Source organism: Nelumbo lutea, chromosome 1, assembly GCF_056320005.1.
Source record: "Nelumbo lutea isolate HS-2025 chromosome 1, American lotus-T2T, whole genome shotgun sequence".
In the NCBI taxonomy this organism is placed as follows: domain Eukaryota; kingdom Viridiplantae; phylum Streptophyta; class Magnoliopsida; order Proteales; family Nelumbonaceae; genus Nelumbo; species Nelumbo lutea.
This window is the reverse complement of record NC_142684.1, coordinates 100,149,855-100,294,033: the sequence shown is the minus strand read 5'-3', so window position 1 is coordinate 100,294,033 and position 144,179 is coordinate 100,149,855. Positions and strand designations below refer to the sequence as shown.

The 144,179-nt window shown below is 38.2% G+C and overlaps 7 protein-coding genes and 1 long non-coding RNA gene across 8 annotated transcripts; 2 read left to right on the top strand and 6 right to left on the bottom strand.

Moving 5' to 3' along the window:
* Positions 1-20,026: 20,026 nt before the first annotated feature.
* Positions 20,027-20,632, bottom strand: LOC148876411 (uncharacterized). Its single transcript, XM_088967419.1, has one exon. It carries the CDS (start codon positions 20,630-20,632, stop codon positions 20,027-20,029), a length of 606 nt encoding a protein of 201 aa, XP_088823545.1.
* A 13,920-nt stretch (positions 20,633-34,552) lies between these two features.
* Positions 34,553-51,109, top strand: LOC148876410 (AP-2 complex subunit sigma). The gene is made up of 7 exons (XM_088966777.1): positions 34,553-34,784; positions 34,873-34,988; positions 35,073-35,171; positions 35,311-35,361; positions 36,514-36,687; positions 49,538-49,597; positions 50,737-51,109. Exons 2-7 carry the CDS (start codon positions 34,986-34,988, stop codon positions 50,776-50,778), a joined length of 429 nt encoding a protein of 142 aa, XP_088822903.1. The 5' UTR covers positions 34,553-34,784; positions 34,873-34,985; the 3' UTR covers positions 50,779-51,109.
* A 1,377-nt stretch (positions 51,110-52,486) lies between these two features.
* Positions 52,487-53,617, top strand: LAP5 (Chalcone and stilbene synthase family protein). Its single transcript, XM_088966776.1, has one exon. It carries the CDS (start codon positions 52,522-52,524, stop codon positions 53,491-53,493), a length of 972 nt encoding a protein of 323 aa, XP_088822902.1. The 5' UTR covers positions 52,487-52,521; the 3' UTR covers positions 53,494-53,617.
* A 156-nt stretch (positions 53,618-53,773) lies between these two features.
* LOC148876408 (uncharacterized) lies at positions 53,774-55,217 on the bottom strand. Its single transcript, XM_088966774.1, has 3 exons — positions 54,991-55,217; positions 54,422-54,873; positions 53,774-54,335 (listed from the first exon to the last, which is right to left on the bottom strand). Exons 1-3 carry the CDS (start codon positions 55,070-55,072, stop codon positions 53,895-53,897), a joined length of 975 nt encoding a protein of 324 aa, XP_088822900.1. The 5' UTR covers positions 55,073-55,217; the 3' UTR covers positions 53,774-53,894.
* A 642-nt stretch (positions 55,218-55,859) lies between these two features.
* On the bottom strand, positions 55,860-57,394 carry LOC148876407 (uncharacterized). Its single transcript, XM_088966773.1, has 3 exons — positions 57,249-57,394; positions 56,729-57,147; positions 55,860-56,614 (listed from the first exon to the last, which is right to left on the bottom strand). The coding sequence occupies exons 1-3, from the start codon at positions 57,301-57,303 to the stop codon at positions 56,078-56,080; spliced, it is 1,011 nt and encodes a 336-aa protein (XP_088822899.1). The 5' UTR covers positions 57,304-57,394; the 3' UTR covers positions 55,860-56,077.
* A 16,674-nt stretch (positions 57,395-74,068) lies between these two features.
* Positions 74,069-84,245, bottom strand: LOC148876406 (uncharacterized). The gene is made up of 3 exons (XR_016105912.1): positions 84,190-84,245; positions 83,025-83,078; positions 74,069-74,384 (listed from the first exon to the last, which is right to left on the bottom strand). It is a non-coding gene; the product is annotated as an uncharacterized LOC148876406 (long non-coding RNA).
* Positions 84,246-91,317: 7,072 nt separating this feature from the next.
* On the bottom strand, positions 91,318-92,325 carry LOC148876405 (gibberellin-regulated protein 1-like). The gene is made up of 3 exons (XM_088966771.1): positions 92,009-92,325; positions 91,865-91,907; positions 91,318-91,757 (listed from the first exon to the last, which is right to left on the bottom strand). The coding sequence occupies exons 1-3, from the start codon at positions 92,102-92,104 to the stop codon at positions 91,576-91,578; spliced, it is 321 nt and encodes a 106-aa protein (XP_088822897.1). The 5' UTR covers positions 92,105-92,325; the 3' UTR covers positions 91,318-91,575.
* A 31,746-nt stretch (positions 92,326-124,071) lies between these two features.
* Positions 124,072-140,741, bottom strand: LOC148876404 (uncharacterized). Its single transcript, XM_088966772.1, has 6 exons — positions 140,198-140,741; positions 138,102-138,301; positions 125,685-125,825; positions 125,500-125,580; positions 124,629-124,753; positions 124,072-124,521 (listed from the first exon to the last, which is right to left on the bottom strand). Exons 1-6 carry the CDS (start codon positions 140,418-140,420, stop codon positions 124,473-124,475), a joined length of 819 nt encoding a protein of 272 aa, XP_088822898.1. The 5' UTR covers positions 140,421-140,741; the 3' UTR covers positions 124,072-124,472.
* Between the last annotated feature and the right edge of the window lie 3,438 nt (positions 140,742-144,179).

The window sequence follows — 144,179 nt, the reverse complement described above, 5'->3', positions numbered from 1 at the left end:
TTCTCTCTTTCTCACCACCACTCCCTCTCCTCTCTCCTATTTCCTCCATTTCAGTCTTGCTTACCATTCTTGCTTCCCTCTCCTCAACGTCTCTTGACAACCCTCTTAAAATCCCTAAAAAGAAAAAAGACATCTTCTTCTTCAACGTCTTCACCATCATTCAGCATCCAAGTTTTGTTTAAGTTTCATCAATCATTCCGCTTCTCTCCCAGTTCATTGGGGAATCCAATATCTTAATCATTCACTCGGCTTCACAACAAGCTGCTTCATAGTAAGGTTTAAATTTTTGATATGATACGCCCTGTATTGGGAGTATCGTATCATTTCTTTAAAAAACCAATACAGGATATGCATGAAAATCGGATGTTTCATCTTTTCTCATCCGTATCGGACCTGTATCGGAGGTGTATCAAGGGTGAATTGGGGCATATTGGTAGCCTATCAACGAAAAAGATACGACCGAAAAATAAAAAAAAATTAAAGGGGAAAAGCAAGCTTCTTTTTCCCGAAATAAGCTTTCTTTCAGCCCCCCAAATGATTCTAAAACTCCAACCTTCATTCATAATATCTTGTGATTTTTTTTTTCTTGAATTTTAAATTTATGTTGATCTACATTTCTTATATTTAAAATCACATTTTTTTTGTGTTATCAGTAGATTTATGGAAATTTCAGGAAGATATTAGGGAAAAATATAAATTAACAAAAAATTGAAATTGTATTTTTTCTCTACCTATAAAGACTAAATATGTTTTATATCTATGGATTTATCTATCATATCCATAGAGCAATTGAAAATTTTCTTTAATATTTTTTATTTTTTATATTTTTAGAATAAAAAAATAAATAATAATTAATTATATTTTATCATTTGATCACAACAATTGAATATATTATAGTTCTATGGATGATCTATCATATCCATAGACCAATTGAAATTTCTTCTTTAATATATATATATATATATATATATTTTATATATTTTTTGAATTAAAAGATAAATAATTAATTAATTATATTTTATCATTTCATCACAATGATTGAATATATTATAATTCCATTGATGATCTATCATATGCACAAAACAATTGAAATTTCTTCTTTAATAACTATTTTTGAATATATTATATAATACTTATTTATTTTTTTATAATTTTTGGAAATCAACAATAAATAATAATTATTTAATTAATAAATAATTATTAATTATATTTTCACATAGAAGTTGTGTCAATCTATGTTTTATGGTTGGATAGGAGAGTTGGGTTTTTCTCATCCCATAAAACATTAAAACTTAAGAATTATAATTTATAAATTATAGTTAAGCATATGATTTTTAATAAAATTATAATTATGTATAATATATTTCTTTATAAAACCATTAAAATATATTAATTTAATGTATACACACCTCATTGAAGTCTTATATTTAGTGATGTTGATGTGTTTTTATGATTTATTAAAGTATTTATAGTATTTCGAGCGTATCTATACGTATCTTAGTTTTTCTCTGATACACATACATATCCAAGATGTATTCTAATACATATCTTAAAATTACCTTTTCGATACACTTTGACGTTTTTAATACTTTAAACCTTGCTTCATACTCCACCAATTTCCGCAAACTGCTGGAGACATCCAGACACGAAACAGACGGAACCACCACGTTGACGTGTCTTAGCTACGTTGAGACATACTGATGCTAAAACAGCCCGTTGGTTGCAGTAGGAACAAACCAACGACCTCCACCAAACAAGATTAATTCTGATGCATTACACAAATCATGATTGTCATGATTTGTTCTTTTGGGTTTTCTTGATCGTTTAGTGCTTGTAGTCGAATCTATTATTTATGTTCTGATTCGTATCCGAGGTTTTGTTGTAGTTTAACCCTACTGGTAGTTCACATCCATATAATTATCTCTTGCTTGATAGTCAAATCTACATAGCTATCTCTTGTTTGATAGTTCAGATTTATATAGTTGTCTCTTGCTTGATAGTCATCTTTCTTCTTAATATAATTCTCATAAGCTTCAAGAACCTTGCTAAGTTTGTTTATTAGTTATAGATGATTATTGTGATTTCTTATTAGTAGGTTTTCATCATCACTTAAATCAAAACAGAAAATAGAAATTCATAACACACCGAATTGTTCCATCTTGTATCTATGCCCCACTTCCATTACTGATTTGTATCAATTGAATACATTATCATTGTTTCTTATTTTCTGATTTTCTTTTTTATTTTATTTTCTTGACTTCTTGCTTTCAAACATTAAAATATTTACATCAATTCCCTTCATTATTCTTGAATTCAGATTTGCATTGCTTTCGGACTAGACTTGATTACATACGTATTCTCCCCTTTTCTGTAAAATCCAAATTCTGAATTTAACATACACTAACAGAGGTTAAACTGCTTTGGTTGTCTCAATCGTTTAGCTTACTTATGCATTAACTTCATATAGCTGTTATTTACAATTTGGATTAGTCTCTCTTATTATATTGACCCCTCATTTTATTTATCTATTTACTTATTTTTCCTAAGTGTTTTCATTTTGGCACGCCTACGCTCCCCACACACCTGATCCTATTTAACCTCCTTGCATGCCAGTCCAAACACGACTACAAAAACTTAGAAGTGTCAACGAAACCATGGATTCAAATCAATTCCAACTCCCTGAATTCAACTTAGAAAACCACACCCACCCCACATTCCCTGTCGTTTCCCCCATACAACAAACAATCATAGCTGAAAAAGAACCCAACTCACTTATACATCCTACTCTTACATCTTACGAAGATACAATCGCTGCACTAAATCAACGCCTAACTGCACTAGCCGATGAAAATAGAGAACTCCGCCAATAAATCCAAAATCTATACCGAACACAAACTACATACTCTTCCTCTACACTCCCAATACACACACCGCTTACACAACACACATCGCACATTACACAATCATTATCTCCCCTACCCATTTCAGCACCTCTAACCACTATAACACCCGCTCAACAAATCCAAAATGAAAGGAGATGGGTTCTGAAACAAATTCAACTACAGTGATTCAACAGAGGTTTTTCATAAAAAAGGTAAAGATTCTTCAAAGAAATAGATGTCTAATCAAACTTACTCATTTGGTGAAACATTTTCTTTGATTTTGGGGTGGTTTTCATGGGTTTTGTACGTCTAATGGGAGCTTGGGGCATTACAGACATTATAGTCTCGTATTTGGGGCTGTTAGTGGCAGAAAATATAAATTTGATAAACTTTTAAATGCTATTTTGCCTTTTCTTTGTCTTAAGTGGGGTTTATTTGGTACTTTGAGCTTTTTAAGCCTATTAGGCTCTATTTCATTGGTCCAAGTGTTCTAATGAGTCAAGAATGAGTCTGACATCAGCCATCACCCTTTTAAGGTCTTAGGTTCGGATAGATGATGTGGCAATTTAATTTGGTGCATCAAAATGGTATCTTTCTAGTTGAACGATCAAACAGATGAGTTTGGCCATAGAATTTGGCGTATTGAGGTTTTTTAGGTCTCTGAATACGGCGGTGAGGTCTGATTGGACAAATATGTTCGGGATGATTGAGATATATGGCTGACAAGTTCAAATCAATAAGATTTGCTGAAATAGAATTTTTGTTTGATGAAGAGTCAAACGAGGGAATTTTGGGATGAAATTTGGTGGGTAGGCATTTTTGAACATCTCGAATCTGATGGGAGTGATGAATCTTTGATCATAGGTGTAGATTGACTGATTTAGTTCAGATCATGGTCTCAGTTTCTGATTTCCCAATCAATGAAAGGGACAAAAGTGGAATCTTACTTTTTTAATGGTCAAACGGAGGTGTTTGGTCGTAAAATTTGACATGCTAGGGTTTTTTGGGGGTCTTCGAACACAATGGTAAGGTCTGATTGGTCAAATAGGGTCAGGATGATGGATGGTAAGCTCTAGTTAATGAGATTTGTTGAAATAGGATCTAGGCTTGATGGGAGGTCAAACAGGGGAATTTTGAGTTACAATTTGGTAAATAGGCATGGATTAGGTTGATGAGTCAAGTGAATGGTTCCAATTTGAGAAAGATATGGTCAATCTTGTTAATTATTTAGGGCCATCAAAATGGGATATTGACATTTTGTGGTTGATCATCGTAGATTTATTGTGGGATTCGCTAATTGATTGTTTCTTAGCGATATTGAGGTAATGGGTGCGTTGGATTTGATTTTGAAGGAGTTGGAATTTGAATATTCCATAGCTTGGGGTTGTTATAAAGGAAGTTGGCATGATGAACAGCGGATCTTTGGAGTTTAGTCATGAAAAGTGATGTATAACTAAGTTGTAATTTTTTAAGTCTAGGGATGGTGTCTACTTGGACGTTGATATTGATCTCAAGGTTCTTATTTGTCCTATGGATTGTGTCAGAGGAGGGTATTTCGGGTTTTGAAAAGTCTCAAGTTGATTTGGTTTCGTTTCTAAGCATTTGGGGTCTAAGATGAGGGTACAAAGAGGTATGGTGAAAGGACCGAGCAAAAATTGGGTGCTAACAACGTTGATTCTCCAAACAAGAACTTGCTTGGAGATTGTGTTTGCGGGAAGCTACTAAAATTAGTTGAGACTGAGCTGTAGATTTGTCGATGGAAGCAATAGCCTATTCTCATAATCTGTAACACTACACTATGCCAAATTTGAATGACACAATGCTATTTTGGTTAGTTTTCGTCACAATGTTACATTCTGAAAATTTGAAGAAAAATCAAGGGTAAAGTAGTCTTTTCTATCTTTTCATTACCGGTTCTTAATGGTTATCCATTGTTAGAAATTATAGGGTACTTTAAGTGATTATGCAAATTAAATAGTAGGGTAGGTTTTTGTCTATTTGCTAAACCATAGGGATAGTTTAAGTATTTAACCCTTCACTTTATTGTTTTGTCTTGACTCTGAAACATATAACTTTATTTTATTGCTCTCAGAGGAAGTAGGTCCTTATGCGAAAATTGAATCACATGGATCATTTTTTTCTCAATCATACTTCATTATGCTCATACTATTAACAAGAATATTAGTCATGTAACATTTAGAGCCTCTAGTCCAACATTGCTAAATCAAAGTTTACCCACTTACAATGTAACAATGGCCTACACCTCCAAAAGAGATCACCATATAGTTCGTATTTTCTTGTATCATCTAAATAACCAACTTCATCTTGTGGCTTTGAAACCTTATATAGTTTATTTATTTTATCGCGAGTAACTTACATTGAAAGCTCCAAACTGCTAAACTAGTTCAATGGACAAGAACAAGAAGCCATTTTGTGACTTGCAAAAAATTGACCTTATATTGCTTTAAAAATTAGATCAGAAGTAAGAGAGAATTTTATGTAGTTTTAACATTTGAGAAAATGGAAAAATAAGGAATTAGTCACCAACTTAGACTTGAGAAAAGAACTTGTTGCAAGGTCTGAACTATCGGCCTTTGTTGCCAAATAGTCTTCATTAACTTACCTATTAATTACATGAAGAAGAAGTTGGCATGGCGTTTATGTTATACATCAATTTTGAATTAAATCTACCAGTTAAATATTTACACTCATAAATGATTATTATACACTAATTATAACAACATCTAATCTTCCCAGTTGTAGTGTTTAGACTAGAATAGGGGATCATCAATCCTCTAATAGGATTTAAGTTTTAAACTAATAATAGGTTGATTTTCAGTGGAGTTTGATTTGTACCATAATCAATGGTAACCGGCAACATTGACATCGTTTTTTATCCAAAATCACCATATTTCATCCACTTGTCTGATCATTTAGGTGTTGTGCTGATTTCATTTCTTCTCAACAATGAAAACTATTCAACTTTGAAGAGGGTGATAAGCAATGCCCTGCTTGCAAAGAATAAACTTGGTTTCGTTGATGGATCCATCAAGAAACCAAATAAAACGTCACCACAGTTATTAATGCAACTCAATGGTCATTGCCTGGCTGTTTAATTTACTTGCTCAAGATTTATATGTGAGCATAGAATATGTGAAGTCTGCAGGTAATATTTGATGAGATCTTGAAGATAGATTCTCGCAAAGAAACACATCATGGATCTTTTACCTCCGGCGTGAACTGGCCCTGATCAAACAAGAAAACCTATTTGTATTGGCCTATTTCACCAGATTAAAATCTTTACCGGACGAGTTATTTGTGTATATTCCTATTCCAAACTGTACCTACGGCAATTGCACATGCATAGTTGTTAGGGATGCAAGTCGGGCGGGTTGGGGTGGGTTTATGGTCAACCCAGGCCCAACCCTAAAATTTGGGCTTAAGGCATGAGCCCGAGGTCAAGCCAGATTTCCTAACCTGAGTCCAACCCGCCCTGTAATTTGATGCACTCGAGTTGGGCTCGGGCACGGGTCCGGCTCGGGTTGGTCAATGAACCCACTCTAAAATTATACATATATAAATGTATTTATGCAAATATATATACATATATTTATGTATGTATGTAAATATGTATGCAAAATATCTATACAAATGTTATATATACAAATATGTATGTATATATGTAAATATGTATGCAACATTTACATACATATGTTGTAGTGGTGCAAGAAGAGTGACACCAAATCTTCGTTAATCAACAACCTCCTCAGATCGAAGCAACATATTCTGTTAGACAGATAAGATTTTCTCCACGGGCAACTATCCACATGGCCAAAAAGACTTTTAGGTTTATGATTATGACACCAAACAAATATTTGTGTCCCGTGATGAAAAATTTTATGAAAATTGGTTTCCATTTCTTGGGGATGACAATTTAGCTAATTTGAATCTACCCAACATGGTTGTTCCCCAAGATCCTAATCCAATTTTTTTTTGGATGACAACCAACTTCCTCATTCATTGACTGAACCTATAGCTCGGTCCTGTAATGAGAACACCACTCAGCCCATTCTAGACCCACCTAAATCACCTCAACATATTTTAAGATCACCTGAACTCACTTGGTCAAATCCTAGACCCACTAGGACCACCCGAGTTTCCAAACATTTTCAAGACTATATTTTCCCTACTTTACCAATCACCAATCTTTCTACAGCCCATATGTTGGCAGGCCTTGTTGAACAACCAAGGTTCAAAGTATCAGAAACACCAAGTGTATCAAAAAGGCAATTTTAAGAGACATATCAGGATATGCCTTGCATACCCATGCGTATTGGCGAAAAACTAAGATACGTATTATTTTAATGGTTCTATGAATAAATATATTATAGCTAATTATAATTTCATTAAAAATGCTATGCTTAACTATAATTTATAAATTATAATTCTTAAGTTTTAATGTTTTATGGGATGAGAAAAACCCAACTTTCCTATCCAACCATAAAACATGCATTGACACAACTTCTATGTGAAAATATAATTAACAATTATTTATTATTTGAATAATTATTATATATTATTCATTTCCAACAATTATAAAAAATAAATAAACATTATATAATATATTCAGAAAATAGCTATTAAAGAAGAAATTTCAATTACTTTGTGGATATGATAGATTATCCATAGAATTATAATATATTCAATCATTGTGATCAAGTGATAAAATATAATTAATTGATTATTTAATTTTTAATTCTAAAAATAAAAAAATAAAAAAATAATTATTAAAGAAGAAATTTCAATTGGTCTATGGATATGATAGATCATCCTAGAATTATAATATATTCAATGTTGTGATCAAATGATAAAATATAATTAATTACTATTTATTTATTTTTAATTCTAAAATATAAAAAAAATATTAAAGAAGAAATTTCAATTGCTCTATGTATATGATAGATAGATCCATAGATCTAAAACATATTTAATCTTTATAGGTAGAGAAAAAATTACATTTTTAATTTTTTTTGTTAATTTATATTTTCCCCAAATATCTTCGTGAAATTTCCATAAATCTACTGATAACACAAAAAAGAAAATTGTGATTTTGAATGTAAGAAATTTAGATCAACATAAATTTAAACATTCAAGAAAAAAAAATTACAAGATATTATAAAAGATCGAAAAAAATACCTATTTTTGCCATATCTTTTCAAATTTTGAAAAATCTTAAAAAAAAAACGATTAACACTTGTTTCTTGCAAATTTTTGCAATATATCACTATAGGAGTGAATTTTGGAGTTTTAGAGTCATTTGGGGGGTGAAAGAATGCTTATTTTAGGGTAAAGAAGCTTGCTTTCCTCATTTAATTTTTTTTTTAGTTTTTGGCCGTATCTTTTTTGTTGATACACCCCGATACGCATCCGATATGGGTCCAATACGCATTAAAAAAGATGAAATGTCCAATTTCCATGCGCATCCTGTATCCGTTTTTCAAAGATACGATAGGATATGCCCTTATTGGGCGTATCGTTTCAAAATTGTAAACCTTGTGAACAACACCCATCTGCCTTTACTACTTCCCTACTACACACCACTAAACCTTGTTCATACACTCAAGCTGTTAGAGATCCAAAGTGGTGTCAAGCAATGAATGATGAGCTTGAAGCTCTTAATCGCAATCCTACTTGGGACTTGACTCAATTAGCTCTAGGTAAATAACCCTAGACTATAAAGTCAAGCTCAAGCCCGATGAATTTATAGAATGGTAAACACTAGGCTTGTGTTCTTTGACTTTGAACTAAAAAGACTTCTTTTCATTTCAATTTTAACTAGCCTCTCACATTTTCTTACTTAACCTATATTTGTTAGAACTATTACTATAATACTTTTCTCTGAGAGAAATTGGATAAGAATTTGCTAATAAAGTAATAACTGCGACAAAACTTTTCTAGAGTTATAGATTTGTTAGTATGCACAAAGGCTAATAAAGCTTCTCTTCAATTTGTGAGTGCCCAATATTGCCATTAGAAAAATATTTTGTGTATATCAATTAATAAAAAAAAAAAAGTGTTTAACGATCATGGAAGATTTTAAGAAAGCAATCGTGCAATTCCATATGAGAAGCAAAATAAATTATGATATATAACTAATATTTATAGAAGTATAAACATATAACTTAAGAAAAGGGAAAAACCATGAGCTTTACAATTAATTGTATATCCAATTTTACCATAAAATCAAAATAAAAAGACAATGTGCGAAACATGAATGAGATGATTTTGACCAACCCGCCCATGCCCATCTATACCCACTCACGCAGTTGTGTTGGGTTGGGCTTATGTAAAATTTGGGTTGGCAAGCTTGGACTATGGTTCGGTTAACTGAACCGTGGGGTTTTTTTTGGAACTAAATCGGTACTATCGGTTTTTGGAAAATTGGTAACCCAATCGATTAACCATCGGTTTTTTAATTTTTACAATATATATTATAAAAATATATAAATATATATAATAAAAATTATATTTTTAAATAATAAATAATATATCATATATCATAAGTATATATTTATATGTAATGCACATTTATTAGTTTATAATATATAAAAATATAATATATATAATATACATAAATTTATATTAACTATATAGACATATATATACCAGACGGTTCAATTAACCACCGGTTTTCTATATTGGTAACCAAAACCGAACGATACCTTCGATTTTTTAAAAACACTGAACTAACTGATTCAGTTAACCGATTTTTCGGTTCGATTTTGGTCAATTTTTCGGTTTTTTTTTTCTCACTCCTATCTTTTGGTATTGGTGATGCGTATACCTAGTCAATGAGTTAGTGACAGGGTGCAATATAGGGTCCAGTGACATACAACGTGGAGATCCACTTGTGGTTGAAGAGATCAACTCGACATCAAGTGGATTGGTTGTGTTTGAAGAGATCTAAGAGAAAATATTCAATACTCATTGGATAATAGGCATGACAGTAATCTTGGATTATGGGAGAACATTAGGATGACAATTGATTAGAATATTAGATAACTTTTTTTAGGCAAGTGGGTTATACAATTGAGTCTGGGGTAGCCCTCCCTTAAACCTCCTTAACCTGACTTCATATCTAATCCCAACAAAGGATTCCAACACACAGCCCAACAGCTATTGCAGTCATACATTGGGAACATTTCCCTTGTCCTTCATGGTAAGATATTCTTGGTATACAGCTGCAATAGCTGTTGGGACCAACCATATATTGGGAACATTCCCTTTTCCGCTACAGCCAGAGAGACTTTACCAACAATCAGCTGGCACCTTCACCTGGGCTGGGCTTTTCCTTTTTTTTAAACAGAAAATTACTAGATCCGATTGAGCCCGGCCTTTCCATGGGTCCTAAATCTTGAGCCCCAAGCCCAGCAATCTGGATAAATATTTTATAATATTATATATATACACTAATTTTATTATTATATAATATATATTAGGATAAATTTCTGAAACCTCCCCTGAAATTTTTTACCATTGCTGAAAATTCTCCTAAAGTTTGGTAATTGCAATCACCTCCCCTAAATTTTTTGATATAGTTGCATGGAGACCCCCTTTAAAAATCCTCTAATATTTGGCATGAAAATATCCAAAACACTCATGCATTTACTACTGAGACCGATTTCTGATACAAGTGAACAACAAAAAAGAGAGTTTACTGTTATATTTTTACCTTGAGTGATTGATATGAAGGACAAATTTAGAAAATAAATCAATTTTGGAAATGATATTGGAGAGGCTTGGGGTAGTCATTGATATGAAGAAAAAAAAAATTGGAAATAAACATTTTGGTAAAAAATAACTACATGGGTATTTTGGACATTTTTGTGCCTCTTGTTAGAGGATTCTAAAGAGGGGTTCTATTTGCAACTGTGTCAAAAAGTTCAAGGGAGGTGATTGCAATTATCAGCCAACCCATATATATAGTATGATAATTGACTAGATAACCACCTATATATATATATATATATATATATATTGTATTTTTATTATATATAATATTGTTGGGTTGTACCCAGCCCATGAATAGGTCTGTGTATGATAATTGACTAGACAACCACCTACTCATTGAATGATGAACATATCTTATGTTGTGTTTGGTTGCAGACTTGCAGTGCAATTTTATTTGCACTAGTACAAATGTATGAGAGTGCAAATGAAAAAAAAAATGCAAATTTTGGTTGAACTTTGTTTTGGATTTTACTTAATCTTCTTTAAGTCTCATTTTACTTCACTTTTAATGCAACCAAACTAGGGGTGTTCACATTAAATGTCAAACCGACCAAACCAGCCTGACCCAACCCGAGTTGACCGGTTTTTCAAAACCACCAGTTGGTTCCAGTTTGTGTGAAAAAATAAACCGACAACTCGGTTTAGTTTTCGGTTTTTATACATGAAAACCAAAACTGAACCGACCCTATATATTTTAAATAATTACTAAGTATTCCCTATTTAGCCCTACTCCTTATCATAGTTAACTTTAAATTTAAGTGATGTTATTTATTACCTCTCTGGATTTATCAAGCATTGATGTGAAAGAGTCTTGGAAATTGGAATGGACATATATGTTGGATTGTTGGAGTCTTCATTCTTCAAATTTGGAAAGAGAAAAAAAGAGCGGTTAAATAAAGTTATTTATTATCTTTTTGGGTTTAGCAAGCATTGCTATCAAGGACTCTTGGAAATTGGAATGGAGAGACAACTGTTGGAGTCTTCACTCTTTAATTTTGAAAAAAAAAAAAGAGGTTAAATTGGTTTTGCTTCAAGGTCGGTCGATTTTGATTTAGTCAATAAATAAACCAACTACGTCGGGTTGGTTGAAAAAATGATTCAAACCGATTCAACCTGACCCATGAACACCCCTCAACCAAACAAAGTAAGATAAAATTTGAAACAAAAATAAATCAAAGTTTGCAGTCAAATCATTTGTACTACCATAGTTTTGCATCATTTGCACTGCAACCAAACACAGCCTTACCAAAATAATTATAAAAGAAAAAATATAGATGAAAGTGGACTTGAGTTACCAAATTAAATGAGTTCCGAGAATACCAGTATACCAGAGTTGATAAACTGGACTCATTAGTGATGAGAGGATTACCAGAAAAACGGAAGAACTTGTTAGTGAGGGGAAGTTCTGAGAATATATATATCGGTATTCATTTGAATGAAGTGTAACTTACCAAAACAAAGAAAACTTGTAGAGGAAACTGGACTTGAGTTACCAAAAGAGTTCAGGGGAGAAATAAAATGTGATGTGGTGGAAACATATATGCCATAACTGACTTGACTTGTAGACTACTCTGTTCTGAGATTATTCAATATTTGATAGAATAGAAGAACAAAATATATGTTAAAAACCACCTCATTTTTTGGTTTTGTTTGGCCTAGAGAAATCTCCCGTGTTTCTTCTCAAACTTCATGCATTATAAAGCTTAGAATATTTACCTCAAAAAGTGAGAGAAGATTGATCAAATAATTTGTTAGATTCTAATGTAATGCTAAAAGCAGATCCCTTACAATATTTGTTATTATTTTATTAGGGGACATATCCAAAGCATATTTCTCTCATGTCTTGCCGAATTATCATTAACCCCTCTCGCATCTAATCCTCCTCGTTTTCTAGGCCTCATGTTAACCATTCTCCTTAACTAATTGCTTAACTTATTCTAAGATAAAAGAATATTGTTAAACCTACTGTGCTATAATACTAACTTTGTGGGCATATATATAGACCCATCAGGCGAATTCATGCCACTTGGGTCGGCTAGGCTTTCCATATACACTTTTACCAATATATTTATCCTATCATATATCCTTCAGCAGAAAAGCATCCTTGCTGTCAAGGCTTATCCCAACAACTCCTTAACAAAACCTAAGTATCAAGCTTCATTAGGTAGGTTAAGAACCCCTTAATGGCTGAATGGGTTAATTACCACATACCCCCCTAAATATTTTATTAATAAAGAAATAAATGATTCAGTTTATCAGCCACTTCAGCCGTTATCATGCATGCAGAGCCACTTAATTAAGATTCCCAACTAGTTATATATTATGGGACAAAGCAGGTCAGATGGGATTACTTTTACTTTTAGTTGGAAATGATCAACATTCCTAGTAAACTAACCATTGGGAAAGGACAAGTGAAGCCCACATTATAATTTGGCCACATGGGTTAGACAAGCATCCTTACTTCTTATATCTTTTCCTTCTAATTATGCTATTCCCATATAATTAACAACTATTAGGCCTGCATGACATCTTCCTTTTTATATCCTCACAAGCAAACGGTGCACATGATAGCATTACACTTCCCGGAGAGAATTTGTTTCAGTGGTGAGATGCACAGGCCTCAAAGAGAGAGCTTTGTCATACAAATAAGGGGAGAAGCTCAACTACCTCACGCCGGGGTTGCACCAAAGCTGAACCTCTCCGCCATGAAGCTTTTCGACCGCTTTCGGAAGATTGTAACGCGCTTCATCTTCGCTCTCCCATCTCGGTCACCGTCGGCGTCCAGAGTTCCTCGTCAGAGAACCGGAGACCGATTTGATGACCCTCCAAAGACTTCATTCAGCTCGTATAACTATTCGCCAAATTCGCATTACCATGAAGCTATTTCTGATTGCATAGAGTTCTTCAATAGATCATCACAGGAGGGGATTACTGGTGGCAGAAAATCTGATGCACTGGTTTGAATGAAACTCATACATAGTCAACAATACTTCAGACTTCTTCTTTATAACTTCTCTTGCTTTGCTTAGTTTGTTGCTCCCACCTATATCCTATATTATACACCCGTTGGGTTGGAAAAGGTGGGTTCAGTTGGACTTGGTTGCTCAAGTGTTATATCTTTCCGTCTGTTAACTGGACGAGAATACCAAGTGTTCAGCCTATTTGTACTTTAGAAGAAAACCCTAGCATGTATGAATGTAAAAAAGCAAAAATGTGATCGGTTTGGTTTCATGCCTGCTCGAATATTATTCTCCTGTATCTGTTAGAAGAAAAGCATAATATGTCAATCACAGATTATAAATTTTTAACCTAATTAAGATTTGCTTTAGTAGAATATAAAACCCCTAAAACAATTTCATTGTGGTGCTTTCCCCTTATACTTGTTTTCTCTACTCCCTTAGTTAATTGTGTTACATGAGACTAATGGAGTTTCTGACTTAATCCAACTCTCAACAAAACTTCTTAGGCCTGCTTTTTTTTTTTTTTTCTTGTACAACTTTCTGCTTCTATGCAGAACTCTATTAGTCTAAGGATGCCCAAGGCCCAAGGGTTTACTTTCTGCTATACTGTGGCCGTGGGTGCAACTCTGTCTGGGCCAACCCGAATCCAATGTATCACAACTCGGGTTGGGGCTAAGGGTTATATTCAATTCAAGCCAATCCCAGTTCAAACCAAGTTGTACCCCTATGTGTTACATGACAAACATATCTTCTGCTTAAACTTGGTTGTTAAAGTATTGAAGTTCCATAAAACATTTGGATTCACCATTTCAGTTGCCATAGGCAAAAAATGTGCCTCATCCTTTTGGATACCCCAATTTTTATTTGGTTGCTCTCTAATTGGAAAGACAAAAATGGAATTTGAACAATCACTTTATTTTCATTCAAATCTCTCTCTTTAAGTCTTACATTTAAGGAATTAAGTCTCATCGACATTCATTGAATCCTATGCTTTATTAACTAGAATACCCCTATTTATGAATTTAGTCCCTCTTGAGGACATAGACAAAAATTTAATTTGAACAACTGCTTTTCTCTTCATTCAAATCCCTCTCTTTAAATCTTGCATTTAAGTAATTAACTCCTATGGCATTGATTAAATTCTATTCTTGACTAGAGTACCCCTGTTTGTGAATTTGATCCCTTTCTAATTGTGAGGCCATAAAATGTAATTTGAACTACTACATTCTCCATATTTAATTCCATCTCATTAAGTCTTGTATTTAGAGTATCAACTCTCATTCTTTCATTGAATCCTATGTTAATTAAATATATTAAAGAAAAATAAGTGTGACAAAGAATAAGTGTTTTTATTGATTATAGAATAAAGTACAAATTTAAAACCAACACAAAAAAATTGAGTTGTTTTCCTCTTTGGTGGTGAATCAATAATTCAACCTTTTAGGCCAAATGTGTAAACCCTTGATGTCATAATTAAATAATAATAATAATAATAATATTATATATTATTATTATTATTAATTAAAAAATGAAAATAGACAGAAGGATAAAAATACAAAAAAAATTGTAGATAACATTTGAACACCTTTTTAATATCATATATTCATTATATTAAACAAAAATAAGTGTGACAAATGAGAATTATAGACATAGAAATATAATGAAATTATAGAAAATTTTGGAAACATGCAGAGCACATGCACACTTACTAGTGGAAATGAACCAGTCTTGAATTTATTTCCATTGGTATGTTGGCTTTTCATTAGAAAGACCCAAGAGAGTGTTATGACCACATTTGCAACAATGGGAACTTTAGAGCAAGAATTTTTCAATCTAGTAGTTTTGGACCCCTTTTCAAGGGAACTTTCTTTTTCACCATGGTTTTCGATTGTCATTGAGTTAAACAGCCAAATAGTTTGGCCAAAAACCATACAACGATTTTTTTGTCGCTTTTTATTTGTTTAAATTGCAATGGGCCATTCAAACTGAATGGTTGAATCACTAACCCGAAAACTGGTGGTTAAAGCGGTTCCGATTCTAAATTGTTTCTTAAAATATTGTTTTTGGGTAGATGAATGGACTACACAATGGGGGTAGCCCCTCCCAAGAACCCCAATGGTCAACGGGGGTAGCTCCAATCCAACTGATGAGTGCAAGATTCGATCCCAAGTCCTAGTCCCCACTATCACAAGCCAACAGGGTCTCTTCAACATTATTCGAAGAGACCTAAGTCTAGTTCTATTACTCCTAAGAATGTATTAATTACAAAGTACAATGATCCACCAAATTATATATACAAGTGGAGGTGGAATGAATTTAAATTCTTTAGGGTTTGTTTGGTTCCCAATTAGGATTAGAATTGGAATTGGAATCCAAATCAGAATTGTCTATTCCCAATGCTTATTTGTTTTTTGGTTCATTTGGAGTTAGGATCAGAATCAACTAACAATTTATTATTATTATTATTATTATTATTATTATTATTATTATTATTATTATTATTATTATTATTATTATTATTATTATATCAGTACTTTATTATTTTTAGTGCAATTTTATTACCTACCTCTAAGTAATTGTTACAATTTGGAGACATTCAGCCTTGAGAATTTAGTGCAATCCAATAAAGCCTAAGGAGGACATATATTTAGGGTTTCAACGTGGTCTCTTAAAGGAACCTACCATTGCAATAGAGAATCCTAATAGTGAAAACTACGAAGAACAACCTGTAATGATGAAAACTCCAGCGACTAGCCTGTAACAATGGTGAAAACTCCGACAACCAGCCTGTAATCTCTTGTCTCTGATGTTATACTATCCCAGCGACCTACCTATAGTTAAAGCTAGAAAGACAAAGATTAAAGAATGGATCAAATTTCACTATATTGAAAGGCTATATATGGCTAAATATTTATACACAATAATAAAGAATAAATTAGAAATAATTACAAGAATAGAAAAAAAAATAGGAAAAGGTCTTTAGTAGGAAACTTGCTAAGTGGAGAGTTTCCTTTTTGCTCTGATTGATCTCTCTTTGGTAAGTGTCCTCTGTATAGTAGCTAGTCCTTCTTTGGAAGGAAGACTAGAGCCTTCTTTGGTAGGAGATATAGGGCTCTCTTTTGTAGGAAGAATGGAGCTTTCTTTGGTAAGAGTGGAAGAGTTAGGGCTGGCTGGCCTAGGGTTGGCCAGCTCCTCAATACACCCCCTCAAGTGAAAGTGGGATGGAAGCACTTGAAGCTTGGACTGCTACAAGAATAGAAAAAAAAAATAGGAAAAGGTCTTTAGTAGGAAACTTGCTAAGTGGAGAGTTTCCTTTTTGCTCTGATTGATCTCTCTTTGGTAAGTGTCCTCTGTATAGTAGCTAGTCCTTCTTTGGAAGGAAGACTAGAGCCTTCTTTGGTAGGAGATATAGGGCTCTCTTTTGTAGGAAGAATGGAGCTTTCTTTGGTAAGAGTGGAAGAGTTAGGGCTGGCCGGCCTAGGGTTGGCCAGCTCCTCAATACACCCCCTCAAGTGAAAGTGAGATGGAAGCACTTGAAGCTTGGACTGCAGCCATTCAAATCGGGAAGACGAAAGTGGTTTAGTGAAAATATCAGCAAGTTGATCCTGTGTGGGAAAGAACCGCATGATCAGACACTTCTTAATGATGAGATTCCGAAGGAAGTGAAAGTCAACCTCAATATGTTTAGTACGGGCCCAAAAAATGGGATGAGCTGCAAGATACTTGGCCCCAATATTATCACAGTAGAGAACTGGTGGAGACTTGAGTTTGACCCCCAAATCAGAGAGAAGAGAATTAAGCCACAAGAGTTCGGTGGTGGCATTAGCTAGAGCTCGAAATTCAGCCTTTGTGCTAGGCCGAGCTATTGTAGGTTGCTTCTTAGCGCTCCACGAAATCAAATGAGAAGCAAGAAAAATACCATAGCCGCCAATAGAACATCTGTCATCAAGACAACCAGCCCAATCAGCATCGGAGTATGTTGTCAATGTGTTTGACGAGTGGACCGAGAAAAACAAACCGGAGTCAATGGTTCCTTTGAGATACCTCAGAATCCTCTTTACTATACCCAGTGTTCATCAATAGGAGCTTATAAAAACTGACAAACCTTATTTACTGCGAAGGCAAAATCAAGTCGTGTTAGAGTGACGTACTAAAGAGCACCTGTAATGCTTCGGCACTAAGTGGGATCAGGGAGCGGTTTACCAGTAAACCGAGAAAGCTGAGATGAGGTGGCTATTGGACTAGAAACAGGTTTGGCTACAGCAAGGTTAGTCTTCAACAGTAGATCCAAAATATACCTACATTGAAAAAGAAATAATCTGGTTGCATCACGTTGAGATTCAACCCCAAGGAAGTAGTGCAACGACCCCAAGTCTTTTAGAGCAAAGGTCTGAGATAAATTGTTGATAAGTTGAGAGACATGAGCAGATGAGGATCCAGTAATAAGAATATCATTAACATAAACAAGAATGTAAATGGTAATTTGTTCACGGCTATATATGAACAGAGAGGGGTCACACTGAGAACCTCTAAAACCAAGGTCATATAGACGATTACTCAATTAGGAAAACCAAGCTAGAGGAGCATGTTTGATCCCATAGAGGGCCTTGTGAAGTTTGTAGACATGATGGGCATAATTGCTGCCCTCAAAGCCTTTTGATTGTCACATAAAAATAGTCTCTATAATGAAGCCGTTAAGAAAGGCATGTCTCGCAATTATTTTTCTGCCAGTAGCAGGATTGTAACAACAGTACCCTTTGTGACTGTTGACATAACCAATAAAGATACATGGAGTAGAACAAAAATCCATCTTGTGCGCATTATAAGGCCGAAGAAGAGGTTAATACTTGCAACCAAAAACCTTTAGCATTGAATAATCAGGAGGCTTTCCAAATAATTTCTCGTAAGGGGAGAAATTACCAAGGCCTGGAGTTGGCAGTCGATTGATGAGGAAGACGACAGTTGTAGCAGCATCTGCCCAGAAGGACTAGGGGAGAGAGGACACTAGTAGAGACAATGTGGACTCAATAATGTGCCAATGTTTTCACTCAACACTACCATACTTCTCATGCGTATGAGGACAACCAAGGTGGTGAAGAATACTGGCATTATCAAGATAACGGGAGAGATTGCAAAATTCGCCACCCCAATCACTTTGAAACATCTTAATTTTCGTAGAGAAAAGATTTCCCACATGATTCTTAAAGTTAATAAAAGTATTAAACACATCTGACTTTCTTTCAAGAGGAAAAATCCATGAAAGTCGAGAATATGCATCCATAAATAGAACATAGTATTTGAATCCCTTATTGGACACAATTGGGGCAAGTCCCCATACATAAAAAAAAAAAAAAAAAAAAAAAAAAAAAAAAAAAAAAAAAAAACTAGTTCAAGTGGTGCAGAAAAAGTGGTAGTGGAAGATGGTAGAATTAAACGATGAGCTTTACCCATTTGGCAAGCTTCACACATAAAAGGGCAACTCAAAGATCTAGAATAAGGTAAACCAAATTTAGAAATAATATTTTTCACAACTTAGAGAGATACATGACCAAGTCGTTGATGCCATTCTGCCACAAAAGTTTTCTCACCTACAAAAGCTATTGAGTTTTCTATCCTATGCTGAACTGCTCCAAGAAACTAATAGAGTCTGTCTCTATTGGGTCCTCTGAGTAAAATTCTCCCCATATGGTCCTTCAAGACAAAGAAATCCAAATGGAACTCAAAATCAGATTATTATCCTTGGTAAATCTTCTTACAGATAGCAGACTTTTAGTAAGAGAAGGAACATGAAAGATATTTTTCAGTGCAAATTGATTATGGTTGTAAACTAGAGATGTCGACCCTATATTGTTTATAGTCAAACTTGTTCCATTACCGATATTGACTTGATTAGAACCTTGGTATTTAGTTCGGACTTGTAAGTTCTCAACATCCGGTGTCATGTGATGAATGGTGCCACTATCCAAATACTAGATTGGATCAAATCTAGTTCCAGACATAGAGTCGTTCTGTGAGATGCCATTGTGAAAGGCTATAGAGTCTGCCGGATGTGTAGTGTTCTCTCCCTGGTACAAGAGATCAAATCTTTTGTAACATTTCAGTGCTCCATGGCCTGGTTTGTTACAAAGCTGACAAGTAATACTATTTCCTCTTCCACGACCTTGTCCACGGCCTGAGGGCTGACCACCACGCCCCCTACCTCTGCCACGACTGTTCCCACCCCAGCCTTGATTGTAAGTGAGAGGGTTGAAAAATGTTAGTCGAATTTTTATTATTATTCATTGCAAGATTTGCATTAGGATTTTCATTGGAAAAATTGTGCTATAAAAGCCAGGCTTCATGACTTAGAAGTAATCCAAGAACATCACTAATATTGAGTTGATCTGCATAAATTCAATTTGTAATAGCTGTAATAAGGGATTCATACTCACTACCCAAGCTGGATAGGATGTATAAAACAACTGAGACTGTAGAGAGACTATCTGCAATTGTTTTGGCTTTCTGAACATAATCACTGATGGACAGGTTCCTTTTCTTGAGATTTTGAAGTTGACATTTGAGTTGAAGTACCCTGGATCGAGAATGAGAAGAGAAAGATTTCTCCAGAGCATTCCTGACTTTAGCGGTTGTAGAGAGTCGAACGACTTGTGCTAAGACTCCTTCAGTTAAAGAAGCTATAAGCCAACTTAGGACCAACTGATCTAACTGTACCCAGGTGGAGAATTCTGGATTCAAAATTTTCTTACTATTATCAATAGGATCTAGAATCACTTCTGAGGGACGCTTGGCCAATCCATCAATGAGCCCCATCAACTTGTGTGCCCAAAGTATTGGAAGAAATTGAGCTTTCCAGAGAAGAAAATTTTCGCCATTGAGTTTGATTGTCAGGTAATGTGAAATATTAGGAATAGAATTGATGTTAATTGGTAGGGAAGAATTCTGGGAAGAGGTTGAGCTCGAGCTCATTATCTCAAAAACAATTGGGGTGTTGTAAGCCATGGCTCTAATACCAAGTTAAAGCTAGAAAGACAAAGATTAAAGAATGGGTCGAATTTCACTATATTGAATGGTTGTACATGGCTGAATTTTTATACACAATAATAAAGAATAAATTAGAAATAATTACAAGAACTGATGGTGCGCAATCTGGTCACTCCTAGCTGGCACTCGCATGGCTCCCAAGAGGTACCTGAGATGAGGAAGAAGAAGAATCCCCGGGGTGTTCGCCCGGCGGGAACGCTCCGACGATTAAGTCAGTATTCTGAGTAAGAAGCAAAGAGAAGATAAAAGCTAAGAGTGAGGTAGCACAAGAGATTTCAAAATACCCTTGTTCTCTAATAATAGGCCCCTTATAACAAAATTCCATTGCATCAGGCCCATTGGCCTCTGACAGGGTAGGTACAACCGCCACTGTCAACCTGCCGCAGCCGTTACAGACAGGGCTGAGGTGGCATGCGCGGGATCGTCACTGCAGGGTACGTGCCTGTCAGGTACAAGACACCTTCTAGAGGTGGCAGGCACGACACTATCTGGCAAGGGACATTGCGGCTGTCCCAGATTTGTCGAGTACGGTGGTCGATGGGTACCTCGGCTCAGGGTGGCTCTTCTGCTGCCCAGTCGTCCAATGTACGGGTGGCTTCGGGTCATTTGGCATCCACCTCCCACCGAGGTCGGGTGCCAGATCAGTTCAGCCCTTCCACCATGACTTTGGAGAGACTCTAGGACCTCATGCAGAGGTTCCACCTTCCTGGGGAGTACTCTTACAGTCTTCCTACCGGCAGCTTTCCATGGGAGGACGGTCTTGATGAGATCGTGGTCTTCAGGGAGCAGTTAGTAGCTGAACTCTGACTCCCTCTCCACCACTTGATTACCGAGGTGCTGGTGCACTTCAACATTACTTTGGACCAACTTTACCTGAATTCCATACGAAATATAGTTGGGACCATTTCTCTTTGCTTTGACCGATCTCTCCCTATCGACCTAGACATTCTTAGCACATTTTGGCCATAAAGAAGAGTGCTCCGGGTGCTCTCCCCGGGCACAGGCGGTCTTACTACCTGTCTCCCCACCCGGGTTTCAAGCTTATACACAGACTCTCAAGTAAAGTCCTAGCCTGGAAGCGGGACTACTTCGTGGTTTGGAGTAGCATGGGGTGGCCCTTCCCTACTGACTGGAGGGTGGCTGTTCAAGACCCCGGTGTCATCTTAGATGGGAAGACCAAGAAGGCACTCCAGATGCTGGCTCAACTCGGGTTAAATTATAAAGACTTCACATCTGAAGAGAAGCTCATCCAGGCCGGCTTGAGCTCGGGTAGGTTTTGCTTTACTTTGGCTTTTTGTATGTATGTTTACTTCGGGATTGCTAATGTTGAACTTCACTCCAGGTCCCATAGAGACTGAGAAGATTAACAACCAAAGACTCTTCCGCCAGATGAAGAGGAGGAAGCGAGTAGCCAGGAAGGCACGCGTTGAGTCTTCACAAGCCTCAACCGAGACTCAACCTCCGCAGGCTTCAGCTCCGGAGCCCGAGCTCCCAGGTACTTCACCTGTCATCGACCTAGAAGGAGATGCGGTGCCTCAGGGGCCTGAGGTGGTAGCGGAACCCTCTGCTAAGCCCACCAAACTTGCTGCTGAGAGCGCTGTCGAGGCTTGTGCCACAGAGGTTGCTACCAGGGCTCATCCTGCTGAAGCTGCCGCTGAGGCTTCTGAGGAGTCCACTCGTGATGTAGAGATGAGAGCATCCAGCTCGGAGGGTCAGGGGAGCCAAACCGTCTTGAATCCCCAGTGCAGCCTGAAGAAGAGCAAGCTGGCTGCATACCCGGGTGAGGTCAACGAGTGGGCTGATCTCACTCCTGGTCAGCTCGGGGCCCGAGCTGCCTCCCATACTATGGTGGTGAGTTTTTTTTTTAACTAGTTTCCCTTTTGACTGGTTTCCCTTTTGCAGGTGAACTTCGCCATTCACGCCTTGACCCTTCAATTAGATCGGCATTTGAGGCAGGCTCTGGAGGCTGAGAAGTCATCCCGCGCAGCCCATACTGAACTGAGGGTAGTTTGCGGTCAGGTCCACCATCTAGAGAGTGACGCCTTGGCTCAGAAGAGCTTCATCGAGGTGTTGATGGCGGAGAAGGGCGAGCTGGCCCGAGATAAGGACAAGTTGAGGGCCGAGGTGAATGGGCTCAAGGTCGGCCAAGAGGCCTTGGGGATCGAGGTGGACAGCCTCAAGGCTGAGCGGGATGCCCTGAAGCTCGAGATGCAGTGCCTCAAGGAGGCAAAGGGGAAGCTAGAGCGCGATTTGGAGTACCTCCAAGAAGATATTAAAGAGAAGACCGTGATCTTCGAGGATGCTCTCAAGGAGGCCAAAGCTCAGGCCGTCACCGACTATGTCAGATCTTCAAGGTTTGACGATGTGATGACTGAGGTCTACTGCAGGGGATTCAAGCTCAGTCAGTGGCTAATTAAGCATCTCTACCCCGACCTGGATACGAGTGGCATCACCATTTCACGGATCACTGACGACATCGTAAATCAGTCAAAAGACGGTCCAGATTCTTAGGCGAAGGCGCTGAAGATGAAGCAGAGGATGCTAGCCCAGTTACTGCCCTCGAGGAGGCCCCTAGCAAAGACAACGAGCTTCCAAAATAGCTTGGTCCCTGTATTTACAAACTTAGCCTTCTCCCTTTCTCTTTCTTGTAATCAAGATTTTTTTAATGAAATTTATGTAATGAAGAAATATTTCTTGCTAAGTGTTTGTGCAATTTATTTTTGCCGAAATGGTTGTCTCACCCCGAGCTGTTAACCTACCGAGTTGAACTCCTGGAGTGGGTGTTCCTTAACTGCCATCGTGGTCCTGAACTATTTAGTAGGGGTAGCCTCGTGTACACCGAGGTGAGTGACATAGTAGGGTATATGCCCGACCTGTCTGTACCCAGGGTAGGTTGCCATCAATTGTCCTAGACAGGTTCAATTTGTTGCATGCCAGGGCGGGCTATTCGTTACAAGGTTCGTGCCTGAGCCACCTGCGCCTTGGGCGCTGCAAGTACTTAGTTCATGCTGATGGAGCGACTAAGTCTTGTATGTTGCCAAGGTTTCTTTATTAGATCGGCGTTTCAGCCCTTAGGCTAGAGGAGTGGCTCGTGGCCCACTTTCGGAGTCTGCCCGTGCCATAGAGGCGACTAGGTCCTGTTATGTCGAGGTCATGTTAGCTTGGTATTCTGGCCCTTAGGCTTTGGGAGTGGCTCGTGGCCTACCAAATTCTTACAGATAGTATTGTCTTAAGTTGACAATATTCCATGCCCGAGCTACTTGTTTCCCTTTGAGGGTCTCAAGCTCGTATGTTCCTTCCCCGAGCACTCGTTTCACTTGGTAAGGACCTTCCTAGTTGGACCCGAGCTTGCTAGCGCCGGGCTCCGGTACCATAACTTTACGAAGGATCAGGTCGCCCACGCGGAGGTTCCGCTTCTTAACCCTAACATTATAGTACCGAGTCACTCTCTGCTGGTAGGCTGCGGTCCTGATGTACGCAAGGTTCCTTACTTCGTCGAGTAGATTGAGGTTGGTACATAGCTCATATTTGTTTGTCTGATCAATGTATGCTTCTAGTCGCAATGTAGGTACTTCAATCTCTACAGGGATCATTGCTTCAGTGTCGTAGGTGAGATTGAAGGGTGTTTCTCTCGTGGCAGTCTTCTCCGTGGTCCGATAGGCCCATAGAACATTGGGTAGTTCATTTGCCCATAATCCTTTAGCTTGGTCTAGTCGTGCCTTTAGTCCGCGAAGGATGGCTCTGTTCGTGACTTCTGCCTGGCCATTTGCTTGAGGGTGTGCGACTGAAGTAAAATTCTGTCAGATTCCCATGTCTTGGCGCCAATCTTGAAATTTGATATCCTCGAACTGCTTGCCGTTGTCAGAAATCAATACTCGAGGTAATCCGAAGTGGCACACAATGTTCTTCCAAAAGAAGTTTTGAACATTTCGGGTTGTGATCGTTATAAGGGGTTCGACTTCTACCCACTTGGTAAAGTAGTCCACTGCTACTACTAAGAACTTCCTCCCACCCGTTGCTGGTGGGAATGGCCCGAGTAGATCGATGCCCCACTGTGCAAAGGGCCACGGGTTGGTGAGATACTTGAGGTCGGCAGCGGGTTGGTAGTGAATATTGGCATGTCTCTGGCATTTGTCACATTTTCTAACGAGTTCAATAGAGTCTGTCTTCATTGTTGGCCAATAATATCCCTATCGAAGTGCCTTCTGGGCGAGGGCCCTGCCCCCCAAGTGCCCGCCGCACAACCTCTCATGAGTGTCATGGAGTACGAGATCGGCTTCAGTAGGTCGCAATCAACGCAGGTAGAGGAGCATGTAGGATCTTCAGCATAGTTGTTCGTCTATCATGACGTATTTGGCTGTCTGGCGCTGCACCCTTCTGGCTGCATTGCGATCTATAGGGGGGTTCCGTGTAGCAAGAAGCTCGTGAGCGGGTCAATCTAGCTCGGCTCTGCTTGAACGACGGGAGCAACCTCCTCTGCCCGCCCCCGCCCCCCCCCCCCCCCCGAGAATGCTAGGTCGAGGCAAGTCCTCTATGTACACGATTCTCATGGTGATGTCACTGGCGCTGGCTAATTTGGACAGGGCGTCGGCCTCAGCGTTCTTCAACCTCGGGATTTACCTGATAAAGTGTGATTGGAAGTTGAGCAGGGCCTCTCTGACTTTGGCTAAGTAGGCGATCATGGTTGGCTCGTGAGTTCCGTACTCGCCGGTGACCTGGTTGACCACGAGCTGGGAGTCGCTACAGATAACGATGTGCTTGGATTTTACTTCTCTGGCTAAAGCTAGTCCAACTATCAACGCTTCATACTTCGTTTCATTGTTAGATTCCGTGAACTCGAAGTGTAGCGCGTACTCCAGTTTTGTGTTGTTTGGGCCATGTAGGACTATTCCGGCTCCGCTGCCCTGTTGGTTTGAGGAGCCATCTACGTGAAGGATCCAGGGCTCGTCATCCCAGCTCACGCTTGGCCGAACTGGGAGAGATGCCACACTGGATTGCTACCTCACGGGGCTCGGACTCAACCGGCCTGGGAGCCTTGGGCTCACCTGAATTGGAGACCTCGTGCTCAACCGGCCTAGGAATTTTGGAATTGAATGTGCACTCGGTGATGAAATCTACTAAGGCTTGGGCCTTAATGGCAGTTCGCGGCTTGTACTAGAGGTCATACTTGCTGAGCTCAACGGCTCACTTCGTCAACCGACCAGAGACCTTGAGCTTAAGTAAGACTTGCCTCAAAGGTTTGTTGGTGAGGATGATAACAGTGTGAGCCTGAAAGTACGGACGGAGCTTCCGAGCTGCAATTACCAGGGCATATGCTAGCTTTTCTATCTCCGGATATCTCATCTCTGCTCCCTGCAATATTTTACTAACATAATAGATGGGTTGTTGGACCCGATCTACTTCCTTTATTAGTACTGAACTGACCACTTCGTCGCTCGTCAAGAGGTATAGTTCCAAAACATCTCCTTCCTCGGGCCGGGTTAAGATCGGCACACTAGCAAGGTATTTCTTGAGCTCATCAAATGCGAGCTGACAATCTTGGGTCCATTCGAACCCTTTGCTCTTGATTGCCTTAAAGAATGGTAGACAACGGTCCTTCGATTTGGACATGAAGCAGCTCAGGGTGGCTATGTGGCCATTCAACCTCTGAACCTCCTTCAGCTTCCGGGGTGGTCTCATATCTGAGATGGCCTTAATCTTATCCGGGTTGGCTTCAATGTTGTGCCGGTTAATGATGTATCCTAGGAATTTTCCCGAGGTCACACCGAATACACACTTGTTTGGGTTTAGTCTCGTACTAAACTTACGCAAAATTTTGAAAATAGAATGCAAATCTTGTATTAATTCATGTGAAAATTGAGTATTGACGACCATGTCGTCTACATAGAAATCTACTTTTCTGCCAATTAATGGCACAAACAACTTATTCACCCCTGCGTTTTTCAACCCGAAGGACATAACCTTGTAAGAGTATAGACCGAACTTTGTGATGAAGGCAGTCTTTTCTTCATCCACTAGGTCCATCTTGATTTGGTTATAGCCCAAATAGGCGTCTAAGAAACTTAGCAACTCGTGCCCCGAGGTCGCGTCCACCAAGCGGTCAATTCTGGGGAGTGGGAAGCAGTCTTTTAGGCAAGCCCGGTTCAGGTCGGTGTAGTCGACGCACATGCGCCACTTGTCATTGGCCTTCTTTACCAGGACGGGGTTGGCAACCCAGCTAGGGTAGTGGACTTCTCTTATGAAGTCAGTTGCGAGGAGCTTCTCGACCTCCTCGTCAACCACTTTCCACCGCTCTGGGGCTAGGTTGCATTTCTTCTGTCTAACGGGCCTAACTACAGGATCAGTATTCAGCTTGTGAGTTATAAGGTCGGGGTCTATACCGGGCATCTCTATCGCGGACCATGCAAAAATATCTAAATTTTGAAGTAAGAAGCTTACTGGTTCGGATCATAGAGGCCTGGACGGAAGCGCTGATCTAAAGCGCTCGAGTTGGGTCTGCTGCTGAGGTCGGGATTGCGATCGTTTTTTCCGTGGGCGTAGCTCGTTCTTCGCCTTGCTCCATAGGCCTTTCCAATTCGAGGTTGTCAGCCACCTTTGTCTTTCCCTTCAAGGCGGCGACATAGCACTTGAGGGACTCGAGCTGGTCGCCCCATGCTACCCCCACACTGAAGTCTGTTGGGAACTTCATAGCCAAATGATAGGTGGAAACCATCGCCCGTAGGACATGGGTGATCGGTCGGCCCACTATGGCATTGTATGGGGAGGGGGTTGCGACCACTAGGAAGTTGTGTTTGAATCTAACTACGCAAGGCCATGTGTCGACTTCCACAGGTACTGTTATTTTCCCAAGGGGTCGGACTTCTTCTCCGCTGAATCCCACCAAAGGAGTGTCCGTAGGCTTCAGGTCACTTCTCTGCAACTGAAGTTGGTCAAACGTAGCTTTGAAGAGGATGTTGGCCGAGCTGCCCGAGTCAACGAGTACGCGCCTGACCTCGAAGTCATTGATTATCAGCTTTATTACGAGTGCGTCATCGTGGGGGTAGTGGACCCCTCGCACATCATCTTCTGTGAAGAAAATTGGCTCTTCTGTCCTCGGCCGCTATGGAGGATTTTGTTCTTCTCGAGTGGTCTCACGAATTGACGTCCGAGCTGCTGGTGAAGTACAACCCGCGACGATCGAGCCTCCCACTATCATGTGGATGGTCCCCCGAACCGACCTCTCTTCCGGAGGCTGCCTCTGTGGCTGTTCGATTGGCCTGCTTTTGGACTCGGGAGCATCCTTACCGTGCTCTCCTTGCTGACTTGTTTTACTATTATTATTATTATGTACAAAATTTCTTAAATATCCGTGACGGATGAGCTCCTCAATCTCATCGCGGAGGTTTTTACAATTTTCGGTGCTATGACCATGATCTCTGTGAAAACTGCAGTACAAATTCTTATTTCTTTCATTGGGATTCCCTCTCAAGCGAGGTGACCACTTCACATACGAGGCATCCTTAATCGCCATCAGGATTTCGGCCCGCTTCGCGTTAAGTGGGGTGTAGTTAGTTCGGTCCGCTACTGGAGCTCGGAACAACTAACCTGGCTTTGCTCCCCAAGCTGCACCTTTTTTCTTTCGGCTGTCCCCTTGGCTGGGAGGCTCTCTTTCCCTTTTCCTCTTCTCGGGTGCATCCTCACCCTTTTGGTTGATCTCTTCCTCCGTATCTATAAACCTTTCCGCGAGCTTAAGAAATTCAGTTATGGTCGCCAATTGGTTGACGACCATGTGCCATTTGAACTCTTTATGTGTCATGCCTTTCTTGGCTGCTGCGAGGTGCACGGTGGGGTCCAGGCGTGGTATCTGCTTGCACGTATCATTGAACCGCTTGATATAACTTCGGATGGAATCTTCCTTTCTCTGCACTATGCTGAGGAGACTTTCTTCAGTTCGTGGACACCTCTTGCTGGTGACGAAGTGGAATGTGAAGGCTTGCGCGAACTGCGCCCAACTTCTTATCGATCTAGGTGCCAGGTTCTGGTACCATGTACGGGCTGCTCCTCTAAAAGTGGTGGAGAAGGTCACGCACATGCACGACTCGCTGGCTCTTTCCAGGTGCATCTGCAATTGGAAGGCATCTACGTGATCATTTGGGTCGAATGACCCGCCATACTTGTCAAGAGGGGGGAGCTTGAAGTCTTTAGGCATTGGGACTGCCTGGAGTTCAGGAGATAGGGGGATTGAACTGAAAGGATGGGAGCCTTGACTTCGCCCGAGCTTACTTCTTCTTTGCCTCCGAGCTCGGATAGGTCGTGGGTGGCAGCCCGGTGAGCTCGGCGGTGACGTCTCTACTTCTTGGCGGACTCGGCATTTGTACTGCTCACCTCTGTGCTGTTCGGGATGGTGTGCGCAGGAAGTAGCTCGGGCCGCTGGTGATGACTATGGACAGAAGGATCCTGCTTAGAGCCTGCAGCCAGAATCTCGGACCGGCTCTCTAAGAATGGAGTATCGGGCTTGGAGGGCTGAGGTGATGTGGACTTGGCGAGCTGAGGTCCTTCCGACCTGACTGCCCATGGCGAGGCCGGGGTGGTCGATCTTTCTTGTCTGTCGCGGGAGGAGGCCTGGCTCCTTGGAGGGTCCTAGGAGGCCTCTCCTTGGCGAGAAAGGTGCTCCTCCTGACGGCGAGACCTAGCTCGCTGCGAGGCTGGGCGCCAAGGAGGGAGCTGCGATTGCTAAAGCTAAGGTTGAGGCAGCTGGGGAAATTGCTGCTGATATTGGTACTGGGAGACTTGGTGTAGCATGTGCTGTGGATAGATTTAAAACTGTTGAAACTATTGCATTTGAGCCTACATGGCCTGCATGCACTACACCAAGTCCTTTAGTTGGTTCGGGTTGGCCGTTGGGGGCACAACTGACGGTTCGATGAAGGTTGCTCCGATTGTAGTAGGGAGTGGAGCAACGACTGGTGCCCCTGTAAGAGGCACATTCAGGCTAGGGATCCCGTCGACCAAGAGGGGGACGGTGAACTGTCCAATGCAGACAGTAGGAAGCTGGGGCTATTCCCTGGAGTTATCCATCTCCATGCTTCGTCCGGTGTTGCTAGAAGAAGCCATGAGTGTTGAGTTTTTGAAGAGTAAAGAGATGTGAAAGTTTAGAGAAAGGCTTTTCGAAGCGCTTCCCACAGACGACTTCAAATGAAGGTGCGCAATCCGATCACTCCTATCTGGCTCTCGCGTGGCTCCCGAGAGGTACCTGAGATGATGAAGAAGAAGAATCCCCGGGGGGTTCACTCGGCGGGAACGCTCCGACGATTAAGTCAGTATTCTGAGTAAGAAGCAAAAAGAAGATAAAAGCTAAGAGTGAGGTAGCGCAAGAGATTTCAAGATACCCCTGTTCTCTGATAATAGGCCCCTTATAACAGAATTCCGTTGCATCAGGCCCATTGGCCTCTGACAGGGCAGGTACAACCACCACTGTCAACCTACCACAGCCATTACAGACAGGGCTGATGTGGCACACGCGGGATCGTCACTGCAGGGTACGTGCCTGTCAGGTACAAGACACCTTCTAGAGGTGGCAGGCACAACACTATCTGGCAAGGGACATGGCGGCTGTCCCAAATTTGTCGGGTATGGTGGTTGAGCAGGAAGCCTTCCTGGGGTATACTAAACTACCCTTCCGTGAATTACCTTGCGCCGAACTATCCCTTGAGTGACGAGCTGCCTGTACCAAGTTATGCCGAGCTAGCTGACTCGAGGTGTCTATACCTCGGGGTGTCCAGAGATGGATCGGTGCGTTCCTGTCTGGGAGTGGCCCGAGGTCCATTGGGAGGAGCTCGAGCATCAAGAAAGGTCAGGGTGCCCCGAACCCCGGGGCGGAGGTGCAGGTAAGGCGGCTCCCGGCGAGTAGTTTATCCGCCCAGTTGCCGAGCTGAACTCAGTGGGACCTTCCCTCTAAGTTGTGGTTGCATCCATTGCACTGTCACGCTGAGTCACTGTTTGAGCAAGGTCACGCCCACGTGTACCCGTGCTGCGAGGTCGGGTCAAATCACCCTCCATCAAGAACAGAAATAGAGAAATAAGGAATGGTCTTCAATAGGAAACTTGCTAAGAGGAGAATTTCCTTTTTGCTTTGATTGATCTCTCTTTGGTAAGTGTCATCTATATAGTAACTTGTCCTTCTTTGGCAGGAAGCTAGAGCCTTCTTTGGTAAGAGATCTAGGGCTCTCTTTGGTAAGTGGGCTGGAGCTCTCTTTTGTAGGAAGGATGGGGCTTTCTTTAGTAAGAATGGAAGAGCTAGGGTTGGCCAGCTCCTAAATAGTTATAAATGTTTATGATAACATGTCAATGTTTAGAGAATAAATATTTGAAGTACATCAGATTTGATGTCAAGCAGCTTTTGTAGTTCCATCATCCTGATTTGTCCTGCTCTTTGGGCACCCTAACTATTCGACAAAAGTCACAGCCAATATAATTGGTTCCTGGGTCAAGAAAACTAAAACCAACCTGTAATCCGATTTCATGCTTTCAACCTAAGGATCTCAGAGATGTAGTTAGAAGAATTTGGCATCATGTCAGTTTCCGATTTGTAGATCTGAAGGGGGACTCATTCTGAAAGTCACCATACCGGCATTTTGTTTGTAACCCCTTATAATCTTTAGGTACTTTTTTCTCACCTTACCACCGATTACTTGATTTTCATTTTCCTTCTGTGGTGGTTTTCTTCTTTGCTGAACACTGAAAAGGAAAAAGGATTTTTTTTTTTTGGAATATCTGTGGTTGTAATAATCCTCATTCAGTCATGTTTTTAAGGAAACCCATCAAAGAAAATAGTCCAGATATTTTATTTTTGGAATAAACAAAATTGAGCCAAGAGGACATAAAAAATTAATGAAAACTCTTGGGTATACCCAAGCAGTTTGGGTAGCTGTAAGGGTGTCAATGGACTGGTTTTGGATTGGACCCCATCTAGTCCAAAATCATTTTGGACGGATTGGATGTACCAACAAGACATATTGGATTGGACCAATCTGGTCCAAAATATTTATTAGATTGGATTGGACCTAGTCCGTCCATAACAAATTTATATTAGATTGGGTTGGATTAAGCCAATATCTAGTCCATTGATATAAGATAAGAATAGATGTATCAATGAACTGGGTTTGGGTTGAAACAAATTTAAATCAAAATGAATTTATACCGATTGGATGGTCCAGACATTGAATTGGACTGGTCCAAATTGGTCCAAAACATTCATTGAATTGGATTGGACCTGATTCATTTATAATGGACTCACATTGGACTGGATCGGATTAGACCAAATCCAATCCAATTGACACCCCTATTTGTTCTGTTGTTGGTATGATATGCAAATTACTATGGAAGAAAAAACTTTACACTATTTCCTATTATCAGTTGAGAATAATCCACTAGAAGTGAAGTGGAAGCTAGGCATGTCTTGTTTATGGCCACCCAAACTATAGAAGCATAAAGGAGTTTTGGGAAAATCTGAAAAGATCAGAAAGAAAAAAGAATGAAAAATGGATGTTAATGGGAGATCTAATTTATTATATTTACTAGGAAGAATATGAAGGCCCTAATAACTAGGAAAAGGAATAAAACTTTAAAGGCTCTAAGAAACTTGGTAAATGAGCGTAATCTACAAGATTTGAGAATAGTTGGAGGTTGTTTCACTTGGTCGAATGGTCAAAGTTGTCCTAGGCTAGTGAAAGGGAAATTAGGTAGTGGGTTAGCTTCATTGGAATGGATGCAAATATTTCACAAAGAAAAAAAAAAAAGCTAAAACAATCCTTATACACCAACCATTCATTGATGATATTAAATACCAACCCAAGTATAAGACTGAGACTGAAACAATTCCATTTTTTGCCTATTTGACCAGAGGTGAGGAATGCAAGAAGTTAATCATAGAAGAATGGGAGAAAGGGAAGAATATAGAGCAAAAAACTCACTTATTGTTTGGAAATTAAAACAATGCCAATAGAAGCTGAAGGAGTGGAACAAAGAAATATTTGGAAAAGTGGAGGTAAAGTTAAAATTTCTTGAAGAAAAATTCAAGAAGTTTAGTGGAAAGTGAACAATGAAGAAAAAGTGAATTTGGATGAATTTGTAGCTGAATATAATATGTGGATGGCTCAAGAAGAAAGTTTATGGAGAATAAAATCAAGAGAAATTTGGTTGAAGAAGAGATAGAAATAGAAAATATTTCTATCAAATGACAAACTTTAATAGGAGAAGAAATACTTGGGAACATTATAACAAAATTTAAGAATTAAAAATTCTTAGTTATTACTTAAACATTTATCCTCTAATTCCTTCCCCAACTTTGTATCTATATCTATCTAAAGAAAGTTTGAATTAAAAATTTAAGAATTACTTAAACATTATAACAAAATTATATATTATATTTAAAATATTTATTATAAATACAAAAAAATATAATAGATTTAATAATGTTCAGATTATTAATAATTTTATATTTTGACAAAATTCTTAACTAAATTATGTAATAACAATATAAATTATAATTTTATGTTTTATTCAATTTTATAACTAAATAATATTTTAAAAATTATAATAACTTTGTTATTTAAATTTTATTTATATAATAAAATTTAACAAATTAAATATTTAAATAACTAAATATTTTAAATATCAAAATATTAAACGTAACTAAAATTTAACAAATAAAATATATTTAACAATAACAAAATAATGTAATAACATTAAAAACTTTATTAAAAGCAGAGAAATAATTAAGATATATTTAACAATAATTGTTATTAAGAAAGTAAAATATAAATAATTCAAAAAATTATAAATATTATTGAAGTAATGAAAATAGATTAAATAATTTAGAGGTATTGAAGCTTCTAGATATCAAAAATATGTAATAAATTTCATAATAAAAATATTCTGAATAGATATTTAAAAATAGAATAATAGTTATAATTATTATTATACTAATAATAAAAATATTATTTCACGTATATCAATTCATAATTCTAAAAAATAATATTCAGAAAAATTAATATTTATTAATAATAGTTTTAAAATTTTTATCTATATCCATTATATATTTATATATACTAAAATTAATATTTATTGTATTTTCAGTAATTATTAATTTTATTTTTGTGATCAATATATTTTCAATAATTATGTATATATCTACTTTTAGTTTGTTATTTAATAGTAATTTTTTAATAATCATTGGGGATTAAATTATTGCTATTTATTAGTGATTAGATTATTAATTTAGCTGAAATTAATTATTGTTATTTTCATATTGTAATAAATTTATTAAAATAGTATATACAAATAAATAGTTATTAATTATTTAAAGAGTTAAAATATAAAAATATTGTGTCCTCTTACGTGTTTCCATTTTTTTAACTTTCGCTTAACTAAGCATAGGTCCTGCTAGTTTTAAAGAAGAAACCCATCAAGGAAAGTTAAAATCAAACACTGAAAAAACACTTATCTTATGTTTGACATCTTTTTTTTTTTTTTTTCTATTTGGGAACGTTACTGCTAGGTAGGACGTTTCCTATAGCAACAACCACACATTCTATTTGGTACCAGTGCTCCATGTTTGTTGTCAGCACTGGTACCCATTATAGAAAGTCCACATCACGTCCTCATTGGCAGCAATAAGCTGCAATCTGAGAAAACGTCAAATTCGGTGTTGCTCCAAACCATGCCTCTCAATTTCTAAGGCATATGGCTTGGAACACTTTTTATAAAAAAAAAACAATCAGGCGTTTCTTAGAGTACCATTCCGTTTTCTGGAGCAACGCATCGATGCCAAACAAACGTCTAAAAAACACTTGTTCAAAACATGCCTACTTAAAAGCCCACCCAAACACAGCTTTAGATGGCTCCGTCGAATATCTCTGTCACATATGTCTTGAGTCTTGACTTCATCAGACGAGGGTAGACCGTACTACCGTAGATCACACCTATTCAAGCCGGGCTTCAGCACACCAACAGAATACGTCTAAGCCCGAACCCGGCCCTAAGATCGTGAGCCTAAAATTTATGCTTGAGCCCGAGGCCGTGACCAAGTCCGATGGTGTATCCGGCCCATGAACAGGTCTGAGGTAATCAGGTAAACGGTCCATCTATTCCAAATTTCCAATTTCCGAGTTCCAACATTGTTTCCCGTACCTGGTTCAGTCGTTGGTGTTGTTCGACAGAGACCAAACCAAAGCAGAACCAAGATCAAGTTCGTCCTCCTTCCTTGCCCTAGATCCTCGTTTCCTGCATACATTGATCATATTTCTCTTCGCCTCTTCCCTCTCTCTCGAAAATGGTAATCTCGGCTTTTTTTGTTTTAATTGCAGAAGGGATTTTCATAAACTTTTAAGGTCTGAAAATGTTGTACTTTTTATTGCAGATCCGGTTTATATTGCTACAGAACAGGCAGGGCAAGACCCGTCTCGCCAAGTATTACGTTCCTCTAGAAGAATCTGAGAAGCACAAGGTCGAATACGAGGTAAGATTACCTTGATTCTTCATGAATCATTTTTGTTGACAGTTTCTTTATAATTCTTCTTTTTTTTTTTCTTATTTTACGCCATCGATACGAAGAGGTACTGAGCTTATCCAGGGTTCCGTTTCTGATTCCTTTCCAGGTTCATCGTTTGGTTGTCAACAGGGATCCCAAATTCACGAATTTCGTCGAGGTTGGTGATCTTCCACCCTGTTCCCCCCCCTCCCCCGTCTCTGTTTCATAAAATTAACTCCATTGTTTCTCATTTTGATAATTTACTTTAGGCTTCATTTTAGTAACCATGCTCGGGGATATTAGGCAAGATTTTCTAATCTTATTATAACCGCATTAAAAATCTGCTCTATAAGAAAAAAAAAGAATAAGAAAAACTTGTGTAAATATGCGGGGAGATCTGCACAGGGTCAATTAACAAATGTTGGATTGAGATGTGCTGTCACAGTGTTTGGGTTTGGCCAAATTCGTATATTATCCTTACGAGGTGTTATATTAGTATCGTCCACAATTTTAATGTCTAAAAATTATGTTTTCTTTCGGTTCATATGATATGTTAAGTGAGTACCCTTGGTTTCAGATTACAAAACCTATTTGTTACAAGAGTTGGTAGGAAATCGATCCAAAGTTGACTGAAGAGGGATCCAATCCTTTTTGGATCAAACCCCATCTGGATTCCTCTTCTCTCATCTCATGTGAACTCAAATATGAAGATGCTTATTAATATACTTCTCCCAATATTTTTTGTTATGTTTCTTAGCCATTCAATAAATTACCAATCATGTTTGATACATAATTTTCATTATTACTTATTGTAAAAAATGGATTTGTGTTTAAAACCATATCTGGAATTGTAGTACAAACTACAATGTTGATATAGAGTTGAATATTATTTTGTATTTTGTCAGTGTTGTGCAGTATAAGTACAAAATATGAGTTCTTTAGCTTTCTTGTCATGCTCTGCAGTGTCTCTTAATGTGATCATTTGTGTTATAGAATTCGGCCTTTTTTTTGAGGAAAAAAATATTCTGATTGGCTGATAATGTCTGTCCAACAGTTTTCCTTTTTCTATGGGTTTATAGTATTATACTGTTGTATATTCCCAGTGTACATCAATACACATGAGATGATATAATTGTTTACAATGAACTACAATACAATACTTAAAAAGGTATTCTACATTTTACAATAGAAAGCTCAATATCTGCCTCTGTTCCAGTATTATTTTATTCAACTATTTTACTGGGATGAGTTACTCTGGCTATTAATAGAATGATCTTTCTGGCTTTTTCCTTAAAGAGATCATTGAGTTTCTGTAAATCTTATCTTGCAGTTCCGCACACACAAGGTCATCTACAGGCGCTATGCTGGATTATTCTTTTCAATTTGTGTTGATATCACAGACAATGAATTAGCATACTTGGAGTGCATCCATTTATTTGTGGAGATATTAGACCATTTCTTCAGCAATGTGTGTGAGCTGGATTTGGTATTTAATTTTCACAAGGTGTGTAATGTGCCTGTTGTTTTATGTTGAACTTTTTTCTTTTCTTGTTCATAAAAAATGGTTTTCTTTTCTCTGCTCAAGTTAGCTTCCATCTGATAGGTTGTAGGCTTTATTTTTAGACTAACAGGGGTAGAAATTCTTTCTTGTTGCTGTTATTTTATTATTATTATTTTTTTTAAAAGGTAAGGTAAATTTATAAGATTAAACTTTTAAGAGTACAAAACAGAACCTGCCAACAAGGCAAACCTGAGAACCCCTCATTATAAGCACCAAATTGACTGATTTCTCAGTAACTGAGCTACATTTATATGTTTGAATTCTGGGGCGACTGAAATCCAGGATATCAGTTTACCAACAGCCATCTGACAATTTTCCTCAGGCCTTCTCACTCTTTGTTTAAAAATTCTGTTGTTTCTCTCAGACCAAATAGCCCAAATCACTGTTGCCGGGATGGAGGTCCAGACCAGTTTCCCTCTTTTTTCAAATTACTGATCTTCCAGCTACAGAACAAATCCTTAACAGATTTTGGCATGACCCAACATATCCCCACATCCTTCAAGAAGTGGTACCACACCTGGGCAGCAAACGAGCAGTGAATGCAGAGATGATCTGTAGACTCAGGGTGATCATCACAAAGGGCACAAGACTTATCCGGGATGTGCAAGTCTCTTCTTTCAAGATTAGTTCTGGACAGACATTTTTTTTAAGGCCATTTTCCAGACAAGGAAATTAACTTTTGATGGGCTAACTGAATTCCAAACCTGCTCAGCAGGAAAGTCCCCCACTGCCACTCTACTACTGAGTCTACTAGCCATAGATTTTACTGAGAAATTACCCTCTTTGGACCAGACCCAATTCCACTGATCATCTTGATTATAGTCAATGTTTTGAACCTGTAAAGTTTCCAACAACCTCATAGCTTCTCAGACTTCCCAATCAAAAAGACCTCTTCTGAACTAGGGAACCCATGTCACCTCATTGCCCAAGACTGTGTATAACTCAGCCACTGAAGCATTCTGGTTGGAAGCACACTGATAGATGAGAGGAAACTCTTCAACCAAGGTATGGTCCAGACACTAATGATCTTTCCAGAATTTAACCCTATCCCCTTTACCAACTTTGAGACTAATTCCCCCATCAAACAAGGGGAATAACTTCATGATGTTTTTTCATAAAGAGTAGCCCCAGTTAGGAGGGGGGCTCTTGTTCTCCAATTTCCCCACTCAACCCCGAATTTAGAAGCTATCAGGCTTCTCCACCAGGCTCCCCTATCAGGCTTTTCCATCAGGCTTCTTGTTGTTGTTTTATCCATGGTTTAAAGTATTGATATGCCCGATACACATGTATAGGCATATTGGGTGTTTTGATACTTCATAACTTTTTTTATTTTCTTCTTCAAAATTGTTTCAAGGGGTTGGTTTTAGGCATGCTTACCCCCTGAAAGTTTCCAAATTCCGAAATACCCCTTATTTGGGGTTCCGGGAAGCTACCAATACGATACGGTATGCCTGATACGGGGCATATCGTATCAAAATTTTGAACCTTGGTTTTATCATGTTCCAGATTTTAGAATACCTAGTTTTAGGGCCTAAAAATCACCTTGACAGTTTAATCACCATTGTATATTAGCCTCCTCGATTTGGGATCCAATTATTGAAAGAATGGAGAGAAATTGGCATCCAGGAAGGCAAGGTATCTCTCTTTTGGGGGTAGGGTTATTCTGATAAAAAGCACTCTTTCCAATTTACCTACTTCCTTTCTCTTTTCCCCATCCCTAACAAAGTAGCTAAAAGATTGGAGCAGATTCAGAGATGTTTTCTTTGGAGGGGTTGGGAAGAGGAGAAAAAAGTTCACCTTGTAAGTTGGGATCAAGTATGTCTTCCTAAGGCCGAAGGTGGTTTATGCATTAGGAAGTTGAAGAGTTTTAATTCTGCCCTCCTTAGCAAGTGGATTTGGAGGTTGTCGGCTGAAAGTGAGGCCTGGTGGAGATCCCTCATAACTGAAAAATATGGGGTGGAGTGGGGTAACTGGAGATCTAGGGATCCTCTCCCAAGTTGGGGTAGTTCCCTTTGGAAAGGTATCATGAAGAATTTCTTTGTTTTCATGGAAGGGATTTCAGTCAAGATTGGTAAAGGGGATAGAACTAAATTTTGGAAGGATCCTTGGTGTTTGGATGGGACTCTAGCGGAGTCTTTTCCTCTACTTTTTCAGTGTGCTTCTAACCAAGAAGCTTCTGTAGCTGAGGCTGTTGTTCAACTGGTGGTTCTGTTACGTGCCCCCCGCCCCCGCCCTCTTTGGGAGGAATCTATTTGATTGGGAGTTAGAAGAGATTGTGGATCTGATGGCTCTTCTTCAGAAGCAGAAGATTGATCTGCTATCGGAAGACAAATGGTGCTGGAAATGGAATCCAGATGGTGAGTTTACTGTCAAATCCCTTGCCTCTAAGCTTTACTGTTTGGGCCTCACTGATTTCCCTGCTTCACAGATCTGGAATTCTATAAGTCCATCAAAAGCCAACTTTCTGATTTGGACGATGGCCCTTGATAAATGTCTTTCCAGAATTAATCTTGTGAGGCGGGGCATCCATATTATGGATCTTTCCTGTGGTCTTTGTGGGATCCTAACTGAACCGGCAGATCATTTGTGCATTCATTGTCTGTTTTCCTCTCAGATTTGGGGACACTTTCTCAAATCCTTGGATATCAGTTGGGTTATGCCTAGGTCGGTTAAGGAGCTTCTCTGTTGCTGGAATGTTAAAGGGCTAAACAAGAAAGGGAGTCTAGTGTGGAGGACTATTCCTGCTGCTGTCTTATGGTTCATTTGGGCTGAAAGGAATAGTGGGATTTTCTGTAATAGAGCTAAAAGTCCTGAAGATATCATTCGGAGAGCTGTGGGCAAGCTGATATCTTGAGTTTCTGTTTCTGAGGAATTCAAAAGTCTGAATTTGTCTTCTTTCCCTTGCTCTAATTCCTGGTGGAGAATGTAATTGCTGTGGTTTAAAGGCTGCCCTTCTGGGTCTGAATCCAGTTTGCATGCGCTTTTGTTTTGAATAAAATTACCTTACTTTTTCAAAAAAAAGAAAAAATAATTGAGATCATCTGTTTTGCATATTATCTTTATAGGTTTTGGACAGTGTTGTCAGACTTGCATTAGAACAGTCTGGATTACCCAATGGAAAGGTAGTGATTAGAATGACCGGTTCCCAAAAATGCCAAACTGGTTAAGATGCTATATAGTGACCATGTTATAGGTGTTAGACCTTTTAATAGTTGTTTTATGATGTATTGTTGTTTTAATAATCATATTTTTTCTTTGAGCGAGTTGGCTCAGATGGTTGATCCATTTGACTTGTGGCCCAGTAGAAATGAGTTTTTGATGTTTTTTGATGAATAATAATAAGTTTATTGATTCAGAAGCAAATTAGAGTGAGTTCATACATCATCCCAACGAGAGGCGCGAGCTGCAGCCCCTCCTTGAAACTTACAAGTAAAATAGGAAAGAAAACAAGAATCACAACTGAGCCCAAAATAATTCTTCCCTATTTATCCCTTGCTTAGCTAACACATCTGACAAGGTATTTGCTGATCTCCCCACCCACTGTACAGTGACCAACATATTCCTTGTCAACCAACTAAATTTCTTCATTTCATTCTTGTATCGCCACATAGCCTCTTCAGAATTTTTCAACCAACCCACCACCACTTTGGAATCCCCCTCGATTATTAGGTGTTGTACCCCCAGCTGGTTTGCAAATTGGACCCCTTGTACAACAGCTAAAAGTTCTGCCCTGATGGAATTCCCAATTCCCAAAGGACTTGAGTAGAGCAACAAAATCTTTCCCTTCTCATTTCTCAAAGCACCCTCCACTCCGGATAATCCTGGATTACCTATGCTGCTTCCATCAAAGTTCAACTTAATTGAGCCTTTGGGTGGAGGAGACCAACTTGTAATTGATTTGACCTTTAAAGATGAACACCTTGCTACTGTTGACCAATTTCTCCAAATGTCATTAAAGGAGAATTGATGAAAGATTTCCAAGGTCTTTAGCCAATGTGTTGCCCTGTTTAACACACAGTCTTTCAAATCTTGGCTGTTCCTTTCCTTATCTTGAAAAATTCTGAGATTTCTTTCTTCCCAAAGAGTCCAAGTCAAGGCAGCACGAGCACATCTCCACATAATTCTCCCTATTTTTGTAGGCCAATAAAAGGTAGAATGGTTGAAGAGCATGTGAACTTCTTCTGGTAGACTCCAACTACCCCCAAACAACGAAAGTAGCCAAGCCCAAAGGTCTACAGAAAAGGGACAAGATACTAATAGATGGTAACAATCCTCACCGTGAGCTCTACAGAGGATACACCAATTAGGAGAAATACAGAGAAAAGATACACCAATTAGGAGAAATACAGAGAAAATATACACCAATTAGGAGAAATATAGAGAAAAGGTCTTCTCTTTTATAGGTTGTCTAAAGTGTTTACTTTCCCATGGAAAACTTCCCAACAAAAAGCCATAATTTTTGGGGGAACTGGCCTACACCAAATTTCTTTTGACGGAAAGGGTTGGTGAGTAGGAAGTTAAGAGATGGACTTGAAAAAAGAAGCACAAGTGAATGTTCCAATGGGTCTAGGAGTCCAAACCCTTTTATCTGGCTTGGAGGGATGCAAACAAACCTGATTAAGACACCCAAGCAACAAAGAAAGAGACTCAATTTCAGCATCCCTAAGTCCTCTACGAAACCCAAAATCCCAAGTAGGATCCAAGGGTGTTCCCAAAGGTGAGACAAATTTTGAGACCACCTCTTTTTTGTACAAAGAAATAGAAAAAAGCGAAGGGAACAAATCCTTTAACGGTGAGTGTCCTACCCAAATATCCTCCCAAAAAAGGATAGAGTTGCCAGAACAAACTTCATACCTGATAAAATTGAGGAATTGAGGAAGGGTGTTGTGAATAGCCTTCCAAGGTGCTGCTAGGTTAGCTTACCTCGATACACCAGCATCCCATCCATTCTCTGACCTCCTATGAATGCTTCCCACCACCTCATGCCACAATCTCTCTCTTTCCAAAGGCCATCTCTACAACCATTTCCCTAACAAAGCTTGATTCTTTCTAGTTACCCTCCCAATTCCCAAACCCCCCTCTTCTTTACTTCTGCACACAATTTCCCAATTAACCAAGTGATCATTTCTCTCTTGTCCCGGCTCCCATAAGAAGTCTCTCATCAACTTCTCCAGCTTCCTAGCTTCCCTAACTGGTATCCTAAAGACAGACAAATAATAGGTAGGTAAGTTAGCCAAGGTAGCTCTTATTAGGGTAATTCTTCCTCCTAAAGAGATATAGTTCCTCTTCCATGAGACTAATCTCTTTTCAAATTTTTCTAACACTGGGGTCCAAAATCTACTCTCCCTAGGATTTTCCCCTAAAGGAAGCCCTAAATATGACATAGGCCAAGCAGAGGTGGAACACTCAAGACACTCCGCAATAGCCTCGACCTCCCCTACCTCCAAATTTATACCTACTACGCAACTCTTTTCCAGATTTATTCTCAAATTAGAGACACTTTCAAATCCTTTTATTAGCTCCTTTAGGTTTGCTACCTTTTCACTAAGACCTTCACAAAAAATCATTAGGTCGTCTGCAAACTGAAGGTGGGTGACGAGGACTTGGTGTCTCCCTATTCTCCAACTCCTAATGGCATTTTCGCTGTCAGCCTTAGTAATGATCCTACTAATCACATCAGCTACTAAGGTAAAAAGGAAGAGTGAAAGTGGACCCCCTTGCCTGACACCCCTGCAAGCTGGAAAAAAGTCTCTCACCTACCATTTACCAGAATAGAGTAGTGACAAGTACTGATACACCCAAAGATCCAATTACACCACTTGTCCCCAAATCCACCATTTCGCATAACCTCTAATAGAAATTCCCAATCCACCAAATCATAGGCCTTTTCAAGATCCAATTTACAAATGAATCATTTCCTACTAGACCTTTTCATTTCCTCCACACACTCATTTGTAATTAAGATCTGATTTGTTATTTGTCGCCCTTGAATGAAAGTCCCCTGAGTTTCACTAATGATGGTAGGGAGGACTGTTTTGATCCTCAATGAGAGCAAAAATGTGGCATTAATTCCAGGGCTTATAGTGTGATTGTTTGCAAATTCCTTAAAGACTTCAGCTAGATCCTCTTTCAACACCTCCCAACAGTCTTGATAAAAACACATTGTAAAGCCATCTGGACCCGGAGCCTTGGATCTATCCATTAGAAAGACAACTTTCTTATTCTCTTCTTCATCGAAATCCCTTTCCAACCACCTTGCCACTTCATCAATTCTTGGCCAATCCACCCTTTCCACGACTGTTCTCTCACTCAAAGGCCTTCTATAAATCGATTTGAAGTGGTCCACAAATTTTCTGGCTATGTCATACTGGTTGGTAATCACCTCCTCTCCTATATCTAGCTTGGTCACAAAATTCTTTTTTCGTCTCCCATTTGCCAAATCATGGAAGAATCTAGTGTTCCCATCGCCTTCCTTAATCCACTTGTATCTAGATTTTTGTCTCCAACTGATTTCTTCCCTCAATAACACTTCTTCCAATTCCTTTTTTAATTGTCTCCTTAACACTCTGTCCTCCCCGGTCAGCCCATTGTGAGATCCTTTACATCCAAATTCTCTATTCGAGAGATTAGGCCCAATTTTTGCTCCTCAATTCTACCAAATCGATCTCTATTCCACTCTTTTATTTTGGCTCTCAACCTTTTTAATTTCTTATGGAACTTGATCCCCTTCCATCTTACCCCCCTCTCCTCACCCCACCACTCCTTCACCTTTTTCACAAAATCTGGATGGGTAAGCCACATATTTTCGAATCTAAAAGGTTTGGGTCTTATAGGAAAAGACTCAGTTCCTATTTGGATGGGACAGTGATCGGAGGTGACCCTAGGTAATGCCCTAGCAACCAAGTTTTCCAAACTATTCTCTCAGGCAAGGTTAAAAAGGAATCTATCCAACTTCGAGCACAAAGGGGTTTTCTGAAGGTTGGACCAAGTGTAATTGGCTTGCAACAGAGGTATTTCCTTCAGTTCACAATCTTCAATAAAACCATTAAATTTCCTCATGCTTGTTGAGATTACCTGTTAGGGATTACTGGTTTCATCAAAGAATCTAATGACGTCAAAATCCCCGCCCAGGCACCAAGGACCATCCCATAGCCCCTTGATTGCATATAGTTCCTCCCACATCTCATTCCTCTCTCTATAGGAATTAGGGCCATAAACATTGGTTAAGACCCATACACACCCATTTTCTACATTTTTGCACTTAATGGAAACTGAGAATCTGCCTATCAATTCTTCCACTACTTCCACCACATTCTCCCTCCACAGTGTTACAATCCCTCCCGAGGCTCCCCAAGAAGGAGACGAGCTCCAACCTAAACCTCTAGACCTCCAAAAACTCCTAACCCATTTCCCATCTAATTCCATCAGGTTTTTCCCTTCGGAGTAGGTCTTTGATCGTCCTTCTCTTCCTTGCACTCCCTAACCCTCTTACATTCCAGCTAATAATTTTCATTGATACAAAATAGCAAAGGAACCCAATAAGAGGCCATATTCTCCTCATTTTAGGTCCTTCCTCCTATCCCCTCTACCACTGAATTCTAAATCCCCCTCAATGTCTGAAATTAGCCTTTCCGCTTCAGATCTTTTTTTCTTATTTGTTCCTCTTCCCCCCCCGTCCCCCTTCTCAATTTCTCCATCATTTCCAACCAATGTTTGAGAAAGAATTTTACCCTTCTCACACTTATTTTGGCTACAACATCTTTGTACGAATCCTTCCTTTTTATTTTGTTCCTCCATCATTGTACAGATCAACTTCCAAATTCTATCCGCCTCCCCCTTACTACACTTCCTTCCAACACCCTCTCTCCTCCTTCCACTATCACCCTCTCTTTTTTATCAGAAACTCCTGGATGGGAAGCTGGGATATCTGTTACAGGCATAGCAAACAAGTCAGTACCTAAAACAGAATTGACACCCATACCTGATAGAACGGGGGTAGGACTAGAATCACTGGAAATGACTTGCTGACAGATGGCAAATGGTTTTAAAGCCTTTCCCCCTTTTGGACAAGGTTGTGAAGTAGACATGGTGAAAGAATCACTTCCTGACGACCTACCCACTTGGAAAACCTTTCTCTGTGTTTCCGACATTGGAATACCCGCATCCATCCTCACGGCCGATTCTTGTCCCTCTTCACCAACATCCTGTAATTCATTAGACTCAGGGTCAGCTCCCTCGACGAAGGGAGGAGTTTTCACAGCTTTAGAACCAATTTCTTCACCATTCCTAGTCTTCCCGCCACCTGCCTCTTCAGTCTCTTCCTCTAAAAACAACAACTTTGTATGCAAACTTTCTGTCTCAAGAAGATCATTGTTGCTTTTCAGAGACAAACTTCCCAGACTTAGCGTTTCGTCTCTATCAGAATCGTCATTGCTGTTTTGTTCACTCAACCAATCTTCAAGCCCTGTTCTGTTCTCATCACTAGGCTTCAGGTATCTCGGGTTGCACCTATCTGGTGAGAGACGGTTCACCAGGTTGGAAGGGACCCACTGTAGAGAGCCTCGAGACTGCGAGTCTTGAGTCTTTTTTGCGCCTGATCTGTTCGGTCGAGAGGAAGGGTTCGGGGTTGAAGAAGATAGACGCTTTATCTCGTTGACAACAATTAATTTTTGCATTCAAGGCTCCACTTTTTTTTTTTTAAATGAAAAAGAGATGGAAGACTTTTCAGACTTTAAATACCTCATCCATTATTTCCACCATATTTGCAGCAGAAACTTTTTTTCCATCTCATTTAATTTCTTTTAATATAAATGTCATGGAAAATAACTTGCTTCTGTTAAAGGATTGAAAATATGGCATAAGTGGTACTGCGGTAGCTTTTTTCACCTTGAATTTTCTGTTTGATATTATGGTTCTGAAAAGTACCTACTTACAAATAAATCCTACTTATGTGACTTCTCATGCTTCTTAGTAGTGTTCATTCTCAAATCTTGATCAGCATTCAGTTCATATTCCTTTATTAGGAAAAATTCCATAAATAATGGCATTGATGATTATCTCTGGGGACATATTTTTCCCTTGAGAAGAACATTGGAACTGAAACTTCTAGGTTATGTCTCTTGCCACATACAATTTTCAATTTTATTGAGAAATAAGCTTTTAATTTATATTAAGTATGTTAGCATAATTGACAGTTTTGCAGATTCTCTTGGACTTGCACAACTAACATTACAGAGGAACTATTATTTTGTAATTACTATACTTTTTGCTCTTTTTGAATATTCATAGCATTGTACAGCCATTCACTGTAATGGGAGTTTCTCCCATTCACATATCTTTAATACAACTATATTTTACTGTTTCTCAAAAAATAAAAAGAAAAAAAAAGAAAAGAAAACAGTTTTGCAAAGTTTATTTCATGCTCATAGTCAACATGAATATTTTATTCTGAATGTGCATTTTTTCAATTCACACTTAACCAAGTTCTCAGAATGCAAGAGATAAAACAAGAGTGGGTGTGAGAATAGAAAACTGTGATATAACTCAGGGTGCAAAAAACTTCCAATTTCTGCTTGCATGTGTAATCCAAACTATTTTGAATATTTTATTGGCTGATAGAAATAGCATCATGCCCTGTGGAGTAATTAGAGAAGAGACATTAAATGCTATACATTTTTGTCTTGAATACCATACATCCTCAACTGGTTCTAACGTGGCTTGAAATGTCAATTGGATTTATACTTAGATCATTGCCACCAAACTCCATACCGATCCTCAACTGGTTCTAATGTGGCTTGAAATTTCAATTGGATTTATTCTTAGGATCATTGCCTCCAAACTCCATACTGATCCAGCAAATTTGATATAGTTTGTCTGCGATATGGTAATTTACTAAGTAACTTGTATTGGGACAGAAACACTCTCATTTTGTTTTTGTTTGAATATACTCAGCTCTTTTTCTTTGTTTGGTTCACTTGTTCCATTTTGTTTGATTTGACTGTCCAGTTCATTTGGTTTTGTATGAGTCATTTGATTGATCTCTTTTTGAGATTGTTTATTTGATAAGTTAATTCTAGAAGTGAGAAACATTTCTTGCTGTAGATCTTAAAGTAGATAATGTTGATTTGTGAACCTTGTCAAAATTGCCTAAAAGTCCTGATTATTATGAAATATGTGAAAAACTAATTGATGTATTTAATAATGTTTGTATGCATGCATATGATAGGGTTTGTGCAATAACTAATAAGCATTTAAAAGACAAAAAAGAGCAGGAAAGTACAGCGTTTTGACTTCTGAGTGTATCTCTGTTTATGCCAGTTATGGCAAAAGGCTTGACCAACTCTATGTTATGGTTAAACATTAATTGGATGCTAAAAGCTCGTACCTCGGTGATATGGGAGGGAGAGATTAGGGAGAGTGCTGAAGTGCTGGGGTGTGAAGTCTCGGGGTGGCCTTTGAACTATTTAGGGTTGCCTTTAGGTGATAATCCCATGAGAGAGAGCTTTTGGAACCCAGTGGTGGAAAGGTTTGAAAAAAGAATGGTTTCTTGGAAAAAGAACTACCTTTCTCTTGGTGGGAGAATTACACTTATTAAGGCCACGCTTGCTAATTTACCTATCTATTTCCTGTCGGTGTTTAAAATCACAGTGAAGGTTGCTAATAGATTGGAGAAGCTAATGAGAGATTTCTTGTGGGAACCGGGAGAGGAAAAGAGGGATCATAGAGTTAGCTGGAAGATAGTTTGTAGGAGTAAGACCTATGGTGGTTTGTGGCTTGGGAATATTAGGAGAAGGAATATGACTCTGTTGGGAAAGTAGTTGTGGAGATTCCCTTTGGAGAAGGAGAAGCTATGGGCTAGAATAGTGGCAAGTATACATGGGCTGGAGCATAGTGGATGGGACGTTGGAATTAGAGCTAGGACCACAAGCAATTCTCCTTGGAAAGCCATTCATGATCTGCTACCAGTTTTCTCCCCTAATATTAGATATGATTTGAATTCCGGTAACTCCATAAAATTTTGGGAACAAACCTGGGTGGGGAGTGCCCCTCTAAAGGATCAATTTCCTTCTTTGTATGCTCTTTCTGATTTGAAAAATGAGCCAATCTCGTCCTTCACCACCCCGTCCTCTTCCACTTCTGGGATTGGGTGGAACTTGGGTCTAAGAAGGGATTTGAGGGACTCAGGCTTTGACAATATTTTGAGCCTTATTGCACTTCTTGATAACGTTGTCTTAGACCCCACTAGGGCGGATTCTAGAATTTGGACACCTACCCCCAATGACATCTTTTCTTGTGCTTCTTTCTTCAAAGTTTTAAGTCAGCCCACCAGTCCTACCTTCCCCCTTTTCCTGTTGATGAGGTTTGGTGCAGAGCAATACCTCCTAGGGTTGGTAGTTTTTGTTGGGAAGCCTATCTGGAAAGAATCAATACTGGTGATCTACTCCAAAAGAAGAGACCCAATACTTGTTTGTCACCTCAGTGGTGTGTTCTTTGTAAAGCGCATGGGGAGACTGGTTTTCACCTACTGGTGTCTTGCCATTTTGCGAGGTCAATTTGGGAATGGGCTTTGTCCCTATTTGGATGTAGCCGGAATCCTCCATCAGACTTGCAGGGCCTTTTTTCCCCTTCTTTTTTCAGGTGGCGGATAAAAAGGGGAAGGGCAATGTGGAGAGGACTAAGGGCTGTAGTATGTTGGACACTTTGGGAAGAAAAAAACTCCAAGATATTCTCATAAGCTCAGAGAGTAGCAGATCTGAGGGCTATCATTCATATTAGGGTGGTACAGTGGCTGAAATCTTTGGAGCTTTTCACAGATTACACTGTGGATGACATGCTGAGGAAGTGGGGTGAAATTGCAAGTTGCACACAAACCAAGTTAGTAATGAGTGTGGCTTGGACCCCTCCACCTGGTGGATTCATGAAACTAAACTTTGATGGGTGTAGCAGGGGAAATCCGAGACAATCGGGGATTGGGGGTGTTTTTAGGGATGAAAATGGGGTCATTTCTGCCATGTTCTCAGGCCCAATTGGAGTGGGTGACTCACTTAGAGCTGAGATCTTTGCAGTTATGGAAGGAGTCCAGAAAGCTAAGGAGTTGAACATCAGGAAACTCTTAATTGAAGGGGATTCAGAGGTGGTGATAGGGTGGCTAATTAAAGATCACAATGGCTTATGGAAGTACAATAATGAGAGGAGGAAATTCAAGTGGCTGGTGCGGGAGATGGAAGTTAAGATACGTTGGGTTAAAAGATCGGCTAATTCCCTAGCTGATGGTTTAACTAAACAAGGGGCAAGAAGGGATTCACTGTTTTGGGCTAAGCTGTAACTGTAGTGTGTTTTCTTTCTTTTTTTCCTTTTCTTGAGTTTCTTTGTTGCTCTTGGAAGATGGGCGTTTTTTTCTTCCTATTGTAAATCTTCTATTGATGAGTTAATGAAAGTGTTATTGATCAAAAAAAAAAAAAAAAGCTCGTACCTCTGTTGATCTCAAGGGATTGTAGATGGTGAGATAAGATGATTTTAGTGGCTAGGAACTCTTCCCATGAGATAGCTGACCCCATATGGTCAGTATAATAGAAACTCTTCTAAGGGGATATGATTGTCTTCACTGTATTGTATTTTGTAGTACATATTTATTTTCACATATGCATACAAGGACTTGCCTTATGGACTATAAATTGCCAGTTCTGAATGCGTCAATGGTACTTTTTCTCATGACAAGTCAACAATAAGCTTTACAGTGCTATATTTTTCTTTAGCAGTTCCTTATGCATGCTTATTTCGGTTTCTGTGACAGGTTTATCTGATACTTGATGAATTCATTCTAGCTGGAGAGCTCCAAGAAACAAGCAAGAAGGTCTTTATATTTTCATATATTTTAGTCTTTTTTTTTTTGGTAAAAGACTTAAACCTCCCCTGAGATTTCACCTAAATACTGAAACATCCCCACTTTTCAATTTGGACTTGGGCTTCCCCTCTCATATTTATAAACTGTTATCTCTAAGGAGGAAGAAAAATGACTAACATGGTCCTGGGTTAAATTTGGGATTATCTTTGTCTGTAATTAATTTAGAGAAACAAAAACCCATCATCTTCAACCTTGGAACATTAAAAAATTTACTGCTGTTCACACCATGGCTGCATCCACCTGCCGCCAACAAAGCTCCAGTAGTGTCATACAGGTGTATTTTCTTCTCTCTGGAAACAAATACTCATCCTAAGATCAACTCTCGTCATCTCTTGTTCTTCTTTTTTTTTGTCTTTTGGTATTTTTATGTTTGGTTTTGTAGCAATTCTTCATAGCTTGGTTCTGTTGAAAAAAACAGAGGGGAGAAGGGGAGAAAGAAGGGAGAAGATGAAGGGAAAAAAAAAACAGAATGGAGAGAGAGAGAGAGCTCATGTACAGCTAGTCTGTTGTTCTCTTAGAAAATTTGAAGAATAACGATGGATGTAAAGGTCTTTTTTATCCATATAATCAAAGAGGTATTAAGGGAAAAATTGAGATTTTCAAGAAAAACTGAAATCCACATGCTAACAGATGTGGATGGAGAGTCGACCAATGGGAGGTTTTTGTCTACTGATGTTACCCAAGAGGGGAGGTCTAAGTCCAATTTGAAAAGTTAGGGGATGTTTCAGTATTTAGGTGAATTCTCAGAGGTGGTTTAAGTCTTTCACCCTTTTTTGTTGATTACTATTTTTTAATTTAGTTGTGTAATTGAACTAAATTTAGGTTGTTATTTTGTTGGGGAAAAATGCCATATCCCTAGGATGGGATTACCAAATGACATGATCTGTCTAAACCTCTCTACCTGGCTGTCGAATAATATATTTCAGCTACGTCCATGACATCATGGCAATGTCTCCCAAGCCAAAAGGCTTGCCTTTGGGCTTTTTGCACACCTGGTGCAATAGTGGCACTAGTCTTTTTAAAGCTGTTGTAATGGTACTTCTGAGGAATGAGAAGCTGGTGATTGAATTTGTTTCTAAACCTTGCAGGCGATCATAGAGAGAATGGGGGAGCTGGAAAAGCTAGAGTGAGAGAATTGATCATGTAGAGAAGGATGTTTAGCAGTTTGTTTCCGCCTTGTTGCTTCATTGTTCAGTCATTTATTTATCTTCACAGCTAATATCAGCCTCATAGTGCCAGGAAGAGGTGCAACAAAAATGGTGGGGGAATCATGGTTTCTTTGTTATTTCATTCCTTTTCTTTCATTTCCTTGTCATATATGTGGATTGTGGTGGTAGGAGGAATGACTGCCAACATGTGGGAGTAGCTGTATGTATACGTGCTTGAATTGGGATGAGCTTATTATTCCAGAAGATTTTTTTGTAATTTCATTCATTTGTATCTCGAATGGTCTTTGTTTCAGATGTCTTCATTTTATTTCCCTTGAAAAAGCGTAGCAGCACAGCAGAACTCAATATTCTAGTGGTCTGGCAATCCCGTACAATTAACGCAAGACCAAGGATTTGTCTGCATCACTGCATGGTTCGCTCAGGCTATGTTTGGTTTGATAGAAAATAAGACAGAAACGGAATTCTCCTCAACTTTCTGTTTCTCTTATTTTCTATCAAACCAAAAATTATGTAGCTGAGGTTGTCCGATCATGATTCACCAGGGAGCGCGGGTACGAAATACGAATGGCTGACAAAATAAATAAATAAATAAACATGATGACGAGTAATGACTAATGAGTAGCGATGGATGTAAAAATTGCACTTAGAGCCCGTAAGGTTCACAGGAATAGGGTCCAGAATTGAAATTGGCCATTCAGATTCCAATTGTTTGATTGGATAGAATTGGAATCTCATTTTCATTTCAGATGGAATGACATGACCATTTCCTCTCTTTCCATTGGAAATGAAATCCCATTCCAGTTGATTTCCTGTCTGAATCAAACAGACGATGGAAATCAAACAGACATGACCTACTTGAACCTCAAGTGTTGCCAAATTATTCAATCTCTGCAAGTTTACATGCGTCGCCAAGGCGTCACCATTTTAGTATGATTTATAATTTATATAATGGAAAAAGTAGAGTCCTGAATAATCACATTGTGTATGATTTAAATAAAACAGAGATCCACACCACCACAAGGCCCACAACCACAACCGATCAAGGGCAGTAGTATATATACGAGTAGTACCAAATTCACTACTCCACACCAAACCTCTACCTGTAAGCCAACATGAATGTCTCGCTTCTCAACTAATCCATTAAAAACTCTAGCAAATGTAATAGCACTTCACATGCCCTTTACATAAAATGATAATACCCCCATCTTCTTTGAGTTTTTCTCAATTTCTATCTAATTAAAAGCACAGTGGTTTTGTATATATTGGCAAGCAGCCCAAGCTTAATTATAGAATTCTTGAAACTTGAAAGGAAACAGAGTAGCTCCGGCAACAAGATCGCCATCTCTTGTGAAATGGGGAGTGAGGGAGATACCATACAAGGAGGTCTGCTGCCAAAGAAGGTCAGCTCAGGGAAAACTAAACTTCTGGCACTTGGCAAGGCATTTCCCAACCAACTTGTGATCCAAGAGTATCTTGTTGATGGCTACTTCAGGAACACCAATTGTGATGATCCTCACCTCAAGGAAAAGCTTGCCCGACTATGTACTCTCTCTCTCTCTCTCTCTGTCTTCTTTTTTTTTTTTTTAATATTTGTAGCTAACTTTTTTAACTTAAATATTTTTTTTAGGTTAGCTAACTTTTCCGTTAATTATTTGTCATGTACATTCAGGCAAGACCACAACAGTCAAAACACGGTACGTAGTCATGTCAGAAGAGATTCTGGCCAAGTATCCAGAGCTTGCAGTTGAAGGCCTGCCCACTGTAAAGCAGCGGCTGGATATCTCAAACAATGCAGTCACACAAATGGCCATTGAAGCTTCACAAGCTTGCATCAAGAACTGGGGAAGGCCTAGTTCAGACATAACCCACTTGGTCTATGTGTCTTCAAGCGAAGCCCGGCTGCCCGGAGGAGACCTCTACCTTGCCAGAGGACTTGGGCTTAGCCCCGAGGTCCGTCGAGTGATGCTCTACTTCATGGGTTGCTCAGGAGGTGTCGCAGGCCTCCGCGTTGCCAAGGACATTGCTGAGAATAACCCCGGCAGCCGTGTTTTGCTAGCAACTTCTGAGACAACCATTATAGGGTTCAAACCTCCAAGTGCCAACCGCCCATATGATCTTGTGGGGGTTGCCCTCTTTGGCGATGGTGCTGGAGCCATGATTCTTGGCACAGACCCCATACCTGGCGTCGAGAGGCCTCTCTTTGAGTTGCACACTGCAATACAAAACTTCTTACCCGACACTGAGAAGACGATAGACGGGCGGCTCACAGAAGAAGGAATCAACTTTAAGCTAGAGAGGGACCTTCCTAATATAATTGAAAATCACGTACAAGGTTTCTGTGATAAATTGATCCAGGCAGTTGGGTCGGGGTCGTCCTACGATGATAACGATTATAACAACATGTTCTGGGCCGTTCATCCGGGTGGGCCGGCAATCTTGAACCGGTTGGAAAAGAGGCTCAACTTGTTGCCTGAGAAGCTGAGTGCTAGTAGGAGAGCTCTGATGAACTTTGGGAATGCAAGCAGCAACACGATTGTGTATGTTCTTGAGTATATGGTGGAAGAAAGCTTGAAGATGAAGAAGGAAGGAAAACAAGACTCCGAGTGGGGTCTCATACTTGCTTTTGGACCTGGAATTACCTTTGAGGGGATTCTTGCTAGGAACCTCCTTGTCTAAGAGTAGTTTCTCTCTCTATCTTTTTCCCTGCTTTCTCTTTCATTTTATGCTAAACTGAACCAATTCAATGATTCTTATCAAGGAACATATTCAAGTATTTTAACTTCTGTTGTGGTACTTATGCAGAACTCTGTGATCACTGATCACAGATTCCTTAAAGCATTCAATCACTTGGTTTCTGAGCCAAGTGATTAAAGAAAACATTCAATCACTTGGTTTCTGAGCCATCACTAATAGACCCAGTAATTCAAAATAACTCTCAGCGAACAGCAGCACATCAATGATCAAGCATTTCCTGTAACCCTTCAATCAATTTGTCTTTCTTTCTAAACAATCAGAAATGAAACACAAAATGGTGTCAAGGAGACACATTCATCTTCATGTGGCCCAATTCCAGAATTTCAATCATCTTCTTCATCAGGAAACCGTAGGTGCTTGCCCTGTGGTGCTGGGATACCCTTCAATCGCAAGATGCTAGGGGAAACAGGAGAGCTCTCGGTGACCTCTTGTCCTTCAATCTCATCATCGCTGTTGTAAAGAAATCGGATATGTTTACCCAGAAATTCAGGCATTCTATTCTCCTGTATGCGTACCTTGCTCAACCCTGTACACAGTTCATCCACCAATGCTCCCTCTTCTTCAGTATAATCTCCTTCTTCGTGGTCTTCCTGAACATGCCTATAAACCCGCAGCTTGCTTTCTTGTTCTATCGTCATAGTGGAGTATGATGACGAACCAGATATCTCGGGTTCCTCAGAAATGCTTAGAAGTATTAACGGAGTTGATGGCATCTTTTCCAGTTCAAGAGTTTCTTGCTTCAATCCTTCGGTGATCATTACGTCCTGAAAGCATGATAAGAAGATCATTAATTAAGAAAAGAAGCTCAAATATTGTTCAGTTGTAGTTTTTGCAAAGAAATAAATCATACCTTGGAAGCCTTGGATCCCTCCTCTAATTCAAAGGCTGCTGTTGTAGATGTCGGGTGATTGGGTGTGGTGTCGAAACCGCCATTGCAGGAGAAATTTGGAGCGTGGGGTGTATTGGCGGGAGTGAGGGCAAGAAGTCCTGACGAGGAATTTAGGAGGATGCCTTGTAAACCAAGATCAAAGCGATGTTCGAAAGCGAGTTTCGAGAGATCGGCTTCATCTTGCACCTTCTGCAGGAGGGTCTTAACCTGCCTACGGAGCAAGGACTCGCCCGATCCGGGTGCCATCTTTGGTTTAATCTTCTTCTTGATCAGGGTCGAAGGGGTTTCCAAGTTGTTCATGGCTAACCCGACAATCGGCGAATCATTCGTCACTTCGGCGAGGGGCCCTACCGTTTCGTCTGATTTATTGTTCTTTCGTCTTGAAAGAACCTTTTCGGTGCCTTCACTTTTCTCTGAGAGATTGACACAGGAAAAAGAAGCTGGGAATAATGACTTGTTTTTTCTTTGTACAGGGACCTTTTGGCCATTGCATTCATTTCGGGTAAAAGAAAAAGAGAAAGAAAGCTTACCAGAAACGGAGGAGGGATTGTTGTTCCATGACACCTTGGTCTGTGATTGCGCGAACCTTCTTTTTGACGATGGAGTTCCCATTTATCAAATCAAAGAAGATTGCCGGAAACCAGTCGTCGAACAACCGTGAGCTTTTTTTTACCAGATTCCGTTCCTTAGCAGGAAATGAATGTTGAATGGGGATGATATTTCTTTTCTATACCCACATCTGCCGAAAAGGTTTTGAAACTAGCCCCTATATAACGGTCTAGGGCCCCCGTCCAGATTTTCAAAATTACGAAATTTTGAGTCCCCTGATCAATTCGTTTCAGTTCCATCCTTCAGGGTCTGTGAAACATTGGTTTATTTCTTTTGTCATTGACATGGAGATTCAGCAGGAAGGAGAAGGCTTTTTTAACTGAGGGTTGGAGTGTGGTTTTTATCAGTCTTGTGTTCATCTACTTCGGTTGATCAGTTCCATCCTTCAGGGTCTGTGAAACATTGATCTATTTCTTTTGTCATTGACATGGAGATTCAGCAGGAAGGAGAAGGCTTTTTTAACTGAGGGTTGAGAGAGTGATTTATATCAGTCTTGTGTTCATCTACTTCGGCTGATCAGTTCCATCCTTCAGGGTCTGTGAAACATTGATCTATTTCTTTTGTCATTGACATGGAGATTCAGCAGGAAGGAGAAGGCTTTTTTAACTGAGGGTTGGGAGTGTGATTTATATCAGTCTTGTGTTTATCTACTTCGGTTGATCAGTTCCATCCTTCAGGGTCTGTGAAACATTGATTTATTTCTTTTGTCATTGACATGGAGATTCAGCAGGAAGGAGAAGGCTTTTTTAACTGAGGGTTGGGAGTGTGATTTATAAACAAGACTGTCTAGTAACAAAACAATTACTGGCCTTGCTTTTCATTCATGGCGAATAAAAGATTTAACTCGTTTTGAAGTTATACATTGAAAAAGACAACCAGTAAACTAAGTATAAAACAGACTATTCCCTCAACAGATAGATTGCGTCGAGGTAGACACAAAAGAAATAGATCATAACTATCTCCTACAATATTAATATTTCTCTCAATATTGCTCTCCACCTCTCCTCTTTACTCTTCTTCGAGGAAGCGAAGATGCTTCCCTTCCGGAGAGGGCATACCCTTCAAACGAACGATACCAGGGGATAAACTTTTAATTTCTGCAACCTCTTCTCCTTCTATCTCGTCATCGCTGTTGTAGATGAACCGAGTGTGCTTCCCTGTAAACCCCGGCATTTTCTTCTGATTTACGTTCATCTTTCTTAGCCCTTCACAGAGTTCGTCAATACTATATGTCCCCACCTCTTCTTCGTCTTCTTCTTCTTCTTCTTCATAATCTTCTTCTTTATCATCTTCATTGATGATATCGTCGTCTTCATCGTCATCTTGAGGACTTGCATTAACCTGTATAGACCAGACTGATGCGTCATCTTCGTCAATTGGTTTTCCTCGTCCTCCACTCTCATCTTGGTACGTCAACACGGAGGAGCAGTCTGAGTAATCAGATGTTTCTGAATTATCAGAGAAATCAAACAGCAATGACCGAGTGACCACAGTCTTATGAGATTCAGCAGCCTCTTCGTTCTTTCCATCCATCCCTGTGACGGACTGAACACAAAGTAGGTTAGATTTTAGAATTCAGTAGGATGGGGTGGGGGGAGGTCCCAAATGGAAAGTTAGAATATGTAGTTAAAATTTTAAGCGACTGAAATCAAATAAAACCTGAGAAATGTCGGATTCAGAGAGCGTGAAAGAAGCCGATAGCGCATCCATGTCTCCATTGCTCGATAGATTAGGGACCTGGGGTGTGTTTGCTGGAGTCGGTAGAAGCACGGATGGAGAGCTCGCGACGTTGTGTAGATGGAGAAGGTGATTTTCGAAAGAGAACTTCGACAGCTCGGCTTCTTCTTCGACCTTCTGTAGAAGGGTCTTAACCTGACCTCGGAGCAAGGCCTCGCCAGAACCTGGTGTCTGCATGGGTCGGTCCCTCTTCTTGGCGAGGGATGAAGGAGTTGCATGTGAGCTCTGCAAAGCGAGCCCAACAATGGGGGAGTCGTTGGTGATGTCAATGAGCGCTGATCTATCCGATCTCCCATTTCTCTGTCTCGATAGAGTCGCCTTTTCAGATTCTTCGCTCTTCCCTGAAAACAAAGAGAGATGAGAAATGCGATACATCGGTACGACTTGTTTCAGTAAACATTTGATACATTCGTTTTGAATACTAAAAGGGAGGATCATATACTTGCAATGGAGGTTTGTGATCTTGTAACTCTTCTTGTTGACGACGGGGTTTCCATTGAAAGAATTTGGGTCCCCGAGCGGTCGGCAAGAAATGAAAAGGAGAGCAGGGAGCGGGGAGCGACAAGCAACGAACGAGAGATGTTCCCTGGCACAAATGGGTGAGATTATAAGACATTTGAAACCTGGCTCCAACGGTAAAGTTACCGTTAGAGCGTATCGACGGCTCGAAATTGCCTACGTTTTTCTCGAAAGCAGCGGTTGGGATTTTCGTTTTCTTGCTCCTTTTCTCCTCGCATGGCGCATCAAACGGTTCAGTGACCTATCAACATATGCCACGCAAGATTCATTTGGACCCCAGTATATGAGCTGACGTGGTGTTTCTTAATTGGTGATTTTAGTTTAGGGCATAAGGCCCTGAGGCGTCGAATCAAAATACATAGAGTACGAACCGTAACCAACGTAATCATCCACGTTCTTTGTTTCTTAGCGGATACAAGTGAATCTTACACCACGTATCTGGAATTCTGGTAGCTGGTGAGATCACATTGGCGCTCCACATGCACATTTCGTCGTGCATTGGGAATATCTTCCGTATTTATCATTGGAAAATGTTTCCAATATATGGGTGAGAGGTGATATCCTCTGTGGGGCGCTTGTAGAAGGTATGTCTGCATCGTAGCGAATAAAGTGAATATATCTTTTCCCTATCATAGATTTTCCCCACAACAAAATGTATCAAAAAGAAAACAGGTTTGTAGCAATGCCACGTATAAACAATCAAAATTCAAAAAAAAAAAAAAACACTAACTATGAAAATGTCTAGAGAGAATGGAGAATTCCCAAACTAACAATGAACTTGAATGCAAAAGGCCATCACTCTAGCTTCTCGGAGAGGCCAAAAAAGCACAAATAATCTTCCGATCTCCTTAAACTATGAATTTAATATGTTTCTGCTTGGAACTAAAAAATAGTATTGAAAGTAAACTAAAGAAGGAAACGGGGAATTCACTACAGCAATCGTATTTCCTAGCAACTTCCTAAAGCCAAGGAATCAAAGAAATAGAATTCTTATGCACATCTAGATCATTTTACTAGATGAAACTTGTCAAGTTTCCAAGTTTCATCGAATCCTCATCTTTTAGTGAGAAAGAAGAAAATGTTCTACAATGTTCAACCTTATTATCAGAAAGCAACAAGAAAATGAACTGAATTCTAAGTAAATATTGTGTTGGGAATTGGGGTCACTGAAACTTGGAGGAAAAGCTTTGAGCCGTGTCTAAAAACATTATTAGAATGTTATTTTCCCCTCACTTAGTTTTATTGAGTTTGTTATTGGGTTATAGGCAATTTCTTTCTCAGGATATAACAGTCTTGTGCGAGAATCTATAATCAGCAAAGTCGAAGAGTCTTCGAAGAAATCTTCCATGAGAGAGTAGCAAATCGAATTGAGAGAGACAAGAGTGCTTTTCAAAAAAAAAAAAAAAAACTTCTGTTTATTTGCTTGATTCATGCTCCTTATATAATTTCTGAAGAGTAATGGAGAAGAGGAAAATGCTAGTTTAGAAAAGGCTCTTTGAATGGTCACAATTTCAAACCTTATAACTGTTAAAAGATAATGACTATTAACTACGAATAATGCCTCTTGATTACATCTAATCGAATCGTGAACGTTGAAACATCAACGATTAGCCTCGCACCAAAAGTCGAAGCCGCTTTAGGCACAAAGTGCGCCTTATTGCGTCGCACGCACACATACGTGCATGTTGTGTGGTAGTAAGCCTCTATACTCTCCTCTTATAATTATAAGGAGTATATGCAAACTCCTATTTAAAAATTCAACACATCTTTATTAATTTCCCATTGTGGGACAAGTTGGAAAATGGTTTTAGTATAAAAAAAACTAGTTTCCAAGATAAATATGCAAGTGTTTTTTCTTCATATAATTAACCAATCAAAGTGAGATTAAAATCCAACATATTGAAACACCAATATGCGTGACATGTTAAAATCAACTCTTTAATGGAATGAAATGACAACATAAAAATGGGAACAATAAAAAGTTAAGGGTAAAAACTTGGAAAGTGAAATTAGGGTCTTTTAACTAAAGGAATTGCAACATTCTCATTTTTTTTAGTATGGTATAGATAAAGATATAGATATGATTGATTGTAGGGCTGAGTTAACTTGAATCCAATTCGAAAAAGTAGGGTTGGGTTGAAGTTTTGATTAGGGTTAGGGTTGAAATATCTAAACTTGATCTAACTTTGGATTTGGGCTAGAATTAAGACCTCTGGTTCTACCAACCCGACTTAATCAAAATTCAATTAAACTTTATATTTGCATGTATAAATATTAGGGGAAATTACTAAAATCTCCCCTAAAGCATTCAACCATTGCTCTCCTAAAGTTTGGTAATTGCAATCACCTCCCCTAAACTTTCTAAAATAGTTGCAAGTAAACCCCTCTATTAGAATACTTTAACAAGGGGCATGAAAATTTCTAAAATATCCCATTACTTTTGACCAAAATGATTATTTTCCAAATTCTCTTCATATCAATGCTATTCCAAATCCTTTCAATCTCTTTTTCAAAATTGATTTATGTTCAAATTTGCCCTTCATATCAAATGCTCATAGGTAAAGTAAGTTTATGCTTTCCTTTTCTTGTTCATAAAGTTGGTATTGTTTTTTCAATAAGAAACTAGTCTCAATAGTAATTACATGGGTATTTTCGACATTTTGTAACTCTTATTAGAGAATTGTAACTAAGGGGGTCTACTTTCATCCGTGTCAAAAAGTCCAGGAAAGATGATTGCAATTGCTAAACTTTATGGGAGGTTTTAGCAAATTACCCTAAATATTATAGGCTAAATTACATAGATCCCCCTGTACTACGGGATTAGTGACAAAGACCCCAACACTATTTTTGCACAAAGGCCCTCCCTGAACTTTTGATCATTAGACAAAGACCCCTCCATTAGTGTTCCATCAGTTAACTTCGAAAAAGATTCTGATTTTACTGTTTTAAGTTTTCTAAATGCCTAAACTACCATTTCTAATTTATTTTACCTTTTTCTCCTTTTCTGCTATTTTCTTCATCCCATTACTTTGCTCAAACTACACTCCTCTCTCTCTCTCTCTCTCTCTCTCTCTCTGGTCTAAACTCTAGAGTACAGAGAAAGAAAACTAAGAACAAAAACAGAGAGCTTCTGAAGGGGGTACCTCTGATGGCTGTGATGGCAAAGTTGAAGAACAACAAGCAAAAGCTTTCTTACATCTCAGTCGTGTCCCAGATAATCCACTCTCTACCATCTTCATCTCTCGCCCAAGAAGTTCTCTAAGAATGCCAATTGGTTTTTCAACACCTCAAGGAGACCAAGATTTTGGCTTTCGGTTCATGTTAAGTTAGTGCTGGACGATCGCACCAAGCAAAGCCATCACCACTAGAACCTCCACCGCTAAGATTGAAGAAGCCACCTCGATTATTGAAATCCTCCTGGTTTTGCCTTCTAGAGTGACTCTATTCACTACTTTCATTCCCCGTGTTCTGGAACTGCAATCAAATCATGACATAAAGATCTGAGTATATGTGGCGATCAACGTCAGTAAGTCTTAATAGAAGGCTTGAACAGTTAATTCGTTCTTCACAACTCACTAAGCAAGCGTACAATTAATTCTTGAAGAATAGGTGGTTCAGTTCAGCATGATTGCCACGATGAACTGATCTTGTTCAGTCCCAAGGACCAAGGCTACTGAAAATAGTCCAATATTGAGCGATGAAAAGATAGAACAAAACCAGAAAGTTTTGAATCGTATCAATCGATTAAGGAAAGAAGTGAGAACAACCCAAATCTAACTATTCTGGCCTTGAGAAAAGATGAAACCAATGACAAAGATCAGACCATGGTAGCATGGACTGTCTTGCCTTCAGCAAAGAGATCAGACACGAGACCTTATGGTTAAATAACAACCCTAATTCTGGTTGCATGGCCTTAAAATATTTCCTTACCCACTAAAATATAATAGTCAAGTTCTTTATGTTTGATCGGAATGTCTACTCTTTTGTAACAACTAGGATCCAATATTGACCTTTTTGATTTTGGTCTGTTACACATCCAACAAAATAAAAAAGAAAAGAGCAACTAGAGGTATACCTTCAAACACGTCTGAGATATCTGAAAAACAATTCCTCACCAAGGACCTTTCCGTATTTTGGACAGGACCTAAGCCGAAAAATCAAAACAAAAGCAGGGAATTAGATAGGGGTTCTAGTAGATAAGGGCAACTTTTGAGCCCTAATATCAATTAAAATAACATTTTTAATATAATTTCCAGAAGAAGTTAACTTTTTTTTTAAATATCAAATAAGGGCAGTTCATCTCCTTCCTCCAGGGAAGCCATCGAACCTCGAGACACTCGTTCAATCAAGCACCGATGAAGGGATGGTAATGAACTGCAGCAACAATTGGTGGGCCTTTGACACTACATGCATAAGCGCAAGAATCAATGGAAGAGGTGAATTCTCATTATACAATTTTCTGAGATTACATAGGTTTATATAGATTGAGATACGGAATTTAAAATTCAAAAATTAAATGTACAGATAACTTGATAAGTACAATAGGATCAGAGGTTGATAACAAGATAATGGTTATCTGGGGTTGATAAGCCCACAGATAACAATTATTGTTGTTATCCAGTTGATGATGTGGACAGAGTGGATTTATCTCTAGCATCCCCCCTCAAGCTGGACAGGGGTGGACCAATGGTCAGCTTGTCCTTGAGATGAAGAAACCATGTAGAGGGAAGCGGTTTAGTGAGCAAGTCAGCGAGCTGATTATTGCTAGGAACATTGATAGCTATAATTATATAACCCTTGCAAGTGCACTAGTTATCAAGTAGTATAAAAATATTGTTCCCACTAGGATTTAACAAAATAAGTACTAAAACTATAGTTTCCTTTTGATTATTTGGACAACCGAATTTTGGATTTAACAAATTTAACTACTGAAAATTAAAGACAGAAAAAATAAATAAAAACAAGGGCAATCAATGACTGAACTTGCAACGATCTAATTGAAAGCGCTAGGACTATTGGTCCACCTAACCATTCCAGTGAACATCAATTTATTAAATTAACCAAGATAATTTGTTCTTTTCATAAGCTGAGTTTTTCCTAATTTATTTAATATCCCTCCCAGGATATATCAAACATACTTCTATCAAGTAACCATTTGATTCCTCGACTAGAGTTCTCAAGATAGAAAGTGCATTAAGTTCTATGAAAAACATGTATCATCAGATGAATCATGTATATATATTCCTATATACCACTCAATTCACACTATGAGTTATTTAGTCTATTATATGAATTCATCTTTCAATTCATCCACATAAACCAAATCAACTAAGAGGTGGCCAAACTCCTAATCGCATTACGCATAATAACTCATAGACGATATGAAAATAAAAACAACTTAATTGAATTAAATAAAATTCAATCCATGGTCGTGGTTAGGCTTTCCATAGCCCTAGCTATAAATAAACTAATTCATGATAAAGGAATTTAAACAAACAATGTATAAGAAGGAACTCATGATGTTGCCCTTGAGGTTGAGATCGATGAGCTTGTCTTCTCCTTACTGCTGCCTTCTCCTTTTCTCTTCCTATGTTGCTGACTACCTTCTTGAAGGCTGAAGCTTTCTTAGAGGATTTCTCCTTGATTGCTCTAGAGATTGATTGATGCCTTGGTGCTAGTCCCCCCCCCCCCCCCCTTTATAGCTTTAGGAGGAGGGGTTGTTTCCAACTCCTTTTTGGAGTTCTTTCTCAAAAATAGAAAGTTCTAATTCCTTTTAGATCTAATCTTATCCTATCTCTCATCTGGTAATTTCAATCTCCTTTATCTTTCTAGAATTACATTAAAAAATTAAATCTGATAGGACTCTTTGCAGTTTCCTTATTCTTGTACTCGTATTGGGCTTCTGCCGCGAACTGGGCTTCCCTACGAAGTTGCTCAAACTTCAGGCCTGATTTTGACTTTGATTCAATCCGAATATATTAAAACTCAAAACATAAAAGTTGTATAGTTTTTCCTTATCTTTCCAATTCATCTTGAATCATCTCAATCGGAGTCCGGATGGCAAAGTTATGCTCAGATTACTATGCAGCACCAAAACTATGCGAAATTACCCGATTAGCCTTGTTTTTCTCTTGACGCCTTCTTTCATGCCCTGAATCGAAATACAAGCATAATGAGTCCAATTAAGTACTAATTAATTGTAAAAGACTGTATATTTAGGGATAAAAATATGTTAATTTTTATTCTCATCAAACATAGTGTATGGAGAGCAATTTGTTTGCAACCATGTCTTTAATAAAATGAACATCAAGTTCAATGTGTTTAGTATGGCCATGATGGATAGGATTCTAGGTTAAGGATTTGGCACTCATGTTATCACACCAAAAAGTGGCAGGAGAGAGCTTTACTCCAAGTTCAGAGAGTAGCATGGTGAGCTAGGAGAGTTCTATAGCTGTTGAGGCAAGGCACCGATACTCTACTTTTGTACTGGACTGAGAGACAGTAGACTACTTCTTTGAGCTCCAATACACAAGATTGGGACCCAGAAATATGGAATAACCACTTTGAGAATGTCTATCAATGGGGCAGATCGCCCAATCAGCATCAGCAAAGGTAGTGAGAGTGAGAGATTTGGAGGGACAAAGAGATATTCCATGTGTGATAGTACCTTTTAGATAGCGAAGGATTCACTTGACTGTTGCCCAGTGAACAGTGGTGGGAGCTTTAAGGAACTAGCAGACTTTGTTTACAGAAAAACAAATGTCTGGGCAAGTTAATGTCACATATTAGAGCGTACCAACAATGCTCTTGTAGAATGAAGGATCAGAGAGAGGTTCACCCTGTGAGGAGTGAAGCCTAGTGCTGGCGAACATCAGGGTAGGAGCCAGTTTGGCTTCATGCATCTAAACACGAATCAACAGATCTAATATATACTTATGTTGTGACAAATGAAGACCAAAGGGGGAGCGAGTAAGTTCAACTCCCAGGAAATAATGTGTTGGCCCAAGATCCCTTAAGGCAAACTGAGATGCTAAGTCAACAATGAGAGATGAAATAGAAGTAGAACTGGAACCTATAACTAGAATGACATCGACATAAACTAGAAGAATAAGAGTTTCCCCTTTGGTATGTCGAAGAAAAAGAGAGGAATCAGCCCGTGATTCAATGAATCCCAAGGTGAGAAGGTAATCTTGAAGTCTAGTGAACCAAGCCCGTGGGGCTTGCTTAAGGCCATACATACTGCAATTAAGCCAGCAAACAAAGGAAGGATACTAGGGATCAACAAACCCAACAAGCTGTTTCATGTACGCTTCATTAGTCAAGATACCATGTAAAAAGGCATTACTTACATCTAGTTGATGAACACCCTAGTTGTAGGAGAGAGCAAGAGAAAGAACAGTGTGGATGGTGGTAGGCTTTAACAACAGGACTGAACGTTTCATCATAGTCGACACTAGCCTCTTGACTGTATCCCTTAGCAACAAGACGAGATTTGAAACATTCAATAGTACTGTCTGACCACCGCTTGATCTTATATACCCAACGATTGCCAATGATGTTTTTGTTGGGAGGAGGAGGAACCAACGACCAAGTATTGTTGGATAATAATGCTTTATACTCGTCTGCCATGGCGAGAACCCACTGAGGGTCTTTTTGAGCTTGAGAATAGCAGCTTGGCTCAGTCTCATTGAGAGTGCTAGTCTGTAATGCATAGTGAGGATTAGGCTTAAAAACTCTACGCTTGGACTGAGTCTCCATAGGATGAGTAGAGATAGTAGGAAGTACCTTCTCAAGAGAGGGAGCAGAGGTTGTGGGAGGTTCAGTGAGAGGTGCAATCTCAGAGGAGGGTGGAGTTGTACCTATCGTTAAAGGAGTGTTGTGAAAGGCTTGCCGAAGTGGTGGAGGCCCAAGAATTGGTGGCGCAGTGAGAGGAGATGCAAAACCATTTGTGGGGGTAGTGGCAAATAGAAAGTGCCCTTCATTGAAGATAACATTGTAAGAGATATACAAATGGCCAATCGGCAAGTGAAGGCACTTATAGCCTTTATGATGAAGACTATAACCCATAAAGACACATTCATCAGAACGATATTCCAGTTTAGAATGCCGGTAGGGTTTGAGATATGGATAACATGAGCAGCCAAAAACCTTGAGTAATGTGTAATCAAGAGTAGTTCCAAATAATTTTAACCACGAAAAAGCCATGGAAAGAGTTGGAGTAGGCAATCTGTTTATGAGAAAAATAGCAGCCTCAAATGCATCATACCACTTGTTTTGAGGAATAGAGGTCATAGCCATGAGACTTAAACCTGTCTCCACAATGATGTGATGTCTACATTCCACAACACCATTTTGTTGATGCGTATGAGGACAGGAACGTCGATGGAAGATCCCCATAGAATAGAAAGCATCAGTAAGAGGCTTATACTCTGTTCCTTTATTAGTCTGAACAACTTTGATTTTATAGTCCATTAAATTTTCAACATGGTTTTTGAATGAAAGAAACAAGGATGGTGCCTAAGGTTTAGCAGTCATAGGAAATATCCAAATAAATTTAGTAAAAGCATCCACAAAAGATAAATAATATTTAAATCCTTCAACCGAAGTGGTGGGTACAGGACCCCAAACATCAGAAAAATTAATTCTAATGCATTTGTAACAACTGAACTACTAGAAGAGAAAGGAAGAGAATGGGCTTTCCCTCTAGGATAGGCTGTACAGAAGGAAAAAGTTCTATTGGAAACAGGTAAGTCATATTTGAAAATAATATGAGAAGTAATCTTATGACTGGGATGTCCCAAATGCAAATGCCAAACATCCTTGGAGGTGCGTTCTCTAATCAAAGTTGCAGGACTACTAGAAGAAAGTGATTGCACCTTGTATAAGCCATGTTTAATTAGTCCTTTGAAGAGAGTCTTCCCCGTCATCTGATCCTTTACAAGAAAACCAGAGTCATCGAATATAAACACTACACCGTTACCCTTGTAGAATTGGCTTACTGACAAAAGATTTTTAGTGATCTGAGGCACATGCAAGATGTTATGTAAATCAAAGGATCCAGAGGAGGTGTGAATAATGGAAGAACCAATATGAGAGATGGGTAAATGCATACCATTACCAACAGTGATTTCTTCAGAACCATTGTATGGATTATGTAAGGACAAATTATTGAGATCTACAATAAGGTGATTTATGGCACCAAAATCCAGATACCAGATTGAGTCACGAGAAGAACCTGTAGATGATGTAGTGTGAGAGGCTACACTCGCATTCTTGTTGGGAAACTTCTTGACCCCTAGAAGCTCTAGATATTTCCTGCAAGTAGCAGCAATGTGTCCAAGATATCCATAAATCTAACAAATAACAGAAGTATCCTTACCATTGGGTCGTTTAGAACCATTGTTAGGATGATTCTTGTTGTCCGAAGAAGAAGATTGTTGGGGCTTATTTGAATAATACTGTTGTGAGTGTCCAGAATTATTCCCCCCTTTTTTGCTTGCAACATTAGCAGAGGGAGAATCAACAGAAATAGCATGGCAATCTAAGCGCTTCTCAAAGGTAAGAAGCAGACTTTGCACATCTGGCATGGTAAATGTAGGTAGGGTAAGGCTAGGTTGGGGAGCAGCCTCTTTGAAAGGCGAAGAAGTGCCTCCAAGGAAGGTAAAAGCCTTTTGGTAAGGGGTTGAGAGATGAGAAGGTTGTGGAGACTTGTGGGGTACCAGTAGCTAAAATGCTTAGGGTTTTATGCCCTCTAACATGAGGAGGACTCCCTATTTATTGAAGAGATCGCAAGATTCTAAAAGGAAGGGGGATGAGGATATTCGCTCCATATAGGGAAAGGGAATATATTGTTTACTAGAGGTCATTGGGTGTACTATTAGGGTATTGCTACGTGTCTCATGAAGATTTTTTCAAGGATCAACTTTCCTTATCTTTAAGATCCCTCATTACTCACATGCGATATTACCTTTTTCATGCAGCATGACTAGTCCTACGTGGTGAAGATGATGTCACTATTCAGAAGCCGATATTCTAGATGTTCCTCGTGGCGATTCGTGAAGTGTTTTGCTATCATGGGGCATGTGCGTGTCTGGGCATGCATAGGCCTTGCTGTGGGCTCGGACCACTGCCCTCTCCGACCTGTTACCCAGAGCAGGTTTGCAAGTTGTGGGTTTGTCGCTCGTCATTGTAGGTGCAACTTCATCGCACACCTAATTGTGCTTGAGTCTTTTGGATAAGTCTTTCCAAGGCTTGTTCCGGTTTGGGTGCTTTCTGGTCTTGATGGTCCATGGATTTATTGTGGTTTTGCTTAATGCATTGTGGGTTTATCGTGAAGATAGCAATAGATCATAAGTTCATCGCAGCTAGGAGTAACTATAGGCTACTTGTGAGTGCTTTCATGGTATTACTCTCGGTGTCTGAGTGTTCTTTGAGAGTCTGCATGAGCTATACATACCTACATTAGCCCCCTACTTATCAATAAGTGATTACTTGTCGATAAGCATATTATCTTTTTCGTCTTTCCGTTTTACGGTGGTATTGGGTCTGATTGCATGCTCCCTGTGTTCATGCTTGGTGGCTCAACATGGTCTAAGGCTTAACCCCTGACTTTTGGTGATTTGTTTTCTGAAGCGGTCAATGTTGTTTGGTAATCATGTGTTCTAGCACCCCGCACCCCAACTATTGTCAAGAAAGAAATCACCAAAAGACAACGAGGGTCGTGACCTTGGGTGAAGCTGTTTGATAGAGGGCCCGGAAGGGATCTGATGACTAGGCTGCGGTCGTAATCTACATATCTCTCAATCGAGTGTAAAAGGTGCCACGTGTGTCAATCGGTCTTCTAATGTTCTAAGTGACGGTTTTAAATGCATAGTTATATCTCAGTATGCGTCGAGCGGTGACCCGTCTTTTGGACATATTCATAGGTTGTATTGCGGTGTTCTGTCTGGGTGTGTCTGTTCGTTTCCCTCTCGTTGGGTCATAAACTGTTTATAAAAGGACACGGTGTGCTCTATTTTGTATCATTCTTTGTGTTTCGTCTGTCTTCCCAATTTTGGTGTGCCTTTCCTTTTTACACCTTACAGGTGGGAATGGCTTTTAAACAAAACAACACTAAATTGGTTGTCAATGAGTCTGTGGGTTCTAATTCGCCATCCCTAGCAGGGCCGGTGTTGTCCCTAGAATATGTCGTGGTTCATCAACTGCTCAAGCACCATTATGAGGAGAATGATGTAGCCCCTTTGGGATATGAGGCGATCGACGGTGTTCTCGTCCCGGGTGTTCATCCAGGAGATAGGTTCATAGTGACCATGGAAATACGGAGCTTCGCGGAGATGTTTGTACGGCTTGGTTGGCTGCCTCCGATTGAGCTTCCCTCCATAATTGTCAATCCGGCGTTGAATCCATTCGTGGCGGTGATGTCCGAGGTCATGAACCTCCCTCGTGAACAAATTTCATGGACAGTCCTCGCATAGTGGTTGAGCACTCGCGAGAGTTTCTCCACAATGGGTTTTCATGTTGTAGAGATCGAAGAACGTGTTATTCGGCTAGTGCATGTATTTTAGAGGGCGGTTCTTGGGGACTCACCATTGGTTTACGATGATCTCTAGCGGACGTTCGCCATCGTGTGGAAGCAATAGAAGCAAGACTTGCTACAGCTGCATGGAGTTTCACGGACCTCAAGGCGCAATGTGTTTGATAGCGCCGCATGGTGGCAGAGTGTGAGGTAGAAATAGGTGAGCTTACAACATATGTAGCTCGGTGTAGCTTGGGAACCTCAACTTGGGGACATAGAAGCGATTAGGGAAGAGTGGACCACTCTGTGAATGTTGTATTTTGTTTTGCAGTTATGTAAATCAATTTTTTGAACAAAAGCAATAGACCTATCTTCATACTAGTGTACTTGTTCTGTTATTATTATTATATTGTTTTGCACTTGTGGGAATAGATTGTATGAAACTGCAATTGCACTTAATCATCAACACCCGGGATGACACCCTTGGTGTGTAGGGTTTGATACTAACTTGAGCAATGTTTACTCCTAATGCCGGATTCATCAACATTGTTGTCCTAGGTGTGGATACAGTGACCACTTAATCAAGGTGCTCATTGTTCCTTACTTTCGTTGTATGCTTCAGCCTCTCTATCCGGTTTTAGCACAGTGGTTATGTCGCCAGCCCTTGTCGGATTGGGACCCCTGCGAGGGAGGGGTCGTAGCGTATTGTGAGAAGAAATATCTCATTGTGCCCATAAAGTCAATTGTGTTTCTATCCTTGGTTGAATGTAGATATTCTGATTTCCTATCAATCCCCTATGATTGATAGGGACTAACGGGTCCGTCAAGAATGACCACGTGGTGACCTTTAATGGTAGAGTTGTTTGGTTGTTACTTCAGAATTATTACGTGACAGTCACACGTGTGGATGAATTTGATATCTAATATGGTCCAGAGGCGGTTACTGACGTGTCACTTTGTTTGAATTAATTTGCGTTTCAGGTCCCGCTTTTATGGGGGTATTTGAGTAATTGCCCTAGTTGCTTTTCAGCTAAGCATTATTTCGACTAATGGCCAGGAGTCTTTTCGTCTTCGCCGGCGCCGTTTGGTCTGCTACCCGTGGGAACGTCGGGAAATCCTTATAAAGACTGGGAAAGGGACCCAGGTAGATTTCTTTTCACCATCAATATTGCTTTCGTTTTCTATGTTGTCTCGCTGTTGTAATCGCCATTATTTGTGACCTTTCTCTTCCTGCTCTTTTCCTTCTATGGCTCCCCTTAGCTGCTAGGTTGTTAGAGTTTTCGAGCAACAAGTCGGAGAGAAGATGGAGAAGGTTGATAGGAAGGTTAAATGCCCTTATGTTGATTTCATTAGGGAAGTCGATATGGCAGAGTTGTTATCTGAGAACCAGGCCGCTTTGGTCACCACAGGGGTGCAGGGCTTTTGGCCTCTAGTCCCAGTGTTGAGAGGCGTAGAGGGTATATTCCATTGCATCCGCGGGAACAAATTGTTGTGCCTATGTGATCACCCCGACCAGTCTATGTCCTATAAGTGTTAGGAACCTAGGACTGATAATTCAAAGACCCCTAATATCTACACAGCTTGGGCAGAGTTTATTTTCGAAAACCCCATGTACTACCGGATGTTGCAGGATTCCGGTTTACTCCGTCTTGTGGACTGCTACACGAGTTTGGCTGGTAGGGAGGGCATGAAATACATGGGGCGCTTGTTGGAGCATTGGTGTTGTCATACCCACATATTCATTGGGGCTCTATCCCAGCAGATTATAGAGAATTATGCGATGAGCTTCTCCATGAAGTGGGTTTGTTCAAGGCGCAAGAGGATTGGGTCACCTCTCACGGAAAAATGTTGTTGAACCACTGGTTAGAATTCTGGTTCGAATCCAATAGCGGCCGCAATGTAATGGCAAGAGGCAGGGATAGTTAGTGCCATCTTGCGGCATTCATTTTGCACGTTGTGTCTCAGTTCCTCTTCCCGGGTCCCCTAGACTACTGACTTTGTACTTCTTTGGTGCCCCTTGCCGTCCTTGCCACGTCCATCCTCAGCTTCCTCTGGCTTCTATGTTCGTGGGGTATTTGTATCAGCAGCTGGATGATACTATGCAGCAGTTAGGGATCCAAGTTGCAAGCGGCGTGTCAGCTATATCTATGCGCCATTCCTTTGGATGTATTTATGTGAGCGGTACAATTTCATAGTTACCCCACGCCGGCTCACGTTCTTCATGGTCCCTATAGAAACTCTGAACGGGGACGAATTTGAAGATAAGATTTTTGAAGTGTGCAGGGGAAGCGATAGTTGCAGGCCATTTGCTATAAGAGCTTCAAGATAGCTGAAATCAGTGTGTGGCTAGCCTCATTGGACGGGTTTAAGTGAAGACCTTATTCCCAGCTGGTTCGCAATGCCATGCCGTTTTACATTGGCGCGCCTGTCCCTAGTGACATGGATCAGCATTGTGCTCTAGATGTGGGTGACCATGCGGTGGTTATAATGCGATTGGTTGTGTGGCCCGAGGTTATAGCCATCTACCGTCCGGATTGGGTGATGCGTCAATTTGGGTATGACGATTTGGGTGGGCAGTTTCTGCAAGCTTCCGAGGAAGATGTTTTCTAGATTCGTGGAGTGCACCAGGTCGGGCAAACGGTGATGGGTTCAGATGCAGTGATGTAGCGCGAGGAGGCTATTGCTACTGCCGACAATGATAATGTTTCTGAGGGTTTTGGGGTGAGGGAAGCTACTGAGCCTCGATTCCAGGTCAAGCTGGGTGGCGTGTCAGGGGGTAATTCTCCTCGACTAGAGGTTTCTGGTGACCCGGAGTATCGTTCTAGAAGTGATGAGGTGGATCCAGAATTTACTCTCCCTTCCGAAGAATTATCATACGAAGAAAAGTTGCTTCAGATATGGCAAGAGTTGTTGGGGTACTGCGCTTACCACAACATCCCACTACTGCACTTCCTGGTGGTGGAACTAGTATTGGTCCAAGGTAGAGGCATCAAGCATAACATCTCCAGCGCCATCGCTTCATTCGCGTCCCATACAATTCGGGCGGGGTGGTTACTAGAAGGAAAGTTGCACACAAAAAGATTGTGGGCCCTGCTTTGAATATGGTGGTGACTTTGATGAGTTGTATAATGGGCCAACCGTTAGAGGAATTGTCATGGACCGATTTTGCCTACTGGCTGGAGGCCTGCGAAGCTTTTTCATCGATGGGTTTCCGTATGGGTTGGATTGAAAGGCATATCGTGGTACTGGCACATGCTTTTTGAGAGGCCAGCCAAGATATACCTCAGGTTGACTTATTCCGTTCCACAAAGGATGTCCAGGGTCGTCGCAAGGTTGTCGAAGCCAGCGTGAAAAGGGTTACTGATAACCTTAAGAATTTGAAGGATGAGTGCATGTGGCAGGAACGGATCCTCGAAGACTATAAGGTAGAGTTGGATTCCTTGAAGAAATATGAGGAAGCCAGTGGGGTGACGGAAACCAAAGTGACTATTCGTGGGGAATGGGCCAAGTGACTCTTGTTGTAATAGACCATTTCGATATTACCCTACGCTTTGTATATTAATAGGCTCTTTGTTTTAGTAGAATATTTAATGTTCTTACTTCACACACTGTGTAATTTTTATGTAGTAGAGTTCATCGTAGCATGCTAAGGCACCCTGAGTGTGACAATTCTTATGTTTTATTGTTTACTTTTGTGAATGTTGGTATGTGATTGCAACTCCTAGAGGTCTGAAACATGTACTCTTGTGTTGTTACGTATGCTCGTCGCATATTATAGCCATAACGGTAAGCGTGAGTTGACGAGTTGGATTTGCCCTGATAGGAAATAGATTATAGTGGTGGTCGGGGCTTCCCGGGTTATCTTTGGCTTTGTATTGTGTGCCTAGGGTGGTCGGGGCTTACCGGGTTGTCTAGGGCTTTGTATGTGTGCTTGGGGTGGTCAGGGCTTCCCGGGTTGTCCAAGGCTTTGTAATGTGTGCCTGGGGTGTGTTGGGGCTTCCCGATTTTCCAGGGCTTTGTATTGTGTGCCTGGGGTGGCCGGGGCTTCCTAGGTTGTCTAGGGCTTTGTATTGTGTGCCTAGGGTGGTCGGGGCTTACTAGGTTGTCCAGGGTTTTGTATATGTGCTTGGGGTGGTCGGGGCTTCTCGGGTTGTCCAGGTCTTTGTAATGTTTTCCTAGGGTGGTTGGGGCTTCCCAGGTTGTCCAGAGCTTTGTATTGTGTGCCTGGGGTGGCTGGGGCTTCCCGAGTTGTCTAGGGCTTTAAGAGCGTAATGAACAATATATATAAGAAGGTGCATAATCTAGGCAAGTGTATATATTCTTAAAAGAAAGAGAACATCCACATCAATGTCATAATATGAAACCATATGTGTCTGGATAAAGAAAGATTAAAAAAGAAATTCATCATGGATTTATGCATAAAAAAATGCACACTTGTGTGATTACAAAGAAGCATGATTAGTCAAAGTAAGGTTTCAATCAATAATAATTTATGGTTTCATCATCGTCATCTGTGTCTATAGTTTTGAGTACATAATAACCTGAATTGTAGGTCTCCTTTATCAAATAGGGCCCCTCCCATGTTGGTGTGAACTTTCCTGTAGATTTTCCTTGCCTAACGTTGAGAGTCATCTTCAATACTTTATCCCCTTCTTTAAAGTTTCTAGGCCTTAAGTGTTTGTTGAAATTAGTGGCTAGGGCCTATTTGTATTTACTTTGTTTTTCCGCAACTCTGTCTCTAACTTCATCTACTATCTCAAGTTTGTCGATGAGTAGGTTATCCAGGTCTTCTAGTCTTATCTTTTTACCCATTACGAAGGCTATCCTAGCGGACACAACTTTGATTTTCACTGGCAGTACAACTTCTTAGCCATAGACTAAGGATTAAGGTGTCGCCTGTGTACTCTTCCTGATTGATGTGTGATAAGCCTATAGTGTCTCTGATAGTTTTTCTGCCAAATCCTTCTAATTATCGGCTACCACTTTGCTCAGCATACTTAACAGTGTCTTGTTTGTGGCTTCCGCTTGACTGTTGCCTTGGGGATAATATGTTGTAGATGTCCCTAATCTCGCCCTGTATTGCCCTAAAAGGTCAGGCCGTTATCAGTCAATATCCGCATTGGTGCCTGGTGTGTCTAGAAGCGTGTCGTTAAACACTCCGGAACATCAGTTTAAACATTTATAATTTTATTCTGATTCTCAAACAACTACTAATGCAGTAAATGGGTGAGAACGAGTCATATCCACAGGGAAGCGAGGGAAAAATTATTACATGCTCAGATCCGGGAGAGAACACAAAGGGGAGTTGCAGAAATACAAAATTAATTAATTAATTAAAAAGAAAAAAATGGAATTCATTAAAACCAAATTTGAACAATACTGGGAATAACAAGTGCATAAAAATAAATAATAGAAACAAATAAATAAAAGGAACAAAATAAAAATGTCTGAGAATCCAATCAGAGGTAGTAGTCTCCAAATCTCTCCTTCGACCCTCAAACTTCTCGAGCTAGGCCTTCTGTCTTATCTGGCCGAATTTCAGATCTACAAAAAAGAAATAAAATACAAATTAAATCTAATAAAAGTAAAATTTGTAGGAAGGAAAAATGAACTGGAAATTAAAAAACAGAAAGTAATTCTAAAACTAAAGAAAAAGTGGTTGGGATTCAAATCCAGAGGTGGCAGTAGTGGTGTTAGCAAACTGCAAGTAGAAACCCCTCCTCTTGCCTGGGCGTCCTCCTCTTCCACTACCCTTGAACTTATCAAGATCAGCCTTCCTTCTTACCTGGGTGAATTGACCAACCCCTTTTACAAGGCCTCTAGGATGTTTTTATAGAGAATGGTGGATATAATTGGAATTAGAGAAAAATAGGGGGGCGGCAGTTGGATTTTTACAGAAATATGGGTGCCCTAGGGTTTAGAATTGAGGGTTAGGATTGTTATAAGGTGATCCTAAGGATGAAAAGAAAAGGAGATGACACCCAATATTATGTAGGGCTGAAATTTAATGGCTAAAGGCTGAATGGTGAAGATTAGAAGTTAGGTGGCTCCTAGGGTTAGAATGCTAAACAGAGAGTGCCCTGGAATGGATGGTGGAGATTAGAAGGGATGGAAGGTGAGGATTTAGCAGTTAGGGGTGGCTAGGGTTTGTTAAGAGTGAAAAGAATGGATTAAAAGGTGCCCTAGGGTTTGCTAAGGCGTGGGGAGCATGCTAATAGAATAGGAGGGGTGCCAAATTGGGTTTAGCAGCTAGGAGGTGCCCTCTAACTTTCAGTTTTTCACTTCAACTTCCAAAAATCTGCATTTCATCCATGAAAACATCCCAAATTTCACCAGATTTACACAAAGACCCTTAGAGGCCACAACATTGCATTTAATTGGGAAAAGGGCACATCTTGACTATTCTAAGACCGAAAATACCCTTGAGTTGATGCCCTTAAGGCATCAAAATGCAAGGTTATCAGTACCCCGAATTGGTGGACGATGTTTTATCTCCAGAAGTTTGCTATGTTGGCGGCACAAATTCGTCGTAAGGGAACAACTTCTACCCATTCAGTGAAGTAATTTGTTGCGACAATGATGAAGCAGTACCCCCTTGAGGGTGGGTGCATCTTTCCTATGAGGTCTACCCCCCAAGTGTGAAAGGGCTAGGGTGTGATAATGGGTGCAAGTCATTGGTGGGCTTGCGGATCCTTTCTCCATGGATTTGGCACTTGTGGCACCGGTGCACATGCTGTTGCGTGTCTTCCATTATAGTTGGCCAATAAAAGGCAAGGTGGAGGATGTGGTTGTGTAGGGCAAGCTGGCCTTGATGAGTTGCAAGTTCAGAGCTATGGGTTGTCTCTAATATTTCTCCAATTTCCTCACTGGCTAAGCATCGTAGAGGCTTGCCCGTGTGCGATTTCTTGTACAACACTCGTCTTGGAGGTAGAATCTTTTGATTTTGGATAGTAACTTTCTCCGCAACCGGATGTCGATCGAGAGTGTGTGTTCCTACAGGTATTCTATGTACATCTTCCTCCAATCCTCATCACAAACTACTAAGCATTTCTCGTTGTCTGTTTATGGGACACATTTATCGCACTCTCTTTGCATCTCAGTGGAGTCTCACTTCATCGTAGGCCAATAATATCCCAAACGTTGTAGTTTACAGAACAGGCTACTCGTGATATCTCTGCAAGTAGATTTGTGAATTTTATCTAACACTGCCTCCGCTTCCTGCATGCCTAAGCACCTTGTCCTCACACCGTTTGACTCTCAATGATATAGCACCCCGTGTACCAACTGGAATTTTGTGATCAACCTAATATCTTGTGTCCCTATGGCCTGGCCTTTCAGTTTTTGAATCACCCCATATCTCCAATCACCAGCCACTATTTGCTCCACATTTTCCACCTGGTCTTTTAGGATGAGAGTTGATTGCCTGTCGACCATCTGGGTAGTAATCTTTATCGGCTTCGGGCTGGCTTAAATCTTAGACCCTAAGGTAGCTAGTGCATAAGCAAACCTATTCTTTGCTCTACTCTGATGTTCGAATCCTACATCCAAGTCGCAGACTAGTTTTTGGATTAGGGTCCTATAGGGTAGGATAGTGAGCTCTTTTACCGTCGTGCTCCTGTCAAGCTATCCAATTACTAACTTTGCATCACCAATCGCCTTTATCTTCTTTGTGCCGACTTTAATCGCTTTTATCATGCCAAGGACTAGTGCTTCATACTCTGCTATATTGTGGAAACAGGGGAATTGGAGCTTAAATGAATACGTAGAGGTCTTCCCATCTGGGGAGGTCAAGGTCACACCAGCGCCGGCCTAGGTGCTCGTGGTTAGACCTGTTCATGGGCCGGACCGGGTCGGGCTCAGGTCGGGCTTTTATTAACAGAAAAATGTTAGGCCCGAGCCTGAGCCCGGCCTGACCAACGGGCCTACAACTTGGGCCCGAGCCCGGCCCTAATAAAAAGCCCGAAGCCCGACCTAATAAAAGAAATTTGAAAATTTCCCTATTCAAATGGACATTATCTATTTTAATTCAGATGTTTTTGTCCCCTATTTAAATGAACAATGGGCCTACAAGTGAATCAACAACCTTCTTAAATCAAAAAATTTATTCAAATGGGCATCACATAGGGTTTTTACTTAGGTTTAACTATAGGTCGGGCCGGGTCGGGCTTGGGTCGGGCTGTTTTGGAAAAGCCTGAGCCCGGCTTGAATTTTATGCGGCCTGGGCTTTTTGGCCCGAGGTTAAGCCCGCAGGCCAAAAATCCTGTTCAAGCCCGTCCGAGGGCCGGCCTGTCGGGCCACCCGGCCCATGAACAGGTCTACTCGTGGTGCTCCCATCGAAGGTCAAGATCTACTCTCTGTTTTCTGCCAGGGTGACCATGGGTATCTCTCCGGGGATTTCCTCTGATATAGGGAAGTTGGAAATTGGTGGAAAGGTGGCCAATAGATCGATGACTGCTTGACACTTGATGGCTTTAGGTTGTGTGTACTCTATCTCATATTCATTGAGCTGCATCATCCATTTTATGAGTCTACCAGAAAGGGGAGGTCTCTCCATGAAGAATTTGATGGGGTCACTCTGTGCAATGAGCCGCACTTTTTGCCCCAAGATATAGTGTCTAAATTTCTATGTGGCAAAGACCAAGGCCAAGCATTGTTGCTCCATGTGACAATAGTTCAATTCCGCTGACTTCAAGGTCCTACTGGTGTAATAGATGTGGATTTCCACCTTGCTCTCATCCTCCTACGCCAATAGGCATCCTATGGCCTCTGTCCCTGTTGCGATGTATATCTTGAATTCCCGCCCATCTTTGGGCAGTAACATTGTAGGTGCCTTAGCCAATGCTTGCTTCAACCGCTCAAAGGTGTCCTGATGCTCCTAGGTCCATTTGAACTCTATGGCCTTTTTAACTAATTTCATCAATGGCAAGGATGCATGTGCAAGGCTGGGGATAAACCTCCTCAGATAAAAAATTTTCCAGAGGAAAGTTTTTAACTGAGATTGGTTTACTAGTGGCAGCAGATCTAAGATGGCTCTAACTTTGTTTTCATCGGGGTGAATCCCAGTCTTGTCTACGTTGTATCCTAAGAACTTGCCTGGTTGTACACAAAATGCACATTTTAGCAGATTCATACTCAATTTGAATTTCCTACTTCGGGTAAAGATCTTCCTTAAGACTTTGGAGTGCTCCACTTTCTTCTTGGCTTTGACGACTATGTCATCCACGTAGCATTCTATTTCTTGGTGGATCATGTCAGGGAAAACACTAGTCATGGCTCTCTGATATGTGGCTCTGGCATTCTTTAATCCAAAGGGCATCATTTTATAATAGAAATTCCCTATGGGTGTCTTGAAGGCCGTATGAGGTGCGTCTGCAAGGTCCATGAAGATTTGGTTGTACCCATTGTAAGCATCCAAAAAAGAAAAAAGTTCATGTCCCGCTATCGAATCTATCAGCACCTCCATACTAGGAAGAGGGAATTCATCTTTCGGATAGGCCTTGTTTAGGTCCCTAAGGTCGACGCAACATTTGTGATAAGGTGTAGTTAGTATCTAGCATCATGTTATTACTAAAGAATTGGGTGAGAAGTACTAACCTTAGTTGTCCATCCTTCTTCTTTACTGGAACTACATTGGCTAACCATTGGGGGTGTGCTATGGGTTTGATGAAGCCTACTTTCAAAAGCTGCTCAACTTCCTCCTTAATCTTCAATGTTATCTTCAGCTTAAAGATCCTTTGCGGCTGCTTCATCGATCAAAATTTTGGGTCTATACGAAAGGAATGGCGAACAAGTGCTAGATCTAGTCCTGGCATTTGGTTGTATGACCAAGCAAATACATCCTAAAACTTTGCGGGAAAAACACCAGTTAGGCTGGCTCTAGGCGCTATAATTTTTGCGATGAGTTTTTCCTTATTCTTGGTTGCTAACTTTGTGGATATATACAAGGGTCGTTTGTCAAATCCGTCGGCCACTAGGGTGATTTCTTCTAAGGGTTCTTCGATTGTGTCGATAGAGTCCGTCATGCACTTTGGGGGTATCCTAACTTCATCGCAGTATTCTAGTACATCTTCTTTCGATTCCTGAGGTTATTCAATTGTTATTTGTCTCGAGTCTTAGGTATTTTATGTTTTTATAAGTATATGATCTGAATGTCGTACCTCTATATTCAATTCAACGGTTGAGCCATCGCTTGGTGGCATGATCGTGGCAATATTGATTGCGGCGTGGTGAAATAATGCCGATTGAAACATTACTTAGAGTCTTTAGTTAAAAAAGTGATGATTTGTTTAGCAAATATATGTATCCTTTTTTTAAACACTCAGAAAAAAAAAGAAAAACCTCTTTGAGAAGTAGATTTCACTCTCAGAACATATTGCGATCAAGTTATGTTAAGCAGTTTATAGAAATCATACCTCAGGGATGGCCTTTTTCATCGCAGGCAAACAGTCGCTCTCGTGATCCTCGATGATGGTATAATATTCTTTCCAATCATCCCCTGTCACCCGCATGCATCTGCTCCTCTTACGTTGTTTCGACGTCCTAGCGGGTTCATTCTTAAGCGGCTATGGAAATTTTGTTCCTCAACTTCAACTATCCTCGTTTTGTCATCCTCTGCCAGCTCTATGAAGTAGATGGCGTCTTGGAGGTGTGTCTCGGACTTGTCAAATGGTGCCCTGATTGCTAGGATCCTAATCGACCTCCCTCACTGTTTGGCCTTGATGCGTTGGTGGTAGGTCGAAAGGACAAGGGCTAGGTCATGTATCAGTGGTCACCCCAAGAGTGTGTGGTAGGAAGTTTTTCCTTGGATTACCTAGAATTCTTGTGTTATGCAAAATGGCCATATTGCCACCTACAGTTCTAAGGACCCCTCAGTAACTGACGGGTTACCGTTGAAGTCCGTTACTTCTAATGGCAACCCTTTGATGTCCTCTCTTATGATATTCATCAACTCCAATGTGTGGACCGAGATGAGGTTTACTGAGCTTCTTGGGTCGATCATTGATATGCACATGTCATACCCTCCAATCTTCGCCATGATGTACAAAGGTCTATTGTGTAGGGGATCTACGGCAAGCATGTCATCCGTTGTGAACTCTACGCTGTCACGATCACGACAGTAAGGCTACAAGGGATACCGGAACAGTTCCGCCAACGCTCTGATGACCAACTTCTGTGTTGTTGCATTGGCTCCCTGTTTAGTGAATAATCAGTGTAGTTCTTTGCTCTATTCTACTTTCTCTATCAGGGCATTAACTTGGTGTTGTTTGGGCGCCCCGACCATGTTGATGTTGCCTCCCTGGGCATGGGCTGGGAGGGGGTCAGTTTCTACATGAGCTGGTTCCTTCATTATGAACTGATCCAACTTCACTTTCTATGCAAATATCCTCCTAAGAGTGAAACAATCCATCAACTCATGATGTGGTGTCTGGTGATAGTTACACCACCTACTTCCATGCTTGTCCTTCTCCAGGTTCACTCTTGAAGGTGGTGGTGGCAAAATAATGACTCTGTCTTCAACCAATTTATTTATAATCATAATTACCTCCTCCCTGGTGCAGGGGAAAGGGGGAGGTGCTGGTGCATCTCTTCTTCCTTGGATGTTGCCTCTCTGGTATGGCCCTTGTCTTGTTCCTGCATTGTTTCTCGACCTTCTGTCGACCGCGTACTTCTCTTCCCTGTGGTACGGGGTTGTGCTTTTGATAGTTCGTGTCGTCCTCTCCGTGCATTTCCACAGCTGGCTAAAGGTTTCTGCCTCGATGTTTTCGATGTCGATCCGGTATGTAGGGCACATACCATGAATGCACTGTTCAACAAACCTCTTCTCAGTAGCATGCTTGTCGAAGACAAAATGATTGAGCTTTTGGATTCTCATAACATAAGCAAGAAGGTCTTCTCTTGACCCCTGTTCTACGTTCTGCAGGTCGGCCATTATCAACTTTCTTTCCAGAGTGAACCACTTCGATAGGAACTTTTTGGCCAACTCTCCCCATGAGTCAATACTTCTAGGGGTGAGACTCACAAACCATGTGTATGCTAGACTGATCAATGCATTCAAGAACTCTCGTACTTTAAGGTCCCCATCGGGGGCGAAAGAACCGAGGGAATCTTCAAACTTGCTGATATGTTCCTATGGGCTACCCCTTTGCCCATCATACTATGGCCATTGTTGGGGAAAGGTGTACCCGGTAGGATAGGGCTTGTACAAGATACAATCAGAATAAGGCTTTTGCAAGAGTGTTGAGTCATGGGCCTGCTACGACTTTCAACCACCAGTTCATGGACATACTCTTTCAATTCATCTTTGTTGAGAGGAATTTCTGTTACCAGGTCAGCACCGGGGAAAGCACAAAACTTGGGGGGCAGGTATAGAGCCTGCTTAAGATGGGGTCGAGTAGGCCCTATTGTGCTTCTCCAGAACACCAAGGAAGGTGGATATGGTACCAGAAGTATGGCGATTGGGATTGGGATTGGAACATGGAACACCAAGGATGGAGGCGTGGGGGTTTGTTCGGCCTGGGCAGAACGGTTAAGAAGTATTTGGAGGGTGCTTCTTGTCTCCTCCATGGTTTGCTCGATTTTCTTGAACCGCTCTTCGAAAAGTAGAAGGGAGGCCTCAAACTCATACACCTTGTTTGACAAGATCTCAATGTCGGCTAGAATGGGTTTTTCTATCTCAGGCTAATTTTCGAGTTGGTGTTTTCTTGAACGTTGCTCTATTCCTTGGGGATGGTAGTGAGGTTGATCCTCCTTAAGGTCATCGTTCATGATCAAAGACGAACCAGAGATTTTACTATAGGTAGGGTAAGGCTAGGTTGGGGAGCAGTCTCTTTGAAAGGCAAAGAAGAGCCTCCAAGGAAGGTGAAAGCCTTTCGGTAAGGGGTTGAGAGATGAGAAGGTTGTGGAGACTTGTGGGGTATTAGTGGATAAAATGCTCAGGGTTCTGTGTCCTCTAACGTGAGGACTTCCTATTTATGGAGGAGATCCCAAGATTCTAAAAGGTAGGGAGATAAGAATCTTTGCTGCGTATCGGGAAAGGGAATATATTGTTTGCTGGCAGTCATTGGGTGCACTACTAGGGTATCGCCACGTGTCTCATGAAGATTTTCTCAAGGATCGGCTTCCCTTATCCTTAAGATCCCTCATTACTCACGTGTGCTACTATCTTTTTCATGCAGCATGACTAGTCCTACGTGGTGAAGATGACGTCACTATTCGGAAGCCGATATTCCAGATGTTCCTCGGGGCGATTCGTGAAGTGTTTTGCTACCATGGGGCTCGCGTGTGTCTGGCAGGCCTCACCGCGGGCTCGGCCCACTACCCTCTCTGACTTGTTACCCAAAGCGGGTTTGCAAGTCGTGGGTTTATTGCTCGTCATGGTAGGTGTGACTTCATCGCACACCTAAGTGCACTTGTGTCTTTTGGGTGAGTTTTTCTAAGGCTTGTTCTAGTTTGGGTGCTTTCTAGTCTTGATGGTCCACAGATTTATTGTGGTTTTTCTTAATGCATTGCGGGTTCATTGCGAAGATAGCGATAGATCGTAAGTTCATCGCAACTGGAAGTAACTGTAGGTTGCTCGTGAGTGCTTTTGTGGTATTACTCTCGATGTTTGAGTGTTCTTTGAGAGTCTATGTGAGCTATACATACCTACAGTCAAATCATCCAAACGAGCAGTAATTGTGATAACAAAAATATGATATTTTGGTGGCAAACCACCGAGAAGATAATGAATAAGATCTAAATATGATATAAAATAATTAGAAACAGCAAGTGCATCAGAAATTCCTTTAATTTTTTGAATGTAGTCTGCAACTAACAGGTCACTTTTTTTAATATGTGCTAGCTCCAGCTTCAAATCATGGATTCTGGATTTGTTAGTGGAGCAAAATAAGCGGCTATGTCGGTCCCATATTTCTTTAGAAGTTTTGCAGCCTACAACTTGAGCAAGAACATGTTGTTCATACCAAGAGATGAATTCGGGGTTGATTTGTTGATCGTTACTGCCAAGAAGAAATTTTGATGGACATGACAGTGATCCATCGACATATCCAATGAGTCGATACCCATTGAGTGTAGGGAGAATTTGTATGGACCATAAGAGATAATTGTATCTATCTAGGTGAACTGTGATAACATTCATGAAACTGGATAGAGTAACCAATCCATTATTTCTGGAAGAGGACTCACCTTGAGAGTTGATCGAAGAACTTTGAGAAGACATGACATTAGTCTTCTAGGGCTCTGATACCATGCAAGAATCAATTGAAGAGGAGAATTCTCATTATATTATTTTTTGAGATTATAGAGGTTTATATAGACTGAGATACAAAATTTAAAATTCAAAAATTAAATATACAGATAACTTGATAAGTACAACAAGATAATATCAGAGGTTGATAACAAGATAATGGTTATATGGGGTTGATAAGCCCATAGATAACTAGTTATTGTTGTTATCCAGTTGATGACATGGACATAGTGGATTTATCTCTAGCAATAAGACCTACCAAATCTTCAATTGCGAAGATAAAGATTGAATCATGGTGAACAATCTTGACTTGTATTAGCATCAGAACTTGAATCTTGAATACCCTTACGTGAAAGCCAATATGAATTATAGATAAAACTTAGACATTTTCACTGTTGAGGAATAAAAAGTAGAGAAAGAAAAATCAAAGATAAAATTGAACCTTTGAGAATAAGAGATTGAATTGAACTCTATGTTGGAGAGAATTTATAGCGTCAAACCAAGCCAATGTCGGAATGATAATCACAAGTCAGAACCAATCTAGGCATCGAGTGCCTGCTCAACTACAAGACCTCTCTGAGGTTCCGATTGCATTGAGCATGAGAGAGGAGTTAGGGTTTTCCCGCGACTGGGAATGAAGTATGTGTTTTGTTGAGTTCTAGCTCCAGCTAGAACTAGAAGCAGCAAGTGCATCAGAAATTCCTTTAATTTTTTTAATGTAGCCCGCAATTGACGGGTCACCTTTTTTAATATGCGCTAGCTCCAGCTTCAAATCATGGGTTTTGGATTTGTTAGTAGAGGAAAATAAGCGGCTGAGCCGGTTCCATACTTCTTTAGAAGTTTTGCAACCTACGACTTGAGCAAGAACATGCTGTTCATACCAAGAGATGAATTCGGGGTTGATCTGTTGATTGTTAGTGCCAAGATGAAATTTTGATGGGCATGGCAATGATCCATTGACATATCTAGTGAGTCGATACCCATTGAGTGCAGGGAAAATTTGCATAGACCATAAGAGATAATTGTATCTATCTAGGTGAACTGTGATAACATTTATGAAACTGGATAGAATAACCAATCCATTATTTCTGGAAGAGGACTCACCTTCAAAGTTGATTGAAGAACTTTGAGCAGACATGACGTTAGTCTTCTAGGGCTCTGATACCATGCAAGAATCAATGGAAGAGGCGAATTCTCATTATATTATTTTTTAAGATTATAGAGGTTTATATAGACTGAGATACAAAATTTAAAATTCAAAAATTAAGTATACAGATAACTTGATAAGTACAACAAGATAATGATTATCAAAGGTTGATAAGCCTACAGATAACTAGTTATCATTGTTATCCAATTGATGATGTGGACAGAGTGGATTTATCTCTAGCAATATGACCTGCCAAATCTTCAATAGATGTAAAGATAAAGATTGAATCATGGTGAACAATCTTGACTTGTATTAGCATCAGAACTTGAATCTTGAATACCCTTACGTGAAAGTCAAGATGGATTATAGATAAAACTCAAACCTTTTCACTGTTGAGGTATAAAAAGTAGAAAAAGAAAATTCAAAGATAAAATTGAACCTTTGAGAATAAGAGATTGAATTGAACTCTGCATTGGAGAAAACTTATAGCGTCAAACCAAGCCAATGTCAGAATGATGATCATAAGTCAAAACCAATCTGGGCATTGAGTGCTTGCTCAACTACAAGACCTCTACGGGGTTCCGATTGCATTGAGCATGAGAGAGGAGGAGTTAGGGTTTTCCCGCAACTGGGAACGAAGTATGTGTTTTGTTGAGTTCTACAGTCCCACACTAGTTCTCGAACTCGCATACATGGACGCTCCACTAACAATTAGGGCCACCATGTCGTTTAATGTCTTAAGCTTTCAAAATCAACAAAACTCACCTCTTAACGACATTTTTCCATTTGGGTCCTAAGCACCGTTCACAGCTGAGCAAAGCGGAGAGGGAGAAATCAGATGAAGAAGAAGAAGAAAAAAGGAAAGAGAGACCGGAGGTGGGGGGAAGATTTGTTTGGTAGTTTAGGAGGAAGAAGGAGGTGAATAGTATCTCCCCTTATTGGATATTTTTTTTTCAAAAAAGTTAACCTATGCTAAAAATTATCTTAAAAAATTTATTTTTATTGATATTAGGGCTCAAAAGTTTCCCTTATTTGCTAAAACCCCAATTAGATAAGATGCATGAAACGATAGAAACTCATGCACGTTATAGATAAACAATTGCAAAATACTGACGTGGAAGAGATTTAGTAATGGATTGGAAATAATAAAAAAGAAAAAAAAAACAAAAGAAGACGATAGAGATTGAAGCAACTTAATTACAAGAAACTTTTCTGAGGATCTCAGTTTGGTATGAAGGAGTGCTGCTTGTAACGGGTTTGTACACTGATGTCCCGTTGGAACTGAAAGCTAATCTCATGTTTGGTATCTGCGATGGCTATGCTAAGGGCTTGTTCATTTCTCTGAAGTCTGACATCTAAAAGTGCAATAATTACATTAAGAGGTATATTGGTATAGGTGAACTTTTCTTTCCTCTAAACTCTGAATGCAGAGAATGTTGTTCTGAACTCTGAATTCTGAATTTTGAAAATTATCAAATATCTATTTTGACCCTATATATTAGAGTTTTTGTTTGTCTTTCTGGGGGTATTATTGGAAAATAAAAATTTGTATGATTGCACTTTAAGAGATAAGAGATAAGAGGAAACGAACAACAATTTTTCTCTTAAAATTAAAAAATTCCTCTTAAGAGATGAGAGTTAAGAGGAAATGAACAGGCCCTAAGAAGGGACTGGGCCGTTTTGAATGCCGAGAATGAATGATTCTCTACCCGACATGATTTCTGGTTCGATTTGGGCCAGCTAGGTTTTAAGAGAAAAGAAAAGGGCAAAAAAAAGAAAATTTAAAATGTTTAATGGGGTATTTTAGTAATTTAACATCTTCTGTTACCTGACTTAACCATTGATGGGGCATTTGTTGCAATGCAAAAGTTGTAGGGGCTTTTGTTACAAAAAAAAAAAGTGTAGGGGCCTTTGTCACTAACCCCATAATACAGGGGGATCTGTGTAATTTGCCCAATATAATATAAAGCCTTACTTTATTATGACCCAAGCCAAGGTTCTAAAAATCGGACCGGATGCAACCATTTGGGGACCAGTTCTTGGGTCAAATGATTTGATCATCTGGTTTGAACAGATTACCCATTCTGATTTAAAATATAAAAATTAAAAAATAATTAAAATAAAAATAGCCAAAATTTGTTGTTTGGGTCGACGGGTTGATAGTTCGGCTGCCCAAGTCAACAAGCCGCTAACCAAATCAATGGTTTTTGGAACAGGAGTGGTTTTAGGGTGAAACGAAACCGATTGCCTGACCATTTCCCAAGTCAACCAGTCCGAGCATCCAATTCGGTCTAGTTTTCAAAACCATGACCCAAACCGTAAAAATAATATAATCTTTGAATTCCATAACAATTTTTATGTATTAGATTGAAAAATGAGTCAATTCAATTCTGTATGATCCATAAAAATGTTTTTGTTTGTTGATAAAATGGATTTTTTCCAATTCAAATCGGTGACTATAAAATCAGAGAAATGAAAAATGAATCATGAAAATAAATTAAAAAAAATGGACAGACAATTTATAGTTATATGTCCCAATTGAGGACAAAACTAGCTCTATTCCAAGAGAACTTAAAATATGTGAAAGCCCATTATTAAAATTGATAGCATCCTATTATACTAACTAGTAGGGGTGCGATGTACGGGATTTGTTAAGTTAAAGATAAACAATAGAAACATGCAAGGGTTATATATAGGGATGTCAACGGGTCGTGTTCAACACGGGTTTGTCTCAATCCTAACCCGATCCTCCAGCACTCCAGCCTGAACCTGATCCAACCAGGCTTAAAAATACATGATTCTCGAACCCAACCCGACCCTATAGGGTTTAACCCAATTATGACCATATAAGGATTACTGAATGTTCAAATAGAATCGAAACTTGTCTTTACTCTTTCAATCTCGACGACTGAATATGAATCGAAACTTGTCTTTTCTCCTTTTTTTTGAATTTTTTGTTTTTTATTCCATGTCGTTTTTGAAACAACCAATGAGATGCACTTTCCTAATAACCTAAATAATCTATTTTCCTACAATTTATCCTAAACTACCTCTCCCACTTTCTCCAGAATTATCTCTAATTCCTAATTATCCTCTCCCTTACTTTTTTATCTATAAAGAATTATTTAAATATCTCTAAAGAACGTTTGGATTAAAAATTTTAAGAATTATTTAAATATTCTAACAAAATTATATAATAACTTTAAAATATTTACTAAAAACACAAAAAATAATTTTATATTTTTACAAAATATATCACGAAATTATGTACTAACAATTAAAATTAAATTTTTTTGGATTATGAATTAAATTTTTTTCAAATATTTAATAATATGTAATATTTTAAATAAATAAAATTCAAATAACAAAAAATATAAATATTTTATAGATTATTTAAGTATTTATCATAACTATATTTTAAATAGTTAAAATAATGAAATTATCTAATAAATAATTTTATATTTTTACAAAATATATCACGAAATTATGTACTAACAATTTAAGTTATGTTTTTCAAATCATCAATTTAAATGTTTGTAAAATATTTAATAATATGTAATGTCTTTAAATAAATAAAATTCAAATAGCATTTAAATATTTTATAGATTATTTAAATATTTAAATAACTAGATATTTATCATGACTAGATTTTAAATAGTTAAAATAAAGAAATTATGTAATAAATTTAAAAACTTTCTTTAAAGTAGAAAAATAATTATAACATTATATTGAAAATAATAAGAATTTAATGTATTACAAAATTAATAATTAAATTATGTAATCATAGTATAAATTATGATTTTATGGATAATTAAATTCCATAATTAACTAATATTTTACATATTATTTAAGTATTTAAATAACAGGGTATTTTAAATAACAAAATATTTAACATAACTAGTTTTTAAATAGTTAAAAAAATTGTGTATTTTTTGCTATAAATTTAATACTTATTGACTAAGTTAATATATTTTTAATACTTATTGTATTTTTGTAATTATTTTATTTTTCATTATCAATATATTTTCAATAATTGTGTATTTTTTGCTATAAATTTTCAATAATTATTGGAGATTAAACTATTGTTATTTATTAGAAATGAGATTATTAATTTAGCTGAAATTATGAGTGTTCATGGGTTGGTTCGGTTCGGTCGTAGGCTATTTGGCCAACAAAATTGACCTGGTTAGCTTGGGGAGTTGGTCAACTGAAACCGATTGACCTTTTGTGAAAACTGATCCACTCAAGTTTTATCGATTTTGGTCAATTTTTTGGTTTGGTCAGTCGGTTCAAAAGATTTAGACTTAAAAATTATAGTGCAATTATTAAAAAATAAATTTAAAAATTAGATTTATGATATAAAACATTTTAGATTAAGAAATATGGGAAAATTCCCACTTTTCCTTATTAAAAATTAAATATATATATATATATATATATATATATATATATATATATATATATATATCCATGGTTAGGTCATTCGATTTTGGTTGGTTTACAAATGGCCAAAGTGAAATTGATCCAACTTGGTCGAATTGGGAAATTTTTTAACCAAAGCTAACCTAAAATACTAGAAAAACTAACCCAACTCGGGTCAAGTTAATCTGGTTGGTCAGTTTCATCTGTTTGTTGAATAAACCTAACTTAAATTAATTATTTTTATTTTTGTATTATAAAAATTTATTAAAAGTAGTATATAAAATATGAATAATTATTAATTATTTAAAAAGTTAAAAATATAAAACAATTGTATACTAGAATACATCTTATAGTTTTACATATTTACTTAAACCTACATTATAGTTTTATTTTATTAAAACATCCCATATATTTTACAAGTTATTTACTTAATCATCATTTCATTAATGAGTGTTTGTTTTGCCATTAGGCCCATAATTTTTTATTCCAAAAATACCCTTAACTTTTTTTTGTACAAAAAACAAAATTAATAAAATATAGCCAATAGAGTGGTTGTCCGTGTCTTATAAAGGGCATAAATGGTATTTTTATTTTTATTTTTATTTTCTTTTGATTAAATTTATTTAAATGAATATTAGGGTTAACACCATCATTTTCCACTGTCATCTAATGGAAGATTGATTAAATCCATTACAAATTATAAGTGGTGTTTTAGTAAAATTTTAACTATATGGTAGATTTTAGTAAATCCATGAAACTATAAAGGATATTTTAGTAAATGACCATTTCTATTGTTTCACTTTCGCTTAATAAATCCTATGCATCACACAGGTCCCCACTAGTTATAATTTATAATTTATACCAACCTGCCATGGTGAAATTGGTAGACATGCTGTTAAGCAAGCAGTATTGATTCGAGTCTTTCTATTTTGTTTGTTCATGTTTGAGTGGTGAAGGATATTTTAGTAAATGACCATTTCTATTGTTTCACTTTCGCTTAATAAATCCTATGCATCACACAGGTCCCCACTAGTTATAATTTATAATTTCTACCAACCTGCCATGGTGAAATTGGTAGACATGCTGTTAAGCAAGCAGTATTGATTCGAGTCTTTCTATTTTGTTTGTTCATGTCTGAGTGGTGGCATCTTAAGAGATGTACTATAAATCTTATAATGAGTTAATCAATTCCTAATTTCCATTACCCACTTAAGGGACCTTTTTTAGGATTTATCAATATGTATCTATGATATATAATGAATGTATATTTCTATATTAAAAATTTTAAGTTGGCAAATTTTGTATAAAACATGATAATCTTCCACGTATAGTAATGTTAATATTGAATTAATATGAATCCTTAATATATAGTTTAGGAAATATGTACATTTGAAGTCAAGTCAACCCAAAACTAACCCAAGCCTGACATGAACCTAACTTACCCTATTAAAATTAGGGTTAGGAGTTGAACAACTCGGGTTGATTAGGGTAGATCTCAACCTAACCTGGCTGGCCCGACTTCCACCCCTAGTTGATTGCCCTTACGTAGAGCTGTTAATGGGTCGGTTCTATCTGATATAATCAAATTGATCCCACCGATTATGTTGGTTCCATTTGTGTCCCGATTAATAATTGTGTCTCTTGTTCCAAACTGAGTATATAGATAATAATATATAAGATATATTTTATTTATTTTCAAAAGGGTAAATTCCATAGATATATAGGATAAATTTGGCTAAACCACTTATTTTCTCAATTATTGAGGTTATATTATATAGAATGAAATTTCAATTTATTATTATGACAAAGAATTATAGATGTCCCGTATAATTGGGTCTAATCGGCTCTAATCAGGGCAGACCCGAGTGTCCAATTAGAGGCTGGCCCACCCTGTTCTAAATCAGACCCAACCCATTAACAGCGCTACCTTTGCTCAAATAATAAGTAGATCTATTTATATGAGATCATCCATCTAGCTCAAGGAGTGCAATAATGGGGTGTTTATTCTATAATACAAATCTAATAATAAGAGAAAGGTAGTGGGTTTGGGCTTTTTTTGGTAGGGAAAAGGAGATTCATTAGAAGAAATAGCAAATAAAGTCCAATTAATGTTTAATTGGATTTGGGCTTGAGTTGGAACGTTTGCATCAATCAAATTTAGAAAGCTAGAAATTAAGCTGCCCCAGACCCCAGGTGTGGCCACAGTAGTCATCCCCGGATGATCAGTAATATCTCTGACCTGGTGTCACCACCTAATTAGTTTGTTGCTATCTCATTTGTTAAATCTTGATCCAAGTTAGAATATTTAAATCTGGCTTTACAAATATTGGTAGTTCAGGCTATTTAAGTAGCACAATTAGTTAAAATAAATAAATAGCTGGAACCGTGAAATATATTAGATTAGAACTTAATTTGGATAATCACAGATTCACAGGCTATAGACTATAGCAGAGATATGCCTCCACCACGGACGACCACTGATTCATACACCATAAGCCCTATTGGCTTCAAACCCACCACGTACGGGCAAATGAAATGAAAATTAATCAATTTATTATTTATACGCCTCTCAACTCTCAATAAAGGACGAAACCCTCTGCCCCCCTCTCCACAACTTTCCCAAGAATGAATGGATTATTTCTATTATTAACTAAAAGAGAAGCTTCAATAAATAAATCATTCATTTATAACAGTTGTTCTTGTAAAGTTGTAAGCAGAGCAACAACATTTCATTTGGAGAAGATATATATATATATATATAGATGGATGGATGGATGGATACTGGTTACTCTCTTATTCTCTACACAAGACTGGAACGACTACGTACAAGTAGGACTGGTTGATCGGTTGTTGATTGAAGAGAAGTGAAATTGAAATATAGAGAGATAGTAAGATAGAAAATGGATGGAATGATCGATGAATTAAGGACACTTGCGTCTGTTGCCATGAGTGGTCATGTTGGCATAGCAGGGGCAGGCCTCCAGGTTACCAGAGGTGCCAGGCGGGACGCATTTGCACCTGTAGCAACAAGTTCCACACGCCCTCTTGCACAGCCGTGGCCTCGACGATAGCTTACACCTCGCCGCACATGCCACACCACAATCTGATCATCCATCAACAAAGAAGTTGGACTATTGAATAATCCCATTTCACTATATATTTTCTTCTGCACCCGTTAGTAATATTATGAGTACACCTATAGCTACGTACCTATGGAAGGGGGGGTTGGTGGATAGCCCTCTGTGCCCATCGTCTACAACAAAATTAATATAAACTAATACTCAGACTCAGAGAACTTCGAAAAGAAAGGAAACACAGAATGAAGTTGCATGAGAGGAGACATAATTAATTTACCATTTGATGATGATCAGCTTCAACCATATGAAGAAGGAGAAGGGAGATGACAAGTAGTGAAGAAGCAACAACGGCCCTGTCATTGTAAATAGCCATGGGATGGAGATAGGGAAAATGGAAACCTGCGTTTAGATTGAGATGATGAGAGAATTTGGTGAGCCAAAATGAGAGTGAGAGAGGTTCCTATTTATAGCACCATAGGCAGAGAGTACGTAGGAACGACAAGTCAGAAGTCGATCGACAACATTAATTCCCCCCAAAGTACTCCATACCCCTATAATTGTTGATCATATCATCCATCCCAATCCCTGAAGCTCAGTTTGAAAGCAATACAAATGTAAATATATACAGCGTAAATACATACAAAATATAAGGTTTTGCCCTCTACGTATCTTCTACGTATTTTAATAACACCCCCAGTAGTCCGGTACGTTGTACGCGGAAGGCGGAAATCAAGATTTAATGAGGAGCAACGGCTCAAGAAGAGAAGAGAAGAAAGCAGAGTCCGTTCAGTATTGTCGAGTCTCAACGACGGCTCAAGGGCAAAGGGCTAAGCCGCTAAGGCCCAAAGCACAGTCCAAGGTGGTACCGTCGTGCAGAGGAAGGGTTTTCGTCGCGTTGTGGGGATTAGTTTATCCCGTTCCGACTACAACGAGACCAAACCCGGGGGCTGGGGTGGGGCCCACGAGATATCCCGTTCGCGTTGTGGTGTGGGAATAAGGTTTAGGTTTAGGCAGCTCCCCACCGGCCCTGGGGCCTGGGCCGAAGGGCTCAACTCACTACTCTCGAGTCTCAGTCTCAGTAGTGAATGATGGGACCCACATCATCCGGATCCTTTCAAGACAGCTGTGATTTGACCGACAACTTTACTCAAAAAAAACAATGTAGTGAGTGTTGTCCAGCTGTGTGATTTCTGGACATATATGTACGTGTATGTGTGGGGGTTTGGTGACCCCATTGCCACTTCCCTGCTCCATCCTCTCTCCCATATTTGGATGCTGGAGTACAGTACAGTAACTCTCAAACTCTCAACCATAACCATTTGATCTGCCTTGTGAAGTTGAGAGATTGAAGGTGGGCCCCACTTTCAATATAAATGCCCGTGCGTGGGTTTGAAAACGATGTTTTCAGAGTATTGTTTTTGCGTCATACGATTTCTGCTCCTTTAAAAATGAAATGTATGCCTAAGGACTTCTGAGCCTGAGGTGTTGCTTGATTTGATGAAAGGTTTGTACGATGTGTTGAGTCCAGACTCCGGGTGGTGTGTTGTTGACTGTTGAGTCTTGTTGATTAAGCACCTAAGCAACCAATAATTAATACAATCTTGGATGTGATGTGAATCAATCACCGAACGTAGAGGTGAGGTGGCTCAACCTCAACGACCAGTTTTGACGTTTTGGGTTATTTTCATGTTCATACGCGGAGGATGGCATGGCATCACAACTCTCAAGATCAAATTAAATTACGAAACGAAAGGGACAAAGTTGGAAGTTGCAAGCATAAGCAATGTTGCGATGATGACAAAACAAAAGAGTGAGGGTTACGTCTCTACTCTTTTCTTTGCAATTTGATGACCAACCACTGCTGCATGCCCAAAAAGTTGAACTTAAAGGTTCAACCTAATCAAACTTGTCAACTAAGTTTGACTAGATACCCACTTACCACCTTGTAATCAATAATCACTCCAATCCCATCCCACCACCAACTCCTCTGCACCTCACCAGTAGCATTACATTTCTTTTATATATATAGCAATTAGCAAAGCACTACTGTTCGAATATAGGATACCTCCTAACCTCATATGAGGCTTATTTGTTTTTAGCTGCTAGACATATTTGTTTATCATTAATTATTATATTATATTCGGTGAGAAGCTTTTAGAGTGTCTATATATATATATAACCACCTTGTTAAAGATTTATAAAATGCGATATCATTAGCTAACGGTTTAAGTGGCTTAAACGCGTTGAGTAAGTTGGCACGGTGGAAAACCATTAGGGTTGGATGGAAGATGACGCATGCCAAGTAATTTGAACTTATCCACTACCCACAAAGGCATTACCCACATGGAGCCCGGCTTCAGTCAGTGCAACCCTTGCTCACACCCTTCGATTAGTTTCTTGTAATCTTGTATTAGGAATATCTTGTACATAATTGTATAAATATTAATTGTAGGAATTTGGAATTAGAATCGGAATGATGTAACTGTTTAGTTATGTAGAATTGGATTCTTATTCTCATTTCTAGTAGAATGACAGTTTTCCATATAAGAGAATGGTCATTCCCTCCCCCTCCCCCTCCCCCACCAAATGAAAACCTATTCCAATAAATTTTTATTCCGATTCTAATTTCAAACTGAAGGAATAGACCATTTCAATTCCGATTCCAACTATAAACCAAACAGACTTTCAGTTTTCTTTCATAGAGAGATATAGGCCTTATGGATCGTCATGCATGGAGAGATAGAGGCCTCGTGGGTGGCAGATCCAAACTCTCCTGTAGTGTGTTGAGTGTCCATGTTTGCTCTTGATTTTTAACATTGAAACCAAGTACATTGTTTTGATACATCATACAATGTGCAATTGTTTATAATAATTTTCAGAAACTATTTATGTATACCCTAACTTTCAAAATCAGCTTATACATGCCTTATTAATCGGCCCTGTATGACATAAACAGGACATCCCCTATTGCACCGTTTAAAACCGTTAACAGCACACTCAAAAATTTTTATAATGCCAAATTTACTTCCAAATCCTCAAAACGAATCCTCTCCTCATCTCTCTCCACATCATCTCTTAACAAACCGAACAAACCAGAGTGGTAATGTTAAATAATGCCCCCTAAATCCTAATCTTTTAAAACCGGGTAATACCTACTACAGAGCGGGGAACAGAAAAGTTATGGAAGCTTGTAGATTGGGGATGTAGAGACAAGTCTCGTGTAAGTATGCCAAATTGTCCTATAATCCCATTTGCCACACTTGTAACACCAGTGTGATTTATCAGTCTCAAATCCCAATAGAGGCCATACAATCAATCTAGCTACTACTAGACACACAGCATCAGGCAGCATCAATAATGAAAGGCGTTATTGCCCTCTAAGGAGAGGAGGAGCAGGAGAAGAGAAAAAATAAGAGAGAAAATGTCAGATTTTGAAAATCTAATGAATAGTTAATGATATTTTTGCCTTTTACATAAGTTGTTTTATAAAGTTAAAGGCATATATAAATAGTTTTTCAAATATATAGGGCTTACCACTGTTAGATGGCCTCTCTTTGCCCCATTTCAGCGTGGCAATCTCCCCTTTTTTTCCCCAATATTTTAGGAAGAAAACCCACCAACTTTATTTTAGGAACAAAACACATTTAACTTAGGAAGAAAATTTATCAAGAATGGAAACTTACCTATAATCTCTCCCTTAAATCTCTCTCACTCTAATCTTTTCCTATAATCTCTCCCAATCCACACAAATGGATACTTGCCTAAAACCTAGCCCTTCCATGTAGTCACGTGGCAGCCCACTCTTCTTCATTAGAGTCCTACTCTCTCTCTCTCTCTCATGTTTTCAATCACTTAGCCAAGCCCCCTCCTAAAATACCATATAAAACCAAAAACAAAAAAAAAAAACATGATTAAATTAATTTGGGAAATATTTTTGACATTTTCAATAATTATGGATATTATTGAATATTATTCAGTAAATAACAACACCTAAACTATAACTTTTCATAATTTTGGTAAATTAGAAATTTTAATTACTAAAAGTTACATGCCAAAAATTATTAATTTTGGTAATTTAACTTCATAAACTTTTGATAATTAATTATTGAAATCAATAATTACAGAAAATTGATAATTAATTTAAATATTAATAAATTCAATTTTAATAATTAATAATTATTGATAAATTTTCATTGAAAATTTTATTTCAATAAATATAAATTTACTTTTTTACATTTTCTGTAATTTTGATATTATCAATATTTTTTCGCAATAAGTTGCTATTGATATTTATACTTTTTAGTAATTTTGGTCAATTTATTAATATTTAATGATATTATCAGATAATAATTAAAATGATTTCAGTAATTTTTTTTAGTGGAAATTAATTTCAATAAATATAAATCTATTTTATATTTTCAGTAATTTTGATATATACTATAATTTTTTAGCAATAATTACTGATTTTGATATTTAATTACTAAAAAAATACTGATTTTGGTAATTTAGTTTAGTGAAAGTTAAATTATAAAAATCCCAATAATCTAAATAAATAATTAGAAAAATTTAATAATTTTCATAAGTATTGGATACTACGCTTATAATTATCATAATTATTAGAACTATATTTATGGATTTGGGGGTGTTATGGGTTTAGAGGATGACCCCTCGAGTAGGAATGGCAATTGGCAACTTTGGAGTGGGGACCATACTCTCCATCCTGACCCCAAGTTTTAAATTAATTCCCGTCTCTGACCCTAGTTCCCGTTGGCAAAAAGTTTAGCCTGCATCCCTGATCCCCGATGGAGACGGACCTAAATCCCCAATTTTTTAATTAAAAGTTTGTTTTCAGAAAGGTATTTGTTTAAACTAAAGGAAAATTAAAATGCAAATAATATTTCAAATTTATTTTGATATATATAAATAATATTATATTTTTAATATAATATATATACACATATATTTAAAATATATAATTGGGGTCGAGGCAAGGTGTGGACTTCACTCCCCATCCCCATCCTGATTGGCTGATTCCCAATTGGGTAATACTATTAATCGCATCCCCACCCTATCCCCACTAAGGCAATCTCCATCTCTATCCCTACCTAGTCATGGAGGTTGGATACTCGGTGGGGTTAAAATAGATATTTGACATTTTTTTAGAATTTAAAATAATATTCTTTGCATTTAGAATTCAAAAGAAAGAAAAATTCACCAATACCAATATATCTCTTAATGTAATTATTTCATTTTTACACATCAGATATCAGACCAAACGAACAGGCCCTTAATCTCTATTTTAGATGAACAGTGGTAGGAAGACATTGATTTGGACAAAAAAAAAAATAGGGGCGAAAGATCAGAACCCAACTCTTCTTTCTTGTTGTTTTCATGATCAGAGCCCAAACTCATCTTTATCTGTTTTGGATGAAAAGGAGGGGCTAAAAAGGTCTATAATATCATTAAGTTTCTCTCATTGGTTCAGTGCAAAATCACCATAAAGTAAGGGCAAGGGCAAACGGTTCTTTCTTCTCTCATTTTACTCTCTCTCGGATCATTCTGAAAGTATGTATTGAGTATTCGAACCATCTTTTTTTGTTTTCTGATCAATTAGTTTTTGTTTGAAAACATTTAGAATGAATATTTTATTGGCCAAATCTAGCTTTTCTTGGCCAGTTTTGATGTATAGATTGGTTGACGGCATCTTTTATTTGGTTTGGATGCCTAAACTAAGTGAAAAATATACCCTAATTTGCTATTGTGGTCGTTGTATCGAACAACCACCGTACCTCGGTCCGGGTCAAGAAGATGTTATTTGGATTGGGTCCTTTATATATTCAATCAAGACCTGATTCAAATTCGTATTGGCATAGACCGGCTTAGACCGATTCAAATTCCTATTTGCATAGACTGGTCTATACTGTCTCCTTGATCCAATCGAGCTCAGTTCAATTCTTTAATTAACAATACGATTCAATTATTTAAATTATATTTAGATATAAAATTAAATTTTATTGAACTTTAATTATATTTTGATGGTGCACCATCTGACTATTCCAAATTGGAGGGTGATCCAAACTCTAGGTGGACGGCAAGCTGGATCGATCTACAAAATGATAGATCAGAGAACCCGGGGTAGTTAATCCGACGAGGTCGCTTCGATGCCTAAGTCAGTAATTGTGTTGAAAATGTGAGTTGAATGCTTAAGAGTTTGAGTGCTAATGAGTAGAGTAATCACACGTACCTTTGCCTTGATATTTCGAGTCTTTATATACTGGAGTACCGTGGGCTTACGAAAGAGCTCTGGGTTCCCCGGGCTGTAGAGATAAGGTTGGTTCTGTTTTTGGAGGAGGGCGGTACGTGGATGAGGCTTATCGTCCACCTCCAATTCAGGCGGAAATAGGATAAGTTCTTATCGTGATCTCGGGAGATTCGAAATCTATTAGCTCATCGTGACCACAAGAGATTCGGGATCCGTTGGGGAGACCTCCGGAGTTGGTTATACGACACTTCACCTCGTTAGCTCTGAGCTGGAACTTCGATTCTTCAGTCCCGAACTGGACTGCATACCCGAGGTGCCTCTACACCGAGGCAGGTTTGGAGTCGAGGTGGCTGGATACCCGAACTGCGAATGTAGTGGAGTGGGCTTGCTTGGCTGAATTGTCATCTTTCAATCAAATCGTGCCTACGTGTCCCCTTCCTGTTAGGTCGTGCCAAATCACCCTTCATCATATTTAAACTATAATTAACAGTAACTAATGTAACCGTTTCTGGTCATGTACCAATTTTTTTTCGTGACATATCAATTTTTGGCTAAGTACTTCGTCATTTGACCTGCTCCCAAGTGGCCTGTGACACAAATGATGATGGAGCTCCCTGGTGGTGAGCTACTTGGTGACGAGCTCCCTAGTGGTGAGCTACTTGGTGATGAGTTCCATGGTGGTGAGCTACCTTGATGAGTTGCTAGGGGAGCTACTTGGTGGCAAGCTCCCTGGTGGTGAGCTACCTGGTGACGAGATCCCTGGTGGTGAGCTACTTGGTGACGAGCTCCCTGGTAGTGAGCTACCTGGTGACGAGCTCCCTGGTGGTGAGCTACTTGGTGACGAGCTCCCTGGTGGTGAGCTACCTGGTGACGAGCTCCCTGGCGATGAGCTACCTGGGTGGACTCGTCATTTGACCTGCTCCTAGGCGGCCTGTAACTCAGGGGATGGTGGAGTTCCCTGGCATAGCGCAACCTGACTACCCTCTGCATGAGGTGATTTCCTCTCCTTTGTAGGTGGCGGGAGCTTTGGGACCTGCGAGAACTCCATCTTTTCCTCCTCATTGTAGGCGGCGGGAGCTGAGGAACCTGCGAGAACTGAACTAGAGGACCCAGGGGTATTTTTCCGGCGAGGACTCTCTGATGCCTAAGTTAGCATTCTGATTGTAGGGAGCTTGGAGAGAAATCAGAGAGCTAGAGAGCAGAGATTACCTCCATTTTTTCATTCTCTCCCCCTTGTCTTTGGGGGTCGGAGTCCTTATATAGTGGTGTCCTGTCAAATCATGTGTAACAGCCTCTGTCAAGTCAGGCGCAACCGCCTCTGTCTCTCTGCCGCAGTCGTTACTGCCAGAGCTGAGGTGGTGGGTGCAGGCGGCTGCTGCAGAGTACGGCTCTGCCAGTCAAGGGACAGCTCTCAGGACTGGCAAGCACGGCACCGCCTAGCGAGAGACGTGGGCGCAAGTCTCTGGATCTGTCAGGTACCGTTGTCAGGCAGGAGATCTTCCTGCGATACGCCAAGCTGCCCCTAAGTGTTGAGCTACCTATGCCGAGTTACCTGTAAGTGTCGAGCTGCCCCTAAGTGGCGAGCTCTTCGTAAGACACCAGGCTGCCTGCGGAGTGGCCAGCTGCATGTGGCAAGCTGCCTATGCTAAGCTACAAGTAAGTGTTGAGCTGCTCCTAAGTGGCGAGCTCTTTGTAAGACGCTAGGCTGCCTGCGGAGTGGCTAGTTGCCTGTGGTGAGCTACCTATGCCGAGCTACCTGTAAGTGCCGAGCTGCCCCTAAGTGGCGAGCTCTTTGTAAGACGCCAGGCTGCCTACGAAGTGGCCAGCTGCCTGTGGCGAGCTGCCTATGCCGAGCTGTCCCTAGCTATACCGAGCTCCCCGAGCTATGCCGAGCTGCTTGTGGCGAGCACTGCCGAGCTGCCTGTGACGAGACATGCCGAGCTGTCTGTAAGTGGCAAGCTGTGGCAAGCTCTGCCAAGCTGCCCAAGCTTCCCGAGCTGCCCAGTTGTCAAGAGGTTGCATTCGGTTTGCATGAGGTGCTTGGTGTCACAATTTCACCGGAGGGCCAAATCCACCCTCATCATTTGCCCCCCACTCCCGAGCTGAGAGTAACTCAGCGAAGGGGTAGATTTCTTCTTTTGGCCCATAAGTCGACGAGCTAGTAAGTGCTAATCCAATTCCTTAGGCTTTGGGAGCTGCTTGCCAATGGCGAGCTACCTATAAGGTGAGGAGGTCTCCGCCAGTTCAGTAGTGTAGCCCTTAGGCTCTAGGGGCAACTTATATTTCACTTTTGCTGATTTTGCTCATACTGAGGAAGCGACTGGGTACTTAGCAATAGTGTGGCTCGTAGGCTTTGGGAGCGACTCGTAATCCACTCTTCTTGACTTTGCCCATGCCGAAGAGGCGAATGGGTCTTAAGCAGTAATGTGGCCCGTAGGCTTTGGGAGCGACTCGTAGTCCACTCTTCTTTGACTTTGCCTGTGCCGAAGAGGCGACTGGGTCTTAAGTAGTAATGTGGCCCGTAGGCTTTTGGGAGTGACTCATAGTCCACTCTTTTTTTACTTTGCCCGTGCCGAAGAGGTGACTGGGTCTTAAGCAGTAATGTGGCCCGTAGGTCTTGCTTGTGAGGTGCCGAACTGACCAGGTACCGAGCTACCTGTGAGGTGTCGGGCTGACCAGGTGTCGAGCTACCTATGAGATGCCGAACTGACCAGGTGCTAAGCTACCCGCTAGGTGCTGAGCTGACCAGGTGTCGAGCTGACTAGGTGCCGAACTACCTGCAAGGTGCCGAGCTACCTGTGAGGTGCCGAGCTGACCAGGTGTCGAGCTACCTATAAGGTGCCGAGTCGACCAGGTGGGTGCCTTAGAGCTATGATTGCGCTGCATCAGCTTCATAATGTTGGTCACCCACTCCTACAAGAAACTACTAGGAGCTCGACCTTCGGGGGCAGCACTACAAACTTTAGGTCGCCAGCTCACACGGGAGCCTTGGAAGGCTCGACCAGTAAGGGCGCCTATGTAGACGGTTGGCCGCCAACTCCCGCAAAAGCCACGAAGAGCTCATCTTTGTAGGGGGGACCTTGCGAAGAGGACTGATGAGGCTTTAACTGAATTAAAAGTAAACTTAGTCTATTAGCTCCTAGCATAGTCTTTGAGTTCATAAAAAATGTAAACTATAAAGTGAGAGCTTCAATTTCTAAAAAGTGATGACTTAGCTTTCTAGCAAAAGAGGACTTAGCTTTTGTAGGATGAGAACTTAGCTTTTTAGCGTGTTCCCACAGACAGCGCCAATTAATGTAATCGTTTCTGGTCACGTACCAATTTTTTTTTGTGATATATCAATTTTTGGCTAAGTACTTCGTCATTTGACCTGCTCCCAGGTGGCCTGTGACTCAGAGGATGATGGAGTTCCCTGGTGCTGAACTACCTGGTGGCGAACTCCTTGGTGGTGAGCTACTTGGCGACGAGCTACCTAGTGGTGAGCTACTTGGTGACGAGCTCCCTAGTGGTGAGCTACTTGGGGATGAGCTCCCTGGTGGAGAGCTACCTTGATGAGCTGTTGGGTGAGCTACTTGGCGACAAGCTCCCTAGCAGTGAGCTACCTGGTGACGAGCTCCCTGGTGGTGAGCTACTTGGTGACAAGCTCCCTGGTGGTGAGCTACCTGGTGACGGGCTCCCTGGTGGTGAGCTACCTAGTGACGGGCTCCCTAGTGGTGAGCTACTTGGTGATGAGCTCCCTGGTGGTGAGCTACTTGGTGACGAGCTCCCTGGTGGTGAGCTACCTGGTGACGAGCTCCCTAGCGATGAGCTACCTGGGTGGCTCGTCATTTGACCTACTCCTAGGCGGCCTGTAACTCAAGGGATGGTGGAGCTCCTTGGTGTAGCACAACCTGACTGCCCTTTGCATGAGGTGATCTCCTCTCCTTTGTAGGCGGCGGGAGCTGAGGGACCTGTGAGAACTCCATCTTTTCATCTTCTTTGTAGGTGGCGGGAGCTGAGGAACCTGCGAGAACTGAATCAGAAGACCCAGGGGTATTTCCCCGACGAGGACTCTCCTATGCCTAAGTTAGCATTCAGATTGTAGAGAGCTTGGAGAGAGCTAGAGAGTAGAGATTACCTCAATTTTTTCATTCTCTCCCCCTTGTCTTTGGGGGTCGGAGTCCTTATATAGTGGTGTCCTGTCAAATCAGGCGTAACAGCATTTGTCAAGTCAAGCGTAACCACCTCTATCTCTCTGCCGCAACCGTTACTGCCAGAGTGAGGTGGCGGGTGCAGGCGGTTGCTGCAGAGTACGACTCTATCAATCAAGGGACAACTCTTAGGACTGGCAGGCACGGCGCCGCCTAGCGAGAGACGTGGGCGCAGGTCTCTAGATTTGTCAGGTACGGTTGTCAAGCAGGAGATCTTCCTGCGATACGCCAAGCTGCCCCTAAGTGCCGATCTACCTATAAGTGTCGAGCTGCCCCTAAGTGGCCAGCTGCTTGTGGCAAGCTGCCTATGTCGAGCTACCTGTAAGTGCCGAGCTGCCCCTAAGTGGCGAGCTCTTCGTAAGATGCTAGGCTGCCTGCAGAGTGGCCAGTTGTCACGAGCTGCCTATGCCGAGCTACCCCTAGCTATACCGAGCTCCCCGAGCTATGCCGAGCTGCTTGTGGCAAGCTCTGCCGAGCTACCTGTGGTGAGCCATGCCGAGCTGTCTGTAAGTGGCAAGTTGTGCCAAGCTCTGCCAAGCTGCCCGAGCTTCCTGAGCTGCCCAGTTGTCAAGAGGTTGCATTTGGTTTGCATGAGGTGCCTAGTGTCACAATTTCACTGGAGAGCCAAATCCTTCCTCATCAGTAACTATATTTCAATTAGAATTTTAAATGTAATTTAAGTTTTAATTTAAATTACATCTTAAAGTATATTTCAATTATATTTTAAACTATAACTAATATTAATTATATTTAAGTATATTTAAATATTTAAAAATAAATATAAATAAAAATATTGTTAATAAACACTATTAACAATTAGAAATTTAATAAATACTCATAATAAAAAGTATAACTACAAACAAATATAAATTATCAAAAATACTTTAGTTTTGATAATTATTAATTTTAATAATTAATGTAACATTATTTAATTTTGGTAATTTGAAAATATAAGTAGTGTTAAAAATATAAATATTGTTAAATACTCCCAATAAATAATGTTAAATTTAATAATGTAAATACTGTTAATAAATGTCTAAAATTCATTATTAAATTATCCAAAATTATTAATTACGTGAATTATCAAATAATAAAACCCCAAATAAATTACCACTAGATTATGACTATTTACCAAAAATTAAAATAATTTACAAATTACCAAAATTAAATACTATTATATTAATTATTAAATTAATAATTACCAAAAGTAAAGTATTTTTGATAATTATAAAGTTTCCACTAGATTAATATAATCCTAAATACATTACCACTAGATAACCAAAATTATTTTTACTATTAAGTACAAAAAATTAGTATATATTTACCAAAAATTGTCATAAATAACCTTAACCTTAAATATTCTAATAATATAACCAAATCAATTATTACTATAAATTACCAATAATGATCATAAAATTGTGAAAATTAGCAAATATATCCTATAAAAATTATCGATTCACAATTAATATAAATATTAAAGAGAAGTAATTAGTGACTTTTGGTTTAAATAAATGATTATTTAAATTAAATAATCAAAATTTCAAATTATAAAATCAGTAATTACCAAAAATTAATAGAAATCAGTGGAAAATAACAATAAATACAAAAAAGTTACCATAACTTAGTAGATTATCCTTCCCTATAATGGTATCAGTTTATAACGTCGTGGTGGAAAATATACAAAAATTTTCTATTCTTATGTGTTTATTCATTGTTTCACTTTCGCTTACAAAGTCTATGCATCACACGAGTAACCCTAATTTTAAAATTATAACTACTACTAAGTGCCATATAAGACAAGCAAAGTGGAAACATCCCCAATTGGAAGAACCAAGAAACATCAAAGGAGTCTGGATCACCTGCCAACAAAATACATGCTAAAACCCTTCCAACATCATCTAACATCACACATTTCGTACATTGTAAGTTTCAGTTTTATTGTGGATCCCAGCCTCAAGATGAGATGTGCGGTTTCTAGGGGTGCTCACAGTTTGGTTAACCGAACCGTGGGGCTCATTTTGTAACCAAATTGGTAGTATCGATTTTTGGAAAACTGGCAACTGAAACCAAACCAAAACTATCGGTTAACTGGTTCATCGATTCGGTTAACTGTCGGTTCAATTCATCGGTTTTTCAGTTTTTTTATTTTTACAATATTTATTATAAAAATATATAAATATATAATAAAAATTATAGATATATATAAAATATTATATTTAAAATAATAAGTATATCATATATTATAAATATATATTTATATATTATTCATATTTATTAATTTATAATATATAAAAAAATATATAATATACATAAATATATATATAATATATAGAAATATATGTATACGGGTTGGTTCGATTAACTGTCGATTTTCTGTATTGGTTAACCGAAACTGAACTGGTACCTTCGGATTTTTGAAAACACCAAACCGACCAGCTCGGTTAACCGAATTTTTGGTTCGATTTCAGTCAGCTTTTTTTTTTATTTTTTATTTTTTTTGCTCACCCCTTGCGGTTTCAAATCATGTTGGAATGTGTTTTGTTGGTAAGGCATCCCAGCTTATATCAAAGAGTTGTTTCCTCCAATACCCTCATGTACATTACCCAATGTAAAGAGTAGTACAAACATTTATAGTTGAATTTGTCCAACTTCTAGACATTGCATATGCTCTTGAAATAAATCCACCAACTTACATTTATATCAAAAACGATTTTTAATTTAAAATATATATATATATATATATAGAAATAAAAATACTAATAATGGAGTGATTATTTGTGTAATTGGAATTTATGAATTTGCATATGATATGTATCTAAGAAATTTTAATAGATATGATATATTTTAAGTTAACATTATATATTTTTATATTATTAATTGATATTTTAAATTACATTAAATGATGACATATTTATTATTTTAAAAATAAAAATATTATTTAACAAACATTTGAGAATTTACTATTAAGTTGATTTTTTTGTTAATGTTAAAACTAAAAATAATAAAAAAACTAATTGATTGAATAATTAAAATGTAATAGTTGCATATAATTTATTGTGTCTTGGACTTAAATAAATAAGAACATCACAATGGCTTCACGCGTGTAGTAATTTGTAAAAATTTATGTAATATGTGTCTTGGACTCTTGATTGATGAATTATCAATGAAATTGCATGATATCTATGTATCTGATAGTATTAACTGTAATGTGTTTCTTCATATGTACCATTAAAATATATATTTGTGGTTTTTAAAACCTTAAATTTGGTGTGTATCGATGCATTTGTGGAGTTTAAAGCATCTCTCCTTATGCATCCAAGCATATTCATATATTTCCATTGAATCCATACAAATTCGAAGCATATCTATATCCAAACTTACTGATTTGATACTTGATACTGATACTTTGAACCCTGATCTAAGGTCATGTATGTTCTCTGTGTTCAAGCATCAATATTGGGATCCTCAGTTGCAAGCTCTTAAATTTCCAAAAGTGTTTCTAGAAAGCCTCTCCAAAAGCAACCTATGATTGTGAATTCCTAAGTTCATCACCATGTAGAAATAGTTAGATCAGGTGCAGAAGCAAACGAGAATACTGAATTTGAAGAATATTTCCAAACCAGAGTATCATGCACCTCTCAAAATTCTGAAGAGGGATAAACTCATATATATAGCATTAGAAATGTGAATTGCGAGTATTCATCTTATAAAAGTGAAAGCTTGGTTCCTCTCTCCATTAATTGGGTCTACAAGGGAAGGGGTGTCAATAATTTGACCGGATTTGATCCAATCCGATCCAGTCCAATGTGAGTCCATTATAAATGGACCAGGTCCAATCCAATCCAATGAATGTGTTGGACCAATTTGGACTGATCCAGTTCAATGTCTGGACCGTCCAGTCTGTTCAAATTCACTTTGATTTAGATTGGCTTCAACCCAAAACCGGTCCATTGATACATATATTCTTATCTCATTATATCAATGAACCAGACATTGGCTTAATCCAACCCAATCCAATATAAATTTATTACAGATGGACCAGGTGCAATCCAATCTAATAAATATTTTGGACCAGATTGGTCCAATCCAATATGTCATGTTAGTTCGTCCAATCCATCCAAAATCGGTCCACTTACACCCTTATATAAGGGTGGCTAGGTACTCTCGCTGATCGTACTTGACTCCAACTGCTCTAACATCATCTGGGTTCCTCTCTCCATTCCCAACAACCCAATGAAGGCCCCTTTTAATGTATGATCTTCCCAGCAAATATAGAACCCCAAACCCCTCAAGGGGGTTGCTTTGCTTGACCACTTATTATGTGCCCAAAACGAATGATCATTCCCAGTATATTTATGTCAACAATAAGAAACTTCCATATGATACTGGTGTCGAGGATATTACTAAAACCCAAACCTCCAAATTCCTTGATAGAGTAGTCCAACTCTTTAAGTAAACATATAATTTTGTAATCAAATAAGTGGCTAAGAAATAATTAGGAATGGTTTAATTCTAGTACACTTTTAATCAATACACCATTCCTAGCTTGAGACAAGAGTTGCTGTTTGTTCTTTGAACTTCTCTACAATGATCTTCCGCTTACTGATCAGTTAGCATGATCCAGTTTATCTACGAGTTTCAAGAAAGTCTCTGAGATGTTTGTCATGCTTCTCTACAATCGAGCAAAAATAAATATATCATCTGCAAATAATAAATCATTAAGCTTAAAGCCTGCTCAATCAAATTTAACACCTTCTATTTCCCCTGCAGACAATTTGTCAGCAAAAGGGTGCGGTAAGACATCCGAGCATAAATCAAACAGGTAAGGAGAAAGCAAACAGCCTTGACGTAATTTTGGTGACTGTTTTAGATACAATCATGGTTTTTGAATCATTTGGCCTGGGAATTGTCCAAGCAATCGGTTTCATTTTACTCCAAATTCAATCTTTGGTTAAAAGCCGTTGAATCAGTCAACAATTTATTGATTTGGGCGGTCGAATTGTCGATCCATTCAACAGTTTTTTATTTATTTTTTATTTTTTATTTTTTCATTATTTTATCAGGCCATCCATTCAAACCATCAACTCAGAAACCGATGGCCAAAACAAACTCATTTTCTGATCATTTTTTAAAACCATATATATAATAATATGCCGAATTTTTTCACTTTTTCTCTTTCTCATCAAAAAATAATAATAGGCCGAAAATCAGCAACCTCTTGACTTCCGCGAATCAAAACCTTTGACTTTTTTTTTCGGCTTCATGGGGCTACACAACAGGGGTAGTCCAGTCCATCCCCTTTCCGTTAATCCCCCACCTTGGTGGCAACGGGATTTGAGAATCAAAACCTTTGACTTGGCATTAATTTCTTGAATTCAATGAGGATTTTTATAAAGTGAAGCATTCTCTTCCTCCGGAACTTGAGTTGGTAAAACATCAATCGGAAGAGTCAAAGAGATGAGAAAGGTGAGGATTTGTAAATGTGAACAAATTAGAGTAATAGTCTCTAGGCTAATCATACCTTCAATGAGAGAGCAATTATCAGTCCGAAAGCATCAGTCCATGCAACCAAGAAACGTAGTTTTTCCATTGGTTTGAAGTGTAAGCATGGTAGAAGTAGGTGTGTACACGCCTACACGGATTGAATTTAAATCGAATTAAGCAATATTTAAATTTAAATCCGATTAGAGAATTTGATATCTGACGGATATTGAAAATTAATGTTCGAATTTGAATTCGATTTAATATTTGAATATTTGGTTTGATTCGAATTCGATCAATTAATTATTTTAGGTAATTAATAAATATTTTATTTATATTAAGGTTATAAACATATAAATTATTTATATAATTACAATATTAAATGCATATATAAATTATATAAAATATCTAAATAATTTATATATTATACATAAGAATTAAATAATTGGTCAAATTTAAATATTTATTGAATCAACTCAGGCCATATCTGAATTCGATTTAATTACTTAAATGATATGAACAAGATATCTGAATTCAATTGTCCAAATTTAATTCGATTATATCGAATACCTTTAGCACCCCTACGTAAAACCTTGTGTTTTGTTTCTTTAATTTAGTCAAAACATTTTCATTAATGAAAGAGAGAAAAACGAGAAACAGGAAAAGAGAAGTGGAATTTTTTTCTTTTATAACTGTAGTTTACTAATTTCTATTTTCTAGGACTTCTTGCCATTCCACTTCCATATTCCAAAATCCAAGGGGTCACTTTCAATTTTCCATCGTAACATTCAAACAAAAGCCCCGCCTTGTAATGGTTAATTAAATGCTCCCAGAATCCCAGTTTCTTAAGTTGCTACTTATCACAATATACAGTTATCTTTCAAAGAAAATAATATACAGTTAATTTCATAAAGTTAAAATTACATTAATTAATTAATGATATACTATTTCTGCTCAACTGCAACTCACAAGTGCAAGACAAAAAGTAATTAGTAAGATAAGAAATCGAAATTAGCTGATGTGGCAATTATGAGTGACCAATCCCTTGTGGATATTTTGATGAACTGAAATTTTTTAGAGTGATTTGTCCAATTAGCTGATGTGGCAAGATAAGCAATCCAAATTGGCAAATTGATGCCTGTTACCAAATGCCTTCATATGGATAATTCGCTTGTTCATTTAGTTCAGGTATTTAGGGTCTAATCTAGAAGTTTGTAACCCACTATTATATAGTGAAATAAGTTTGTTAGGACTAGGCTTTTATTTTGGTTTTCTACAATTAATTCTTCTGATTAGATACTCTGCCATATTTTTTTAATGCTTTGTTTATTCGCAGTGAACCAGATACAAAATTTTACCCAGTTCAACTTTGAGTGCAGATCTTTTCGTTTTGATAATATATGTTTCAGCCCCTTTTAAAATAATAAACTTCTTTTTGTGGTTTACGGCAAATTCCCCAAAACTGCCCTCTAAACGCTTATTGCAATGAATATATATTGCATTATGCTTTGGATAAGCATGGACACAATGGCAGAAAAATCTGGATATGCATAGAAACACCAAGGGCCCATTTGGTTCGTAGTGAGAATTAGAAGGGTCTATTCCTATGATCTGTTTGATTCAGATAAGAATCAGAATGGTAATTGGAACCAGCTGGAATGGGATGTCATTCGCAAGGGAAAGACAAATACCATTTCACCCGGAATGGGAATGGGATTTCAATTCTACCCAACCAAACAATTGGAATTGGAATGGCCCTCTAGGCACATAAAATTTTTGTGCCACATGGAAACATCTTAAATGGACTAAATTTGCATATCCAAGATGGAAGCCCAAACTCACAAGAAACTCAAGTCTAAATTAAATGGGCCTTGATCAAAGTCTAGATTTAATGGATTCAAGTGAGACCCACTAAAAGAGTCCCTAAACTCCCAAAGTTATCTAGAAAAAAATCTAGATAAAAAATAAGGTTAAGCAAATCATGTTCAAGATAAGTAGATAAGTAGATAACACTACAGATAAGTAGATAAGGAGAAAACCTTATCACGTGGGCCCCATAAGTTAAAGCTGATTGGTTGAAGCCTAACAGATAAGCTTTTACCAAGAAGATTGAGACCAATTAAGACTCTCTTAATCCACCTCTATAAAAAGGTTCTCATTCATAGAGAAATGACCTTTTTTTTCCAACTCACAAAAATCTTTGGGAGAACAAAAGAAAGCTCTAGAGACCTCCATAAAAACTCCAAAGTTCTTCATCAGCAGAAGCCTTAGGGTTCTTCACCAACTCAAAAAATCCTTAGTACTTCTCTACAAGATACCCTTAAGGTACAACTACTACAAAATCTATAAGCAGTACTGGTTCAGGGAGAAGCTTCATCAACTATTGGATCATGCATACTTTCATATTCATCGGAAAACAAGCCTTCTAAGCCCTCAAATTAAATCTTCAAATAAAAGAATCAAAGGTTTTCATATTGTATAGAGATTAAACCTGGGAGATTTGTATCTCATTTTATTAAATATGAAAGATTTGATATTTGTCATCTCAATGGCCTCGAAGAAAGACATCTTCAAAGCTACTAGTGGTAAACCAATAACCGTTAACCCTCAGATGACTTGTGGGGTTAACCCAAATCTCAACATCCAACACTTTGGCTATATGACTAGGGCAAAGGCTAGAATGATGGAGTAAGCTCTTGCTGAGATGCAAAAAACTCCTTTGTCTAGGGAACCTTCAATTTTTGGGGAAGATCCCACCAATAAGAAAAAGCCTATCTTTGGCAAAGGTCCTCCTAGGAGGCCTGTAATCTCTCTTGCTTCACTAGGGCCAAGAAGACAATCAAACTTATTTGCATCTTCACAAGGATAAAGCTCAGATCTTGAAACTACTCCTAATGATGCCTCTACCATGGCATTCAAGCCTCCAAGGTCCACACCTTAAGGAAAAGCATCATTTGAAAGTCATTCTTACACTTCAATGATGCCAGTAATGATGAAAGGCAACATGACTCTAGATGAACAAGTTGCAGCTTTACAAGATTTAATTGCAAAACTTAATGAGAGCAATGAAGAGAAGGATCTCCATATTGCATCACTTATGAATCGATTGGAACAGGTTCAGCACATGCAGGGTACAAGTTCTTCATGCCCTCTAGGATTTACCCCTCAAAAAGAGTTTCATGATGAAGATTAGACCAATCAACATCATCATATACAATACATGCAAGGAATTCACCAAACTTAACACAAGTCCATGTTGCCTCACTCTAGGTTAAATAGCTGCAAGATAAGATAACTAGCACCATTCATGCCTAGTATGGAGGAGCTCAAGTGGCCATGTCAGTTGGATACGAGCTAACCAAAGTTTCAACAATTTGATGGGAAAGGAAATCCTAAACAACAAATTGCCCATTTTATTGAAACTTGCAACAATGCTAGCACATTTGAAGATCTACTAGTAAAATAGTCTGTGTGCTTTCTCAAAGGAAATGCCTTTGAATAGTACATTGACCTTAAACCTTGCTCTATTGATAGATGGGATCAATTTGAACGAGAATTCATTAATCGTTTTTACAACACTTGCCATGTAGTAAACATGTTTGAGCTTACCAACACCCGCCAGAGGAAAAATGAACTTGTGATAGAGTACATAAAGTGTTTGAGGAACTTGTCGCTTAATGTTCAAGATAAGCTCTCTTTAGCCTCTTCTATTGACACATGCATTCAAGGGATGTATTGGGGCCTAGCCTACATTCTCAAGGTCATTAAGTCATGCACCTTTGAGGAGTTAGCCACCAGAGCACATGACATGGAAATTAGTATAGCTGCCCGTGGGGACCGTTAAACCTTACAAAGAGAAGACAAAGAAGGAGGTGAATAAGGACAAAAAAAAAAAAAACATCTAAAGGCAAGAAAGCTATGGCAATTACCACCGCTCCAATTAAGATTTCTGTAAAGAAAGCAAGTTGGTGAATAAAGAAATTAATACATATAAATTTCAAGAGAAGGAGAAGTCTAAACTCACCTTGAAAGAAAGGGAAGAGAAGAAAGCTCCAAAGTCTTCAATCTACAGAAGATTTTTAGAGTTTTTCATCAACATAAGCCTCAGAGTTCTTCATCTTTTTTCCAACTCACAAGAGATCTTTGGGAGAACAAGAAGAAAGCTCTAGTGACCTCCATTTATAGAAGACCTCCAGAATTTTTTATTAGCAGAAGTCTCAGAGTTCCTCACCTTTTTTCCAAATCACAAGAGACCTCCAAGGTGTAACTACTATAAGACCTATAAGCACCAGTTCAGGAGGAAACTTCACCAACTCTTTGATCATGAACATTTCCAGATTCATTAGAGAACAAGATTTTCAAGCCCTCAGATTGAATCTTTAAAGAAAATTTCTTGCCTAGAAATCCAAAAACAAAAAAAAAATATGACAAATATCAACTCTTTGATATTTAATAAAATGGGAGACAAATCTTTGAGATTTAATCTCTTTTCAACGAGAAATCCTTTAATTCTTTTCTTTGAAGATTCAATCTAAGGGCTTAAAAAGCTTGTCCTCTAATGAATCTAAAAGTGTACACGATGAAGGAAGGGGAAATTTATCATATGGATGGCCGAACCATGCTGAATGGTTGGACGAAATTTCAAAAATTTCTTTTACCCTTCTGAAAAACGTATTCTCATTTTTAGAAAAACTACTTTTTCTATGATCGTTCTTGCACCGAAACCGGACCAAATTTGAAACCAATAGAAAAGGGAGAAGTATGCCTGATACAGATTCAACAAATGTAGCTCCCAAAGTGGTAGTTCACCCCCAAAGAAAGTACCAAAACCTGCTTCCACTGAAGATGGCGCAGCTTGAATTAAAGCCAATTCAGCAACACAGTTTTCAGCAAAACTGTGATCCAACACCTTAGATCGAATAAGGGAGGTGAGCAAGAGATTTCTCTGAATTTTTTTTGAAAAAATCTGAGAGAAATAACTGATCTTTATCAATCCAAAAGTTGTAGTCGAACTGGGAGAAAACTGTGAGAAAAAAAGGGTGAAGAGAGGAAGAGAAACTACAAAAATATGAAGTTGTCTTAGACTGGTCCACCCCCTCCTCTTTTATAATCTCTTATGGAGCTATCTCCTAAGCTAATTATAATTCATATCTAAATCAGATTTGGACTTTCTTTAGAGATAGACATTATCTTCTTATAAGATTAAGTGCTTCATACCTAGATTCACCCCATGTCACATGACAGCTTAAGTAGTCATGTGACATCTTGATTAATCTTATTAATCATGAGCTTTAGGCCCATTAAGCAAGTGGCTCACGTCCCTAAGTAATTGCTGGCCCATTTGATTCACTTTGTATGGTGTGGAACCCCAACGACGACCTTACATAAGCCCACAAGGGTTTAACCCAACCTCTGTGAAAAGGTCTGGCTGAATTCACTGTCAAGTACAATAAACCCCTAAGTCCATCAATATTGGATCTTAATGGGCCCAACATTTACATTAAATGATCCTTGAGTCCAGCCATTCTATGAAGGCCCAAGGACAATGGACTTAAGTAAGATATAACCCATTAGGTAAATAGCCCTAAGTGGTCTCTTACATTTAACCTCTCAGGTCATAATGATCAAATATTGCCCGATAGGGAAAGACCTCTCCCCTAGTTACAAGGTGCAATTTTGCACTCTCTACTCGATATATATATATATATAATTGAAATCGATTACTGGCAGTTTTGGTTTCTATTAAAGAAAGTGCAGTCCCGATCATTCACTTTATCCGACAAAGGGGCTGATCATGTTTCTATGACCACCCACTCAAGTGAATTCTCAGACTGCCCCAACATACCTAGGTTTTGACCCCCAAAGAATCTCATAGATTGGCATATCAAAGAGCCCAATCCAGCACTTAGTGCAGTACCATAATCAAGTCTAGGGGTTATGTAACTTTCCAATTTTGCCCACCAGTCTCCAAAGTCCAGGGCATAACTAGAAATTGGTCTGGGTTCAGTGTTTTAAATAAACACACATGTGCTTTGGGTCTAACCCTAACAGCTAAGACAAGCTGCCCCAACCTTCTTGACAGCACATCAGTGTCAGCCTTAGCAGGATAAACTTTCCCAAGTTTATCCAATGGCTAAGAACATTCTAAACTAACATGAGTCTCATAAGTGTCTAGTTTAAGGGTAATTACATAGAAACACACCATTATAACACGAATCAATTATGTACGTTCACTCATTTACAATAAATGGATCTGTACATCAATCTGATTGGAGTTAAGGGCATACACTGTCTAACAGCTCCCACTTGCACTTAGGTCATATCTGGTACAAGCCTTAATCTCATACTGTCCACGTGTTTCTCAAACACTTTCTATGTGAGTGGTTTAGTCAATGGTCTACCACATTCTCCGTTGATGCCACCTTCTGAATTTAGACGTCTCTACCAACAATCTCTTGTAGATCCAATGTTGTCACACAATAGTGGAATGGGTGATATGGTAGGATTCCAAATTCTATGATGAACAACTTCATCCATTAGGCAGCTTCACTTACAGCAATATGCTTGGCCTGAGTCGTGGACTATTTTTCTTACTACACAAAACCCCATCGTGAAGATGTAACCAGATGTAGACTTTCTATCATCTGGGTCTGACTAGAAGTCAACATCAATAAACCCGATCTGTAGTGAACTACCATCGAAGACAAGACAACTATTTTGTCCTCTGAAGGTATTTAAGTATGTTCTTTACAATAGTCCAATGCTTCTATCCTGGATTTGACTGGTATCTACTTACTACACTCACAGCCTAAGCAATGTCTGGCCAAGTGCACAACATGACATGCATGATGCTCCCTACGGCAAAGGCATAGGGAACCTTTCTCATGCCCTCAATCTCCTCAGGAGTCATAGGAGACATACCCTTGAAGAGAGTGACTCTGTGTCTAAAAGGGACAAATCCCTTCTTGGAGTTCTCCGTGTTGTATTTGTTGACAATCTTGCCAATGTAAGTAGATTGGGATAATCCTATTATCCTCTTCAATCTATCTCGATAGAGTCGATGTCCCAAGATGTAAGAGGCCTCTCTAAGATCTTTCATGGAGAATTGTTGCGAAAGCCATACCTTCACTATAATCAACATTCCAACATCATTCGCAATGAGTAGAATGTCGTCTTCATACAAAACAAGGAATGTAACCTTATCTCCCACTAATTTCCTATAAACATTGGGCTCATCCAGATTCTGCTCAAAGTCAAACTGTTTGACCATAGTCAAATCAGATGTTCCAACCTCTTCAAACTTGTTTAAATCTATAAATGAATCTGTTAAGTTTGCGCACCATGTGTTCCTGACCAGATGTAATAAAACCTTGTAGTTTCTACATATAGATATTTTCAACAAGATCTCCATTCAAGAGCGTGGTTTTGACATCCATATGCCAAATCTTGTAATCATAGTGTGATGCTACAACTAACAGGATCTGTATGGATTTATGCATGGCCACAAGAGAAAAGGTTTCCTCATAATCAACTCTTTTTGTTGAGTGTACCCTTTTGCTACAAAATGAGCTTTATAGGTCTCACATTTCCAATAGCCCATTCTTCCTCTTGTAGATCCATTTGCAACCAATTGCTTTCACCCTATGGGGTTGGTTTACGAGAGTCCAGACTCTGGTGGTTTTCATTGAGTCCATATCGACTTTCATGGCATCTACCCACTTCAAGGAAACGCAAGGTGTATCGAAAAGACAATTTTAAGAGACATATCGAGATACGCTTTGGAAACATATGGATAAAGATGAAAAATCAAGATATGCATATATATGGTAAAAAAATCAAATAAATCTTAAAAAATATATTACTAACTATACTTACATGTTTTATATGATTGTAAATAAGTCATTTAAATGTAAAAAAAAACATAATTTAATGGTTTATATAAAGTGTGACATATCAAGACACAATTTGTAACCATTGAAAAATGATGGAATAACTAAAATGTAAAAAACAAAAAAAAAATGAATGTCAATTTTCAAAAACCAATACAATTAATCTCAATATTTATTAGTATATAAATTTTAATAATTAATTATATCATTTATTAATTAAAACTTGTCACTTATTAAGAAAGTGAAAATTTACTTAAAATTAAAAGTACATATAATTATAGAAAACAAATATGTGTGGCTCATTGGTAAACTTGTGATCGTTAAAATCAAGTGACCAAGGTTCAAATCTTGCTATAGCTAAATCCGAACTATTTCAGGCTCGTATCGGTCGATACAAATCCAAAACAGTCCGAGGGCTCATCCGATACGTATGAAAAGAAATGGAACAAATGATTTATACACGTTCTGCATATCGGATTCTTGTCAGAACAATACGTATCGACCGATACGGACTGATATGCCAAAAACTTGGTGTGTCCGGAAGCGTGTCGTTAACCACTTCGAAACACCAGTTTCAATATTTATAAATTTTTTTATTCTTGAAATAACTACAAAAAGTATTTAGCAGTGAGAAAGGGGTTGTATTTAATTTGGACAAAACAACAAGATTTGATATTGCAAAAGCACAAAATTTAATTAACTGAACTGGAATCCATTATAATAAAATTCTAACAATGTTGAAAGTAAAAATTACAGAAAAATAAATTGCAAAAATAAAATAAAAACTAGAAATTAAAGAACAAAAAATAAAAACACGCATAAAAAGTAAATCAAAAACTATGGGAAACTGGTTGGGATATGAATTCAGAAGTGGCAATAATGGCTAGGCAAACAGGAAGCAAGAACCCTCCTACTGTATTAGCATGTGAGTTGAAAAAAGGACCTTTTCTATGAATGAGAACCTTTCTATAGAGGTGGATTAAGAGAGTCTTAATTGGTCTCAACCTTATTGGTGAAAGCTTATCTGTTAGGTTTCAACCAATCAGATTTAACATCAAGGGCCCACATGATAAGGCTTTATCCTTATCTGTAGTGTTCAAGCTGGAACAACCATCTTGAACAGGATTTACTTAGCCTTATCTTTTAATCTAGATTTCTTTCTAGATAACTTTGGAACTTTAGGGACTTTTTAGTGGGTTCCACTTGAGTCCATTGAATATGAACTTTGTTTTTCTATAATTGGGCTTCATTAAGGCCTATTTAATTTAAACTTGAGTTTCTTATAAGTTTGGTTCTTTGGATATCCCAGTTTAACCCATTTAAGATGTTGACACGTGGCACAAAAAATTTATGTGCCTAATAGGGCTATTCACAAAGAATGCCAAACCAACCAAACCATCAGTCGGTTTTGGGTTTTGTAGAAGAATAAACCGATAATTCGGTTCAGTTTTTATTTTCATGTGTGAAAACTGAAACCGAACCAAGTTACTTTCCAATTTCTTAGTCTTCCATTAATCAAGTAATTCATATCCTAGTTTCTTCTTTATAGGTAGCTACTTATTCTTAACATTAAAAAACAATAAAACATTAGCTAAATGGGAATTACTTTTTGTCTTTAGGATTCTTTTCCTTTTTTGAGTTAAAAATTTTATACCAGATAGGAAACATTGAATATAGGGGAAGAGACACAATTTGAGTCAATTTCAAAAACCATTTTGGGATTAGCAAACATTGCAAGCAAGATCCCTACACCTTTAGACTTGCCAAACTTAGAAAATTTCTCATTTGATGGGAGTCGTGGAGAGTGGACAAGTTGGAGACTTGGAGTCTTTGTTTCTTGCATTTTTGGAAAGAGTAAAAGAGAGGTTCTACTCTCTAAGATATGCTTTACATCAAATAGGCAAATAGGAGTCCTAGAGTTTTGAATCCTAATTTTTCTTTGGTTCTTCCAAATCCCAATCTTCATCCTTTCCTAGTCTACCTCCCCAAACATTCTCAAGGCTTCTTTCAAGTTTCATCCATCACCATTACAACTACAAGTCTCCCATCTTCTCAACTCTCATCTCTAAAGTTTCAACTTCTCAAGACTCAAGCATCACATTCACATGTTAGTATTTTGTTTTTTATTTAATATTTTTATATTTTAATGCATGTTAAAAGTTTATACATCTTATTTGTGTTTTGTTTAAGATTTGAGAAAAATCCGGTTATTTATGATATATTTGCACAAAAAATTTCAGTTTTGTATGAAAAACCTAATCTATTTAAATATATATTTTGATTTTAATTTAAATATATATTTTACATTTAAAAATGTTAAATATAGTTATTTATGTTTTGCATAAGAACTAAAAAGACATAAACTTAAATATAAATAGATATTTAATTATTTAGATATAGATATTTAAGTTTTAAATAATAAATATATATCTAAAAATATATATTCTGAAATATATCAAATATATATTTCCGAAATATATATTTCCAGAAAATATATATTCCGATATATTTGTATATTTATTTTGGTTCTAAATAGGTATATATTTCCAAAATACATATTTCAGTTTTAAATGTATTTCCTAAAAATATATTCTCAGTGAAATATATCAAAAGTATATGTATGTGTATAAAGTTGAAATATATATTTCGAAAATGTATATATTTACAACCTATATATATATATATATATATATATATATATATATATATATATATATATATATATATATTTATATTTATTTATTTATTTATTTATATTATAATTTTAAATATATTTTAGTTTTATTGATATTAGATAAAAAATAACATATATAGTTTTTCGATTAAAACCAATTAGTTGTTTTTTTCTTAACTTGTTTCATTAGGACTGTTCATCTTGGAAAGCTCATTATAAATTTATAGTGGTATTTTATTTCCAGATGGATCCTAAAGAAGTAAAAATGTGTATGGGGTTGATGAAGTTGAAGATTCAATAGTAATGAGCCCAAAGCAAGAAGATTTTAAGGCTGCAAATCTGGTAAAAATCCCCTTGCTCCTCGTAAATTACTATGACACAGCCCACTAAGCAAAACAAAAGGTAAGGTTCTAGATTAAAATTAGAAATTTGGGATCATTTCACTAAAATGGAGGATAATGATGAACATAGGGCTGCATGTAACTATTGTGGCAAAAAGTATGCATGTGACTCCAAAAAAAAACATGGCACTAGTAACATATGGAGTCATTTACAACAACAGTGCATGAAATATCCCTATAGGATTGATAAAAGGCAAAAGACATTGTCTTTTGAGCCTAAAAATGGAGGAGAAGATAGTCCCACTATCGGTAAGCTAAAACTAGTGACCTTTAGTGTCGGGAAAGCTAGAAATGACCTTGCTAAAATGGTTATAATTAATGAATTATCTTTTAGGATTGTGGAGGGAGAATGATTTAAGAACTACTCTCGAGCTTTACAACCTAATTTTATCATGGTTTCTAGAGATTGCATGAAAAATTTTTTTGAGGAGAAGATGAAACTACAAAAAATGATGCCCCACTAATACTTGGTCATAAATCCAAATTTAAATTGTATTTGCTTGATTGCACATTAGATTGATAGTGAGTGGAACTTGAATAAAAAATTTTAATCTTTTGTCAAGTTCCTAATCACAAGGGAGAAACAATTGGTAAGACTATTGAGGAGTGCTTGCTAGAATAGGGCATTAATGGAATTTTTACAATTACTGTTGATAATGTAAGTTCTAATGATAGTCCAATTAGATATTTGAAAAGAACTAGGGATTGGAAAGGCACCATCTTAGAACATGAATTCATGCATTTAAGATTTTCTGCTCATATTGTGAATTTGATAGTAAAAGAATGATTTGAATACTTGCATGAGTCTATTCTCAAAATCTGAAATGCAATAAAATATATGAGATCATCTCCATTTAGGCTTCAAACTTTCAAAAGATGTGTTGAAAATGAGAAAATAGAAAATAAGAATCTTGTATGCCTTGATGTTGAGACTAAGTGGAGTTCTACCTATTTGATGTTAGAAATTGCTGAAATTTTTGAAAGAATTTTTGATCGATTAGGAGAGGATGACCCAAGATATCTCTTACACTTTGAATGTGGTGATGATGATGAAAATGAGAAGAGTGGAGGTGGGAATAGGAGAGGAAAAGGGAGAGGGAATAAGCATGTTGGGCCTCCTAATTATGATGATTGGGGCAATGCCTGATGTTTTGTGAAGTTCCTAAAGCTTTTTTATAATGTAACATTGCGGTTTCGGAATCTTTTTATGTCACATCATATGCATTTTTTTCATGAACTCATGGCATTGCAAAATAGGTTGATTCATTTGTCTAGAAGTGGAGACAGTCTCTTAAGTTCTACGGCAGAGCGCATGAAATGAAAATTTGATAAATATTATGAGAACCTTGAAAATCTAAATTTCTTGTTATATGTTGTCATTGTTTTGGATCCTTCTTACAAATTAAAATATGTGAACTTTTGCTTTGGTCAAATATATGATAGCTTGAGGGCTAAAGAGATGACCGAGAGAGTAGAGCCAACTCTTAATCATTTATATGACCATTATCATGATCATGAATATAATTTAAATTCTAATGTTGGACATGAAACCTCAAGTTCAAGTAAAGCTTCTAATAAGATGGATTTTGATGATAATGAAGAGGATACATGGAGATTCTTAACATGTCAATTTGCAAAACACTTAAAAAATGAAGAAAGTATAGAAAGTAAATCTAAGGTTGCAAGGTATTTGTTAGAGAGTTGTGAAAAGCTAAGTGATTCATTTGACATTTTGATTTGGTGGAAAATGAATTCTCAAAAATATCCTATATCTCAAATAGCAAGGGATGTCTTGGCCATGTCAATTTCAATAGTTACTTCTAAATCGACATTTAGCACAAGTGGATGTTTATTTAATCCATTTAGGAGTTCATTATCTCCAAAAATGGTGGAGGCTCTTATATATGGCCAAGACTGGTTACAGTCCAAACCAACCCCAATTGATGTTCGATAAGCTATGGATGAAGTGGAAAAATATGAAGGAATCGCATTATTTCATGATATTATTTATAACTTATATAATTTTTTGGGTTACATGCTAATATTTGTTTCTTTGTTTTAGAGTTCTCAAAAACAACAAAACAAGTGTAATTAAGTGATGATGAATGATGTTTTGGTAAGACTTAATAATTTTTACAAATGTAATTATTTTTTCTATAATTTAAATTTTCATTTTCCAAGTAATGTGACAATCTAAAACAAACTTTTCTTGTTTGTTTCTTGAGAGTTGAGTCATTAGCAGAATTTCTTCTTCAAATATGAAATTCCAAAGTCCATTAGGCCACCTAGTTTTTGAGTGGCTGCAAGAAATTTTGGATTTGTGATTAATGAACAACTTTTGTCATTAATTTTTCATTTAAATTTTATCATTGAATGGATGAAATGATTTTCAATTTATGACTGTTTTTTTTACACCTTATTTGCTTTTAATTCCAAAAGTTAGTGATGTTCAATTACAAGTTACAGGTTTAAGCTTATGATGTTTAATATTAGTGATGTTCAATTACAAGTTACAGGTTTAAGCTTATGATGTTCAATATTAGTGATGTTCAGCTTAGTTTATGGTTGAAACGATGTTTAGTTAAAGGTTTAAGCTTTATTACAAGCTAAGATGACTTTATTAGTGATGTTCAGTTACAAGTTTAAGCTTTATTGGAGATGTTCAGTTCAGTTTATGTCTGACATGATGTTCATTAACTTTAGTTACAGGTTTAAGCTTTTTTAGTAGCCATTTTGGGAGAGATTTTGCTAGACTGCTAGCTAAATGTTAATGAGCAGACGAAGTTACTATAACTGAATCATTCAGCCTATCACAGTCCATCATCCACCCAACGTTCTGAATATCAGATTGGATAGCTAATTCATTCAGATTTTAGATTGTATCACAAATTCACAAGCCCATTGGTCTTTTGAGTATCTATGAATGCCAAATGGTAAATGCAGCCTTAATCATGGTGTGCAATGGGCCAAAAATTAAACTTGAACTGAAACTACTAGTTTTGGGATGCATTGGACCAAGTCACATTGAATCCAATGATAAATCGATCGATTAAGCCGATAAACCGACCCAAACCGACACTTCATGTTTGGGTCAGTTTCAGTTTGCTCCTTTAGTAACCCAACCAGGTCGGGTTGGTTGAACAAAATGTGTTAAACCAACCCAACCTGATCCGTGAACAGACCTAGTGCCTATATACCCATTCTGATTCCAATTCCAAATCCCAATTCTCACGAACCAAAAACCTAAGAGAATTCACATAAAAAGATAGAAAATCTGAATACGTTAATAGCATTAAATTTATGTTTAAAATAACTATGAATAAGATACAAACACACAAGAAATGCATATTCTTCATTTAAGTTAATTAATAATTAATATTTATAAACATATATGATTAGTGTAAAAAATATATTAAATCTATGAGAACATAGAAGAACCATTAATCCAAAAGTCCAAGATACAACTATTGTATTTTAATTATTAAATCAATTTATTCTTATTTTATCCTTTTCAGTTCTATATATTACTAAAGATAAGTAAATTTAATAGTAAGGATCCATTGGTTCGCAGGTAGAATCGGAATCAAAATCAGAATGGTCTATTCTCATAGTCTATTTGATTCAAACAAGAATGGGAATGGGAATTAAAATCAACAAGAATAAGATTTTATTCCCAAGGGAGGAACTGGGAATAGTCATTCCCTCAAACGGGAGAATGCCATTCCAACAGGAATGGGGGCCAACTAAACAGTTGGAATTGGGATAGCCCTTTCTGATTCTAGACCCCTATTCCTGCAACCAAATGGGGCCTAAATTCTTAATGTGCTAATTAATGGCTATATAAGATGTCAATTAGTTAGTTTTGTATTGTAAAATAAACAGTTATTTATAGAAATATATAATCTTAATTTAAAAAACGACATTAGATCCACTAGAATTTCTAAGATACATATCATATCATATGCAATTCATAAATCTTAATTAGTAAAGCATATTCTATTTTTATTTTCTATATTTCTATAAATTACCAAATTTTAAAAATTATTTTTTGACATAAATTATTAATGGATCAAAGGATTTGATATGCCATTCATTAGTCCATTTTATAGTTCTTTCTTACCATGAAATTTATGATTTTTAAGTTTCCCTAGTTTCAGGGGAAATACACGCATCTATTAAAACAAGCAAAACCATCATAGGTCCAAACATCCGTGCATTCTACTATAAAAACATCCTTACATTCCAAACACCAAGTTATACAGATCTATTGAAAATTGAATTATTAAATGAAACAAAAATTCATTCATTCTTCAATTGAATTATTTAATGTAATGAAAAGTCATCATTCTTCTTCTTCCCCTTCTTTCAATAAGTTTTCAAGTACTTTTAGGAATGGCAATAGGGTGAGTTTGGGACAGGACATTTCCTCCCCATTGGGGACAGGGAATCCCCGTTTTTTTTCTGTTCCTAGGTAATCACCTAAAAGTATATCAATTTCGAGGCTATTTTAGAAATACGATTACGGGAATTTGGGAGTATCTTAGAAATGGGATTATAAAATCCAAGGGTTTTATGAATTTGGAGAAGATTTAAAGATATTTTAAAATTTAATATTAAACCTAAAAATATTTTAGTAATTTACCACCGGGACCAAGATATAATTAAGAAATTATATACAAACCCCATTCCCACCCCGTCACCTATTCAAGGCAAAAATCTTCTCAGTCCCTACTCCATCCCCGTTTAAGATAAAACCCCATCCCATTCAGGGCTGAACAGGCGGAGCACCATGTTTTATGGAGAAATTTGCCATTACTAAATTGTAATGCTTTTGTAGAGAAGAATTTTCTTCAAAAGTCTAATGAAAAGCTTCAAAGAAAATATATTAAACAAGTAAATCACAAACATGAATCATTCTGATGATACGTGGTCCACATCATGTATCAGTCCAACAGGCAGTAATCAATCAATGAATGGACGCTAACCACATTGCACCTCGGTCTTTTGTTCTTTTTTTTTTTTTTGAAATCGTAGGAAAGACACTAAATCAAACCATGATTAACAAGACAATCCAATTCGTTTATTTTAGGGCTTGCTTTGTCTTGCCAGGAGGGGCACTTTCAATAAAATGTTCCACCTCGGTCTGTTCAAAAAATTTTCCACTTTACATGGAGACTAATGAAGAGGGTCTCTGCGAATAAACATGTTTTTCCATCACAATTTCAGTCATAGATAGCTCAACTAATAAGTCCGTCGATGTTCAAAAATCTCCAATTAATATTACCACTTTCCGAGCCCTCGTTCACCAGTCAACATGAACTAACTATTAACATTGGGCTGGAGAGGAACTTGTGGACTATATCTGTCTGGGTTATCTTTATGAAACAAAGCTCATCAAAGTGAATTGAATAGAGTAAATTATGGACTACTAACAAGAACCGGATACAGCGAACAACAAATTTCATTCAATAATCAAGATTCAATAGGGAAGAAACCGCCATCACTAACTAAATGATAAAGCAAAAAGGTCAAGATTCACCTGGTTGATAGGTAAACTAACAATTGTAGATGGAAAACTTAGAGCTACATTTGCTTCAAACCTTACACTTAACTGTGGCAAAATCATGCATTAAATTATATTGTTTACTCAAATATCCCGCATCCCCAACTTTACAGCCATCCCTTTCTTCGGTTACGACTTACGAGTGCAAGAGAAAACAAGAGGTAAAAGTACAAAACGTGGAGAGCAAAAAGGAACAGAGAGAGAACATGCCCACGTTTTCCTAACTTTAAGTTATTTCCAGTTGCAGCGAGCCTACAGACTGCACAAGAAAAGTTTCATCCTCACACCACTCCCGATGGAAGGCGTAGCACAAGCTGTCCACCAACAAGACTGTAACCAGAGAGAGAAGCATTTACTAACCGAGGTTGCAAAGCTCCCTGTGCCACGAAAAAACAAAAAAATAAAAAACCAGAGTCCTCAAACAATGTATTCCTCACCTTTTGACATAGTAGTAACAGAAGTCTGCAAGGATGAAAGTTTGGACAATTTCTGAGAGAAGAACCATGGAAGGCCACATCCCGTAACCCAAAGCTGTCAACAAACGTCCCCGAGTATCCAAGACCTATCAGAGAGAAAGGCATTAAGGAATTATCAGTCACCCTAATGGTCAGGAGAAACAGCAACCACCCTGAGAGCACTAGAGCAAACAATCATACTGCTGTAAGTTGAAATATACAGTCATGTATGGCCAGGTAGAATTTGTTGGATCATCATCATCTGACCCTGTCCTTTCTAGTTTTCCCATTTCCATCTCAATATTCACTTTTGTCATGCTCATTATTTGGACATGTTTCTTGACTGCCAACACTCTATTCCATACAGCATTGTTTGACCTTAGAACCATATTATAGAATTTTCCTTTTAGCTTAAGTGGTGGTACTCCTGTCACATGAGACTCTGGATGCATCCCTCCATTTTACCTGACCTACTCTAATTCCATATAGGCAACATCTTCCTCAATATTTCCCTTGTTATGGTTATTGAAGGTAGCAGAAGAGGTCACATTGGGATATCTCTTTGCCTTCAATCATATATAAAAGCATGCAACATTGAATTGTTCCTCTGATGGGATCTCCAATTCTAGAATAAACCTAATTGGATGGACTCGCATATCCAACCTTCAAGCCTATCTATTTATCGATAACTCATCATATTATATCTCAGGCTGTCTAAAAGGATATTCAGTAAATGAGATGCACCAATAATCAATCCATTCCTACCAGCAACCTGGCTCTACTCTCAGAACATAAATAAATAGAGAAATAATTCGAAGTCCAGCCATATAAGATTTCTGTCTATGAATCATACCTGCAGGACCCAATGTGCACAACTCAAGAACCTTGCAACTCCCAATGCAAATACATAATGAGCTGTAAATGGTTCAACAATCTGGAAATATCGAAAATATGTGTTACCAGAGGAAAGAAGAATGCAGAATGTAAACTATGTAGTATTCCCTTTCCATCCCTGTATCCTTCTGCCCTTACGCATACCTTAGTATTCTGCATTACACGCAACTGAGGAAGTACTGAAACAGCTTCAAGATATACACAGAAGGCCCAACAAATCCTGTTCATAATATGATGTGATGTTGATGGATGAATGGCTAGAGCTAATAAAAAACAAGGTATCACCTACATCCAAATCAGAAAATGATGTGAACAACGAGGAAATATAAAGACATCCTTAAGAGAAAAAGAAGCCAAACTAACACAACTAATAATATGATCTCTAATACTAAATGGAATAAACTACAAAAATCAGAAAACTAATATCTTGATATAATGGGCCAAATATCAAGGTTGGGGGCCCAAACCCCAACATGGGCTTGTTAGGCTTGCCTCAAGTGGTTTTTGCAGTGACATTGGACCAATATCCTAGGAATGTGAATGCAGTATATTTAACATCACACTAGCTACTTGAAGCAATGCAACTAGGAGATAAAAACATAAATTGAATGTCTCAAATACTTGAATTGTTGAATGCATGAAGCACTTTGGTACAATCCACATATGTTTGTTTCCACTTGCACATTTCACATTTTTTTATAAATAAATTTCATTAACTTTCATAAGAATCAAATGATAACATCTGTTACAAGCATCCCAGTGCGAGGCGCGAGGTGCAGCCACTCTTTAACAAAAATATATAACAGATTTACAAATGGACCCAGTACATCTGATCCCTAGTTACCCCTTGCTTAGCTAGAAAATCAAGCAATGCCTTGGCCTCCCTTCCCACCCACTATATATTTAAAATCATTTGTTGTGTGAGCCATTTGAACTTCTTCATTTCATTTCTGTAACACCAAATCACTGAATCTGGGTTCTTTAGCCAACCCACCACCACCTTGGAGTCCCCTTCTATCATCAATTTCTCCACTCCTAAATCTTTTGCAATCTGAATGCCTTGTAAGTCTGCATATAGTTCTGCCTTTAAAGAATCACCATGTCCCATTGGTCCTGAAAATATATAGCTCTTAAGTTTCCTTCCTTGTCTCTTACAGCCCCTCCTATGCCAGATGGACCTGGGCTGCCTTGGCTGCTCCCATCAAAGTTTAGTTTCAGGAATCTTCAGTGGGAGGATTCCAAACTGACCTTGCTTTAATTTTTTGTACTGCACTAAAGACTATAAAGCTCCAATTCATCCAGATATCACCAAAGGAGAAAGATTTGAAAAGGTCCAATGTTTGTAGCCAATGTATAACCCTGGTCATAATACATCCCATAATTTGTTGTTTATTTCTTTCCTTCTCTTGGAAGATTCTTGCATTTCTTTCTTCTCATAATGTCCAGATCACTGCTGCTCTAGTGCACCTCCACATTATTCTTCCCTTTCTCTTCAGCAACCCAAATATTTGACAGATCAAACAGCATTTTAATCTCCATTGGCATATTCCACCTGTACTCAAACAAGGAGAAAAACCAATTCCAAATTTCTTTCGCAAATGAGCAAGAGATTAGTAAATGAAAGCAAGATTCACCATCAAAGTTACATAGAAAGCACCAATTCGGGGAAATACATAGAGGTCTTTTCTTTTGCAATGAATCCAGAGTGTTAATTTTCCCAAGAGCCATTTCCCAACAAAAAGCATTAATTTTAGGGGGAATTGGCTGAAACCAAATTTCTTTCCAAGAAAAGGACAAAGAGGAGGCGGACTGGCAAAGAGCTTTAAAAAAAGATGCACAAGAAAAGAGGCCTTTAGGACTTAGGCTCCAAAGTCTTCTATCAGGATTAGGAGGCTCTAAGCAAACTTTATCAAGGAGAAGGAAAAGCTCTGACAAACAATTAACCTCTTCATCCCTCAACCCCCGCTGAAACCCAAGATCCCAATTAAGACTCAAAGGCAAAGAAGGAAGAACAAGAAAATTGGAGATCACCTCAATTTTGTACAAAGAGGGGAACAACTCCTTTAAAGGCCGGTTACCAACCCAGATGTCTTCCCAAAAACAAATTAAATTCGCAAAGGGAGGAGGCTATGGATCGCATTCCAAGGTGCTACCAAGGTAGCCCTTCGTGATACACCAACATCCCAGCCATTCTCCAATCTACCATGTATGCTACCCACTATCTCAACCCACAGATTTTCCCTCTCTAAAGGCCATCTCCATAACCATTTCCCTAGAAGTGTTGTATTCTTCTTTCTTACATTCCCAATACCCAATCCACCCTCTCCCTTGCTTCTACACACCACCTCCCAATTTACCAAGTGATCCTTCCTGACCTCTCCCAGCTCCCAAAGAAAGTCTCTCATGAATTTTTCTAGTTTCTTTTCCTTCCTTGGTGGGATCCTAAAAACAGAGAGGAAATAAATGGGTAGGTTAGCCAAAGTAGATCTTATCAGAGTAATCCTACCTCCCAAAGAGATGTAACTTCTCTTCCAAACAGCCAACCTCTTTTTACATCTTTCTACAACTAGGTTCCAAAAGCTGCTTTCCTTCAGGTTTGCACCTAGGGGTAGTCCTAGATAGTTCAAAGATCGAGGGGTGATATCACACTCTAAGCAATTTGCTACCAAGCTCAGGTCATTCTCCTCCATATTAACCCTTGCTATGCAACTCGTATCCAGGTTGATTTCCAGATTGGATACTTTTTCAAACTTCTTAATCAAGTCTTTCAATCTCCTCACTCTCCTAATGTCTCCAGATTGATTTCCAGATTGGAACATTATCTCTACCCACTCTCCACCCCCTAAACTCGTCTTCCCTATCTGCCTTAGAAAGGAGTCTACCAAAGACATACGCCACTAAAGTAAAAAGGAAGTCACCTTGCCTTGGTCCTATGCAAGCTGGGAAAAAGTTTTCCACCACTCCATTAACAAGGACAAAGAAATGACAAGACCATACACAACCAAGCATCCAGTTACACCATCCTTCTCCAAACCCTCGTTGTTGCATTACTTTTAAGAGAAATTTCCGATCCACCATGTCATAGGCCTTTTCTAAGTCAAATTAGCTATCAGGATTTGATCAATTATTTGTCTTCCTTGCACAAAGGCTCCTTGAAACTAACTTATGAGGGAGGAGACACTGGTCACCTTGTAGACACTGGTCACCAAACTAATAGGCCAAAAGTCCTTTGGATGGCTAGCATCAAGTTATTTTGGAATCAAGGCCAACAAAGTTGCATTAACTCCAGGGCTAACAATATGTGTGTTGGAGAATTCTTTAAAGACTTCAAATAAATCATCTTTCAACACTTCCCAATAATCCTGATAGAAAGCCATTGTGAAACCACTTGGCCCAAGTGCTTTAGATCCATTCATGGAAAACACTGCCTTTCTTATTTCCTCTTCCTCAAAGTCCCTTTCCAACCACCTTGTTGTCTCCTCATCTAGTAAGGGCCACTCCAATCCTTTTAAACTCAATCCTTCCTCTAGGGGTCTTCCATAAAAGGATTTGAAATGATCCACAAAGATTCTAGCAATTTCATCCTAGTTCGAGACTACTCCCCATTCATTTCAAGCCTAGCCATAAAGTTCTTATGCCTTCTTCCATTGGCCATCGGGTGAAAAAAATTTGTGTTCCCATCCCTTTCCTTTATCCATTTATGTCTTCACTTTTGCCTCCAGGATATTTCCTCTCTCTTCAGGACTTCCTCCAGTTCTTTCCTTAATTTCCATCTCAATTCCCTCTCTTCTCCTTGAAGGTTCCTTCCACTTTCTACATTATCCAGCTCTTCAATTTGAGAGATAAGAGTTCACTTCCTTTCTTCTAACTTCCCGAAACGACCTTTATTCCAGTCCTTTATTTTAGATCTCAATCTTTGCAATTTCTTATGGAATTTGATTCCCTCCCACCTTATCCCCCTTAGGTCCTCCTTCCACCATTCCTTCACTCTTCGAATAAAAATTGGATGTGTCAACCACATGTTTTCAAATCTAAAAGGAGTAGGACTATGTAAGAAGCATTTTGTTCCTAATCTAATGGGGTGGTGGTCTGAAGTGACTCTAAGCAATGTTTTTGACACCAAACCTTCCCAATGGTTCTCCCGCCTTGTGTTAAACAAAAATCTATCCAATTTTGAGCATAATGGGTTTTCTTGAAAGTTGGACCAGGTAAAATTTGTTTGCAACAAGGGGATCTCCTTCAATTCACACAAATCTATGAATTCATTAAACTTCCTCATACTAGTGGTGATAGATTGATGGGGATTATATGTTTCATTGGAAAGTCTTATTGCATTGAAATCTCCTCCCAAACACCATGTACCTACACCAAGCCCCATACTGCATACAGTTCCTCCCACATATCACTCCTCTCTCTATAACTATTTGGTCCATAGACATTAGTTAGCACCCAAGTGAATCCATCCTCCGCAATTTTGAACTTAGGCCATGTTCTCTTTCGATAAGTTACTTACCTGGGTAGATGTAATTACCCGGTTAAGTTTTTCCTAGAAAACACTTACCCGATAAACTGCATTTACCCATGTTCTTTTATTTCCCAGGTAAATAAGGTAATGACTATTTTAGTCGTAAAAATCTATTTTAGCCGTAAAATACACCCCCTTAACATATATGGTATATTTGCCTACTAGTTCTTCCATTGATTCCACCACTTCTTCCATAAAATCGTTATAAAACCCAAAGCCCCCCAAGAAGGAGCAGCATCCACCCATCTAATTCCTCTTGACTTCCACAAGCTTCTAATGAATCTTCTATCCAACTCAGATAGTTTGGTTTCTTGCAGCAACACCACATCAGGATCCTCTCTTTTTAGTAAGACTTTGATCATACTCCTTTTCCTTGCACTCCCCAAACCTCTTACATTCCAACTGATTATTTTCATTCTTTCACTTTTTGGCTTGACCCCCTCTTATTCTTTCCACCCTACTTAAGCTTTTTCCATCTATCCCCTCTCTCACAAAATTCAATATCACCCTCTGCATTAGATATTACTCTTTCTACCTCTGTCTTTTTCTTCTTCTTTTCCTTTTTTTGTCTTCATTCTAACATACATCTTCACCCTCTAATTCCCTTGTTTTAGTGTGCTTTCCTGATTTCCTCCTTTTTTTAAGGTCCTCAAAGAATTTGCTAATCAAACCTCTACTTCCTCATCCATTCCCCTCCTAACTTCTATCTCCCTCCCTTCCAACCTCTCTATCCCACCTCCATTCTCCTTTCTCAAGATATCAGGTTGGGTAGTTGGTGTACCTATTCCAGGTAGAGCACACATATCAGTAACCAAAACTGAATGGACACACTTACCTGGAGATGCTGGTGGAGAATCAAAAGTAGGATTTTGGAAGTCTAGTTTTGGAGATCAAAGACTCAGGATTATCCCCTAAACTTAGATTTTGTTGATCGGGAATGGGAGAGTTATCATCTCTGCTTGTGCCATTAACCTTCTCTAGTATTCCCTTCTCTATTGCCTCCATGCTAACCTTCGAGGTCTCCTCTTGTCTCATTTCTTGAGCTTTCCTATCCTTGCTAGGATACTGGGGGTAAAATCTCTAAGTTTAGGGAGGAAGTAATTTGCTCAACTTCGACTGTAAATACTGCATGTCCGTAATCTTTTATTTCTTCTTCACCGATCGATTTTCTCCAAAAAGTTTTCTAAAAACAGTTCTTCAATGTTGAAGCTCTCTGCTTCATTCATATCGATCTTCATCGTTTGATCTATACTACCCAAACTCAAGTATTCACTTGATTCTGAGTCACTATTGCCTTCAAAATCTAAGTTTGAATCTTGCAATTTCTTCTTACCTCTGTTGCCACACCTATTAAACTTTGGGTTTCTCTTTTCTGGGGAAGTCGAAGCTTTCCCTTTGGTATGTACCCACATCATTGAAGAAAGCCGCCCCTGGTTTTTTCTTCGGCATCCCATTGTTTCCGATTTGGTCGAGGAAGAAGATGATGGACCGAAATTATCCTCCATCATTGGGCTTACCTTAGTGCTCACATGCCCTTTTAAGATCTCATGTGCTTCAGCCTCTTTAGGCCCACTGGTTGGGCCCAAGCATTGAAATCGCAAGCCAGAATTCCTTATTACCTACCTCTCATGTGCTCACTTAAAGTGCCACGTGGTGGACTTAGATTTTGACCCAGCTCAATAAGTCCAGTTCTGGTCTGAAATCCCAACCGGCTGGGTCACACCTGCTTTTGAAATTTGAACTTGGGATTGCTTCCTACATCGAAGTCCACTGTCACTGCTTCAGAATATGACCAGCCGCATGTCTTGCCCCTTTCTATCCTTGGCTTATATGTTTCTATCCCTGTTATTTCACCTTCTTCTCTCCCCAGAGATTGTTTTGCTATTTCAATGTAACTTCCTTTCTCCTTTTCTTCAGCCATTTGACCTTCGCCACGTAACCACTCTTCTTCTATCTTCTCATCTTCTTTCCTTCTTCCCTCCATCCATAGCTCAGCTTCAATAACTGTTACCAACCAAGCTGAGTACAGTACTCCATCAACCAGCACCTTCACTGAGCGGGGGATGTCTTCCAAATTCACATTCCTCAGACATACTGCAGCAGAATGGAGGTCTTTAACAAAAATACCATCCAACTTGCTTTACAGAGTGGCTATAGAGGCAAACATCTGGAATCCAAAGATGAAACAGCAACCCCAGGATCCGAACAATTACTTTGTCTTTCTCATGCAAATCCTTGGAGTTAGAATGAGGGGACCATTTTGAAACAGTCACAGAGGCTAACTCCAACTGATAACACAAGACATGGAGCTCCCATTTCTCTCCAAGTAACTCTAGAAGGGCTTTACATTTTTCAAAGGGGGTTAAAATTATAGTGCAGTTTAACTTCAACTTTTTCAGCAATCTTCTTCCAATCTTGCAGTGGTACTGCCAAGGTTACAATAAATTTCTCCTCCCAATCATTCTTGAGCATAATACAGACCATTTTGTAATCCTTCGCTGCTTTAGCCATGATCTGCATTTCTGTTTCTTTTTTGGGCTTTTCCTTCTGCTTTCCCATTTCAGAGTCTTCAGTAACCCCCTGTGCTTCCTTCTACAAGTTCACTTTGTTATATTCTCTAGCTTCCTCCTAAGCAGAGTAGGCCTTCAAGATTTTGTGACCTCTTTCCAGCCGGTTCCATTCTTTCCATCAGGGAAGCATACCATTTGATTTTTTACTTCCCCAAAAATTTCCATGAGTACCACATATCTTCCTTTAAAATTCTCCCTTCTTTATATTACATACCTCTTACCAGCAAAATCAAATAAATCTTTGCATACAAACTTCCTACTCACCTGAACGACCTCCTCCATGAAGGCCTGAAACCACCCCAGAGCTTCTTCCCCTACCAGAAGCACCATCGCCATGTTCCCTGATCTTTAGTGCTTTCTTCCCCTTCATCCTGAAACTTTCAAACAGAAAATGTTTTGCTTCAACCCTTAGAGGCCTTCTTCGAACCTCAGTCTTCTGAAAATTCCTTTCCCCCCTAACTTCCATTCCTCCTTTCTAGTACTTATTAATGAATGCTTCTGTTATTGATAAAAAAATAAAAAATAAAAAATAAAAAAAACATATTAGGTTTCGTGCATGGGGCATGGGAGGAAACATCAAAATGATGTTCTTGTATTTGGGAGGCATTCCCACTTTGTTCTCCACTTGCACATTTTACTTAGAACATGTTTTATATGTTATGTTTATCATAAACATCATCATCTAAGTCTTGTCCCAATTATATGGGGTCAGCTACATGAATCCTGTTTCACCATTCCATTCTGCTCAATGCCATATCCATTGTCAAATTATGGGTGCTTAAATCAATTCTTAATACTTTTACCCAGGTACTTTTCAGTCTGCCCCTAGCTCTTCTAGCCCCTTCAACTTGTAACAGATCACTTCCGACAGGTGCTGTTGATGGTCTTCTATGCATGTCACGAAACCACCTCAGTCTATGTTCTCTCATTTTCTCATCTATTGGAGTTGCTCCTAAGTTCCTTCATGACTTCATTTCTGGCCCTATCCACTCTAGTTTTACCACTCATCCATCTGATCATGTGCATTTCTGCCACTCTCATTTTCTGGACATATTGTTTCCAACTGCCCAACACTCTACTTCATAAAACATAGTTGGCCTTACAACTCAGTGTTTTAAAAGCACAAGGCACAAAAAAGGCGCAGGGGTCAATTTGCACCCGAGAAGCAAAGCAAGGCACGCACCTTTTTGAAGCAAGGAACAAAAATTCAAAAAAAAAGCTAAAAATTCAAAAAAAAAAAAGCCAAAAATTCAAAAAAATATTAAACATAATATTAATAAAAAAATATAAACTTTAAATTTTAAAGTAAATGTTTTAAAAAACCTATTATCTAAAATTAAAATACATGAACATAACATGTAAAGCATATTCAAATGAGAATTTAAAAATAAAAGCAAAGATATAAAACATTTTCAAACATGTAAAACCCACAAGCTTTTTTTTCCTCAATTGCATTACTTCAAGTAGCTAATGTGATGTAAAACATATTACATTCTTGATTCTACGAGTCGCCTTTGTGCCACGCCCCTCGAGGCAAGCCCAAACAAGTTCATGTTAGGGTCTTAAATTCTTACTTCTCACACAAAAAATAATGATTTTATAATTTTAATTGCTTTTTAAGAAGATATTTTATTAGGATGAATGCGCGAACAACATTACCAAATAGGGTGTTCTACTCCGCTCCAACTTGTTTGGGCTTACCTCGAGGGGCGTGGCATAGGGGTCCAGGGGTAGAGCCCCCAACCCAGCCGCTAGGTTCAAAATTAGCAAAAAGGCGTCAAATTTTCAAAAGGCACACGCCTAGGTGCACCAGGCATGCGCCTTTTGAAAGGGCTGCACCTAGGACCTAGGCAAGGCGCTACCCTAAAATGCACCTCGCCTGCACGCCTAGGCGCACCTTTTAAATCACTGTTACAACTGTTTTATAGAATTTTCCTTTAAGCCAAAGTGATTTTTGCCTATCACATAAACTCCATATGCACCCCTCCATTTTGCCCACCCTGCTCTAATTCTATGAGTGACAACCTCCTCAATCTCCGCTTTGTTATGCATTATTGAACCAAGGTACCAGAAGAGGTCACATCGAGCTATCTCTTCATCTCCAATCCTAAGTGTATCCTAGTTTGCACTTCTATTATCATTAATTTTACATTGTATATATGTTCTATATGTTTATCGGTTTTGCATATTCTAGATTGAACTAGTAGGCTTTTTAAAATATTTAATTTCTTTTAAAATTCAAGTTTTCGTTTCTTTTAGAACTTACAGCTCCACTTGCACCTTGTACCCCGGGTGCTAAAAGGCTCTTTAATTTTCCTTTAGCCTTGCACTTTTAAAACACTAATATGAGCGTTGTGGCCCCAACAACTACAATAGAATCTCAAAACACATGACAAAAACACAGTTCAAGTGATTCTAAACAAGATCAAAGACATAAATATTAGAGCTTTTGCCGGGAGGTTTTTCACAATAAGATTAATACATGTGAGAATGTTCAAAAGAGGAGATGTATCCTCATGGTGTATCTCTCTACCCACATGTACCTCTTATCAAAAACAAGCAGGTGAAAGTACCTTCCACCTGCAAATATCCCACAAATTTGACTCATCATTTTTCTCCCCCTAAGGGGGTGTTTTTTTTTTTTTGGATTTTGAGAGAGGGAAAAGTTAGTCAATGGGATTTTGGTTCCCATTGACCAAGAATCCCATGTTCATTTTTCAGACTTATGTGGGACTAGGAAAAGTTTATTTTCCTAGGTATCACTTACTCGGGTAAGTGACACCCATCTCCTAGGTGGGTAAATAACTTTCCCACCTAGGGGGAAAGTTGCTAACACTTGAATGGGACAAAAATGCCCCTTTCAATAATGGATTTTTATGGCTAAAATGGTCATTGCCTTATTTACCTGGAAAATAAAAGAGCATGGGTAAGTAACTTACCGAAAAGCGAACGGAGCCTAAAAGGAAGGGCAAGATATTGTGGGGGTGCACAAAGACCGCAATCATTTGATGGGTTTGGGAGGAAAGAAATGGTGACTGAATCCTTGACTACTAGAGCTAACTGTTGGACTCACAAAAATGAATTTTGATTATTGCAGCCTATGGAGCCCTAGCCAATCTTTATAAAAAATAAAAATAAATAAATAAATAAAAACTGATCAATCAGGTGTTGGTGAAGATTTTATAGATGACGCAGGGAATATCCTAGCCTTATTCTCAGAGCCAGCAGGGAAAGGTTATACTCAATGAGGGCAGAGCTTAGGGCTATATTAGGAGTAAAAAACGCCAAGGTCACAAACTACAGAAATTTTATATTAGGAGATTCTCATATTTTTACAGGGTGGCTGAAAAGAAATCAGCATGTAATTAGAGAGATAAGAAAAAGCATAAAGGAATTAATGGCTACTGTCACATGGGTGCAAATGCTAATGGATTGACACATGTCTTAGCAAGACAGGGAGAATTAAGAAATTGTATGTAGGGGAGGGGTAAAGGAGATTAAATGTAGTGGTTAACTAAGGCCAACCACTTTGAGGGACTATTTGGTGATGTATGAAATACTCTGTACTGCTATTCCACTTACAACCTCCTTATTCATACAACTCATTGTGATGACCTGCAGCAAAAGTTGCTTATAAAAGTAATGATAGGAACCATCAAGTTGAGTTTTGATGGCTGCAATTTAGGTAATCCAGGAAGCACACGTCTGGGAGGGGGTTCAGAGACAATCATGACACTATACTCACCATCCACTCCAGGGTAGGTTATGGCAACTCAACCAGGGCTAAGGTGTTTGCAGTATTACAATGATTAAGAATGGCATAATTCATCAAATATAATAATTCTTGTAGTGGAGGCCTAGAGGGAAATTCTAAAGTGGTTATGCGGTGGATTAATACAATGTCCTTGTATTACAGGCACATTACGAAGGAGAATACAATTGGCTGGGAAATAGGACCATCTTACAGATAGGTACAGAGATTGGCCAATGATCTAGCTGATGCCTTGGCTAGACAAGGGGTTCCTAGACATCAGTTGCATTGGGGCAGATCTCCTATGGAGAATGAAAGCACTTTGAAAGATGGTGGTTGGTTGGTGTAGCTGGAGCTAGTCTGCCAAAAAGGATTTATTGGTTCAAGTTGCAAAAGTGTAATCTTTTCATTCTTTCATCTTAAATCAATAAATTTTTCAGTTATTGATAAATGACAAATTCTAATCAGGGAATACATCAACAAGCAACATGGTATAAGCTAAAGTGGAGAGTCAGACCGGTCAGGTGACTGAACCAGATGGTCCATATTAGATCGATAGTATGGATTAGCCAGATCTCTCCACATGGAAGAAATAGACTAGTTCATGTAAAGAAGCCTCCTACTTGTTCCAACCAGATAATGTTTATTTCCTTATCATATCCCACAGTTGTGTAATTTATAGAATATTGAATTTTTACAAGGGTATTCTTTTCACACTGTAGAACAACTTTAATAACAATTTTACTTTGTAAATATGTTTATTATATATAAAATTTAATGAAGTGTGGTCATGTGAGTCAATGTGTATCAAAATCCCAATACAAGTACATTCATACATGAAGAATGCATCACCATTATCATCATAATAATAATCCAAGATACATACATTAACACTATTTGGCAGATTATGCCTCAAATTAACATGTATATTGTTAGTGCGTAAATACATTTTGCATATTCAAAAATTAAATAAGGCATTTGTACCAAAAAAGCATGATATAGGCATGTTAATGTCTCGGATTTCATAGTTGGCATGTTTTATTAATACATACAAGTCCCAGAACCTAAAGTTATACATATTAGACTATGGGGCTATTTGGTATTTTGGTAAGATATGCCTCCAATTAAAATGTCTAAAAGACAAAAATTAAGCAGTAGCAAGTTGCACCTACAATAACAGGATACCTACTACAGGTCTTAGCTTATAACCCAACATAAAGACAATGGACTTCTACCCATACTTACAAAGGGCATGTTTGGTACTGTGGTGTCAAAAAGTGTGGTGCACTCCAGGCTACTGGGCCCCATCATGACATGTTTGACATTGTACGCTCTGGAACACACCACACCCCTTGTGGCACTCTGTACTGTGGTGGTGTGGTATGGTCCAAGACATTGGGATTTAAAAATTAGTATTTATACTAAATCAATGTTTGCAATTGAAAAGAAGTGTGGTGCATTCTGAAACATGAAAAAAAAGTGTTTTCCGAAATTCATGATATTCTGCATTTTTGAACCAGCTACATCTCATTCCAAAACACGTCACATCCTCCAAGAATGTGTGACCTCCATGGTGCATTTTGAAACTGGATGGAATAAGCTTTTAACCAAACACCCCCTAAATCTCTAATAAGCCAGCTTTAAGTTGATTACTAACTATCCAAGGCTCAGTTTAATCAAAACAAAATAACACAAAATAAACGAAGAAAACTAACCACATAATATATGGCAAAATTGTCCTTGTCCTCCATGTAACTAGACTTCAGTTTAAAACGAATCATATAAATGACCCACAGGGTTGTCCCCAGCGTAGCTGAATCAAGGACCGTATGCATATCATATTCCATAACAAAACTGCAGTACAGTCTAACAGCTAAGAATATAGCTGTTAGTTCCTGAGACTTGAGTGAAAGTCCTGCAATAAGTTCAAGGTAAAACAAACAAAATGAAGCCAAAAAATGTGATAAAAATGGGAGATGAACTAATACAGAGTTCATAATAGGTGGCATAAGAAAAGAGAGGGTGCAGCGTAACAAAAAAGCATTCTAAAATTAAAGAACCGAAGGACATAAATGCAATTACCAAAAGTTGATCACAAAATAATAGGATAGCAGAAAAGAATGTAATCAGATTTTGTTCCTTGATCAGCACTATTCTGAACTAGAAAAAAAAAATTATTGTTTAAGATTAAAAAAATAGAGATGAAACAATCTAAAGCTTTTAAAAACTTCATACTTGGTCATTTACTATCCTCTATTTCAATTCTTCTCTATGACCCTAGATTCTTGAATAAGAATCAAAAATCATACTTCTAAACTGGATCAATTTACTGAAACACTAGTTACCTTCATTTCCATAGCCAAAAACTCCAATTTCCTTACCTCGTCATCTTAAACACCAGAGTTGAATTATTTTTTGGGCTTACCATTTATCACACATTCACACTGCTTAAGCTACATCATGCTCTACCAAGGTGTTGACGTGGGGATGAAACATAATCTATAACCAGCTTATGAGAGATGTAATGTCGAAAAGATTTATATACCCCACTAACTCTAAACTCTATACCCTTTAGATGACAGAAACACCAACTCTTTCAGAAGATAAAAATTACAAGAAAAGTTTGATGGAGATTCAACTATTTACATTACATGTCCAAACTCAGATGGAGGACCTTTAAGTGGAAGAAGCTCCACCAACTTGGGATAGAATCATAGAATTCTGCCTTCACCCTCCAGTCCAACCCGCCCCACCAAAGTTTTCCAAAGCACAAGAGAGTAGACAAAAGACAAAAGACAAAAGAAAGAAAAAAAAAAAAAAAGGCAATTTCCAATGCATTAATGATAGACAGATAATTTACAGGAATCCTTGAAAACCACTTTCACAGGCATGTGATCTTCATGACAGGATAACACCCCATTTTGATACCAATTACAACCAACACAGACAAAGACCCCATTTCATGATCCTTGCAAGAGGGCTCCAACTACAAATAATTGAGCCCTTAAGTATCATTATTCATTATTGCTAAGTTTTGTTCTAAGAAGGAGAAATAAGATGCTCACATGTATCTGCCTGGTTTCATGAAATAGACAGGTAAATCTTATGCAATGTGTTTTCTGCGTATTTATATTCCACTATCAAGTTTAGAACAGAATAAAAGATGCCAATATCAGAACCTTAAATACGATGCTGGCCAATAAGCCAGTGGAATTTGTGTGTTGCTCATGCTCATTGCACCACATCTATGCTGCAAAAGCGACACCCAAATACCAACAAGATTACCAATCATTAAGATGACATAGGAAGAATGACGGAAATGGAAGCTGAGCTTTACCGCTACAATCCCAATTTATTAGATCTCAGAACCCTGAACAAATGGCATTGGCTTATGTCTAAAACTCCCCGACCCAACGGAGGGATTAGACACAGAAAATCAGGAAAAGTACAAGGACAATTAGTCATTCTTTGAGATAACATTTAAGGGAAAAAATCCCCCAACAAAAAAAAAAACATGATTATTTTCTTTATAAAAAAAATCGGCATATAATAAATCAGCAACTATAATGTATGAATACCCCCAATTCACCATTCTCTTTCACATATCCCGAGGTACAATTTTACGCTAAAAAAAAAAACTGTCCTTCCCACGAATGATCTAATCTACAGAAACCAAAAACTACAAATCAACAGCCATAAATCAAAACACGGCCGACGAAACAGAAAAGAAATCATCCGCTAAGCTGAACCGAAACAGGAAAAAGGAAATTGAAAAAATAAAAGAAAAAGAAGGGAACCCTAGAAATCGTACCAGCACAAGTCCTCTCTTTGGTAAGCTTGTAGATGAGCACAGAGATTCCGATAGCGTGAACGGCTTCGGCCGCAATGAAGAGGTTATCGTGATCGTGAACAATAAAGCGGAGTAAAACAAGAGCAGCCATGCCAGAGACAACGGCGAGGAAAGCCTTCACCTTCGGTGGCTGACGCTTCACCCATGTCGCCACGGCGTGGATTGGTCTCTTCGGTCCCTTCATTCCGGTCAGCTCTAGTTTTTGGCACGGCTGCGAAGCTTAAGCCCTCTGAGAGGGTACGTCGCAACTCGTAAGCGGGAAAAAAGGAGTAAAAAGAAATAGGGAAGAATAGATCGATCAGAGAAGGTCGTAGGTCAATGCACTAGTCGCCCAATATAACAAATAATCAAAAGCGTTTCCGTGGGAAGAAAGGGTGAGAATTAATGGCGAAGCCTGAGATTTGAAGGTCCCCCCTCTCTGGCTGGCTGCCTGCCTGCCGTGTGCGCTTTGGCTTATTAGTGGGGCCTTTTGGGGTGTTTGGAAGGAGTGGGTGGTCAGAAGTGTAGTTAGGGTAGGTTTCGGGTATCGGCCGATATATCTTCCGGTTCGGCTGGTAAGCTAGCTACCATCGAACGAACTCAACGAAGGGCCCCACATTGATTGGGCCTGGGCCTGTGCTTGGGCTTCGCCAAATACAGAGATTCTATTATATTAATGATGACGTATATCAGATCAGACGATCACATTAACAAACCAACGTGGGGACTGGGGAAGGATGATTTTATTCCAAAGAAGCAAAACAATATTGACTTTTGGTCTACTTGGACTTTTGGTCTTTTGGTATCATGGTCTTCTTGGGCTGGACTGGGTTTACAAATAAAAGTTATACAAAATTGGGCTTTTTGATCTACTTGGACTTTCGGATCTGTTTTATGGTTCGTATGAAAAAATGACGTGGCATCTATACTCAATTAAAGAGTAAAGGCCCTCTTTTCCTTTTTTTTCTGGTTAAGAAGCAAGAATAGAAAAATTTGAGAACCAATACCTCTTTTGTTTAATTAGCAATATATAGAGAGAGAGATATAGATATAGATAGATATATACTAAAATAAAATGATGTCACGTTATGGCCTAAGCTTTCTCCATTATCCCGATAGAGCCCCTCTCATTTCAGACTTCCTTGCGAGTTGAAATCAGCCTCCCCACAACGTCCCACAGCACATTCCCGTCATGTATTGGGAACATCTCCCGATGATGCCTTATCATTTCTGGTACTTATCATCAGGAGATGTTTCTGGTACACGGTAGGGATATGCTATCAGATGTTGTGGGAAACTATCTTGTGGGGGGCTGATTTGAACTCTTTCCTTGCTCCCTCATGAAGCCACCTCATAACTCCCTTCTCCCTCTCTTTTAATGACACTTCATCGTGCCTGGCCCATCCCTCTTTCCTCTATGTTTATCCCTTTGGATATTCCTTCCTAAAACTATTCTTTAAATCTCTATCTATCAAAATCTAATCTCATATAGCCAAGTGGCATAATTATCCCTCACTTTCTCCTAAATTAACTATAATCTATATGTATTTTTTAAAATTGATCTGTCCATGTCAACATATCTCTCCTTTTAGATAAGCTATTTATCTATTTCTCATTCTTTTTGAATTTTTCATTTTTTTAATTTCATGTCATTATTGAAACAACTAATGATATACACTTTCCCAATAACCTAAATAATCTCTTCTCCTACAATTTCTCCAAAAATACCTCCCCCATAATTCCTCACTTTATCCAAAATTATCTCTAATTCCTATTTATCTCCAAAATTATCTCTAATTTAGTAGGGAGTTTCTCTCCAAAATTATCTCTAATCCCTATTTATCCTCTCCCCTACTTTTTATCTATATTTATCTAAAGAAAATTTGGATTAAAATTTTTAAAATTATTTAAATATTATAACAAAATTATAAAATAACTTTAAAATAACTATTAAAAACACAAAAAATAATTTTATATTTTTACAAAATACTTATCAATTTAATTTTTTAAAATATTTAATAATATGTAATATATTTAAATAAATAAATTTTAAATAAAATTTTTAAATATTTTATAAATTATTTAAATATTTATCATAACTAGATTTTAAATAGTTAAAATAATGAAATTATGTAATAAATTTAAAAAAAATCGTCAAAGTAGAAAAATAATTATAAAATAATATTTAAATTAATAATAATTTAATATATTACAAAATTAATAATGAAATTATGTAATAATAATATAAATTATGATTTTATGGATAATTAAATTCAATAAATAATTAATATTTTATATATTATTTAAGTATTTAAATAACAAAATATTTAACATTTTAAATAGTTAAAATAAAGAAAGTATGTAATAAATTTAAAAAAATCTAAAAGATAGAAAAATAATTATAACATAATATTGAAATTAATAATAATTTAACATTTTTACATAATATTGTAAATAATTAACTTCACTTATATCAAGTAACAATTCGAGAAAATAACTTTCAAAAAATAATATTTATTTATAATAATTTTAAACTCTTAATTTGTATTTATTATATAATTATATATACTAAAGTTAATATTTATTGTCTTTTGTGATAAATGTATTTTTCAACGATTATGTTTAAACCCAAGTTGGTAGGGCGGGTTGGGTTTAGAACCACCATCTAATTTCCTTTTATTTGTCACACATAAGTAATAAATAAGAAAAATAACACAAATAACAACAAAATTTCCAATTATTTGATTAAGGTGTGTAAAAAACACATAAACTATCAACTGTCCTTCATGTAAAATTTAAAATATTACTAAATTCAAGACCTAGTACATAAAGCTCATATGCTTTTCCAACAATATGTAGGTCAAGGAGGGTCGGGTTTAGACTGACATGTACCCGTCTAGGTTGTAGAATCTCAAAACCCATCCCCGCCCCAAAACCCACTCTTAAAGCAAAAAGACCTGACCCATCGCCGCCGTCGAGGAGCGCAGGGGCGGGTACCCACCGAGTAGGGTAGAAATTGACATCCCTTGTTTAAATGTGCATTCACTTGTCACTATATCAAAGTATGAATTCTCATCCCTAAGTATTAAAAATACCGTAATTATTTAAATGTAGTTAAATATAATTTTTTTTAAAATAACTACTGTTAATTATAAAATAACCATAAGTTGATTTTTTAATTATAAAGTAATTACTGTCAATTACATATTTTCATATTTTCAGAAACATAGTTACATTTCTTTTGGTTATTTTTTTGAAAATACTGTTATTTAATAAATACATTATTTTTACATAAATGTTGTAATTAACAAAATACTGTATTTATTGAAAATATTGTTAATTAAGTAATATTGTATTTTTAAAATAATGTTAATTATTAAATAAATTAATTAATAAATACATTATATTTAATAAATATTTTAATTAATAAATAATGTTAATTATTAAAAATACTGTAATTTTAAATGTAATTTTTTAAAAAATAATTATAATTAATTAAAAAATTACCATATTTTATTTTTGTTAATTATATAAATAGTTATTGTTAATTATACAAAACAATTACTGTTAATTTTGTGATAATTACTGATAATTATAATTAAACAATGTATATTAAATACTGTATTCAATACTATTAATTAATAGATAAAATATTTTGTAGAATAATGTTAATTATTAAAAATTGTGAAAATACTGTTAATTATAAAAAATAATTAGTATTAATTTTATAATAATTACTGTTAATTACATTTTATTTTTGTTACTATCCTTATGGCTTTTTATTGCAAATACTGTTATTTAATAAATACATGTTTATTAAATTGCTGTTAATTAATAAATACTTTATTTTAATAAATACAGTAATTATTAATACTTGTAATTAATAAATACTGTATTTATTAAAATACTGTAATTGTTTAAATGTCATTAACTGAAATTTTTAAAAAATAATTACTGTTAATTA

What these genes read in the sequence shown, in the direction of transcription:
- LOC148876408 (XM_088966774.1), bottom strand. Translation starts at nt 55,072, where the DNA reads ATGGGAACTCCATCGTCAAAAAGAAGGTTCGCGCAATCACAGACCAAG. An exon ending in CAATCCCTCCTCCGTTTCTG is followed by an intron (nt 54,874 to 54,990) that starts GTAAGCTTTCTT and finishes TCAATCTCTCAG; the next exon opens with AGAAAAGTGAAGGCACCGAA. An exon ending in AGGGATCCAAGGCTTCCAAG is followed by an intron (nt 54,336 to 54,421) that starts GTATGATTTATT and finishes TCATGCTTTCAG; the next exon opens with GACGTAATGATCACCGAAGG.
- LOC148876410 (XM_088966777.1), top strand. An exon ending in AGCACAAGGTCGAATACGAG is followed by an intron (nt 35,172 to 35,310) that starts GTAAGATTACCT and finishes ATTCCTTTCCAG; the next exon opens with GTTCATCGTTTGGTTGTCAA. An exon ending in TGGTATTTAATTTTCACAAG is followed by an intron (nt 36,688 to 49,537) that starts GTGTGTAATGTG and finishes TTTCTGTGACAG; the next exon opens with GTTTATCTGATACTTGATGA.
- LOC148876405 (XM_088966771.1), bottom strand. Translation starts at nt 92,104, where the DNA reads ATGGCTATTTACAATGACAGGGCCGTTGTTGCTTCTTCACTACTTGTC. An exon ending in AAGCTGATCATCATCAAATG is followed by an intron (nt 91,908 to 92,008) that starts GTAAATTAATTA and finishes ATTTTGTTGTAG; the next exon opens with ACGATGGGCACAGAGGGCTA. An exon ending in ACCAACCCCCCCTTCCATAG is followed by an intron (nt 91,758 to 91,864) that starts GTACGTAGCTAT and finishes ATGGATGATCAG; the next exon opens with ATTGTGGTGTGGCATGTGCG.
- LOC148876407 (XM_088966773.1), bottom strand. Translation starts at nt 57,303, where the DNA reads ATGGAAACCCCGTCGTCAACAAGAAGAGTTACAAGATCACAAACCTCC. An exon ending in ATCACAAACCTCCATTGCAA is followed by an intron (nt 57,148 to 57,248) that starts GTATATGATCCT and finishes CTTTGTTTTCAG; the next exon opens with GGAAGAGCGAAGAATCTGAA. An exon ending in CTGAATCCGACATTTCTCAG is followed by an intron (nt 56,615 to 56,728) that starts GTTTTATTTGAT and finishes CTTTGTGTTCAG; the next exon opens with TCCGTCACAGGGATGGATGG.
- LOC148876404 (XM_088966772.1), bottom strand. Translation starts at nt 140,420, where the DNA reads ATGAAGGGACCGAAGAGACCAATCCACGCCGTGGCGACATGGGTGAAG. An exon ending in GTGTAATGCAGAATACTAAG is followed by an intron (nt 125,581 to 125,684) that starts GTATGCGTAAGG and finishes CGATATTTCCAG; the next exon opens with ATTGTTGAACCATTTACAGC. An exon ending in GTGCACATTGGGTCCTGCAG is followed by an intron (nt 124,754 to 125,499) that starts GTATGATTCATA and finishes TCTCTCTGATAG; the next exon opens with GTCTTGGATACTCGGGGACG.
- LOC148876411 (XM_088967419.1), bottom strand. Translation starts at nt 20,632, where the DNA reads ATGGCTTACAACACCCCAATTGTTTTTGAGATAATGAGCTCGAGCTCA.
- LAP5 (XM_088966776.1), top strand. Translation starts at nt 52,522, where the DNA reads ATGTCAGAAGAGATTCTGGCCAAGTATCCAGAGCTTGCAGTTGAAGGC.